At 43.6% G+C, this 144179-nt stretch overlaps 1 protein-coding gene across 1 annotated transcript; it reads right to left on the bottom strand.

Annotated features, from left to right (window-relative positions):
* Nucleotides 1–53853: 53853 nt before the first annotated feature.
* Nucleotides 53854–142673, bottom strand: GPAM (glycerol-3-phosphate acyltransferase, mitochondrial). The gene is made up of 21 exons (XM_077455049.1): nt 142607–142673; nt 132262–132432; nt 130091–130213; nt 128387–128460; nt 111368–111481; nt 110268–110408; nt 108336–108435; nt 108089–108225; nt 103394–103493; nt 102616–102828; nt 89578–89691; nt 89398–89483; nt 87277–87386; nt 84957–85027; nt 82997–83258; nt 82774–82913; nt 81612–81689; nt 74756–74893; nt 74143–74332; nt 66627–66685; nt 53854–59361 (listed from the first exon to the last, which is right to left on the bottom strand). The coding sequence occupies exons 2-21, from the start codon at nt 132355–132357 to the stop codon at nt 59245–59247; spliced, it is 2463 nt and encodes an 820-aa protein (XP_077311175.1). The 5' UTR covers nt 132358–132432; nt 142607–142673; the 3' UTR covers nt 53854–59244.
* Nucleotides 142674–144179: the final 1506 nt, after the last annotated feature.

The following is a 144179-nucleotide window of genomic DNA, read 5'->3' as shown; positions in this document are numbered from 1 at the left end:
ACATAGTTTCATGCAGGCATCCCATAGGGCCAGTGTACCATTACACCGCATTCAGCTTAGTTCGTAAGCCTCGCAGCAGTCGGCAGGTCAATTCCGCACTTTCCACAACAGTCCGATTTGAATCCCGGTCGCGTCTGTAACACAGCGATTCAAATACTCAATTCGACACATCCTGTCTTACACATACACCACAAGTTTCCGCAGCTCGGCCTCCCCCTCGAGGCACCTGCCACAAGCACCCGGTCGCTACTCCTACCACTCATTTGTACGTTCGCACACACTCGCAACTCATACGATGCTCCGGTTCGCAGTTCAAAAACTCTCCGATTTCTCTGCTTTCTTTGTTTTCTGAACAAAAAAGGGGTGCCTCTAAGTGCAATATGTTAAAAAAGATTGTTTAATGATAATCAATCAGCCAAATGGCTACTCACATATCAATTGTGAGAAACAGGCACGGGTTAATCATGTTGTGGAGTGTATAGTCACTCTGCTGTCCAGAGATGCAGCCTCAGTGCAGTCCTGTAATGCTGAGAAAGTACTGGATACTGGGGCTCCAGAAGAAGTTGTCAGCTGAATCTGGGTTTTCTGAACAGGGGCGAGCGTGTTCTGAAGTCTGTAGTAAGCCCTGCCAGTCAGTGGGTTACTCTGCGGCGGCATGCGGGTCAGCTTGGAGCGCACTCGGTGCAGTCTTATTATTTTATTTAATTATTATTATTATTATTTTCTGCCTCTCTCATGAGGTTCCTTTTTGCAGCACACTACTGCAACTCGTCTACCAGTGGCACACGTTCATGGCCATTCATCGTCTACCAGTGGCACATGTTCACGGCCACTCATTCGCATGTCTATGCTTTCTCTCTTAGGTTAGTTGAGTTCAGGTTGATCCATCCTGCACAAGGTTGGCCGTTCTCTTAAGAAAAAAAGAAAAAAAGGGATTCATATATAAACATGCATACGGGGGGAACCAGTAACATTGGGGGGGGGGGGGGGGCAGGGTTGGTCCAGGGAACACTTAGACGCCAGGCTTAAAACTGGGCCCTAATGTCTTTTTTTCACAGGTTTCCTGGTTGTCTAAGTAATCTCAGCTACAACCAGGACTTTTTGAAACCAGGGCATTGAGGCAGGTGTGTTGTGCATTTTTAATGACATTACCTTGCAGCACCTTTACACCTTGTTGTCTTCACATACACAATTTGGCTCTCATCTGGCATTTAACTACTGTCACATTCTTTTCCGATTTTCTAATTTCTGAAGATCACAGGCCTTTTCCACACAGACGCTGCTGCTAAACAGTTGCTTGTGGACAGTACAAGCTTTGGTATTCCTACCATATGTCATGTACTACAGAATGCAGCATTCCACAACCAGACATCAGGTACTCGCCCCAGTACTCCCAGGGGCTCTGGTTTCACAAGTCTGTGCATGACAGAGACTGGGCACCCCCAGCTATTGGTTATCTGGTCAGTCACCTCCTGCTAATCTTGGTTGTCCACACCCTTGAGTTTTCCAAATTTCCACTCCATCAAGCATTTGCCAGGATGCATCGATACTCATCATTATACCTGTTGCTCTGTCTTTTATGACTTTTTATCTGTTCTTGCATACTCCAACTTTTCTCCTCTCCTCTTGCCTTCTCTGACTCTTCTTAACACATACCCCCCTTTTTTTCTTATAGCCAGAGCCATGTCACGGGTGACAGCGAGGATCTCGCCTCTGTGCCTCTGACACCCCCTGGGGATTCAGAGCACAGCACGCTAAAACTCTGAGGGGTTGGACCATCCCCAAACTTACTGTGGAACTACAGTGTAGAGGCATTCTCTACCCCACTGCAGCCAAAAAGGCTGAGCTGTTCTGGCTGTTGTTCCCATCACCAGCAGCAGCTGGACCCTGGACTCAGCAGGAGTCCTTACAGTCCATTTCCCCGGCTCTCATCCAGTTGCTCGCCATGGTTGACACTTTGACCACATCCATCTCTGATGTTCAGGCAAGAGTGGGGGTCTTGGAGTTACACCCAGCAGCAGCCTCCTCGGGCATGGTCACAGCCCTTTTCACAGCACTCCTACCCACAGGTACGATGGGTTGCAGTCCCGCCATCAACCCAGCACATTTCATCCCAGCCAGCATTAGGAAGGACATTTTAGAGGGCAAGGATGTAAACTTGGCCCCTCTCTGCATTTCAGTCCATGATATGTCCGAGAACAAGTCCTACGCATAGGGGGATATCTCGTTGGTGGTGAGGTCCAAGGATCCCATACTTAACTGGTAGTTGTCCATCCCCTGGCTTTTGGCATCTTCAGAGATGTCCTATGCAGGAGGGAAGAGCTGGATATGTACTTCCACGCCGTAGTTGACTTGGAATGAAATTATGGGAATTCCACCTTCTACGACTACCACCGGTCGTTCGCAGCAAAGGTAGCAGCCAAACTCTTTCAATTCCAAGTGGGCACCAATTGGAGCATCATGGGCACTGAGCTCTTCTGTCACCACTTCACGGGCTTACGTTTCCTGCTCTGCTATATTTGCCAATCCTCTACACATACGGCAAATTGGTGTTACAAAACAGATTCCAGATGTTCCCTGACCCTCCCCTCCACCTCCAGTGCTGCCCAGGGCACGCTTGCCACCTCTCAACATTCTTAGGTGGACAAATTGGGGAGGCCTGTCCAGTCCCTGAGGAAAGCGCAGATTTGCAACAATTACAACTACGCTTCCTGCATGTACAGCCAATGCCGTCTGCTCCACATCTGCGTCATCTGCCACAGAGCACATCCCAAGACTGCATGCACCCTCAAACACCCCAATGCCTCATGACTAAGCTGAGTGTACGTACAGTGGCTGGCTTATTATCTCTCCTCTCACCCATCTCCCTCACTCCTCCTTTTACACGGATTCACTTTTGGGTTCCACACCAGGCTCATCACCTTACCTCAAACCTCTCACGAGCAGGAATTTTCTTTCGGCCTCCTCTGACGTACAAACCATAGACACTCTGCTGCAGACTAAATAGGACTGGGGCTTCATCATTTGACCCTTTTCCGTACCTTAAATATCTTGAGAGTCAGCCCTATTGGGTTTGTTAAGGGCAAGTTTGCCAATAAGCTCTGCTGGATTTATGATTTGTCTGCGCCTCATTCTTCCCATGTTCCCAGTCTAAATTCCTTAATTCCATCTGAAGGGTTCTCCTTCAAGTACATGTCTGTTGACCTAGCCATACAGTACAGCATTAGCATAGGCTGGGGCGCATAGCTGTCCAAGGCGGACATTTCGGATGCCTTCAAACTATTGCCTATCGAGCTGTCCTTGTGGCAATGACATGGCATCAAGTGGAAAGGCTCATACTATTTCGCCACCAAACTAACTTTCAGCTCAAACAGCAATCCGCTTTTCCACACATTTGACACATTCATACTATCCCTCTCTTGGATCTTGTCCCACCAAGCACAGTGCCAGAAAGTCATCCACTACCTTGACCACTTCCTGCTGATCGAACAGCCCGGCGAGATTTGGATAGGTAAGGGTAGTGTTTGGCAACCTGAACGTGCCCATCGCAGAGCATAAAGTGGAAGATCCAGAGCAGTCCATCACCTTCTTAGGCATTAGTCTAGACACCGGCTCCATGCAGGCCAGCTTACCTCCCAACAAGTTGTCCTGGATCAGGTCCGTCATTCATGCCTTCACCCGTTCACAAGTCTGTACCAAGAAACAACTACAGGCCTTGTCAGGCATGCTCAACTTCGCAATGAGGATTATTCCTCAGGGGTGTTCCTTCATCTCGCACCTCTTGGTTTTCCTATTGCAGGCACAAGACCCAGATCAAATCCTATAGATAAATAAATAAATAGATATATAAATAGATTGGACCAAGCAGGGAACACTGATCTGGCTATGTGGGACGAGTTATTGGAAAACTGGAATGGTGTGTCTATGTTTATCCTGGTAGCATCAGCTTTGTCGCCTCATGTAGTGACAGATGCAGTGCCCTCCACAGGCTTCGCAGCAATTTTTGGACCTCGCTGGTTTGCAGGACCATTGCCACTATAGATTATCCTGATCCCTGTTTTTTTCTATACTATTCTATTCAAATTAGAATTGATTCTTTCTATTCTATTGTTTTTTTTATTGTATTATTTTGTATTCTATTCTTTTCTATTCGAAATTTAGAAGATGGTCATATTCTCTCTATTTTATGCTATTCTTTTTTTATTCTATTCTATTTGTTCCTAATATATTTTATTCTTTTATTTTCTGTTATATCCTTTTTTATTCTATTATTTTTTTTCTATTCTATTTTATTCTCTTTGGAAATTGGAAAACAAATCGAAAACTATTTGAATTCGAAAACTTTTTGAATTTGAAAACTTTTCAAATTCAAAAACTATTTGAATTTGGAAAATTCTAATTGATTTGAATACAAATAAACAAAACGAATTCCAAAAACAAATTAAACGAATTTAACTAAACTAATTTATGTAAATAACGAATCTCTATAATACAGTGGCGGCTGGTGCTAAACTTTTTTTGGGGGGCAGCAAACAAACCCCCCCCAGCCCCTTCCCGACTTCCTCTGTTTTTCCTCCCGGCCAACCCAATCCGCCGCATGTCCTCATTGGCCAGAAGACAATAGCGACTATTGAGTCACTAGTGTCACAATTGGGTGGGTTCGGGTGCAGTGCTCTGCACCCGAGCCCAATTTTTTTCAAGTCAATTAGAGCATTCTTCTCTAATAATGTTTCTTGAAAAAAAAAAAAACTCAGAAATCTATGAGCGGGCGCCCCACCTGAAAACTTAGGGGGGAGGCGCCCCTGCACCCCTTATGGACAAGCCGCTCCTTTCCCCATATTGATGACGAGAACAATGGCTTCTTCCCCATAACCTTAACCTACTAGTTGCGGGGTCTGTAGATGGGGAGCTTATTGGAATCTAGATGGCCCCCTTTAAAAATAACATACAGCTGCACCATTTTATGAGAATAAGTACCCCAATCTACGAAAAAAGGAAATACTAACCATACTGATACTTTTTGAAACATTCTTTATTAAAAAAAACAACCTCACAAAATACCCCATCGTAATTACATCATCCAGCTATGTAGAGTAACATCAATCATGATGAATGGTGCCCGCTGACCTGCCGAAACAAAAAAAAAGCGCAACGGCCCACTCGCACTCATAATGTAAACAAAGGGGTGGGGACAGTTGATATATTTAGAAAATGGTAGCAGCGCTGGCCCTGCCCATTTGTTTCTCTAGCCTTCAGTTCCACATACACATAAGGGAAGGGGATTCCTGTAATTTCATTGATGGCCTTATTAGGTCAATAATGTCATGAGCATCCTTGTCTCTTTGCGTATGTGCAGCTACAGGGCGGATTGGGCTGGCACTGACAACTTCCTTCCAGGTTCAAACCGAAAACCTAAACTCATCCCTAATATTAAAAATTTTTAATCATTTTTGAAAAACATAATACTGATCTTTTTTTCATCCTTGGTTACATCTTGGTGCCACTGATCTCTTGCAGTCGCTTTTCAACCACTTGTAGTGTCCTTTCGGTAACAACACAGGAGCACAACTGAAAGATAGAGATGTTCCACAAGCCAAAATCCAGAGATATAAACGAGCCATTACAAGATCGCACCCAATTTGAGCACATTCTGGACCCAGCACGTGTTCATTTCAGGAATATTCTGTAAACATCCAAGTCTAAAAAGACAGTACACAATTTATCCCCGTCTTTAGGACTGGAGGTGAGAGCTCTCTGTCACAGCGTACGTGACATTATAGCAATCTCGCCAAATCTCTTAGCATTTCCACAGCACGTACTTCGCGGCAGGAAGGGAAATAAGTGAATGTGACCTTTCTAATAACTAATAAATGTCCTCAAGCCATAATCAAGAAATCCTGACATTAAAATTGAGTTATCATTAGGCGAATGCAGAGATGAAGGCTCATTATCGATAAATAGCGTTTTCTTCCTTGGAATTATCATCTTGTATAAATGTATCATTCTGTACAATTGTAGTGAAATGCTCAAGTCTTTCAGGGAGGGGAAGCACAGAAGAAAAAGGACCCATCGCAGACAGATTGCTCATTTTTTTCCTACAAATCCCCCCCAAAAAACCCACAAATCTAAACAGCCAGAGGGAGAAATAAATCCTTCATCGGTAAACTTTCACATGTTTGTAGATGTAAGATAGAATATTCAGATACATGAACCCATCAGTGACTGGTTTTATTTAAATAAGAGTCTTAAACGTGAAATACTTATCACTCAGAATCAGGCCCGGACTGGGACAAAAAATAGGCCCGGGAATTTTAGACTGAGCAGCCAACTTTTCCAGGGACCGGTGGGGGGGGGGGGGGGCAGGGTCGTTAGACATTCGCGGGGATGGCTGGTGTCGGTCCTCCACACTGTAATGTGCAGGGACACTGTGATGTAAAGGGAACTGCATTATAAAGGGGAACTGCAATGCTTACAGTGCCCCTTTACAGTGCAGTCCCCTTTATATTACAGTGTCCCAGTCCTATTGTGGCCATACAATGCCAGTACTGTCTGTCTCCTATTGTGCCAGTGACACTGACCTGCTCTCTTTCTGGTGGTGCAGTACAGCGTGACTCTCCCTCTAGTGGTGCGGCTACAGCGTGGCTCTCTCTCTCTGGTGGTGTAGATACAGTGTGGCTCTCTCTCTGGTGGTGCAGATACAGCGTGGCTCTCTCTGGGGGTGCGGGTACAGTGTGGCTCTCTCTGGTGGTGTTGGTGGTGTGGATACAGCATGGCTATCTCTGGTGGTGTGGGCACAGGGTGGCGCTCTCTCTGGTGGTGCGGGTACAATGTGGCTCTCTCTCTGGTGGTGCGGTACAGTGTGGCTCTCTCTCTGGTAGTGCGGTACAGCGTGGCTCTCTGGTGGTGCGGGTACAACGTGGCTCTCTCTCTGGTGGTGTGGGTACAGCATACAGTGCCTTGCGAAAGCATTCGGCCCCCTTGCCACATTTCAGGCTTCAAACATAAAGATATCACATTTTTATTTTTTGTGAAGAATCACCAACAAGTGGGACACAATTGTGAAGTGGAACGAAATCTATTGGATTTTTGAAACTTTTTTAGCTAATAAAAAAATTCAAAGTGGGGCGTGCAAAATTATTCGGCCCCCTTGCGTTAATACTTTGTAGAGCCACCTTTTGCTGCGATTACAGCTGCAAGTCGCTTGGGGTATGTCTCTATCAGTTTTGTACATCGAGGAACTGAAATTCTTGCCCATTCTTCCTTGCAAAACAGCTCGAGCTCAGTGAGGTTGGATGGAGAGCGTTTGTGAACAGCAGTTTTCAGCTCTTTCCACAGATTCTCGTTTGGATTCAGGTCTGGACTTTGACTTGGCCATTCTAACACCTGGATACGTTTATTTGTGAACCATTCCTTTGTAGATTTTGCTGTATGTTTGGGATCATTGTCTTGTTGGAAGATAAATCTCCGTCCCAGTTTCAGGTCTTTTGCAGACTCCAACAGGTTTTCATCCAGAATGGTCCTGTATTTGGCTGCATCCATCTTCCCCTAAATTTTAACCATCTTCCCTGTCCCTACTGAAGAAAAGCAAGCCCAAACCATGATGCTGCCACCACCATGTTTGACAGTGGGGATGGTGTGTTGAGGGTGATGAGCTGTGTTGCTTTTACGCCAAACATATCGTTTTGCATTGTGGGCAAAAAGTTTGATTTTAGTTTCATCTGCACCTTCTTCCACATGTTTGGTGTGTCTCCCAGGTGGCTTGTGGCAAACTTTAGATGAGACTTTTTATGGATATCTTCGAGAAATGGCTTTCTTCTTGCCACTCTTCCATAAAGGCCAGGTTTGTGCAGTGTACGACTGATTGTTGTCCTATGGACAGACTCTCCCACCTCAGCTGTAGTTCTCTGCAGTTCATCCAGAGTGATCATGGGCCTCTTGGCTGCATCTCTGATCAGTCTTCTCCTTGTCTGAGCTGAAAGTTTAGAGGGACGGCCAGGTCTTGGTAGATTTGCAGTGGTCTGATACTCCTTCCATTTCAAAATGATCGCTTGCACAGTGCTTCTTGGGATGTTTAAAGCTTGGGAAATCTTTTTGTATCCAAATCCGGCTCTAAACTTCTCCACAACAGTATTACGGACCTGCCTGGTGTGTTCCTTGGTCTTCATGATGCTCTCTGCGCTTTCAACAGAACCCTGAGACTATCAGAGAACAGGTGTATTTATACAGAGACTTGATTACACACAGGTGGATTCTATTTATCACCATCAGTCATTTAGGACAACATTGGATCATTCAGAGATCCTCGCTGAACTTCTGGAGTGAGTTTGCTGCACTGAAAGTAAAAGGGCCGAATAATTTTGCACGCACCACTTTTCAGTTTTTTATTTGCTAAAAAAGTTTAAATTATCCAATAGATTTCGTTCCACTTCACAATTGTGTCCCACTTGTTGATTCTTCACAAAAAATTAAAATTTTATATCTTTATGTTTGAAGCCTGAAATGTGGCAAAAGGTTGAAAATACCGAATACTTTCGCAAGGCACTGTACATACACGTATAATATACTTTCTTTCAACTATAGAAAGCATATTATAGTGCACTGCAGTGCTGCTGACCGATTCTGCAGCTGTCGTTTCTCAGTGTAGGGACAGTTTGGTGTTTGGAGCAGGGACAGTCTGCAATTCACTAGCTACTAGCTAGCTACTATTAGGTCCACAAAGGTCCTTTTTATTTGGTGTTCAGTATACAGGGGTGTAATACACGTATAAAATACTTTCAAATATAGAAAGCATAGTATAGTGCATTTCCACTGTGCAGCATTGTGACTGCTGAGCGGTTCTGCAGCGATACTACAAAGAGTGACAAACGCAATTAGAGAAAAGTATTATAACTGGTGTAATAGACCAGTGGCCCCCCAAAACAAAGATTTTGAAGATTGGAGCGGGGTGTTATATACCTTCTTCCACATATACTGCACTTCTCTAGAGACTTTTGTCACAGGGTCATTTAAAAAATGACAAGCAGAGGAAGAGGCAGGCCCTTCCACAGGGGTGGTAGGGGTAGGGCAGGAGCAACAGGCTTGAGCCAAAGTGGGAAATTGCAGAAGGTGCGTTCGATTACGTCAAAGGACGCACCAGACTTGGTTGAGTGGCTCACTCAGCCTTACTGTTCTGCACCCTCCTCATCCTCTCGATCTGCACCCTCTTCACTCTCTGCTGTGTACACCCCCATAGACACTACCACCAACACCACCACCATATACCCTCCGCTTGAGTCACAGGAATTATTTTCTGATCCATCACAAGACATTGCCGACGCACAGACATTCTTGGCATTGAATCAGGAAGAGGAGGTAGCAATAACCGCCACTCAGCAGTCTGACGACAGTACCCAGATCAGCCCAAGGAGGTTGGGCCCCGGTGTTGCTGCCTACTCCGAGATCTCTAATTATAGCGGTGGGGAAGGTGACGTCGATGATGACGTGTCTAGTGATGTCACGTGGGTGCCCACAAGAGAGGAAGAGGAGGGGAGTTCAGAGGGAGATATGGACCAGCAGATAGGGAGGAGAAGCAGGCGGAACTTACATTGCACAGGAGGGACAAACCAGACTGCTAATGTATCAGGAGCGAGGCATCTGGCGCTCCCAGGATGCCGGCACATGGCTCTGCAGTGTAGGCTTTTTTTAACGTGTCCGCTGCTGACAATAGTGTTGCCATCTGCAGCCTTTGCAGTCAACGCATAAGTCGCGGTAAGAAGGCACATGAGCTGCCATCCCAAGCCCAATGGGAGCAACGGAACCCACAAAGCCACACTCCAGGCTCTCACCGTCCAGCCTCTTCTACTTCTCCTCTCTCCTCAGAATTGCCCTCTACTCCACCTTCCATCATGCTGTCCTCACGTTTTTCTGGAAAAGGGCAGGCTTACGTGGGCCAAATGTTTGAGAGTAAAAAAATGATGGCGTCGCATAACCCTCTAGACCATCGGTTGACCGCTGGTTTGTCAGAACTGTTAGCCCGCCAACTACTGCCATATAAACTGGTGGACTCGGAGGCCTTTGGAAAATTTGTGGCCATTGGAACATCACAATGGAAGGTCCCAGGAAGAAAGTATTTCTCACAGAAGGGCATCCCAGAGCTATATGGCCATATCCAGCGGCAAGTGAATGTATCTCTGGCACACAGTGTCGGTGCCAAGATACATCTGACCACAGACACGTGGTCTAGCGAACATGGGCAGGGAAGGTATATAACTTTTACTGCCCACTGGGTGAACCTTCTGACGGCCGTCAAGCATGTAACCCATGGCACCCGTGTAGATTTGGTTTTTACCGCCACGGATTGCATGCAGGCCTGCCTCTTCTTCTTCTCCTCCTCCTACTCCATCCTCCCTCTCCTCCTTGGCTGACTGCTCCTTTTCCGCTGCTAGCGTCTCTTCCGCTGCGCTGCCCTAGATCCCCAAAACCTATTCGACATGCCAGGTGAGACGTTGCCATGCTGTGCTGCATCTGTTGTGCCTGGAATCCAAGAGCCACACTGGCCCTGCACTCCTTTCAACTTTGCGTTCACAGGCAGATCAGTGGCTAACACCGCTCAATTTGACAGTTGGTAAAGTGGTGTGTGACAATGGTGCCAATCTGCTTAGTGCATTGAAACAGGGCAAAATTACACACGTGCCATGCATGGCACACGTCTTGAACTTGGTCGTGCAGCGATTTGTTGTCAAATACCCTGGGGTCCAGGACATCTTGCGGCAGGCAAGGAAAATCTCGGCCCATTTCAGAAGATCTTACACGGCCATGGCTCGCCTTGCTGACATTCAGTGGCGACACAATCTGCCGGTCAGACGTCTTATTTGTGATTGCCCGATGAGATGGAACTCAACATTCTATATGCTTGATAGGCTGCTCCAGCAGAAACGTCCAGTTAACGACTACCTGTACGAACTTTGCGGCAGAACAGGTTCTGGGGAGCTTGGTTTTTTTTTTCACCGCGACAGTGGCTGCTCATGCGTAACGCATGCAGACTTCTGCAGCCATTTGATGAGATCACCAAACTGGTTAGTCGCAGCCATGGCGCCATCAGTGACATCGTACCTTATGCCTTCTTTATGGAGTGTGCATTGCGTCGTGTCATTGATCAAGCCATGAATGAGCAGGAGCAGGAAGATGAGGAAGTTCACAATGCTGGATGAATTCCCAGGGGGTCTACTCTATCTGAGACAAGTCAACAACAGGGGTCTGAAGAGGAGTCAGAGAAGGATGGTGCCTGGGTGGATGAGGAGGAGCAAGAAGAGCATGCTTTAAACATTTCTGGGATCCCTGTTGTTGTCCGTGGATCGGGAGAGGAGAATGAGGAGGACAACATTATCCTGAATGATGAGCAGGAGTCAGGCCACCACACCTCTTCCAGTTTAGTGCAAATGGGGGCCTTCATGCTCCAGTGTTTTAACAGGGACCTCCGTATTAAAAGCATAAAGGTCAAGGACCAGTACTGGGTGGCAATGTACTTAGACCCCTGGGAAACAAATAAAAAATGGCGGAAATGTTACCACCATCACAGAGGGCTGTCAGAATGGAGCACTTACAGGCGTTGCTTAGAGAAATGCTGCATTCTGCTTTTGCGTGCGCTGGCAGAGGAATTCCCACTCCCAGAGAAAGAATTGCGGGTACCAATCCAACAGCGCCTGCAAGAAGAGGGTGGTTTGAAGATGTGTTGGTCACTTCTGATATTAGATCATTCTTTCAGCCGACCCATCGACAAGTGTCATCTGGATCCAGCATCAGGGAACGCTTATGCCGCGTACACACGATCAAACAATCGGGTGGAAAAGTCCGGCAAACTCAAGTCCGCCGGACAATCCCCCCGTGTGTAGCCTCCGGCATACTTTTTTTACCCAAAAGTACGGCGGACTTAGAAAGTAGTTTTGCACTCCAATCTTCCCGCTGGACTTGCATTTCGGCGGACAATCTGGCCATGCGTATGCCAGTCTGCCATACTTTGGAAATGAGCGGACTTTTCCCACCCGGAGAAAAGTCCGCTCATTTTGAGCGCGTCTCCAGGTAGGCGAAGGAGACGTTGCTGGCCCCGCCACCTGGTATGGACTTAAAGGGGAACCCCAACGCCGAAAAAATCGGCGTGGGGGTCTCCCCCAGGTCCATATCAGACCCTTGTCCGAGCACACTACCCGGCCGGCCAGAAAAGGGGGGGACGAGCGAGCGCCCCTCCTGAGCCGTACCAGGCCGCGTGCCCTCAACATGGGGGGTGCCTTGGGGAAGGCATGGATCTCGGAGGAATTCAACACATGTGAGCAGTAGACCATGTATATGCATAACTCTATAAAAGATTTATATAATCTAGCACACGGACCTTTTCTCTACCTTTGGCTCACTTGTACAAAAAAAGCACACCGTACTATATGCACGTACCCTCCTGTTTGAAGAGGTTGAGCGGTGTCATATTTTTGGGTCCCACGGCGAGTTGTTGGTATCAGTGCTGGTGTCAGTGCTCTCTTTCACGGTGCTGGTGTGGTATCAGTGCTCTCTATCTTGGTGCTGGTGTCAGTGCTCTCTATCTCGGTGCTGGTGTCAGTGCTCTCTATCTCGGTGCTGGTGTCAGTGCTCTCTATCTCGGTGCTGGTGTCAGTGCTCTCTATTTCAGTGCTGGTGTCAGTGCTCTTTATCACTGTGCTGGTGTCAGTGCTCTCTATCACGGTGCTGGTGTCAGTGCTCAGTCTCTATCGCGGTGCTGGTGTCAGACAGTGAGGGAGATAGCAGCGGAGAAGCCAATCAGCAGGCAGTGCCAGTACCATGGCTGAGGATCAGCACTGGACTGGCACCTCCGGACCACCAAAGTGGAGCCCTGCATAGGTGGGGGTAAGGGCTGGGCAGAGGGAGGGGTCAGGGGCTCAAGCACAGGTTGGCACACTAGGACACTGGCACAGGACTGTGCTGCCCTGACTGTGGCACTGATCATCTCCTGCACCCCCTTCATAGCCTGACCTGAACTTGCCTCTCCTCCATGGCCTTCATGCGCTCCTGAATTGTCAAAATTACACAGATAATAAAAGAATGCTTGTTGTTGTTGTAGATCCCAGATTCACTTAATACTTCTGGTATGTCAGTGTCCATGTTGGGGGACTATGTGTGCACCGCTAGTAAGTATTTTGTGGCTGAAAATATGACCGTTCATGGATCGCGTTCGCGAAACGTCCCGTCGGAAGTTCATCCATCACTATTCTCTAGCACTCATATGGCCTTATCTAGAATAGACTTGGCATTAGTTACTTCTGCGATGTTACCAATAATATCTGAAGTGACTTACGCAGCTAGGGGGTTGTCCAATCATCCCCCATTGGTCCTCAAGTCAACTCTATGCCCTGCCCAGATTTGGACTTTTTGAAAAGTTAACCCCTATTGGTTCGACATTTTTCCTTCGAAAGAGAATATTCTGCTCGACATTTCGGCCTATGGTATTGTTAACAAGCCCTCTCTATCTTTGCAGAACTGAAGTTTTGGCAAAAGTGTTCGCTACTAGACTAGAAGCAAAATTTTGGGCAATAGATTTATATTGTCACTCAATGCAGCAAAAGGTTTTGATAGCATAGAATGGGATTTTCTATGACACTGTTTAGAGAGGTTTGGATTTGTACCCCAGTTTATAAATTGGATACAACTCCTTTATGCTGCTCTGGTAGCATGAGTTCAGGTGTCAGCCCCTTTCTCTTTACAATGAGGAACAAGACAGGGATTGTCCATTATTGCCTCTACTTTTCGCCCTGGCTCTTGAACCTTTGGCTGCTGCTATCCGTCAATCATTGAATATTATTGGCTTCCGTAGACCCTTAGGAGAGAACAAGATTGTCCTATATGCTGATTACAAGCTTCTATTTTTGGGAGACACGTTGTCTTCCTTAGTAGCAGTGATGTCTTTAATTAACACATATTGTTCTTTTTCAGGATTTACAATAAACTGGGTTAAATCAGTTATTTTACCTGTGGACCCCTTGGTGAACCATCTGCCAATATTGGCATCTCGAATAACTGTAGTCTCACCACTCAAGCGCTTTAAACAAGTGGGGAAATTTTTTTTAACCAAATAAATACTTTGTTTAGAGACCTTATTTGGAGATACAAACACTCTCAGATTAGATTTGGAACTCTACAGTTGCCTAAGGATGAAGGAGGTTTAGCTGTTCCCAATGCCAGACTATATTATCTGGCATCACAACTTCATCAACTATACTATATCGAGGTGACCCTATACATAAAATGATATTTTCCCAACTGCCGATGGATCCACCAGTGCAGCTAATAATAGCTTATAGGGATGGGTGAAGTTTAGTTGTTCAGACATTTGGCGAACAAACATTATGCAGTGTTCACGGAAAATTCGAAAGTCGCAGAACACCATTAAAGTCTATGGGACATTAACATGAAAAACCAAAAGTGCTCATTCTAAAGGCTTATATGCAAGTTATTGCCATAAAAAGTGTTAGGGGACTCGGGTCCTGCCTCAGGAGACATGTATCAATGCAAAAAAAGTTTTAAAAAAAAACGTTTTTTTTGGGAGCAGTGATTTTAACAATGCTTAAAGTGAAACAATAAAAATGAAATATTCCTTTAAATATCATGTCTGGGGGGTATCTATAGTATGCCTGTAAAGTGTCACATTTTTCCCGTGTTTAGAACAGCAAAATTAAATTTCTAAAGAAAAAAAAGTAATTTAAAACTGATTGAGGCTATAATGAATTGTTGGGTCTCAGCAATATAGATAAAACACATTGAAAAAAACGGCATGGGTTCCCCCCCAGTCCATTACCAGGCCCCTTGGGTCTGGCAGGAACCCTGCGCCAATTGTTTTTAAAAACAGCCCCCCCCCAAAAATCCATACCAGACCCTTATCTGAACATGCAACCTGGCAGGCCACAGGAAAAGAGGGGGGGATGAGAGAGCTCCCCCTCCTGAACCATACCAGGAAACATGCCCTCAACATGGGGAGGTTGCTTTGGAGTAGCCCCCCCCCCCAAAGCACATTGAATGAATGAATGAAATAATTGTATAGCGCACAATGCGAACTGAATCGCCTCTAGGCGCTGTGGCGAGCTTTGATCATCTGCTAAAAGAGGAAGGTCTTTAGTTTTTTCCTAAAAGCCAGGGGATTTTCTTCCCCATGTTAACAGGGACAAAGGCCTCATCCCCACAAATGGAAAAAAAAAAATGGAGCTGCGCTAAAAACATGATATGTATCATGTAAGAACAGTGATAGTGAAACCACTTGTGTATATATATATATATATATATATATATATATATATAAATTAAATAAAAATAAACAAAAACAAAAACGTGATATATATTGCTGATAAACCATGTGAATGATTAAGTGTAAAATAAATAAAATGTACACAAGAGTGACACAAAAGTACACAATATAACTCAGATGGTGGCAAACATTAAATCACAAATAAAGTGCATGAGTACACATTATAATCTAGTAAACGAAAAAGTCCATTCCGTGGGATACGAAACAACCACAGGAGGAAAACCCGGTGTTAGATCCTCGTATGCTTCACCATATTGTGCATCCACCACCTATAGGTATTTAGGCTTACCAGATTGCCAATCACAAACGGCTTAGCTCCTCACCACACTGGAGTGTGATGGGATATGTCTCCACTGACCTGGAATCCTAAAACATCCGTCCACTCCAAGGATATGATTCGCACTGGGCAGGTCTCCCTCTGCACTGCTGTTTGTGGCGCTCAACGGCAGGAATAGTTGAATGTATAAGGTAGTCAGCACTCCAAGGCCATAAAAAGAAAAAATTCAAGGGGGGCCAATATTGGCAAGATCCGAGAGATTTATTTAAACAAAATCTAAATTTTATATCAAAAAACGTATAAAGAGCTTAAAAATCTAAAATCGTAGCCGGAAAACGTATAAAGAGCTTAAAAATCTAAAATCAAAATAATTTGTTCGCCTGTGCAGTATGGAGCGAGAACACACGCGGTGACATCACCATGTCGAATGCCTTACGCGTTTTGTCATACAAAGATCGTAGTCTCGGGGCCTCATCCCCACAACCCTTGCCCAGTTGTGGGCGGGGGGCTTATCGGAATTTGGAATCCCCCTTTAACAAGGGGCCCCCAGATCCCAGCCCCCCCATGTAAATTGGTAATGGGTACATTGTACCCCTAACATTTCACAAATGCACGCAAGAGTCTTCTTCCCGGCAAGGTCTGGCAGCATCTGCCGGACCTTCAGCCGGGGCTTCACATCGCATCAGTCGCTGACATCAGCGGGTGCATGCAAAGTAAATATCTCCTTAATTTTACCTACAGGTAAGCCTTATTATAGGCTTACCTGTAGGTAAAAGTTAAAAAAAGGGTATACAACCGCTTTAATCCATAAAATTTGGACTACCGTTCAACAAGAAACTCTTCATGAGGAATATACCCAATATATGCCCATATGGAAAAATATGCAATTACCTAAGGTAGTGAAACTCAAAAATTTTGACTCATGGAAAAGAGCTGCGATTGTATTACTTCATCAACTTTTTGATAACAAGGTTTTACAACCATTTGATAAACTGGCAGAAAAAAATGAACTGTCTAATAAATTATTTTTCAATATGTACAATTAAGGCCACGACTGTTCTACTAAAATATACTCCATCTTCAATTTTAGCCATGGCAGTAACTATAAGACACTAAACAGGGGCTTATTGGGGATATATATTCTTCCCTACAATGGACAGGTGGAACTAAAATACAAGATGGTAGACTTGGACGATGGAGTAGGGCAGGGGTGCCCAACCTTTTGAAGAGAGAAGGCCATTTAAGCAACATGGTAACCAGCCGTGGGCCACAATGAGCTGAGCAGGCATTTGACAGGTCCATGTCCACTCCGCACATGCAGAATGGACAAAGTCCACTGCCACTGCCACTCCATAGAGGTGAATGGAGGGTCCGATTGGGTCAGACTGAGCATGTGAAAGGGGCCTTTCACATTGATCTGCTGCGGTTTATCAGCACCATGGGTGCAGCGTAGTGCAATTGTGGCTTTCCTGTGGGTTAGCTGCACTTTGCCATAGAATCCTATTATATCCTGCAGGTGTGGTACACTTTCTGAAAGTGCACCAAACCTGCAGGTAATAACAGAAGTCTATGGCTCGGTGCAGGTCACCTGCAGGTGCACTGTGCTGCACCTGTGGAACAGTTTGAAAGTAGCCCAGTAACCACTGCAGATATGCCCATAAATACACTTACCTTTCATTCAGGTATTGCTGGCTGTTGCTGTCATTTGGTCACTCCATCACTCCACCTGTGACAGGAGCCACTATTCAGGAAGAATTGCCTTATGCGGCTCTGCTCTGCAGCAGCTTGCTTCCTCTACCGCCATCTTCGTTCAAAACACTGATGCTCTGGGATGGTGGAACAGCAACGCGCGATCTGGACTTGCCAACTCGCCATCCCAGAACATGAGGTCGCGGACCACATCAGTCCGGTCCACGGGCAATATGTGGCCCCTGGGCCACTGGTTGTACACCCCTGGCATAGGGATTTAGAGACTCTTAGTGTTGAGGAGTGGGACCAAACTTTGAAGAATTGATTTAGAGTATCCTTATCCACCTCACAGTGTCTGACCCAACTGTTTATTATTCATAGATCCCACTATAACCCCTTAAAATTACATTATTGGGGTAAAGCAACTACATCAAATTGCCCAAGGTGTACTAATGATACGGGTATACTTATAAATATATGCTGTAGCAATGTCCCAAATTGCATCGCTACTGGGAGTGTGTACATAGGCGTGCGCACCAGGTGTGCCTGGGCACACCCTAATCAACCTGGCGTCAGCCAGGGCTTTTTTCCGGCGTAATGGTGAAACTGCCAATGGACACTCACTGGCAGTGACAGAGCTGCAAGTGGGACTATTTTGATTAGTATACTGCAAGACTGACCTATGAGGACTGTAGCTGTGGAGTAAGCTGGCAGTCGGCGGCATTTTTCTGATGCTGCATCTATAGATACGGCAGCAGATCCCTTCCTGTAGGCGGCGGAGTGATACAGCTGCACTCTGCCTGCCCTCCTGTGCCTCTTCTTCTTTCAAAAGAACCAAGGTCAGCAGAACCTAGTGGGGAGCATGGCCGAATCTAGGAGGACAAATTTCACTTGAGCCCATTGCCAGTTCTAGGGAGGTGCTGGGGTGGACTGTGCCAGGCAACCCCCCCCCCCCAGGAGGGTTTGCCAACCATCCATCTGGAGGTGCTAGAGCTGCTGTCTCCCAAGCCAGCAAAACCCCCCCCCCCCTTCCTCCCTCCCATGAACAGGAGAGAAGAGAGGGTTTAATCCGCTCCACCTCCTCCCACCCCCCATCCCCTGTGTCTGCCCCACCCACACTGGGGTCCTCCTGTGAAGCCTTTGCCTGAGAAAGGGAATGTGTGATACATAGTAGGAAGAGCTGGCAACACTGAAATCCTTGAAGTGCCATTTATTGGTACATCAGAGTGACAGTAAAACAATAACGTTGACGTGTTTCGGCAATAGTCTTAGTCCAGCTACGACTAAGGCTATTGCCGAAAACGAGTCCTGTGAGTGGATCTGGTGTATGGATTGGGTTGTCCCTGCAGAGAGCACTGTTATCTTGCTCTCTTCCACAAAGGGGATGTGTGGGCGGGAGATTTGAGGTACAGCAGCCAGTAGATCCGTGGTGGCTGCAAGATACCAGCCTTGGGTGAGTGAGACATCCCCGTCTGCCCCCCCTTCCCTCTCCCAGTTGATCTGTCCAGCTAGCACTTGTGAGGTGGGACTCTGCAAGGACATCTGATGTAATGTGGGACTCTGCCAGGACTTCTTATGTAAAGAGGACTCTGCCAGGACTGCTGATGTAAAGTGGGACTCTGCCAGGGCTTCTGATGTAAGGGGGGACTCTGCCAGGACTTCTGATGTAAGACAGGACTCTGCCAGGACTTTTAAAGGAAGCGGGGACACTGCCAGGACTTCTGTTGTAAGGGGGGACTCTGCCAGGACTTCTAAAGGAAGGGGGAATCTGCCAGGACTTCTGACTTAAGGTGGGACTCTCCCAGGACTTCTGATGTAGCAAATCCTGCTGATTTCTTCCAATCTTTTTTATTTTGCCCATACACAATTCCGGCGTCATGCAACACTGTACCCATATGAAATGTATAGAATTTTTTACACACAAATAGTTTTCTTTTGGTGGTATTTGATCACCTCTATTTTTTTTAGTTTTTATTAAATAAATGAAAAAAAGACAATTTTGAAAAAAAATAAACTCTGGACTTCTGATGTAAGGGGGACTCTGCCAGGACTTCTGATGTAAGGGGGACTCTGCCAGGAGTTCTGATGTAAGGTGGACTCTGCCAGGACTTGTGATGTAAGGTGGGATTCTGCCAGGACTTCTGATGTAAGGGGGACTCTGCCAGGAGTTCTGATGTAAGGGGGACTCTGCCAGGACTTCTGATGTAAAGGGGGACTCTGCCAGGACTTCTGATGTAAAGGGGGACTCTGCCAGGACTTCTGATGTGAGGTGGGACTCTGCCAGGACTTCTGATGTAAGGGGTGGGACTCTGCCAGGACTTCTGATGTAAAGGGGGACTCTGCCAGGACTTCTGATGTGAGGTGGGACTCTGCCAGGACTTCTGATGTAAGGGGTGGGACTCTGCCAGGACTTCTGATGTAAGGGGTGGGACTCTGCCAGGACTTCTGATGTAGCGAATCCTGCTGATTTCCTCCAATCATTTTTTTATTGTCCATACACAGTTGTACCATCATGCAACACTGTACCCATATTCTATGTATAGTTTTTTTTTTTTTTTTTGGTGGTATTTGATCACCTCTGGGTTTTTTATTAAATAAACAAAAAAAGGCAAAAAAATGTGACCATTCACTCACTGTGTTCATTCAGAAAAGGAAGGGGGCTGGTAAATGACCCCCCCCCCCCCCCCCAAGGTCCGATCATCCTTTCCCCGCCCTCATCGCCTTGCAGCTGTGCCAATTACCTGCGGAAGCCCCTGGTCTCTGCACACACCACACACTCCACAATGTCTGCCTGGGGGGGGGGGGGAACCCAGCCAGATGATCTCTGAGTATTCCAGATATGAGAGAAATGTGTCCGAAAGACACAATCTGAATTCTCTGATCAAGTCACCGATGCCCAACTACTGATCTGCCTTCCCAGACCGCCGGATGGGAGCACAGGGCAGGACGGAGCTGGAAATTTCTAGCCCCTCCCCATTGGAGAGTGTGGGGAAGTGGGCAGGGTATGTATGCTTGTCTGCTGTACACAGAGCTGGATGGGGATGTCCATGTGATCACTGTACATACAGATGAGTGACACTGATCTATATACTGGAGAGTATAGGTGTGCCATGTGTATCTAGGCACACCATAATGATTATGGTTTGCCCAGGCACATCCGACACACCTTGTGTGCATATCTATGCATACAGCAACAATCCCTTCATTATGGACTCTGGTTCCATAAATAGTCTAGCTGTGCCTTATTTTTAGTTTATTTGCCAGTAGAACTTTGGGGGGGGGGGGGGGGGGTTATTTCTAGTAGAGGACAGCTCTCACTAAGCAGCAGTAGCACTAAAATAGCAATAGCCATTCTATAGCTGCAGCATCAAGCAAGGTAGTCCAGCATCCAGTCTGGAAAGAGGGGTCCAGAGACAAGCAGTTCCCCTTCTCTGCTTGCAGTTCCATCCCCACAGGGAAAGAAAGGCAGAAACCCAGCCACCATCTGGGCACGCTTCATCAGGGTTTGCCTTGGCCCTACTAAGTAAATATTCAGGGTGAGTGTAGGAAGGTGCAGTCTACTTTTTCCACTGGAAGCGACACTCATTTGTAGCAGCAGTGCAGGAGGAAGAATTTGAGAGGAGCCTTGTTCCTCCATTATCTTCTCAGTCACAGAGGCAGCATCCGATTTGATGCTGACATCCAATGTCACTTTGGCTGCCATCTTGGGTCAGGTAGAATCTATGTAGCTATGGCCCGGTAGGGGCTGCTGGATATTGTGGTTCACCTGCCCCCCTACCCAGCCTGGTATTTCTCCCTATTGCACTCAGAGACATAGAACAGTCCATAAGCTTTGTTTTTTTTTGTTTTTGTTGAGGGGATTTAACTTGGATGGGAATGGGAAATAACGGGATGCTCAGAAAGATTCAGCATTACTGGCTTGGGACTTCTATATACACTCCAGTCTTCTCTCCAGCACAACTCTTGCTTAAAGAGGGATTCCACCTACAAAAAAAATATTAAAAGCCAGCAGCTATAAATACTACAGCTGCTGACTTTTAATAAATGGACACTCACCTGTCCCGGGTTACAGCGATGCCGGCAGCCGAGGCCGATCGATCGCTCGGCCCTCGGCTGCTGCCGCCACCATTCTAGGTGAGGGAATCAGGAAGTGAAGCGAATCGGCTTCACTTCCTGGTTCCCTACTGCACATGCGCGAGTCGCGCAGCGCAATAGGAATTGTCCGCGCTGTCTCTGAGACCCGTGTGTGTCCCAGCAGACAGCAAGGCAGGACAGGAAATGGCATAGACTCCCACGGGAGTCTATGCCCGGAAGTGGGTGTAAATACCTGTCTTTGACAGGTATCTCCACCCCCTCCCCCCTGAAAGGTGCCAATTGTGACACCGGAGGGGGGGAGGGTTCCGATCAGCGGAGGTTCCACTTTAGGGTGGAACCCCGCTTTAAGACCTCTTTCCCTTTCTCCTCCAGCACTTCACTTGCTGCATACCGTTACTCCTCCAGCACGTCACTTGCTGCAGATTCCCAGACCAGCTAGCACCACATGGTTGGGCCTGACACTAATTCAGCCATGCCACAGTGAATTGCCTTTTGCAGGCAGGGACTGTGGCCCCCTATAGTGTAGTAAATAGAACATTGTTGGTGCTAACTGTCCTCCACCCAGTTATTGATCCCAGATAGATCTCTTCAGGACCTACCAGCCAGCCTGGCTGCAACAACCTCTATCCACTGCCCTTCCCACAGTCCACTCTTCTGATTCTGCACCTATCACAAGCTGCTAATTACCAGTTTTCTCAGGTGTGTCTCCCCAGTCCTCCTGAATGTTTCACTCACCAGCCCCTCTGGTTGCAACCAGTTGTCCTCCCTGGAATCTCTTATGTCACTTACACATGATCGGAAATCCTGCCAGCAAATGTCTGATGTGAGGTTTTGGTCGGAAAATGCGACCATGTGGAATTCCGCCAGCAAAAGATTGAGAACAGGTCCTCTATTTTGCGGTCGGAATAAGTTCTGACCGGAAATTCTGATTGTAGCAATTCCGACACGTAAAATTCCTACGCATGCTCGGAAGCATTGAACATAATTTTCTCGGCTCATCGTAGTGTTGTACGTCACTTCCATTGACGGGTGAAAGTTCAGAGAATTTCTGTGTGACCGTGTGTATGCAAGCCAAGTTTGAACGGAATTCTGTCTGAAAAACCATCCAAGATTTTTCGGACGGAAATTCCAGTCGTGTGTACAGGGCATTAGAAGGGTTCACTCCCACTGTCCTCTCCTTGCTCTCTCATCTGCCTCTCTCCCAGGATCTCTTCTCCTGGATGCACCCAAGCCCAGGCCCAAGGCCCCCCCCCCCCCCAGACTGGGGAGCTCTCTGTGGGCTCAAACAACCTCCACACTCTCTCACTCTAGCTCTTCCACCCGACAACTCCTCCCCCAGCTAAACTGACCCTGGGTATTAAAGGAGGCCTGCCCCCCGCCAATCCAAGTTGATGATTGGTCAAGGCTTCTCACAAAACTCCAGGCAGCCCAACCTCTCCTCTCCTCCTCTCTTTCTAGCACCTTCTGGACAGAAGAGGGTGGTGACAGCGATGCTACCTGTGAGTTACCCAGCCCTGCCCTGAGCCATTCCCAGCCCAGAAAGAAAACAGGGCTAGCCAACAGCTAGGTCTGTCTAAATTTTCCTGCTCTATAGAAAAAAAAAACTACGCTCTAGCACTTACCTAACTAGAGAGTCCTACATCTATTTAAGACCCTAGCTCCCCAGTTTGGCGTGCATTTTGCATGTGGACAGAGTAGGGACAGGTCACCCATCTGTCATTTGCAGTGCTTAGCGTCAGAGAGAGGTTCCATACGAGTAGGGAAAGTGCAGGGACATGCCACCCTACCTGGGTTTAGACCGGCCAGGACACATTCTGCCCCTCGAGACAGATGCTGTCAGCACAGCACCTGAGACCTACTGCTGCTACTCATTGCTGTACATCCTGTGAGTGCGCCCGGTTGCGTTGCTGGGCTTGTTGGGCATTACTGAACTGAAAAAAATTCAATACAATCCTTTTTCTGCAAGTGGACTCTGAGTGTTTACTGTTGCTTCATCATGCTGTACCTATCCACACTGGTATTTGAATTCTCCCTCCCTAAGCTCTAGAAGATTCTTCTAGGGGCAGGGGGAAGAAATCAAACTCTCAGTCTGTGAAGCCCCAAGCAGACCAATCTAAACGATCTCTGCTCTTGTGATTTACAACAGAAGCCTAAAAATGAAATTTATCTAACAGGGCATTCCATATGTATATTTAGCGGTTTGCCTTGAGTTCACCTTTAAGAATGGATACTATATATTCATTATAGGCTGGAGATGATAGCCTATAGCCTTTGTAGGCTCACTTGTATCTTGTGAATCCTGTCTTTGTTGGATGTTACATAAAAAAAGCAATTATAAATAATCCAAAATAAAGGTACATTGATACATTTTTGTGTATCCCAGAAAAGCAATTACATGAGCGTTCAGCACAGCAGATTGAAATAGACACAAGTCGAGTGTTCCCACTTTAATGTGTAATGTATTTTGCTGTGCGGGACATGTGCTTGAAGCAAAGCACCCAGTTCTTCCTGCTCTAATCGTATCCTGCGCACTGATTAATGGATCAGAGACAGCCCGAGATGTGCGCTAATGCAATTACGTCACCTCATCGTTTCAGTTTCCCGTCATGTCCCCCCCTTTGGCGGCACTTGATCCATTTTTTTCAAAGCATATCACAGCTGCTGATTTCCTCGCTGTCAGCCCCACTAGAGCCGGTGTCAGCCTTTGTGTTCTATCAAACGCATCGAAATCTTCCTTGTATCCCTCTTGCTGTGGGGGCCCTCAGGCGCCCTGTAAGTTTCTTAACAAATAGCGCGATTTTTTTTTCCCCCGGCTGCCATGAACCCATGCCAGTTTGTTTAATAAAAAACAGAAATAAACACGGTAATAAAACTCTTCCATCATCTCGGTGGAATTGGCAGGCTTCTCATCAATGGCGTCAGTTTCCTGGCATCCCTTAGGAGTCTCTCTGGTGCAGTTTATTTATTTATTTATTTTGCCGGAACTGCCCGGCGCTTTTTAATAATGGCGTATTAAAATCAAAGTGATCGAGTATTCTATTTCATTCACATTGAAAAATTTTAATTTCAATATTTTGTTTAGGCAAAGATATGAATGTTATAAGCATGGAGGAGCATGGCGTTAGAAGCAAGCAAAGACTAAAGCCCCATACACAATATTAGATTTTCTTCAGATTTACCAAAACCATATAATGAGGTCAAACCTTAAGAGTTTAAATTTGTATGCAATCAGGCAGGACCTTATACTACATGGTTTCAGTCTGTCTGAAGACAAAAATCTGCAGAAAATCTAATAGTGTGTATGAGGTCTTAGGCTTATTCCACTGCATGTCTCCTGGTTGGATCAGGTGGAGCCCATGTATGTGGACAACGGGACACAGACCAAATAAACAAGAGCTCCAGGTCCTGCCTATGCTAGTAGTACTGCACCCAGTTCTCTACTGTGACCAGGCACCAGAAGTAGATAAGGGAGCAGCCACCCCCACCCAAAGCGCACGCACGCACCCCCCATGTTAAGGACATGTGCCCGTTTGCTCGTGCCCCCCCCCTTACCTGACCTGCCAGGTTGCATGCTCAGCTAAGGGTCTGGTATGGATTTTGGGGCCTTTTTTTGGCATGGGGTTCCCCTTAAAATCAATACCAGACCCAAAGGGCCTTATTATTGTTTCACTTTACGCATCATTAAAATCACTGCTTCTGTGAAAACTATATTTTTTCAAACTTCTTTTTGCATTGATATATGTCTCCCCCAGGGCGGTACCCGGGCCCCCATTATCCTTTTAATAGCCAATACCTTGCATATAAACCTAAAGCCCCATACACACTATCAGATGTTCTGCTGAATTTTGTCTTCAGATTTACCAAAACCATGTAGTGCAAGGGCCTGCCTGATTGCATACAAACTGACACTCCTAAGGTTTGACCTCATATTATATGGTTTTGGTAAATCTGAAGGGGGGGAGCTGAAAATCTGATAGTGAGTATGGGGCTTTAGACCCGTGGAGAATGAATAAAAGTGTTTAATTTTGTTTTGATTTGTTATTTACATAAATTTGTTTAGTTAAATTAGTTTGATTAGTTTGATTAGTTTTCGTAATTAGTTTCATGTATGAGATTCAAATTTTCGTAATTGGAATAGTTTTTAAATTAGTTTAGAAAAGTTTTCAAATTCAAATAGTTTTTCAATTTCCAAAGAGTATAAAATAGAATAGAAAATAAAGGAATGGAATAGAAAAAAAATAGACTAGAATAGAGAATATTATAACAGAAAATAAAAGAATAGAATGTGATAGAATAAAGCAGAGCAACATAGAATAGTAAATAAAAGAATAAAATAAAAAAAAAAAGAATAAAATAAAAAGAATATAACCATCTTCTGAAATTCAAATAGAAAAGAATAAAAAAAAAAATAGAATATAATTTAAATAGAAAATAACAGAATAGTATTGAAAAAAAAAAAACTAGAATAGAATTCTGTTGTTATCGATTTGTCTGTCGTTATTGACTTGAAAGAATATAAACATCTTCCTATTCTAATCTATTATTTTCTATTCAAAGCGAATTGAGTATATTTGAATTTTGGGAAATGGTTATATTCTATTGTTTGTCTAATTCTTTTAAAGTCTATTCTATTTTTTTTCTTATGCATATAAATTTATTCTATTTGAAATTCGAATTTCAGAAGATGGTTACATTCTTATGTGAATCGATTTGAAAACTATTCAAATCGATTTAAAAACTATTTGAATGCCATTAAAAAAAAGTTTTCCTTATTTCAGATTTGTTGAAATGCTGTACTTTTGTAATTCAGAAATTCGAATACATCCGAATTTCCAAAAAACTTAAATTCGTCTGCCCACGTCTAATAAGCCTTCAAAATGGGCACTTTTGATTTTTCAAGCTCAGGTCCCATAGACTTTAACAGGGTTCGCAGTTCAGCTCCAAACTTTTGCAATGTTCGAGAGTTCTGGCACAAACCAAAATGGGGGGGGTAGGGTGTTTGGCCCAACTCTACTGGAGAGGGAATCTTATTTTCTGTTCCATTAAAAAATATATATTTGATTTATGCATTTATAAAAATAAATCATATATATATTCCCCTCCAATATTAATCAGCTCTTTCTATTTTTACACTGTACTTTTTTCTTTTACCATTTCTTTCCAACTTGGGGATTTAAATGGAGTCAGCATAGACCAGACCCAGACACAACCCCCCCCCCCCCCAACCCCCAACCCCCAACCCCATACAACAATGCAGAAACAGATCATTTCTAATTGTGACCTATTCCTGATTGCAATGAACCAGCAATAGTTTACTATACAGTGATCTATTGCTGCAGAGAGCCACTGGAAAGAGCTATAACAAGAATCATACTAAGAAGTGCTGTGATGTCACTCTTCTTGTGACTACACACTCCCGATGTTAACATAACATGAAAACATTGGGGTTGATTTACTAAAACTGAAGCATGCAAAATCTGATGCAGCTCTGCATAGAAACCAATCAGCTTCCAGGATTTTTTTTTTTTTGGCTGAACAAGCTGGTTCAAAACTTTTTATCCTTCAATATATTAGGGATAGTGGCAACCGTCACCCACATTTGAACTAGAATTTGTGGCAAAGCTCTTATGGGATTTTGTCAGCAACCAAACATGTAAACATGGAAATTTATATAAAAATAATTTTTAGTAAAAACATTGGATAGAAAATGGCCAGTAATATTGGCCTTATATTAACCCTTTCGCTGCCAGAGACGTTTTTGCTTTTTTTTTTTTTCTGCACACGTTGATAAAATAATTTTAGGCTTGAAGAGATGTTTTTGCTTTTTTTTCTGCACACGTTTAACCACCTGAGATCCGTGCTATAGTCAAATGATGGCTACAGAGCGGATCTCGATTGCCGGGACTACATCTATTGACGTTGTCCCCTTTAATGGCTCCTGCGCGCTCCCGGGAGCACGCTTCGGGGAAAATCTGTGTTGGCCGCGTCCCCTGGACACAGCCAATCACAGATCGCTGTAAACGGCCAATCACAGCGGCCGTTTACAGCGCGATCGCCGCCTCCAATGGGTGATGATCTCAAATGTAAACAAATGAGATCATCTCCCATTGCCGAATCTGTCTCCTCACACAGAGACAGCGTGTGAGGAGAGAGATTCTGTGAGTTAAGTGCCAAATAGTGATATTAGTGCCATCTGTGCCCACCAGTGCCCATCTGTACCCCGCCAGTGCCCACCTGTGCCATCTGTGTACCATCTGTGCACCGCCAGTGCCAATCGGTGCCCATCTGTACCAATCGGTGCCCATCCGTACCATCTGTGCCACCTCAGCAATACCCATCTGGGCCGCCTCAGCAGTGCCCCACTGGGCCGCCTCAGCAGTGCCCATCTGTGCCCATCTGCTGCCTCATCAGTGCACATCTGTGCAATAAATCTGCACATCTGTGCAATAAATCAGTGCCCATCTGTGCTGCCTCAACAGTGCCCATCTGGGCTGCCTCAGCAGTGCCCATCTGCCACCTCATCAGTGCACATCTGTGCAATAAATCTGCACATCTGTGCAATAAATCAGTGCACATCTGTGACGACCCATCAGTGCCCATTTGTGCCGCCTCAACAGCGCCCATCTGTGCCACCTCAACAGTGCACATCTGTACAATCAGTGCACATATGTGCTGACTCATCAGTGCACATCTGTGCCGACTCATCAGTGCCCATCTGTGCCACCTCTGTGCTGCTTCAACAGTACACATCTGTGCCACCTCATCCGTGCACATCTGTGCGATCAGTGCCCATCTGTGCTGCCTCATCAATACACATCTGTGCCATCAATCAGTGCACATCAGTGCCACCTCATCAGTGCAGGCTTAGCACACACCTGTGCAATCTCAACACCAGCAACCATGTCTAAAAGAGTCTTTTCCGCCGAGGAGGCGTACAAAATTCTTTCCACGGCCGACGAGAGCAACGGGGAGCTCTCTTCTTCAGATTCTCTTTCAGATTCGGATTCTGAAGCTGACATAAATTATGAGCCAGTCCTCAGTAGTGTAACACTGACTGAATCCGAGGAGGAAGATATCTGGCCCATCAAACGAAGGCGTTCTAGTGAGGAAGTGCCGTTCACCAGCACCGCAGTGCCTCGGCAAGAAAGGCCAAGTACCAGTGGGGTGTCATCTCAGCCCCAAAGGGTTAGGAGCCATGCCGGCCTTCCCTATGCCCTTCAGAACCCCTTGTGGCTTCCTCCTAATTCAGGAGAGGCCAATGTTCCCCCTTTCACTGCCCAGCCAGGAGTCCAGGTGGACGCGGAGAATTTTACCCCAATAGATTTTTTTAATTACATTTTTACAGAGGATATGTTGGCGTCAATTGTGGCCCAGTGCAACCTGTTTGCACAACAATTTATTTTGCAAAATCCGACATCTTATTATGCCCGTCCCTACGAATGGAGAGACCTAACAGTGGAGGAGTTCAAGGTTTTTTTTAGGCCTCACATTTAACATGGGACTCGACTAAAAAAATCAATTGCGTACCTATTGGTCAACCCACCCCCTCCACCACACACCGCTCTTCTCCGCGGTAATGCCCAGAACCAGGTATCTGATGATCATGAGGTTCTTACATTTCAGCGACAATACCCAGTGCCTTCCACGAAATGACCCAAATTACGACAGGCTTTACAAAATTCATCCAATACTTCATTATTTTTCACAAACATTCCCCAAATTGTTTACCCTGGACCAATATATATGTGTGTTTGAGTCCCTTATTAAATTTAGCGGTAGGCTTAAAATGAAGCAATTTATGCCCAGCAAAAGGGCCCGCTATGGGGTGAAGGTCTACAAATTATGCGACCGAGCCACAGGGTACACATATTCCTTCATAGTGTACGAAGGGAAGGACACCAAGCTGCAGCCCCCTAATTGTCTGGACTACTTGGGATCCAGCGGGAAAGTTGTTTGGGACCTCATATACCCCCTACTGGATAAAGGCTACCACCTGTATGTAGACAACTTCTACACATCTCTGCCCCTGTTCCACAACCTTCACCGGAAGAAGACGCCAGCATGTGGCACCGTAAAAAGGAATCGGAAGGGCTTTCCCCAAAGTCTTGTGAATAAGAAGCTGCGAAAAGGAGAAACCGCAAGTCTGCCAAACAAGGAGATTCTGGCAGTGAAGTGGAGGGACAGAAGGGATGTATATATGTTGTCTTCTATCCACAATGATACGTTCATGGAAATCCCCAGAAGGAATGGCCCCGTAAAAAAACCAAAATGCATTTATGAATATAATTTGTTCATGGGGGGAGTCGACTTCAACGACCAAATGATGGAACCATACCTTGCCACAAGACGGACATACCATTGGTACAAAAAAGTAGCAATTTATTTTTTTCAATTGGCCATTTACAATTCATATGTCATTTACCGCAACTCCACCCAAAACCCCAAACGCTTCTTTGGCTACCAGGAGGAAGTTTCCACTGCCCTTATTTTCCCCGAACGGCCCACCAGAAAATATCCGATCAGATGTTGTTAGTCGACTCTCCGAGCGCCACTTTCCCGATAAAATGCCTCCCAAACCAACAGGCCAAAGACGTCAAAAAAGATGTAAGGTGTGTACCAGAGCAGGAGTCAGAAGACACATCTTATTATTGTGCACAATGTCCTTCCCAACCAGGCCTCTGCATAGGTGACTGTTTTCGCCGTTACCATACTTCAATAAATCTTTAGCGAAGTATGGTAAACATAATCCTCAGTTCCTGCCTTCATACACCTTCACACCCCTTATGCCACTGCCTGCTCTGTAACTGACCCAGGCTTGTTATTCGACCACTCTTATGCCTACCGATTCTGTACATACCGCTGCCTGATCTGGAACTGACCCTGGACTGTTATTTGACCATGCTTCTGCCTAACGATTCTGTACATACCTCTGCCTGATCTGGAACTGACCTTGGACTGTTTGACCACAATATTTGCCTGCCTCTTGGACTGATCTTGTATTCTGCAACTGGACTAGTGGGATTCAACACGGGGTCTCACATATGTGAGGGGCTCCAGTATAGTTTTTCCAGATGAAGAAAACAATTTTCTTTGTTTTCTTATTCCTAGATTAGGGTCTGGAGACTCGGAGGCTTCAAAAAGATTTGGGAGGGAGAAACCTCTGCCCCTATCCCCATTCTGTCCTAAACGAGGCTCTACTTCTGTCTGCTGCCTGTAGGACTTACTGCCATCATGCCGCACTGACCACACCACAAGGACCTGCCTACTACCAGGACCAATATTTTTGGCACTGCTGACAATATCTCTGCACTGACCCTGGACTGTATCCCTGCCTGCTGCCTGAAAAATTGTGTTCGCTGTTGCTGACCAAGTCCCTGCCTGCTGCCTGGACCAGTGATATCCTCCTGTGGACAACTGCGCTTCTAAAACCACAGGTAATCTTTTCTTTACCCTTTGCTCAGCATAATGTATTTGGGGGTGTAATTCTTGGTATGTGCAGGCTATGTGTCCCTGGAACGCCCGACCGTGTTCCTTGCATGTTGCGCCTCTGTATGTGGCCAGGCTGTGTAAACGTCTCACACATGTGATATTGCCATACTCAGGAGTAGTAGAATGTATTTTGGGGTGTTATTTTTGCTTTGTAAATGCTATGTGTTGGAAATATCTTATAAACGAACAACTTTGTGTAAAATAGAATGCGTTTTCATTTTTTTCCACATTTTCCAAAAACTTCTGGAAAAAAATGAACCATTGAAAAGACTGATTATGCCTCATAGTTTATACGTTGGGGTGTTAGCTTTCCAAAATGGGGTCATTTTCTGGACGTTTCCATTGTCCTGGTGTTCCAGGGCCTTCAAAACTGTAATAGGTGATTGAGAAATGAAATGTGTAATTTATGCTCCTAGAATGCCTGAAGGTGCTACTTCAATTTTAGGCCTCTGTATGTGGTCAGGCTGTGTAAAAGTCTCACACATGTGGTATCGTTATACTCAGGAGGAGTAGGAGTATGTATTTTGGGGTGTTATTTGTGGTATGCACATTCCGTGTGGGAGAAATAAGCTATTACAATGACAATTTTGTGAAAAAAAAAATCTTAATTTTGCAAAGAATTGTGGGAAAAAATTACAACTTCAAATAACTCACCATGCCTCTTACTAAATACATTGGAATGTCTACTTTCCAAAAAGGGGTCATTTGGGGGGCATTTGTACTTTCCTGGCTTGTTAGGGTCTCAAGAAGGGAGATAGGCCTTAGTACATCAGATGTGATCTTTTTTTGCAAATCTTTATGATTTGCCCCATAGCTCGTAGACTCTATAAATTTCACACAGATCATATAATATGCAATCATTTGGGTTATTTTTTACCAAAGATGTGTAGTAGTATAAATTGTGGCCAAAATTTATGAAGAAAAATTGCTAATTTGCAAATTTTTTCACAGAAACGAAGAAAAATTCTTTTTTTTCCAAAATGTTCGGTCTTTTTTCATTTATAGCGCAGAAAATAAAAAACCGAGAGGTGATCAAATACCACCAAAATAAAGCTCTATTGGGAATGAAGAAAAGGACAAAAAAATCATTTGGTTACAGTGTTGCATGACTGAGTAATTGTCATTCAAATTGTGAGCACTGAAAGCTGAAAATTGGTCTGCGCAGGAGGGGGGTTTAAGTGCCTAGTAAGCAAGTGGTTAAAAAATTATTTTAGGCCTGAAGATTACACAAAACCCACAAATAGTATATATTTTCTGAAAGCAGACACCCTAGAGAATAAAATAATGGTAGTTGCAATTTTTTATGTCACAAGATATTACAGCAAAGGTCTAGGAAATGTAAAATTTCAATCAGTCAAAAATACAATAACCTGGTAAATTTTTGGTAAAATATAAAAGATGAGATTGCACTGAGTAAAAAGATGCATGTCAAACTTTAAATTTATGTAAGCCTGTGAAATGGCAACAAACTTCAGTACCCTATATATTCTACAGGTGATGCTTAAAAAGCCCCTTATAGTTATGAATTTAGTGTTAAGCCCCATACACACTATCAGATTTTCTGCTGAGTTTTTCCTCCAGATTTACCAAAACCATATAATATGAGGTCAAACCTTAGGAGTTTCAATTTGTATGCAATCAGACAGGCTCTTGCACTACATGGTTTTGGTAAATCTGAAGGAAAAACTCAGCAGAAAATCTGATAGTGTGTATGGAGCTTTAGAATTATTGCTCTCAGTCCGGCATGCCCGGCGATATGCAATTTTCCTCAAATTTTTTTTTGGGGGGGGGGGGGGAATTTTATGTGCTTGGGTGTAACTTAATTTTTTTGCAAAAAAATACATTTTTTTTTTCAATCCCCTAGGTGATGATTTTTAGGTGACCGGTTCTCTTTATTGAGATATGCCAGGTCTAAAAGACTCTGCATGTCTCCCCTGAATCCACTCCAAAGACATGCTGGTAGGTTAATTAGACCTTGTCTAAAAAAATTGGCCTTAATATGTGTATGTCAATGTTGTATGTGTTTGTAAGCGTGTCAGGACCTTACAAGGTAAAGGACCACGCAAAAAGCCGCAGATGGATTCTGGTGGCAAGAAAGCGCCCTGAGGCGATTCAGTTCGCATAGGTAGCGCTATACAAGTCACTCACACTGAATGTTTAGCAATTCAGATCGTATTGCAACACATCCTTTCCCGGCAAAGCGGGCCAAGGACACTGAGAGCTTATCCTGGAAGTGACATCAGAGAGGTTGCTTTCCAGGTCACACGAAGAAGGGGAGGAGAGCAGACATGTGCCCGGTCTTCTCCTTCCCCTCTACCCGCCGTGGCGGGTGGGGGGACGTCAGTACCAGGGGTGTGTGTGAGTGATTGGGTGGCAGCGGAGCCACCTGAATGCTCTCATCTGACACACAATTCCGGTGGCTACAATGTATGGACCTGGTGACGAAAGGGTTAAAAGAAACATTGCATTACAATTTTACAAGGATGAAAGACCAACAGAAAAAAAAAAAAAAAAATGTCAAATTTGTATTGAACAGACAATGGTACAACCAGTTGTAGTTTACAGATTGACACAACCTCACCACAGCCCATTTCAACTGGAGAGCCAACACGTTTCAAACACATTATATATCGTTCTTCATCAGGGATGACACTACAAAATAATGACATTATCAAAAACAAAATGTTCAAATGCTATGATGTAAGTTAAAAATTTCATATATATTTAAAAATTCTGTTGAAAACAGCATTTGAACATTTGTTTTTGATAATAATGTCATTATTTTGTAGTGTGGTACCTTCCTGATGAAGAACGATATATAATGTGTTAGTAATTAAGAAATGGTGTTGCGCTCCAGCTAAATAAATCTAATTAAACTAAAATAAACTAACATGTACTCAAGTACCAACCAAACAAAAATAAAATAAAGTAAAATGTGGAACTGTATATTTAAATAAGCTCAGACAATGTGCATAAATTCCAAAGTGCAATACCACAGGTCAGATTGTGCACTTAACATAAAAAACTTGACATAAAAAACTTGGTAAAAAAAACTTGGTATAAAAGATCTTCTATTGATGATAGTGAGATAGTGTTGAGTGCACACATATATAAATGGTATGGTACGGAGAACAAAAAAAAAAAAAAAAAAAAAACAATGTGTCGTTATACAAGTGTAATACAAATCAAAAATTGCACAAAATGCTAATAGTCCATGTGCAGTGTACCATGTGTATGAACAAAATACTAATAGTCCATAAACAGTGAAATGTGTTTTTGAACAAAAGCTCCAAAAAAATATATATATATAAGGTGAACTACAATTATACAGAGAGCATGTCCATTTGGTGGTAAAATATGTCCATTTAGTGATAAACAAAGCAGTATCCTGCGTGCTCCAAAAACAAGAAGTGAATTCCACCAGTGCTCCTATGCGTATTGTATCCTCACACTAGGTGCAGTAATTACCTTACCTTACTGCTGTAAGGTAAACAGCATTTCCAAAGTAACGCTTGTTGTCCAGTAATGCAGGTACAATAGGTGATGTAATCCTAGACTCTCATTCACCGTGGACACGTTGTAGCATGCAGGAAAAACAAGGGGAACACTCCAATGGTGAAGTATGTATTCACAATTTATTGGGTATAAAACGAAGATATAGGTACTCACATTTAAAACAATAATAAAAAGCACAGCTAAACGAACGCGTGTCACGCTCGTGCTTCCGGACGTCACTTCCGGTGTCCTTACTGGCCAATTGTGTTCCTACGCGTATCGTCAAATGACTTCATCAGGGAATAACAACATCACATGTATCATGAGTTGTAGGTTTCTAAATTTTAGCAGGGGTTCCCCAAGACTGGAGAACTATTTCAAGGTTTCCTCTGTGTTGAAAAGGTTGAGAAACCTTGGAGCAGCCTTTCTCAACCTTTTCAACACAGAGGAAACCTTGAAATAGTTCTCCAGTCTTGGGGAACCCCTGCTAAAATTTAGAAACCTACAACTCATGATACATGTGATGTTGTTATTCCCTGATGAAGTCATTTGACGATACGCGTAGGAACACAATTGGCCAGTAAGGACACCGGAAGTGACGTCCGGAAGCACGAGCGTGACACGCGTTCGTTTAGCTGTGCTTTTTATTATTGTTTTAAATGTGAGTACCTATATCTTCGTTTTATACCCAATAAATTGTGAATACATACTTCACCATTGGAGTGTTCCCCTTGTTTTTCCTGCATGCTACAACGTGTCCACGGTGAATGAGAGTCTAGGATTACATCACCTATTGTACCTGCATTACTGGACAACAAGCGTTACTTTGGAAATGCTGTTTACCTTACAGCAGTAAGGTAAGGTAATTACTGCACCTAGTGTGAGGATACAATACGCATAGGAGCACTGGTGGAATTCACTTCTTGTTTTTGGAGCACGCAGGATACTGCTTTGTTTATCACTAAATGGACATATTTTACCACCAAATGGACATGCTCTCTGTATAATTGTAGTTCACCTTATATATATATATTTTTTTGGAGCTTTTGTTCAAAAACACATTTCACTGTTTATGGACTATTAGTATTTTGTTCATACACATGGTACACTGCACATGGACTATTAGCATTTTGTGCAATTTTTGATTTGTATTACACTTGTATAACGACACATTGTTTTTTTTTTTTTTTTTGTTCTCCGTACCATACCATTTATATATGTGTGCACTCAACACTATCTCACTATCATCAATAGAAGATCTTTTATACCAAGTTTTTTTTACCAAGTTTTTTATGTCAAGTTTTTTATGTTAAGTGCACAATCTGACCTGTGGTATTGCACTTTGGAATTTATGCACATTGTCTGAGCTTATTTAAATATACAGTTCCACATTTTACTTTATTTTATTTTTGTTTGGTTGGTACTTGAGTACATGTTAGTTTATTTTAGTTTAATTAGATTTATTTAGCTGGAGCGCAACACCATTTCTTAATTACTATCACTTAATTTGGGGAGGGTTTACACCCCTGCTGGTGTTTTGCTGCAACCACACTAGTTCTAGGACACATTGATAGGCGCGAGAATACTTTCACTTCCATTCCTGATATATAATGTGTGTTTGAAACACATTTGATCTCTTCAGTTGAAACAGGCTGTGGTGAGGTCATCTCAATCTGTGAACTACAACTGGTTGTATTGTCTGTTCAATACAAATTTTACCTTTTTTAATCCCTGTTGGTCTTTCTTCTTTGTAAAATTGTACTGCAATGTTGTTCTATTAATAAAAGGCCAATATTACTGGACATTTTTAATCCAAAGTCAATATTTATGTATTTTTTTACATTTATACGTTTATGTTTGGTTGCCGACAAAATCCCATAAGAAGTTTACAACAAATTCTATTTCAATTGAACAAGCTGAAGATAGAAGCTGATTGGCTACCAGGCTGAGCTGCACCAGATTTTGCACTCTCCAGTCTTAAGCCCCATACACACGGTCGGACTTGTACAAACTTTTCCGTGGACTTTTGTACAAAGTGTGTTGTCCACAAGTTTGTATTGCATACACACGGTCGGACTTTTTGACAACAAACACGAACGTGGTGACGTCACAACGTACTGACGCCGCTTCAAAAGAGGACGTTCAATGACTCCAGCGCCACCTTTGGTCAACTTCTGTATTGTAGTCTGATCGTTTGCAATGGTTCTGAGCATGCGTGTTTGTACCTTGTACAAAAGTCCGATGCTTTTGCGTACACACGGTAGGACTTTGCTCCATCGGACTTTTGTTGCCAGAAAGTTTGTCCGTTCGCAGAGCCAACAAAAGTCCGATGAAAACAGAAAAAGTTTGTCCGATGGAGCGTACACACAGTCGGATGTTGCTCCAAAACAGCTAATTTGCATGTTTGTTGTCAAAAAGTCCGACCGTGTGTACGGGCCTTTAGTAAATCAACCCCACTGTGTTTGCAAGGTTTAGCAAAGCGCTCCTAAAAAACACTGTGCATCAAGCTTTTTCAGTTCCTGGGCTCGGTGTCGGATGTTTGAAACTTGAGCAGCACCAATTAATCGCTTGCCGACCGTCTCATGCTGATACACTACGGCAGAAGGGCTCGTACAGGCAGAATCACATACCTGTACCTTGCCCTTTAAGAGGTGGCAAGCTCCATGAGTCAGGTCGCAAGTCCAGCAGACTTTATTTCCGCGGGGATACCCGCGATCGCCTCACAGGGAGGAAGAACGGGGAGATGCTAATGTAAACAAGCATCTCCCCGTTCTGCATAGTGACAGTGTCACTGATCTCTGCTCCCTGTGATCGGAGCAGAGATCAGTGATGTGTCACACACAGCCACGCCCCCCACAGTTAGAAAACACGCCCCTAGGACACACTTGACCCCTACACTGCCACCTTGTTGTTAACCCCTTCACTGCCAGTGTCATTTACACAGGAATTTGCATTTGTATCGCACGGATTGCTGTATAAATGACAGTGGTCCCAAAATTGTGTCAAAAATGTTCAACGTGTCCACCATAATGTCGCAGTCACAATAAAAATCGCTGATTGTCGCCATTTTAAAAAAATAAATTATTAATAAAAAATGCCATAAAACTTTTCACCAATTTTGTAAACGCTATAACTTTTGCGCAAACCAATCAATAATCGCTTATTGTGATTTTTTATACCAAAAATATGTAGAATATATATCGGCCTAAACTGAGGAAAAAAATCGTTTTTTATATATATTTTTGGGGGATATTTATTATAGCAAAATGTAAAAAATAATGCATTTTTTTCAAAACTGTCGCTCTTTTTTTGTTTATAGTGCAAAAAATAAAAACCGCAGGGGTGATAAAATACCACCAAAAGAAAGCTCTATTTGTGGGGGAAAAAAAGGGACGTCGTTTGGAAGCCATGTCGCACAACCACGCAATTGCCAGTTAAAGCAACGAAGTGCTGAAACACAAAAAGTGCTCTGGTCAAGAAGGGGGTAAATTCTTCCGGGGCTGACGTGGTTAAAGAAACAAGTTAGCAATTCAAAATGGTGCTGCCATTTTAAAACAGCACTGGGACTCAAGTAGTTAGTCAAAATCTGAAGGAATCATTTTCTTTAGATTTACCAAAGCAGTAAAGATGCATAGTCAGTTCTGGAGGTCAGGGAGTTGCTGGACACACTTTAGGTGTAGCTTTTTAAAAGTCCTGTGCCAAAAACTACCAGGACAGAAAGCGAAAGTATTGATCAAAATGGCTGCTCCCTCAACTAGACTGGCCATAGACTAACACAGCACAGTGAAATGGATGTTGTAATGAAAATCTACCGAACATTGACAGGTTATTTCATCCAGTCTATTTATAAATGCAGATTCCCCTTATCAGAAATAAGGCCAATTAGGCTCTGGATAAGTATGTGATTAACAAAGACTGCTCTTAATAGAAATTAAATCCATTCTCATTTGAAAAGAGCAAATGGAGTCAATGCTGCCATCTCACAAATGTCCAACCAGTCCAATAAAGCATGCACAGATCTCCCCTCAATCCCTTCCACCTTTTCGTTTCTTTTCCGACGCAACTTTTTCGAGGCTTGGAAGAAAAGTTTTGCTCCTTCAAAACTCTGCTGTGATTTTTATCTCTCAGGCCAGATGTGATATGTAGCGCTACCTCCGCAGGATCCACTGGTGAATGAAGTTATCTCCCACCCTGCACAGCCAGGCACACAGAAATTTCCACCACATGCCGGAGCCAAGATTTAGTCCTTGCAGCTTTTTTTTGTATTTTATTAGGGGTATTGAGCTTGGATTTGGTTGAGGGTGTTGTGAGATGCCCACTTGATCAAAGTAATAGCAGAATTCTTCAGGGACACAAATATATACAGTCTGATATATACAGTCTGTGTTATACACTTCTACCTCCAGCACGATCTTGCTTGCAGAACTCCTCCTAGGACCAGCTGGCACCGTTTGGTTGATCCAAAAAAGCTCAATTAGATCTGTAGCAAATGCCCTTTACAGGCAGGGACCGTGAGCCCCTTTGGCTGTGTAGCAAAAAGTCCCAGTGCTCAGCTGTCCTACTACTGTGGCTACTGATCCCAGCACCACCCCTTCAGGCACTGCTAACCCTCCTGGCTGCAGCTGCCCCTTTCACTAGCCATCCTGGCTACTTCTCCACTGTCCTCCCAGCTTGACTCTGCATCCATCCCAGACTGCTTGCACCCAAGTCCTCTCAGGTATGCCTCTTAGTCCTCTAACACTCACCAGCCCTCCTGGCTGTCTTCCTCCCTGAAGATTTGCCCAGCAGTTTTCTGCTGCTTTCCTCCACCTGCTCCCATGCCTCCTGGTCAGGACACTTCTGTGTGTCATGAAGAAGATGACCCCCCCCCCGACTAGGGGCACCCTCAAGGGCCACCGACAGCCTAACACCCTATCTCCACTGCCCTAGCTGGGCTGACTGAGTATATGTGGGGGGCCTGTCCCCTGCCAACCCATCTGTTGGGGATTGGTCAGAGCCCTCATGAATACTCCAGGCAGCTCCCCCTCAAATCCACTCCCATTCTTCTAGAATATTCTACCAGTTTATCAGTAAGGGGTAGAGGCCAACTGATCAATCGGCCGATATTTGGCGTTTTTTAATTAATCGGCATCGGCCGATTGTGCTGTTAAAAAAGGCCGATTACATCTTCAGCGTGACTCACAAGTGACTTCTGTAATAGAAGTCAATGCAAGTTGCCTGAAGACTTCTCCTATCTGGGCAGTCTGCCAAAAAAAGAGCAAAGAGATACAATGCTTATAATTATCAATGAACTGAACTCTGTGTAGGAGTTCTCAGTTTAACCATTAACCACTTCCCACCCAGCCAATGCATATATACGGCCGGGTGGGAGCCGTCTACTCCTGATAGGACGTTCAGGAACGTCCTTCAGGAGTAGCGGGATCGCGCGCCACCCAGACACGGCACATCTCAGATCGGCAGGAGGGCTCTGTGATTGGCCCTCCTGATCACATGACGGCCGTGTCCAATCACGGCCGTCATGTGATGTAAACAAACAGACGGTTGCTAGGCAATCGGCTCTCCTCTCCTCACACGGAAGTCACCGCTGAGGAGAGGAGAGCAGAACGCTGCAGCCGGCTGATGATCAGTGAGTATGGGCTGCTTTTTACAGCCTTTTACTCACTGATCATCAGTGTAGTGTAAACACACAACACACCACACAGTACAAACACAGTCCCCACATATGTCCCCAAAACACACATGTCCCCAAAACATACATGTCCCCAAATAATAAAAACACATGTCCCTAATAATAAAAACATGTCCCCCACATATGTCCCACTAAAATCACATGTCCCAATGATTATCTGCACACATATGTACGTGATCACCTGCACACATATGTACATGATCATTTGCGTACATATGTCCGTGATCACACAAACCAATTATTATACACTTAAAGGAATTTTTTTTACCAAAAACATGTAGCAGAATACATTTTGGCTTAAATTTATGACAAAATTTGATTTTATTGGATTTCTTTTCAAATAGAAAAAAGAAAAATATTGTTTTTTTTCCAAATTTCCGCTATTTTTGCGCTTATATCGCAAAAAAAAAACGGAGTCGTGAATAAATAACACCAAAATAAAGCTCTATTTGTGCGAACAAAATGATAACAATTTCATTTGGGTACAGTGTAGCATGACCGCGCAATTGTCACTGAAAGCGCTAGAGCGCTGAAAGCTGAAAATTGGGCTGGGAAGGAAGGGGGTGAAAGTGCCCTGTATTGTAGTGGTTAAGCATCAAGTGTCAGAAAAGACTAAATCTTTTCTGACACTTGATGCTTACAAGTAAAAATCCTGTATTTTCTGCTAGAAAATCACTTAGAAGCCCCAAAAATGATATATATATATTTTTTTTTAGCAGAGACCCTAGGGAATAAAATAGCAGTTGTTGCTAAATTTTATGTCACATGGTATTTGCGCAGAGGTCTTTCAAACGCAAGTTTTTGGGAAAAAATACACTAATGATTTAAAAAAATAAATAAAAAATAAAACAGTAAAGTTAGCCCATTTTTTTCATCCAAAAGTTTTGATTACCTGTTTTTGTGTATTTAATATATGGGTTTTTTTTTTAAACCTAAATTATACATACAAGTGAACTGATTGGATGTTTGTTTTGTTTAATAAATGTTTAAATGTAAGAAATTTTCTGGATCACTTATTACTCAAGGCTGCTTTCACAATGGAGTTTTAGTTTTAATGGTGATTTACAGTCATTTTAGCGGCGCTATTCGGCTGCTAGCGGGCGCACTTATAATCCAGCTAGCGGCCGAGGAAGGGGTTAAATGTGCCCCTGAAGAGCCGCTGCCAAATCGCATTGCAAGCGCTTTTGCAGCGGTGCCCATTCATTTCAATGGGCAGGAGTGGTGGAGGAGCGGTATACACCATTCCAAAGATGCTGCTTGCAGGACTTTTTTTTTTTTTTAACGTCCTGCCAGCGCATCTCCTCAGTGTGAAAGCACTCGGGCTTCCACACAGACTGCAGGGGAGCCGTTTTGCAGGCACTTTAAAGGTGCTATTTTTAGCCCAAGAGCACCTGCAAAAAACGCCCAGTGTGAAAGGTGTCTAACGGCTAGATTTTATGAGATGAAGGGGAGAAGAAAAAAAAAAAATCGGCCTAACATATCGGGCCAAAAAAAAAAAAAAATCGGCATCATATATCGGCCGCTGCGATTTCTAAATATCAGCATCGGTCAGAGAAAAACCCATATCAGTCGACCTCTAGTAGGTGGAGGTCTCAGATGCTGCCTGTGAGTCATCCAGCCCTTCCTGAATCACTCACCTCACTCAGATTAACAAAACCACACAGGCTTGGCTACCAGCCAAGCCTGACAATTTACCTACACTAACAAGACCTATTCTCCTTCTAGCACACTAGAGGGTGCTACAGATATAAAAGCCAACAACTGGTATTTCAGTTATCTGATACGGTCGGCAAGCTGAACCATGTACTGGTTCCTTAAATGTCTCAGTGAGACACGTGAACGGATGGCGGACAACAGAATTCCAACTAGCCTGGTCATTTTGAAGTCCAATAATGGCCTATTGTTCCTCAAATAGATACTTCATAATATAGGATAGATAAAAAAAAATGGCGCTTTACCGGTTTCTTAATGACCAATGAAGACATTAATTAATTTAATGACATTAATGTTATGTATTGGTACTTCTCTATACTGTATTGTACAGTTTTATACCTGTATGGTTTATAACCTTAATAAAACAAAAATTTTGCAGAAAACCTTTCCATGAATACATTCCTTACGTCACAACAGGCAACAATAGTATCATTAACCACTTCAATACAGGGCATTTATACAGCTTCCTTACCAGACCAATTTTTAGCTTTCAGTGCTCTCACACTTTGAACGCTAGTTACTCAGTCATGCAACACTGTACCCAAACATCATTTTTATAATTTTTTTCATACAAATAAAGCTTTCTTTTGGTGGTATTTAATCACCACTGGGTTTTTTATTTTTTGCGGCATAAGTGAAAAAAGAGCGAAAATTTTGAAAAGAACTTTTTTTTTGTTTCGATGATAACATTTTGCAAATAAGATTTTTTTTCATAAATTTGGCCAAAATTTATATGGCTACATCTCTTTGGTAAAAATAAACCAAATTAGTGGATATTATTTAGTCTCTTTGAAAGTTATAGAGTCTACAAGCTATGGTGCAAATCACTGAAAATTGATCACATCTGATCAGACCTGATGCACTGACGGCCTAATTTCTTGAGGCTCTGAAATGTCAGGAAAGTACAAATACCCCCCAAATGGCCCCTTTTTGAAAAGTAGACAGTCCAAGGTATTTAATAAGAGGCATAGTGAGTTTTTTGAAGTCGTAACTATTTTTTTCCCACAATTCTTGGGAAAAAAATTTTTTGTTTGTTAGTTTTTTTTTACAAAATTGTCATAACAACAAGTTATTTCTCATACACAGCATATGCATACTTCCAATTACACCCCAAAATACATTCTGCAACTCTTCGAGTATGGCGATACCACATGTGTGGGACTTTTACACAGGCTGGCCACACAGAGAAGTCCAAAATGCAGGGAGCACCGTAAGGGGTTCTAGGAGCATAAATTACACCTCTAATTTCCTAACGACCTATTACATCTGTGAAGGCCCTGGAGCACCAGAACAGTAGAATTACCCACAAAATGACCCCATTTTGGAAAGCAAACACCCCAACGTCTATTCTATGAGGCATAATGAGTCTTTTGAACAGTTAACTTTTTTCCACAAGTCTTCTGAAAACGTGGAAAGAAAATGAAAACATACTTTTTTTTTTTTTTTTTTTAAACACAAAGTGGTCAGTTTATAAGATATTTCTAACTCAAAGCATGTACATAGCAAAAATTACACCCCAAAATACATTCTGATACTCATCCTGAGTATGGCGATACCACGTGTGTGACTTTTACACAGCGTGTCCACATACAAAGGCCCAACATGCAGGGAGCGCCGTCAGGTGTTCTAGGAGCATAAATGACACCTCTAATTTCCTAACAACCTATTACATTTGTGAAGGCCCTGGAGCACAAGGACAATGGAATTACCTACAAAATGACCCCATTTTGGAAAAAAAACACCCCAAAGTATATTCTATGAAGCAACATTAGTCTTTTGAGCTGTTAATTTTTTTACACAAGTCTTCAGAAAACGTGGAAAGAAAATTAAATTTTTTTTTTTTTTTTTACACAAAGTTGTCCATTTGTCCTCCTGAGTATTGCGATACCACATGTGTGAGACTTTTATACAGCCTGGCCATATACAGAGGTCCAACATGGAAGTGGTACCTTTAGGCGTTCTAGGAGCATAAATTACATATCTCATTTCGTTCCTACCTATCACACTTTTGAAGGTCCTGGAGCACCAGGACAATAGAATTACCCACAAAATGACCCCATTTTGGAAAGCAAACACCCCAAATGTGTATTCTATGAGGCATGGGCTGCAAATAGGTACTCGGGTACTCAGACGGGCTGGTGACAGGTACTCGGATGGACTGTGACAGGTACTCGGGTACTCAGATGGGATGGGACAGGTACTCAGGTGGATTAAATTTGGTGTGTATCTACCAGAGGGTGGTCCTGGGGATACACTACAGAAAAATCCACATGCCACGTCCTTATAATAACTTTTTTGGAAAGAAACAAAAAGAGAAAAACAAAAATTGTTGACCATACTGGACTTTTTAGGCATAGATATATATAAAAAAGGAAAAAAAAAAAGAAGAGGGGAGGAAAAAAGAATGTTAATTTAAAACAATTTTTTTTTTTTCTAAAAAAGGGGGAAAAAAACCACACACCCGATCTCAATATTTCATATCCTGTCTAATATATTAGTAAATTCTAGCAAATTCTGTATATATTCCTATACACATCCAATAATAGGAGCATTAAAGAAAAATTAACACTCAATACAGAAACCAGTTTGTATAAACAGGATAACAATTGAAGAACAGGTCAAAGGTATTCTGATGCTCTACATGTTTCGCGTTCATCATAACGCTTCCTCAGGAGCTTAACATTTTTATTTCTTTGGATAGCCCAAAAAAGGAACAAAAGAAAAGAAAAGGGTATCTCTATAGAGGTAGACTGGTATATGACATTAGTGTCAGGCTATTGCATGTAGGGGAGCCCACAGATGAACAAGGAACTCCAAGCGTGTGTATATATGTATATATATATATATATATATATATATATATATATATATATAAAACGACAGAGGAAGATGGTATAAGCCGTAATCTTCTATTAATCTGGTTAAAATATCCCAAAAGTGCCTCTCCCACTGGGTATAGTCCAAATTTTCCGGTATCATTGAAGGAGAGGGGGAGCAGTAAACCCCTCAGTCACCTTCTTCCTTCAACCGTCGGGCTGCTGTGCCAAAAAATTGTTTTTAAATTAACATCCTTTTTTCCTCCCCTCTTTTTTCCATATATATATATATATATATATATATATATATATATATATATATATAAATCTATGCCTAAAAAGTCCAGTATGGTCAACAATTTTTGTTGAGGTTTTTTGTGTTTTTCTCTTTTTTGTTTCTTTCCAAAAAAGGTACTCAGGTACTCGGGTACACAGATGGGCTGGGACAGGTACTCGGGTACACAGGTGGGCTGGGACAGGTACTCTGGTACACAGGTGGGCTGGGACAGGTACTCGGGTACACAGATGGGCTGGGACAGGTACTCGGGTACACAGATGGGCTTTGATGGGTGATGACAGGTACTTTGATGGGTGGTGAAAGGTCCTCTTTATTTGGGGGGGTAATCAGTGTGATTGGTGTACACTGCTGCGGTAACGAGATGTTACCGCAATCTCCTCCTCACAGACGATCAGTGTGTGGGGAGGAGAACCTGGTAACATCTCGTTACCGCGGTTTGTTTACATTCTGTGACCGGCTGTGATTGGCTCTTTACTGCGATTGGGGTTGGGCTTTGTCAGGGTGACAAGCCGCATCCCCGATCAGCGCTCTGCACGCGCCCTATAACGGCACAGTACATGTGACCGGCTGTGATTGGACACGGCCGGTCACATGTATCGGGGGGGGGGGGGTCAATGGGGATGGAAACCACACAGATTGGGGGTGGGCTGTGTCCGAGGGACACAGCTCATCCACGATCGCCGCGCTGCGGCCCGCAGGAACGGCGAAATACCGAGGCTGTCATATGACGTCCACCCAAGATGGGAGATCCCATCTGTGGCCGTCATATGACTATGGCCGGGTATTGAAGTGGTTAAAGAGGATGTAAAGGCAAAAAAATAAAAATAAAAACATACACCCTGTAAGGCAAAGGCATAATGAGCTAGTATGCATAGCATACTAGCTCATTATGAATAACTTACCTGAGAACGAAGCCCCCGAAGCGGTCCTCCGTCTTCCTTCGCCACTGCCATGTATCCCGGAGCGACTTCCATGTCTCGCTGCTCTGGCACTGTGGTTCGCCGGAGCCACGATGATGTCACTACCACACGGGAGCCGACACTCGCAGCATATTGCTGCGATCTGCAGCCTGCCCAGTGCACCGCTGTCTACGGCGCATGCACTGTAGACAGCGGTGGCTGTCTTCCGGTAAATATCTCCTAAACCGTATAGGTTTAGGAGATATTTCTTGGACCTACAGGTAAGCCTTAATCTAGGCTTACCTGTAGGTCAAAGTGGATTGTAAGGGTTTACAACCACTTTAATTTAGAAAATTTCCACCTTTTATCATTAAAAAGCCATCCTCAAATTCCAGTCCAACAACTTTTCCTAGGCTGAGATGATGTCATCAGTCTGCTGCAGGCAAGGAGGAAGCATTTGACTGTGAACCCATTCTTGTTTAAAGACAGATGTCAGGGTAGAGCTTGGCGTAAGGAGACACTTTCTGTGGCTGGCACACCAATCTCTTAAAAATGATAAGTATGTCTTAGTTAATGTCTTACTTGCATAACTTGCCCTGTTGAATTGCGTTTAAAGCGGAGGTCCACCCTAAAGTGGACCTTCCGCTCATTGGAATCCCCCCCCCCTCCGGCGCCACAATTGGCACCTTTCAGGGGGGAGGGGGGTGCAGGTACCTGTACAGTACAGGTATCTGCACCCACTTCTGGCGTAGATTCTGCAGAAGGTACGCCCCTTTCCGCAGAATCTACGCCTCTTTCCGAAAGTCCCCCGCTGCCTGCTGGGAAACACACGGATCCCAGAGACAGCGGGGACCATCCTTATTGCACAGCGCGACTCGCGCATGCGCAGTAGGGAACCGGGAAATTAAGCCGAAAGGCTCCACTTCCTGATTCCCATACCCAAGATGGCGGCGGCAGCACCCGAGAGACGATCGAGAGATCGGCTTTGGGTGCCGACATCGCGGGCGCGCTGAGCGGGTAAGTGTCACTATTTTAAAAGTCAGCAGCTGCAGTATTTGTAGCTGCTGGCTTTAAAAAAAAAAAAAACGGCGGAACTCCTGGCGGACTCCCACTTTAAATAATTTTTAGAATTTATTAAGATTTGTTGGAACCTCATATGGTGTAATAAGCCTGCCAGAATTAGTTATGAATTCGTTCAATAACCAAATGACCAGTGGATCGGGCTATTGGCACCAAATCACTGGGCATATTTTCTGGTGACAACTTCAGCATCTTGCAGGTTGAGAAGTGGGCAGTTTGCATGCATCATCTTACAATATGCTTACTTATTTCACAACTAAAACCCTTTTCCGGCATTAGATTCCACTAGTCCACCTTTTAATCAATTTCAATCCAATTTAATCAATCAATCCAACAATATCATTTATATACAAGCTTTGGCAGTCCACTAAAACAATACAGGTTATTTCGAAATACACAAGATTTATGCCATTATCGTCAAGAGCATTTCTGGAAATTCTACAACTGGAAATGGTAAAGTTGATCTAGGGAAAATCTGATTGCCAAGGAGGAAGGAATTTTTTCCCCTTGCTGTAGCAAATTGGATCATACTTTGCTGGGGTTTTTGACCTTTCTCTGGATCAACTGTGGGTATAGGATTGAGTATATGGGATTGTAGGATATTAATTTTCTATTTATTTATTTTTATGGTTAAACTAGATGGACTTGTGTCTTTTTTCAACCCAAGTAGCTGATATATGGGGGAGCAATAGACATGGTGAAGGGACCCCCAGCCAAAGACCGTCCCCGCCCTAGGGGAAATATGGAGGCGTTTTCAAATATGGCATGAAACCAAGCAAGGAAGGGAGACCCCACCCCCAAGGGTCCAAAATGAGTTGCACATAGGCAGGTGGGGGGGGGGGGGGTAATTACTATGTTGGATGTCCCATAGCAATGGCAACTGAAGGGGGGAGACACAACAAAAAACTGGAGCTCAGCACAGCACATCTTTACTCGTGACCAACACCTTAGACACTGGTGAAAAAACTGAGGACTCCCAGTAATGGGAGAGATTGTATAGGGGAGTACACGCCTTGGGGGAGTGCCAGTGTCCGGCACCTGACAGTCCAATGTAACCCACATAGTAATTACTATGGCTCTGTGTCCCCTGATGTAAGAAAATACAAATCTGCAGGTAGCATCTAAGCCAGGGGTGCCCAACCAGTGGCCCGTGGAGCCCTCTGATGTGGCCCGCGACCTCCTGCACTGAGATAGAATAGAAAGAATACTGTTATTAAAGGTTTATTTTATTTATTACTAAAATCATAGTGTATATATGGGCATATGTTTTCTGCAGTAGTTACTGGGCTGCTTTCAAACTGATCCGCAGGTGCAGAGCAATTTACCGGCGGGTTACCTGCACTGAGCCATAGACTTCTATTATTACCTGCGAGTTTGGTGAGCTTTCTGAAAGTGCACCAAACATGCAGAATTTAATAGAAGTCTATTGCAAACGGCAGGAAAGCCAAAGGTACACTGCGTTGCACACATGGTGCGGTTAAACCACAGCGCAGCAGTGTGAAAGCAGCCTTGGACCACTTTCACACGGTCAGTCTGACAGTCCCACTAATTGGACCCTCTATTCACCTCTAAGTAGTGGCAGACATAAACTTGTGTTCTACCTCTAATACGATCCGTTAAAAAGTATCGTGGGCTGTGTCCATGTCCACTCTCCAAATGCATAGTGGACACGGATGTCACCCACCCGTTCCGCTCATTGTGGCCCGTGACCGGTTACCAAGTCGCTTAAGTGGCCCTCACTCTTCAAAAGGTTGGGCACCCCTGATCTAAGCCTTCTGAAACAACTATATTGCAAAGAATGCATCAAGGAAAATAATAGGGAACAAAGCCCCTCAATGTCCACCAGGATAGTCTATGGATTATCCTGTGTCGATCGCAGAGGTTGCTGAGTAATCCAAACAAGGGGATCACTAGGAGACCTCGGTAGAGCTGACACTTCAAAGATCCTTAAAGGAAAGGGCACATCAAAAAGGCCTCAATCAGCTATATGAGGTAAATATACAATTGGCTAGCTATTCAAGGGCACATAATGCAGGGGGAGATTGGGTTAATCCTGTAAGGACCCTCACAACCATTACTCACGTGACACTTCAGCAGATGAGGCTCGAGATCTCTTCCTGGTTCTCTGCAGGTGGGCTTGTAGGTTACCCCAGTTTGTGATCACGCCCGTGCGGCCTGCCTGGTGGGCAAGGATCAAGAGCCAGTTGAGAACCTGGATGGGACCTGTTTCCAGGTAAAACAAAGAAGGTAGATCTGCCAGTGTGCGCAGGCTAAATGATGCTGTGGCCTTCTGAAATGTGACCTGACCGCTAACGGGTAGCCCCAGGGGTAGGTATATCCCTGTTGGCGTGCAAGATCCAGAACCGGACACAGCATGGCTCTTTATTGTAAGGTTTCTCTGGACAGGTCTGGCAGAATCCCGATAGAGGCACCATTAGAGTCCACCTCTCCATGTTCCCGTGCCTTACGGAAAATGGTCTCCTGAGTATATTGATGTATGGGACAAATAACATTGTGTGGTCTGCTAGTATCAGATGGTCTGGAGCCTAAGGCCCTGTGGACAATATCCAGTTCCAGAGAGGATGGAGGGGAGTCCAGAATCTTGTGAAAAATTGCAATGACTGTCACTGCCAGATTCTCCATGCCTGTAGCCTGGTTCTCTAGGTGCAGCTGTAAGGCCACAGTTGAATCCACTTGTATCCCCTGGGAGCTTTCAAGGGATGAAATTGGATGTTCCAGTGCCGATAGTGATGATTCTCCAGAGTCCACACTGTTGGAAAGTGACTGCACGTTCGTCCTAACTGCCTGTATGTCTTGGCCATATGCATCCTCCACCCGGAGAATGAGTGCCTCAATCTCCGTTTTGCCAAGGAGGGCCTGTAGGAGTGCTCAGATTTCGGTGTCCATTCGGTTCACCCCCGAGTAGTATGGAGAGTTGGATACTTCTGAGAGAAAGGCCACCGGCGTCTCCGCAAGGCTATCGGAGGCTGTAGAGGTGGTAGGAGAAGCAGGTCTTGCTTGGGAGCCCTGGGCCATCTGAGATGCGCCATGTGGTTCCATCATCTTGTTGCCTGAGGACGTTTTCTGCGAAGTCGGGAAAAAACGTTGCATTTACCCTGTAGGTTTAGTTGTACGAGTCACTCGGGTTGCTGAACGTGTCTTGTGTCTTTTGGCTGAGAGCATGCCAGTGTAAAAGAGCTATACAAGCCGGGCTAGGCAGGGGGAAGCAAGGAGCTCATGCAGCACGTGTCTTCAACTGGCTATGTCCAGACCACGCCCCGTACACATCACTTTTAGTTTACTGGGGACCGAACTAATTTGCTCACGTGTTACTTGTGAGTATATTAGTTGTTTTAATAAATGGCTTTATAAGAATTTATTATACTATGTGAGTTTTCTCTGTAGGCAAATAGTCTGGAACAGCCATTCACATAGACAGAGGATTCCTAAAGAGACTTGAGCCTGCTTTTACTCTATTGGGGAGGGGAGACACTGCAGTCGTAGAATGCATGAAGGTAAAAAACTCTGAGCCTTTAGAACCACTTTGAGCTTGGTGGGTTAAAAGCCATTAGAGTGGGCAGTCCCTAGGTGGCGGCTATCCTTGTAGTTAACTGTGAAATAAAATTGTTGATATGGCAATGTCATGGTTATCCTACATTTCAATTGTGCATTTGGTGCACGGATGGCTCCCATTTGGCCCAGCACCCGACTTTTAGGAGAAGCGGGAAGATGCATGGAATTGGTGGATGGTTCTGAATTAGAAATGGTGCCCAGATTTCTCTAGTCCTTTCTATTGGCGCCTTCAGCTAAGCCCACCAAAATTGCTTTTCATGGTTTGCGTGCCTCGCATTCTTTTTTTATTTTTTAAACTAAATAAAGCTGTGTTCTCTTTTATAGTCATAAAAGGTGTATGTTAGAAAAGATTTGATGGAATAACTTTTTTAGGAGTAGGTAATTTGTTGAATCCCCGAAGTGCTGTGTTACATTTTCCAATTTAGTAAATGCAGCCCCCTGCTGGATTATAGTACCCCGTTTGGCATTTGGAATTGTTTGAGTTTGATGTATCTTCTTAAGAGTATGTCAGTCTGTGTGCTTATTACAGAACGAAACTACAAATAACTAACACAAGCAACAGAGATATGTTCATGAATGCGTTTACTGCAGGATTATGTTATTACAAACGTAGAGAAAACAGGCAATGTACATTGAGAAGTGGAGCTGTAGAACATTACTGTTTTTTTTGTTTTTGTTTTTCAAACACTGGCTGTTTTAAAGCTGAACTCCATGTTAATGCAAAATAATGCAGCTCTATAGTCCTCAATATGTTCTACTTTGACCTAGAATCAGTTTTCTTGCATTCTCGGTTAGGCAAAGCTCACATTGGGAGAGGGAGAAGCACAAGGAGCCATTCAAATGTGCTGCAGTGCTCATATGCAAACAAGGAATATGCTGATAGGAGGAGAGATCAGACTGACAAAGATGAGCTCATTCTGCTGCTGTATTTAGTGGTTTGCCTGGAGTTCAGCTTTTTACGTAATAAACTAGACATGTTTGTGATTTGGTAAATTTAGAACAGAATTCTACAAGTTTTTTCCAAACATAGTTTAGGCAAGTGCATATTTTATTTTCCCCAGCTTTAAAAAAATGCGGTGAGTTTACAGATAAGCCATGCACATAATGATGGTACAGAACACAGGATCTATCTCTTGTTCCCCATTCTTGTTGCATCAGTCTTTTATAAACGTGCAGATCCATTCTTTTGTTGGTCTTTAGTCTATGACCAATGACGTTCCTATTTTTTGAGGCGATAGGCTACTACTGTAAGCAACAGGATTGCTAAAGCAATAGATTTTTGAAGAAACAGCCCTATGACAATTCTTAGTAGATTGGACGACTTGAATGTCGCTCAAAAGTAGTTAAAATTTTTGCTTGCTTTTGGACATTTGATTTTGGAATGAATGGCACTCCCTGAACGAACAGCACATACAATGGTAGAAATACGTTTGAGAAAAATTTCCCATCCTCCTCCTTTGAATTTTTTAATCATTGTGGTTGAAAATTATCATCTTAACCCCTACTAATCATTAGAAAATCAAACTTTTTAAGAACCAAAGTACTGCTGTCAACTTAAGTGTCTCTTTCCCTTTCTAGGAGTTGGTTAAAATGTCAATGGCTTCCTTTCATCCTAAACAGGAAGTTCCAACCAAAATGGGTATCAGCTGATGCTGTGACATCAATACGACAGGACTTTGTAGATATGTGAATGAGAGGACAAGATGGTGGCCTTCAGGACCTAAAAAAAAAATATATTTTGCCAAATGGCCCAGGAGGCACCTACCACTCTGAGCAATGAGCAGAGATAGTGGACAGAAGCTCCCTTGGTATGTGCAGGCAGTAAAGCAAAAGTGCCCAAACGGTGGCCCGCAACCTCCTGCTCTGGCATGGTTGCCATTTTGGGGGTTGCTGACCTGCCATCCCAGAGTATCACTGCTGTGAATGGAGTTGGTGCTAAAGGAAGCAAGCGGCTGCAGAGCAGAGCCATATAAGCCAATGCTTACTGTATAACGCCAACTCCCATACCAAATGTACTCTGCCTGGGACAGCAACAGATGGTGATACCTGAATGGAAGTCTGTTATTCAAGGTAAGTTTATTAATAAAAACTCTGTGCGTGTATATATATTATATATCTATCTATCTATCTATCTATCTATATATATATATATATATATATATATATGGACATATCTGCTCTGAAGTGGTTACTGGGCTGCTTTCAAACTGATCTGCAGCACCGTTGCACCTGCGGGATACCTGCACTGAGCCATAGACTTCTATTAATACCTGCAGGTTTGGTGTGCTTTCTGAAAAGCACATCAAAACATCTGAATGCGCCACACCTGCAGGATATCTATTGCAAAGTGCAGCTAACCCGCAGGAAAGCCCCAGGTGCACTGCCCCCTCGGTGCAGGTAAACCGCAGCGCATCAGTGTGAAAGCCCCTTTCACACGATCGGCCAGATAGGGTCCGCCTGTCAGTTTTTCAGACGGACCCTCCCTTCCCTTCACCTCTATGAAGCAGCAGATGTAAACGGACTTGTGTCCATTTACACCCACCTACCTCCAATCTGATTCACTAAAAAAAAAAAAAAAAAAAAAATAATAAGAAAAGAAAAGGGTATGCGGCCCCTTCCATCTGGGCAGCTTGGATCGGAGGGCCCATAAAGTAGAGTGGGCTGTATGCGTTTTTCATATGCAGAGTGGACACAGACCTGTCATCTGGACGCTCTGCTCGTTGTGGCCCACAACCGGTTACCAAGTTGCTTAAGTGGCCCTTCGCTCTTCAAAAGGTTGAGCACCCCTGCTGTATTTCCACTAGAAGGAACTGTACCTTTGGATCTGCTATGTCCTCCAGTGATCACTTGGAGAAACTACTTTATACAGCATGCTTATAATTAAGAAAATTTCTCAGAATAAATCCGTTACATTTATTGCTGGCAATGCAATCATTAACAGTCTTTCAATTTGCTAGACACAATGCAGGCTATAGACCAGCCTTTTTCAACCTTTTTAATGTGGACGAACCCTTGAAATGATGTTCTGGTATCAGGGAACCCCTACAAAAAAAATAATTTCATGTACAGCTCACTGTCCACTAGTGCGATGGCCAAGAAGAACAACGCTTCTTGCATGTGTGGTCAGAGAGAGAATAACCTCCCTCTTACAGATAGCTAAAAAGAAAATGGTTTCAGTAGCAACTTATCTGGATGGCAGAAATTTCTCCTTACTCCACGAACCCCTAACAACCTCTGGAGGAACTCTAGCTGAGAAAGGTTGCTATAGGAAACACACAAAGCAACCATCTTGTAATGTGGATGATGAGTGGTCCGATCACCTACCAAAGCTGTCAGGAAGGGCCAGCCCAGACTAAGCTAGGAAGGATACTGCAAACCTAATTTCATATCCTTAAATAATTCTGATGCTTTCCAACTGAAATAAAGCACATTAGAAGGTGTTTTTATTGCATTAACATTTCCACATGGAAATCCAGTTATTTTTTACTCATTATGTACAGAGGCCCATTCTTTAGTGGTTTTACGGTTACAGTACATAGTTCATTCTTACCGTCAAAGCCAGTAAATGCTACATTTAATCCGCAAGGGAGCATTTAACACTGCAGTGCTGTTAGATTATTGACAGTGAAGTGTTAAAGAGTAGTAAAAGCATTTAGGAGAAGACCCCTTTTAAATAATCACATTAATTTCTATCATCACTACATTTTGTAGCTCTTTGACTCCTAACTCAGTCCAATAGAGAATAAATGCAAGAAAACCTTTTTTATTTTATATAATAAAAAGAAAACTCTAGCTTCCATACATTAAATTACAAATGCGTCTATTTGAAAAATACTCACCGTACATTCCTGTTCTTGACGTTCATTGAATGACATATGAAGCCTGAAACCTTCGGGCTATACTGCCACCTTCAGGGGTCTTGGACAAACAGAAAAATAAAAAACAAAACTAGGCAAGCTTAGGATAACCCCCCACCACCAGCAATCCTCAGTTTTGTAGCAAAGAGGTACAAAGAGCACGATCATAAAACACAGACAGGTGGGACATGTGTCCCTTATTGTACTCCACAATAAATATTTTACGGTAGGTACAAAAAAAAGCAGTTTCTTTCATATCCATTGAGAGACAGAAGACGACATTAACCTTTAGGACATTCAAATTCAGACCAATTGAGGAGTGGGCGACACAGAAAACAAATGCTACCAGGCCCAAGAAAAGAAAACAGAACGGGGGGACTGCCTTCAGCTCTAAAAGGTGCCCAAAGGACCTTATACCCAAACTAGCATCAGATGAGGCCAAAATGTCCACATTGTAGAACTTAGAACAGAAGGCCAGATTGAACATCTAAAAAACTGTTGCCTGATGCCAAAAAGCCCAATAAGCACTCACAGATATACTAGAGCCTGTCTTGGCAGGAAAAAGGGTGGAACCTGATTTTTGAGACCAAGTCTTGGCTGGTCTGCTGAGCCACCTAAAGATAGACAAAAGAGAAGCTGGTGATCCTTTTTGGGGTTCAGTTAGGGTGGTAAAAAAAGGGAATTATTATTTGTGAAAGAAGCAGAGAGAAAGACACTCACAGCCCAAACCACATCCAAACAATACAGGGAAACTTCTGTTGGTTAACTAAAGCCAGATAGAGGGATGGAAGAACAATATTCTAGTTGAGGTGAAAGGCAGAAACTACATTAGGCAAGAAGAAAATCCTGGGCCTCAATACTACTTGTCCCTATGCAAAACCAGAAAGGGTTCCTGGCAGGATAAAGCTGCTGGTTCAGATACTCACCTTGCAGGAATGGCTACAAGAAATACCCCCCTTGGGAATGAGAGGATATTAAGGTACTTGGCATTAAACTTGATCCCAAAAATTACAACCTTAAAAATCTGAAAGGCAAGCTGGAAGTTGCCAATGTCAGGGTTGAGGTTGAAAGGGAAGGAAGCTACTACTGAGAAAATGGTTGATTTAAGACATGCCTGATTTCAGTCTTTTTATATGTCAGCATCTTGCCAGGCTTCTCTATCCTAGAGTCTAATCTATAGTGTGTTCTTCGAGATGATGTAGAGGAGAAGACTGAACATCAAGAGGAACTACACAAAATATTCCCCTCACATACGTTCCTGGGATGGCCTCGAGTAAATAGGTGCTGCAGAAATTATCAGCTGGAAACTGGTTTCAACATGAATCAAAACATGTCGCCAACATGGCGTGTTTTGCCCAGTCAAGAGGAATGTCACCTATCTGTCCAGACCATGGACAGGCCAACTCAACCCAAGCCACAAACCAAACCCAGCTACAGGAATGAAAGGATACACCTCAGAGAAACTCCTCGGTTGGAAGCTTTGAAATTCATACCAGGTGAAGTACGTCTTTCATGTCTAATGAGAAACCTTATAGGAAGTTTACTTCACATCCTATAGCATTGTAGGAATCACAGACTCATATGCCCCTATCCCTCCAAACCTGGACATGAACAGCCATGCCACTAAAGCCAGTGACTGAAGCAAAATGGCAAATCAATCTGTCGGACAGAACATCGTAAGGATCTGGCAGTGCCGTTAGAGTGTCTGTCAGGAATCCAATCAGGTTTGCAAACTACATTTATGTGGGCCGCTCTGAAGCAATGATGATCATCACAATGCCCTCCATCTTGATCTTGCGAAACAGATGAGCTTCAGGAGAGGACAGAAATAGATCAGGTGTACTGATCCAACAAAGCATCTACTGCTTCCAAAGGATCCATGTATGTGGAGGCAAACCTTTCCAGTTTGTTGTTGAACCTGGAAACCCACCACCTGATGTACCCCATCTGTGACACGGGTCATATAACAACTCCAGGTGTAGGGACCAGGCTCCTGGATCCAGGTATTTCCAGATGAGGAAATCTGCTTCTGCATACATAGGAGGGGTTATATTCTGGGCTGTCTTACAGATTTTTTTTTTTGTCAGTGCACAAGACTTATGACCCAAATGGTAACAGATATCCTGTGTCCCTCAATGGATGGGAAAAAAATTATTTCTTCTAAAACTTCAAATTCTAGTCTTCACTAGTCACTTTAAGAACATTCTACTGTGCCCAGTCCAGGCACCCCATAAAATTAGTATGTAGAAGATTGGCTGGACACTTCTAGATGAAAATCTGTAACATACCAAATAACAGTTTTAAAAGATACTCAAAAGGAGATACCGTATATACTCGAGTATAGGCCGACCCGAATATAAGCCGAGGCCCCCAATTTACCCCCAAAAAACTGGAAAACGTATTGACTCGTGTATAAGCCGAGGGTGAGACATGGCTGTCCATCCCTGTGTGTCCGTCCATCCCTGTGTGTGTGTCCGTCCATCCATCCCTGTGTGTGTGTCCATCCATCCATCCATCCCTGTGTGTGTGTCCGTCCATCCATCCCTGTGTGTGTATCCATCCATCCATCCATCCATCCCTGTGTGTGTGTGTGTGTATTCATCCATCCATCCATCCCTGTGTGTGTGTCCATCCATCCATCCATCCATCCCTGTGTGTGTGTCCGTCCATCCATCCCTGTGTGTGTATCCATCCATCCATCCATCCCTGTGTGTGTGTGTGTGTATTCATCCATCCATCCATCCCTGTGTGTGTGTGTGTGTGTGTGTATCCATCCATCCATCCATCCATCCCTGTGTGTGTGTGTGTATCCATCCATCCATCCCTGTGTGTGTGTGTGTGTGTGTGTGTGTGTGTGTGTGTGTGTGTGTGTGTGTGTGTGTGTGTGTGTGTGTGTGTGTGTCCGTGCAGCCTTGTGTGTGTGTCCAGCCTACCTGTGTCCCAAGCCTCCGTCCCGAGCCGCCGTCGTCCCGAGCCTCCTCCGTCCCGTGCCTCCTCCGTCCCGTGTCGTGCCGATGGATCGCCGCTCCAGGATCACCGCTCTTCTCGGCGGCCATTCTACAATTCAAAAGCCGCGCCTCCGCCTCCGATAGGCGGAACACTCAATTTCCCAGCAGCCTGTGTTCCGCCTATCACGGACATCCTCTCATACTCGTCCGTAGTATGAGAATGAACGGATGTCCGTGATAGGCGGAACACTGACTGCTGGGAAATTCAGTGTTCCGCCTATCACAGGCGGAGGCGGAGAAGGAGGCGCGGCTTTTGAATTTTAATGTCCGCCGTCTGTCTGCTCGATACGCTGATCGAGCAGTCAGACAGCGGTGACTCGAGTATAAGCCGAGGGGGCACTTTCAGCCTCAAAAAAGAGGCTGAAAATCTCGGCTTATACTCGAGTATATACGGTACATATAATCTGAAAGATAACATGGCATCTCAGACCAATGACCAGGCCTAGGTACAAAGTTCCAATATCTCTGATGACATTCAATACTGGAGGTCCCCACTGGTCAAAAATCATACACACACACACACATATATATGTATATAATTACATTGTGGGTCCAACCAGCCTATAAATTACATACATTAGACTGAAATAAATGGCCTCCATAAAAGACCAATGAATGAATTCTAGAGCACAGCTGCTGGTACCAACCAACTGCCATCACACAGCATCAAAGCTTAAAGTAGATCTGAACCCAATTACTTACATCTCACATCAGATGTATAATTTTAATGCCATTTCATAAGGTGTTTATTATATTCTTTATAAATCTGCAGCTTTTCTTATGATAATGCTTGGTAATCCTGCCATAAAAGCTTCATGTTGAGGCACTTTCTGTTATAGGGTGACAATCGTCTCCCAGTTGTGCTCCTGTTTTGTCTAAATTAATGATGTGCAGTGAACACTGAGGCAAGTGCATGTAGACAGAAAGTGGCTGACAGAGGCTGGAGGTGATATGAAGAAAGAATATGAAAAAAATAAAAGTGAAAACCCTATTGTATGGGGGAAAAAGGGCAATTGTTTATGATTCACAGAGCAAATGCCCCCTACTTTGGATTTAGATCTACTTTAAATCTCATTGGCTGTTAGAGACACGACTGTACTTTTTTACTTCCAGGATGTATATATAAAAGGGTGGCATCCAACCCCCAGGATGTATATATGAAGAGTGGCATCCAACCCCCAGGGTGTATATGTTAGGGGTGGCATCTTACCCCCAGGATGTATATATAAATGGTAGCATCTTACCCCCAGCATGTATATATAAAGGGTGGAATCCTACCCCCAGCTTGTATATATGAAGGGTGGCATCCTACCCCCAGCATGTATATATGAAGGGTGGCATCCTACCCCCAGAATTAATATATGAAGGGTGGCATCCTACCCCCAGAATGTATATATGAAGGGTGGCAATAAGAATAAAAGGAAAATGGACAAAACAAAAACAGACCACAAAATGCAACACAAGAAGAATGCCGACTTGTCTTGTGTCGTAGCCAAATGACATTACATGAAAAAAGTTTTTTTTTTCTGAGCCCGAAAAAACAAACAAAAAAAATGCAGGCCAAGGAAATAACATACTGAGAAAGTGACGCTAAGGGGGGAAAAAAAAGTAAAGTACCAGAGACGCATAGACCACAATTAACATATGGCAAGAAAATTCTCAGATTTTGCCATTTCATGTGCGACTGGCAGCAATGTCTATAAATAATCTTTTTCCAAAAAAAGGGGGGAGGGGGGGGATTTGTCTTTGACGGAGTCCACAGGTTGTGACTTTGTTATATAAAAAACGTCTCATGCGTTGGATTGTCACAGTAGAGTTGCTGGAAGTTGTTTTTCATGTGTAGTAGGCACTTTTCTTTTGTCAGTGCATAAAATGCAGCGATGGTGCCGGGTTGGAGGGTAGCACAGCCAAGGCGTGGGTGAGCGATGACGGACAATCTCCGAGCATCTACAGAGCCATAAAGCTTACAATGTACTCCAGAAGCTTTTGGCGGTTACACTGAGGTAGGAACGTGCTGCTTAGTTCTAGAATGTTGTCACGGTTTTGCTTGCAGGCCTGAAACACCTGCGAAGAAGGGGAAAGGCAGAACCTGAGTTACAAAAATACATTTTTTTTTTATTATAGCCGTTCTATGACAATAATAGGTCCCCCCCCCCGACAAAGTCTTTATCTTCCTTCCTTTACAAAAGGACGGTGCCATCTTTGTTCAGGCATCATCCTTGGTAGCCAACTACAATGCATCCGCAAAGTATTCACAGTGCTTAAAGAGGAAGTAAAGGCTACAAAAAACAAACAAAAAAAAACCACACCCTGTAAGACAAAGTCATAAATAGCTAGTATGCTATGCATACTAGCTCATTATGAATAACTTACCTGAGAACGAAGCCCCCGAAGCAGTCCTCCATCATGTCTGCCGCTGCCATGGATCCCGGAGTGACTTCCGGGTTTCGTTGCTCCCGTGATGTGATTCGCCGGAGCCGCAATGACGTCACTCCCGCGCATGCACACAGGAGCCGTCACTCGCGGCATATAGCCGCGATCTGCGCCCTGCCCAGTGCGCCTGCGTGCCGCTGTCTACGGCGCATCGGTGGCCGTCTTCGGGTAAATATCTCATATCCCCCACCTGTCTCCAAGTCATTGCCCATAGCTCTTAGAGGGACATTTTATTTTATTTTTTTCAAATGATGATTTTTTTTTTTTTTAATTGCATTTTAGTGTAAATATGAGATCTGAGGTCTCTCTGACCCCAGATCTCATATATAAGAGGACATGTCATGCTTTTTTCTATTACAAGGGATTTTTACATTCCATGTAATAGGAATAAAAGTGACACACACTTTTTTTTTTTTAAAGAACAGTGAAAAAAAATTTAATAAAAGTTAAAATAAGGAAAAATAAATAAAAAATTTAAATGCGCCCTGTCCCTCCAGGCTTGCGTGCAGAAACGAACGCATATATGAAAGCGATGTTCAAACCACACATGTGGGTAACGCTGCGATCAGTAGAGCGAGAGCAATAATTCTAGCCCTAGACCTTCTCTGTAACTCAAAACGTGCAACCTGTAGAATTTTTTAAACGTCGCCTATGGAGATTTTAAAGGGTAAAAGTTTGTCGCCATTCCATGAGCGGGCGCAATTTTGAAGCATGACATGTTGGGTATCGATTTACTCGGCGTAACATTATCGTTCACAATATAAAAAAAATTGGGCTAACTTTACTGTTGTCTTATTTTTTTTTTATTAAATAAATTATTTTTCCCCCAAAAAAAGTGCGCTTGTAAGTCCGCTGTGCAAATATGGTGCGACAGACAGTATTGCAACGACCACCATTTTACTCTCTAGGGTGTTAGAATAAAAAAAAAATTATATATATATATATATATATAGATATATATATATATATATATATATATATATATATATATATATATATATATATATATATAGTGTATGTATGTTTAGGGATTCTGAGTAAAGGGAAGGAGATGGCTCCATTAGCATTGCTGGTTGTAATTCCAACGACCACCACAAGAGGGCGCCAGATTCCAGAAGGAACCATAGGATCACAGAAGGCCTCAAAGCCGGGGGCTCAATTACCGGCCGCGGAGACGAGATACCCCCAGCTGTGCTGCCCCAGGCGCCAGGTCGCTAATTCTAGTCGCAAATGCGACCTGGCGCCCGGGTTTTGTCGAGCCCTGCTGTATAGGTTTAGGAGATATTTCTTGGACCTACAGGTAAGCCTAGATTAAGGTCAAAGTTGGTTGTAAGGGTTTACAACCACTTTGACTTTTTCCACATTTTGTTGTGTTACAGTCTTATTCCAAAATGGATTAAATTCATTATTTTCTTCAAAATTCTACAAACAATACCCCATAAGGACAATGTGAAAGAAGTTTGAAATCTTTGCAAATATATTCAAAATAAATCCCATGTACATAAGTATTTATAGCCTTTGCTCAATACTTTGTTGAAGCACCTCTGTCACCAATTACAGCCTCAAGTCTTTTTGAGTATGATGCTACAAGCTTGGCACACCTATTTTTGGGAAATTTCTACAATTCTTTTTAGGACCTCTCAAGCTCCATCGGGTTGGAAGCATCAGTGCAAAGCCATTTTTAGATCTCTCCAGAGATGTTCAATGTTCGAGTCTGGGCCACTCAAGGACATTTACAGAGCTGCCCCATAGCCACTTCTTTGTTATCTTGGCTGTGTGCTTAGGATCATTGTCCTGTTTGAAGATGAATCTTCACTTCAGTCTGAGATCCAGAGTGCTCTGGAGCAGGTTTTCATGTTATGTATTGCTGCATTCATCTTTCCCTCAATCCTGATTAGTTTCACTGTTCCTGCTGCTGAAAAACATCCCCACAGCATGATGCTTCACTGTAGGGATGGTATTGGGCAGGTGATAAGCAGTGCCTGGTTTCCTCTAGACATGATGCTTGCCATTCAGGCCAAAGAGTTCAATCTTTGTTTTATCAGACCAGAGAATTTTGTTTCTCATGGTCTGAAGGTCCTTCAGGTGCCATTTGGCAAACTCCAGGCAGGCTGTCATGTGCCTTTTACTGAGCAGTGGCTTCCGTCTGGCCACTCTACCATACAGGCCTGATTAGTGGAGTGCTGCAGAGATGGTTGTTCTTCTGGAGGGTTGTCCTCTCTCCACAGAGAAATGCTGGAGCTCTGTCAGAGTGACCATCACCTCTTGGTCACCTCCCTAAGGCTCCATTGACACCTGAGCGTTCTGCAGCTTGAAGCCTCAAGCTACAAAATGCTGGAGGGGGAAAAAAACAATTATTCTCCATGGAGATGGTTCACATCTCCACTCCAAAATGGCTGAAGCCAGAAGCTCCAAAACGCCTGAAGCTTAAACAAGTTCTGGAACTTTTTTTTAGGACGATTTGGGCGTTTTTCTGCGCTTTACATTGGTGACCTTTTGACCTGTACAAAATCGTAGTAAAACCGTGGCAAAATCGTGCGACTTTCTGCCTGAAAACGGCATGCTCAGATGTGAATGGGGCCTAAAGCCCTTCTCCCCTGATCGCTCAGTTTGGCTGGGCTCTAGGAAGAGTCCTGATGGTTCCAAACATCTTCCATTTATGGATGATGGAGGCCACTGTGCTCATTGGGACCTTCAATGCTGCAGACATTTTTCTGTACTCTACCCCAGATCTGTGTCTTGGTACAATCCTGTCTCGGAGGTCTACAGACAATTCCTTGGTCTTCATGGCTTGATTTGTGCTCTGGCATACACTGTTAACTGTGGGACCTTATAAAGACAGGTGTGTGCCTTTCCAAATCATGTCCAATCAAATGAATTTATCACAGATGGACTCCAATCAAGTTGTAGAAACATCTCAAGGATGATCAGTAGAAACAGGATGCACCTGAGCTTAAATGTGAGTGTCATGGCACAGGCTGTGACTACTTATGTACATGCGATTTTTTTTGTTTTTTTATTTTTAACAAAGTTGCAAAGATTTCCTGTGGCAATCACATCCAGCCAGATTCAGTAGAATATTTTTACGCAGACCTTGGACACACACAGGGGACTTGCCTGCCCAGACTTTTATACATACTATCTGGCGGCTATGCTTGTTCAATGCCCACAATTGTCTAATGTCTCAGTAGTTCTAGATGCAGCTCACTTAGGTTTTTCGAGACTCTTCATATCAACGCCTGGTATATTACCATAATTAAAACCAATCTCACGAAAGCCCGTTGGTCCCCAGATATTCCACTATGGTTTAATCCAGATCTGACAGAACTTCAATCCCTCCCGGACCCCAGTCTATGGGCTACTAAAGGAATTAAACTTTTAGCTGATATTTGTGATGGAAGCACAACGTTCACATTTGACAGGCTAAAAATGTAAACTCCCTAATGCTTTCTTCTTCAGGTTCCTGCAACTATGGCATGCCTATGAATCGCAGTTCAAGTCTCTTATGATTAGTTTAGAGCCGGATGATTTGGAGGCTCTGCTGCAGGATGCCAATCTTAGTAAACAAGACATTACAAGATACAAGACATTGCCTTCTATTCAGGTGGTGGACCTAATTGGACAGTGGCTGCGAACTGGTGTCCCTATGATGACAAGTCCCACTGTATAGGAGGGAGAGGGATTTTCCTGAGATATATTACTACTTCTGATTGATGTTGAATTGGGCAATGTGTATTTATGGTTAGATGTTACGTATGCAAGTCATGTTTACTTTTATTTTAGGTACATGGTTATGTACTCTTTCTAGCCGGGGTATGCCCCAAGGCTGTGTTTTGTACTAAATACATTATTTTCCAATAAAGAGAATAAAAAATTTTTTATAAATAAATTAGCAAAAATTTTAAACAAACTTCTTTCATGTTGTCATTATGGGGTATTGGTTGTAGAATTTTGAGAAAAATAATGAATTCAATCCATTTTGGTATAAGGCTGTAACATAACAAAATGTGGAAGAGAAGCGCTGAGAATATCTGGATGCTGTACGTCCTGGACTGAGATGCCTGCTCAGAGATAACATAATCATGTAAATCCTAGTGCCTCTGCTCACAAAGATCTGACACCTTCCTGCAGTCTCTTCTTTTGTGACTTGCTACAAAGTTACAATGTACAGTCTTGATCACTGCAAGAGAGGAGACTGAGGAAATGCTTCATCATGTCCACAAAAGACTGATGGCATCATCTCAGTCTAGGAGATGCTGGACACCCACCCCCCCAACCAAGGAATGAGGCAGGCTTTGACTTGCTGTGAGAAGCTCACAGTGTGCAGTGAAATCAGAGCAAGAAATTTCAGTGCAGGAGAGGAGCCGGTACAGCTGTGCAAGACTGAAAGAGAGGCTGGAGTTTAGCTACAAAGTGTACTAAAGACAAAACTTTCTTTTCATTTTGTAGGGTTAGAAACCCTGCCAGGTTTTTATTTCTGTCTCATTTGTGCCCCCATTGGGAAGACCCATCCTCTCCATTTGTCCTGGTGACCACTGTTAAGAAAAGAAAAGAGATGGGAATTTCAAAGGTTTACTGCTGTCACCTGAGCAGGAAGTAAGAAGAAAGCTTCCAATGGGGACACCTGTTCCACTGTGTGATATAACCACTCGGCGACCGCAATACGTATGCGGCTGGCTGAGTACAGAGGCGATCAAAGACTAGATTGTTTAATCGCCTCTATGGCCTTAGAGGACTGGAGCGACGCCATGCGCCACTTCCAGTTCAGGGCAGAAATAAACAATGTTTTTTTTTATTTTTAAAGCAAAAGATCTAAAAAAATATATATATATTTGATCTTTAGCTTTAAAAGATAAAGGAGAGATTTGGGGTCTTTTTTTAACCAGGATCTCTCCATAAAGAGGACCTATCATCATTTCTTTTACAAGGGATGTTTACATTAGTGATCAAAAAAAAAAAAAAGTAAAGCGCCCCCATCCCTTCAAGCTCACGCACAGAAGTGAGCGCATACCCAAGTCGCGCACGCATATGTAAACAGTGTTCGCACCACACATGAGGCATTGCTGCAAACTTTAGAGCGAGAGCAAAAAATCGAGAGCAAACCTGAGTCATCTATGGAGATTTTTAAACGGAGTTCCACCCAAAAGTGGAACTTCCGCTTTAAGCACTCCTTGCCACATTACATGCCCCATTTGGCATGTAAATTTTTTTGAGGGGAGGTACCTAGTTTTGACAGGTACCCAGCTCCCACTTCCTGCTCTCATCGCCTCACCGCCTAGGCGACTCCACCTCCATCTCTGCAATCTTCTGGGAGATGTCACAGTGCCTGGGCACTAAGAAAGCGCAGCATGACGTGCGCACCAAGCTGTCACAGCTAGGTGCTCATGCTTGCAATGCTGGTGCCGGGGAGAGGCAGAGGAGAGGAGCGGAGTGGAAGGAGCAGTTTGTTTTTTTAGAATTCATTAGTGTATTGTTTCCCTAAAAAATTGTGTTAAAAAAAAAAAAAAACGCTGTGCAAATACCATCTGACATAAAAATAATTATAACAATCACTTTTTTTTCCCCTAGGGGGTTTTCTAAAAAAATATATATGTAATGTTTGGGGGTTATAAGTAATTTTCTAGCAAAATTTGTAAACAAAAAGTGCCAGAAAAGGCCTGGTCTTCAAATAGATAAGGAGAGCTCTTTCACTTTGGAGAAATTTTCTTCTCACGTCCTGTTGTATATTCAGGACAGGATTTGAAGGAGAATCATCCCAATGGGACACAGACTTCCCCCACAAAAAGGGAGTTTATCTCTTCCTTGCTTTGGCTTGAATGCACTAATGGATTCTATGATTCACAGACAATGCCGCCCTCCAGGTAGGTTTGTTACAGATGCCTGCTTTGTCTGAGGTCTTAATCCAACGACTGAAGCCGAGTAAAGATCCGAAATAAAACAAGAGAAGATACAAATGAAGAAATCTGCCGCTCCAGCCCATCACAGTGTGATTGCAGCTTTCAAAGCTCTCCAGCTCTGCTCATACAGGGAGGCGCTGCTTTCATTCTGCACTACCATGCCTTGTTTTCCTGCGGTGTACATACAGCACTTAGCCCTGGCCCGATACACACCAAATCACTGGGGTATGAGAACGTACAAGGGCTCCCGCTTTTAGATGGCAAGACATACATCTCTAAAGGTTTGAAAAAAAATAGAACACACAAAACAGCAGCAGAATGCTGTTCAAAGGAATTGGATTTACAAAGAACAGACCGCCAGCGTACAATGGACCAGTCCGCCTGATGGCTGCACATGGACGACAGCTGGAAATTCTTTAATTGAAGTGAGATGGAAAGCGACTATAAAGGAGAATTCCTCTAAAAGATGTTTGTATGTAAAACGGACACAAAGACAACAGAAGTACAAGAGCCCGACAAGACTACAACCTTTTCCCAAAGGGGATAGAGATAGATAAAGGGAAAGACATGAAAAAGGGAGAGAAAGAGGAAAAAAAAAGAAAGAAAAAAAAAGGGCTAGAGAAAGAGAAAAATTAAAATGAAAGAGGGGGAGAGAAAAAAAAACAGGAAAGTGAACGTGGGAAAGGGAAGGAAGGAAAGAAAGAAAGAAAGAAAGAAAGAAAGAAAGAAAGAAAGAAAGAAAGAAAGAAAGAAAGAAAGAAAGAAAGAAAGAAAGAAAGAAAGAAAGAAAGAAAGAAAAAAAAGAGAAAGGAAGGAAGGAAGGAAGGAAGAAAGAATGAAAGAAAGAAAGAAATAAAGAATGAAAGAATGAAAGAATGAAAGAATGAAAGAATGAAAGAAAGAAAGAAAGAAAGAAAGAAAGAAAGAAAGAAAGAAAGAAAGCTACTCCAGATAAATAGAAAACAAGGGATAAAAGAGCTTTTATAAAATAAAACTCACCCCCAGGTCCACAAAGGTTTTCACAGCATTTCTTGCCAGACAAAAGGTGGCGCTCTCCGCTGCAAGGGAGAAAACCAAGACAAGGTATAAGGACAGATCTGTGTATGATGGAATCAGCTTCACCTAGCATAGGAATTATCATTGAACACCCATCAGACTACTCCCATGCAGGAAAAATTATAAACGGATAAAAAGATCACATTCCCTTTACAGGAAGCATTGTGTATGGTCAGGGTGAACACATTTTTTCTGTTACTGTAAAAAACCTCTCTCTGAGTTCATTGAAGGACACAGCTCTTCTGACTCTTGAGCATAGGGTTATATCGCCACCTACAGGAGGACACTAGGCAGAAAAATACAGCACCTCCTACGTACAGTCCTAGCTGGTATACAACCCCCTCTCTGCTACAGGCAAGCCAGTTAGTTACAAAACAGTGACAGAAGAATAAACTGCAATAGAAAGGTGGGTGCTGTGTCCGTCAATGTACTCAGCTCACTGTTGTCACCATCAGGAAACCCACCCATAGAAATGCCATGCAGCCATCGCTGGAGTTTATGTACAATGAGGAGAAGAAAGCATTTGAACCCTGCTGATTTTGTATGTTTGCCCACTGACAAAGAAATGATCAGTCCCTAATTTTAACGGTAGGTTTATTTTAACAGTGAGAGACAGAACAACAACAGAAAAACGCATTTCAAAAAAGTAATAAAATTGATTTGCATTTTAATGAGTGAAAACAAAACCCTTGTTGGCAATCACAGAGGTCAGATGTTTCTTGTAGTTGGCCACTGGGTTTGTATACATCTCAGGAGGGATTTTGTCCCACTCCTCTTTGAAGATCCTCTCCAAGTCATTAAGGTTTCGAGGCTGACATTTGGCAACTCAACCCTTCAGCTCCCTCCATATATTTTCTATGGGATTAAGGTCTGGAGACTGGCTAAGCCAGTCCAGGACCTAAATGTGCTTCTATTTGAGCCACTCAATTTGTTGCCTTGGTCGTGTGCTTTGGGACATTGTCATGCTGGAATACCCATCTACGACCAGTTTTCAATGCCCTGACTGAGGGAAGGAGGTTCTCACCCAAGATTTGATGGTACATGGCCCTATCCATCTTCCCTTTGATGCAATGAAGTTGTCCTGTCCCCTTAGCAGAAAACACCACTCAAAGCATGTTTCCACCTCCATGTTTGACGATGGGGATGGTTTTCTTGGGGTCATAGGCAGCATTCCTCCTCCTCCAAACACGGCAAGTTGAGTTGATGCCAAAGAGCTTGATTTTGGTATCATCTGACCACAACACTTTTACCGAGTTCTCCTCTGAATCATTCAGACGTTCATTAGCAAACTAAAGACAGGCCTGAACATGTGCGTTCTTAAGCAGGGGGACTTTACGGACACTGCAGGATTTCAGTTCTTCACGACGTAGTGTTACTAATTGTTTTCTTGGTGACTATGGTACCAGCTGCCTTGAGATCATTGACAAGATTTTCCTGTGTAGATCTGGGCTGATTTCTCACCGTTCTCAAGATCATTGAAACACCACGAGGTAAGATCGTGCATGGAGTCCCAGACTGATGGAGAATGACAGTTATTCTCGGTTTACTATATTTGCGAATAATCGCACCAACTGTTGTCACCCTCTCACCAAGCTTCTTGCAGATGGTCTTGTAGACCACTACAGCCTTATGTAGGTCTACAATTTTGTCCACTAAATCCTTGGACAGCTCTTTGGTCTTGGCCATGGTGGAGAGATTGGAATTCGATTGATTCTGTGGACAGGTGTCTTTTATACAGGTAACGAGCCGAGATTAGAGCACTCACTTTAAGAGAGTGCTCCTAATCTCAGTTTGTAACCTGTATAGAAGATAACTGGGAGCTAGAAATCTTACTGATTGATAGGGGGTCAAATACTTGTTTCACTCATTAAAATGCAAATCAAGTTATAACTTTTTATTTCTTTTTGTTGTTATTCCGTCTCTCACTGTTAAAATAAACCTACCACTAAAATCATAGACTGATCATTTCTCCCTCGCCCCGTCATGTAAAAAAATCAGCAGGGGATCAAATACTTTTTTCCCTCACTCTAGAGAGGAAATGGCTAAAAGGAGGCTGCAGGGGATCAACAGCCTATGTGTCTGTGTGCAAGTGGTGGGACATTAGAATGCAAGCTTCTCTGGTGCAAAGGCTGATGTGACCGGCTTAGTGTTCTTTGTACAGTGCCATGGAATGTGTCAGTGCTATGTAAAGGTTTTAATGCTTCAATGTCCTGTGCAAAGGTCTGCCAATAAACGGTCAATGCTACACATGAAGAACATTGTCTCCAGGACACCGCAGTCCACTCCAGAGACAAGTAGAACAATTTTACAATGTCACTCAGTAAAGCGGACTAGCTGCAGGACTCTATCAGTGTACAGACAGCTGTATAACAAGACGTCTCTGAGCGGGCTCAGGGGAACAGAACTAAGAGCCTTATGTAAAACTCCACAGTCCGTGATCAGAGCTACAATACTGCCATCCACTGGGCACTCCTACTACTGCAATTTACCTCCCCTGTCCCAAAAAAGTGCACGTCTCTCTAATCTATGTAATGCAAGGCAGCCTTGTTTAAAATATAGAACAGCAAGCATGAAAAAATGTTACAGGGAAAAATACTTTCAAGGTTATATTTCAAAAATATAATAATTTCTGTAAAGACTTAACAAATTAGCACAATGTAAGGAATGACCCGTAAACAAATTATCACCAAAGCATATATGCAAGAGCAGAGCAAAGGGACTATTGATTTGTACCCAGATTAGCCTTCTTTAGCTATAACCCACTACAATGAAGGGGCAGCCACATACAACAGTGGATCATTTCTATTTCTGCAGAGGTGCTTAGCATTATGTGGCATCAGAAGCCTGAACAATATGACAAGAGTTGTAGATATATTCATTAACAATAAGGAAAATTATCTTATATAAAAATGCTTATTTGTAATTGTTTGAAACTCTGGGATTTGACATTTTCTAATAGTAGAACCCCATTTGAACTATAAAGTTATTCGGTGACAATATCTTTGCAATTGAGAAAACGTAGGGCAAGGTGAGAAGACAGGGCAGGGCAAGGAGAGGGAGAAAAAGCAAACCAAGACGTGAGCAAGAGAACTCAAAGAAGAGAAGACGAGGAGATAAGGGAGGGGAGAGGAGGCCAGGGGAGAGAAGAGAAGAAGAGGGAGAAGAGGAGACGAGGGAGAAGAGGCCAGGGGGGAAAAGAGAGGAGACGAGGGAGAAGAGGCCAGGGGAGAAAAGAGAGGAGACGAGGGAGAAGAGGCCAGGGGGAGGGGAGGGGAGACGATGGCAGGGGAGGGCAGGGGAGACAAGGGGAGGGGAGGGGAGACAATGGGAGGGGAGACAATGGCAGGGGAGGGGAGGGGAGACAATGGCAGGGGAGGGGAGACGATGGCAGGGGAGGCATATAACAACAGAGGAGCGCCACTTCAGTAAAATTGCTTTTATTTCATATAAAGAAAGTATAATCTCACTTACATAGAAAGTCAGGGGTTAAAGAGGAGCTGCACCTAAAAAAAAAATATTAAAAGCCAGCAGCTACTAATATTGCAGCTGCTGACTTTTAATAATATCACACTTGCCTGTCCCAGGTTCCAGCGATGTCGGCGGCAGATGACGAGCGATCGCTCGTCTCGCTGCAGCCACCGCCGCCATCCTCTGTCAGGGAATCGGGAAGTGAAGCATGAGGGCTTCACTGCCCGGTTCCCTACTGCGCATGCGCGAGTCGCGCTGCGCTTCTCTTATGGTCCCCCCCTGTGTCTCTGGGAACTGTGTGTTTCCCAGAACACAACGGGGGGGGCGGAGCGATGCGGGAGTCTGCGGCGGTCTGGCCGGAAGTGGGTGCAGTTACCTGGATTATTCAGGTAACTGCACCCCCCTCCCCCCTGAAAGGTGCCGATTGTGGCACCGGAGGGGGGGAGGGATAATACTAGCGGAACTTCCCCTTTAGGGTGAAGAACCGCTTTAACAGATGTACGAACAGCCGTTCCCACAAGCAGGTGGATATCTCAAGCAAGTAGATGTCTCAAGATAAAGCTCACTGCGATATAATCCACAGAACGCTGGGGGGGGGGGGAGCTCAGCTGAGATACAGACCGGCTCGTGAGAGCAGCATGGGATGTCAGCAGGAGACAATGCATTTCTGAGCATGCGCAAAGTCCAGAGCGGCCATGCACGCTCCTTTCTCAAGTGTAGGTATGGAAGGGAAACAGCGAACACTACATTTAAATAGAGATCTTAGGAAACAACAAAATTAACCCAATAATGTCCGCTACAAGGCTGAAATGACAACCCCGTTAGAGAATACTAGTTACAAAAATAGAAAATATATATATATATATATATATATATATATATATATATATATATAAATAAAATTAACAATGAGACATTTCATTGTTAATTTTATTTATATATACATGTTATATATATATATATATATATATATATATATATATATATATATTTTCAATTTTTGTAACTAGTATTCTTTAATGAGGTTGTCATTTCAGCCTTCTAGTGGACATTATCGGGTTAATTTTGCTCAGAAACGTGTTGCGTCTCCCGCTGACGTCACACGCTACTCTCACAAGCCGGTCTGCATCTCTGCTGAGCGCAGAACATAGCTGAGCTCCCCCCCAGCATTCTGTGGATTATATCGCAGTGAGCTTTATCTTGAGACATCTACCTGTTGGTGGGAACGGCTGTCCGTTCATCTGTAAACCCCTGACTTTCTATGTGAGATTATACTTTCTTTATTTGAAATAAAAGCAATTTTACTGAAGTGGCTCTCCTCTATGTTTTATATTTCTCCTGCTTATGAGCTGACTTCACTCTGGAGAGGAGCTGCCACCCCTGATCTTGCAGATGCACCACCGGTCCATCCATCCATTCATCCAGCAAGGGACTCTAATTGGACCAGTCATATTATTCAAGTACTCTTTAAATTCTGAATATGAACTTTTCACATTAGACTCCTTTCAATTATGCTGTTGGACATCGGATTATCAAGCACCAGCACTCTATGTTGTTTTTATTGAGGGAGGGGAGACGAGGGAGACGAGACGGGGCGAGGGAGAGGAGACGAGGGAGACGAGACGGGGCGAGGGAGAGGAGACGAGGGAGACGAGACGGGGCGAGGGAGAGGAGACGAGGGAGACGAGACGGGGCGAGGGAGACGAGACGGGGCGAGGGAGAGGAGACGAGGGAGACGAGACGGGGCGAGGGAGAGGAGACGAGGGAGACGAGACGGGGCGAGGGGAGACGGGGCGAGGGAGACGAGACGGGGCGAGGGGAGACGGGGCGAGGGGAGACGGGGCGAGGGGAGACGGGGCGAGGGGAGACGGGGCGAGGGGAGACGGGGCGAGGGGAGACGGGGCGAGGGGAGACGGGGCGAGGGGAGACGGGGCGAGGGGAGACGGGGCGAGGGGAGACGGGGCGAGGGGAGACGGGGCGAGGGGAGACGGGGCGAGGGGAGACGGGGCGAGGGGAGACGGGGCGAGGGGAGACGGGGCGAGGGGAGACGGGGCGAGGGGAGACGGGGCGAGGGGAGACGGGGCGAGGGGAGACGGGGCGAGGGGAGACGGGGCGAGGGGAGACGAGGCGAGGGAGACGAGGCAGGGGAGACGGGGCGAGGGGAGACGAGGCGAGGGAGACGAGGCGAGGGAGACGAGGCGAGGGAGACGAGGCGAGGGAGACGAGGCGAGGGAGACGAGGCGAGGGAGACGAGGCGAGGGAGACGAGGCGAGGGAGACGAGGCGAGGGAGACGAGGCGAGACGAGGCGAGGGAGACGAGGCGAGGGAGACGAGGCGAGGGAGACGAGGCGAGACGGGGCGAGGGAGAGGAGAGGGGAGACGAGACGGGGCGAGGGAGACGAGACGGGGCGAGGGAGACGAGACGGGGCGAGGGAGACGAGACGGGGCGAGGGAGACGAGACGGGGCGAGGGAGACGAGACGGGGCGAGGGAGACGAGACGGGGCGAGGGAGACGAGACGGGGCGAGGGAGACGAGACGGGGCGAGGGAGACGAGACGGGGCGAGGGAGACGGGGCGAGGGAGACAGGGCGAGGGAGACGGGGCGAGGGAGACGGGGCGAGGGAGACGGGGCGAGGGAGACGGGGCGAGGGAGACGGGGCGAGGGAGACGGGGCGAGGGAGACGGGGCGAGGGAGACGGGGCGAGGGAGAGGAGACGGGAGGAGACGCTCCTCTAATATTAGTCACTTGGAATTGTTCTGTTCCTGTGCCCAAACTTAACACTGCAGGCATGCCAAGGCGAGGATGCTACCAACTTTTTCATACGTGACTGTTAGATTCACGGAGATCCCATAAACAAATGTTCAACTGAAACAGTGATTGTCCTGAAGCTTCACAGGGGTTAAATTATGTGGTCAACTTAGAAACAAATATTGCTTTAAGAAGCAGTCAGTACAACCTTAGGATGTAAACAAGCAAATCGAAAGATGCAATTAAAAAAAAATAAGACTCGGGTAAAATAAAGCAACCAAAAGCATTTATAGCCTATTTTCCTGCAGCACTGACACAGCAAATCAATTGGAAAAGAGAAAGACAGAACATGCCAAAGAATTCAGGAAAAAGGAAAAAAGGTCTGGAAAGCATTATTTTGATGTTGAAGTGCATTTTCGAAAATCTGCACATTTTTACAGTGCTCTATGCTTCTAATACTAAAATTCATCTTTTCTCCATATCAGTACTGCAGATATGGTAACAGCATATTTTGTTCCCATCTACATGCACCCTCTCAGCATCAGCTGCACATCATAGCTCTAGACTGCCTTTCACCATGATAATGGTGAAAGATGCCTGAGCAATGAGTGCCAGCAGGGGCTGCTTGTGGTCTCTTCAACGGGAGCATGTATAATGGTGACAACGCAGGAGCACAAATGGAAGTTAGTGATAGTGTGGTCACCCTATAACAGGAAATGAAAGATGCAAATTAGAAAAGACATTAAAATGCATACATAGTTATCTACTTAGTTAAGGTTGAATAAAGACACCTATCCATTCAGTTTAACCTGTATAGGTGTGTGTGTGTATGCATTTGTGTCTCTACCCCTTCCCATATCTCTGTATAATGCGTTCGCTAAGATGCCCATCTAAAAGTTTGAAATTAGCAGCACTTCCTGCTAACATCACCGATTGTGGAAGGGAGTTCCACATCCTTCCTGCTCTAACAGTAAAGAACCCCCTACAAAGTGTAACTTTTTTTTCTTTTTCACAAATATAGGAAGTTTAGGGTTAAACTGCTTCTCCACCAACTTCAATGAGTGGCCAAATGTCCTATTGAGCGACCTGAGACTGAACAGTTCCCTCCTTAAGCTAGAATCACCATTTAGATATTTACATATTGCGATCATTGAGTTGGAGATTGAGTTTATAAATACTTTTCTGCTGGAGCTCTCAATGGTAAAAATGTAAAGTGAGGATTAATCCGTAAATGTGACTCACAATATACAGCGACTCTTCGCTCCGTCCGGGCTAGAAGGTACTTCTGCAGATTCTGGATGAATTCCCTCTCTGAAACACGACCGCTGAAACCATAGATGTAGGAGGCAGCGGAGCTGTAAGCCTCGAGGATGGGACCAAGGAGTCTCTGCAGGAAGGACAGGAACTGCTGATGCTTCTGTGATGGACTGACCTAGATCAGGAAAGGACAGTTTGTGAGCCTTATCGCCATGGTAGAGGTACTGAGTGGTGAAGACACCTTATTAATGAGTCATGTGACTGTAGCACCCCTGATGCACACGATCCCAACACCTACATACATGAGCATATTCATGAGTCATGTGACTAGAGTCGGCCCTGATGCAGAAGATCCCAATACATACATAAGCGGATAAGTTATCTCTCTCTCATATATATATATATATATATATATATATATATATATATATATATATATATATATATATATATATTCACGTTTCTGCAGATATAAAAAGCCATTGCACCTGCGATCAGCAGGGAACGGGGAAGAGGGAGCAGGAACTAAAACACGTAACATGTTATGGGAAGACTACAGTTCAGATTTGATGATGAATACTGTTCTCAGTGTTTGTACCTTCAGATATCGGTCTCTTTGCTCCTCTCCAAAGTCGCTATCTTCATCTTCCTCGTCGCTCCTCCACTGTACACGATCCGGGATCTTGCTATCCCATGTAGATTCAGAAAGACTAGGACTGGCATCTTCCTGGTCATCCTGGGGAAACCATAAAAAAAGAAAAAGAAAAAACATCTAATTTAGAATCCGTTAGCCTTCTCCATAAAGAGTCTGAAGTTTATATTAGGGTTTCATCAATACCGATAGAGGTGCCGATAATGAGCATTTCCACGAGTACTCATGTACATGCTCCATTACCTGAAACGGATACCTTTGTGATATGCTTTGAGCCCATATATAGTTAGGTTGAAAAAAATAAAAAGACAAGTCCATCTAGTTCAACCAATTAAAATAAAATAAAAAAATAAAAAAAAAACACCACCACCATACAATCCCAGACACACATAATCCTATACCCACAGTTCATCCAGAGGAAGCGAAAAACCCCAGCAAAGCATGATCCAATTTGTTATAGCAGGGGAAAAAATTCCTTCCTGATCCCCCGAGAGGCAATTGTATATTCCCTGGATCAACTTTACCTATAAATATTAGTATCCAGTTATATTATGTACAATTAGGAAAGAATTCAGGCCTTTTTTAAAAGCACTCTACTGAGCTACCCACCTCTGGAGGGTGTCTAGTCCATATTTTCACAGCTCTTACTGTGAAGAAACCTTTTCGTATTTGGAGATGAAATCTCTTTTCCTCTAGATGTAAAGAGTGCCCCCTTGTCTTCTGTGACGACAAAGTGAATAACTCAACACCAAGTTCACTATATGGGCCCCTTAACAGTGGGGAAAATTATTATTTGACACCCTGCAGATTTTGTAAGTTTGCCCACTTACAAAGAAATGAAGGGTCTATAATTTTTTTATCCTAGGTGTATTTTAAATGATAGAGACTGAATATTAACCAAAAATCCAGAAAAAACACAATACAAATGTTATAAATTAAGTTGCCGTTCAGTGAGTAAAATAAGTATTTGATCCCCACACAAAACATGACTTAGCATTTGGTGGAGAAACTCCTGTTGGCAAGCACAGAGGTAAGATATTTCTTGTAGTTGGTGACCAGGTTTGAACACATCTCAGGAGGGATTTTGGTTCACTCTTCTTTACAGATCTTCTCTAAATCTTTAAGGTTTCTTGGCGGTCTCTCGGAAACTCCAAGTTTCAGCTTCCTTAATAAATTTTCTAAAGGATTAAGGACTGGAGACTGACTAGGCCACTCCATGACTGTAATGTGCTTCTTCTTGACCCACTCCTTTGTTGCCTTGGTGGTATTTTTTGGGTCATTGTCATGCTGGAAGACCCATCCACAACCCATCTTTAGTGTTCTGGCTGAGGGAAGAAGGTTCGCCTTTCAAGATTTTACAATACATGGCCCTTCAATGTGGCAAAGTCAGTCTGTACTTTTAGCAGAGAAACAGTCCCAAAGCCTCACGTTTCCACCTCCATGCTTGACTGTAGGGTTGGTGTTCATAGGGTCACAGTCAGTTGAGTCAATGCCAAAGAGCTACATTTTGGTCTCATCTGACCACAGCACTTTCTCCCAATTCTTCTCAGAATCATTTAGATGTTAGTTGACATGACTGTAAATGTGTCTTCTTGAGGAGCGGGACTCGATGTGTTTGGAGGAAGAAAAATGCTGACTATGACCCTAAGAACACCATCCCTACAGTCAAGCGTAGAGGTGGAAACATTATGCTTTGGGGATGTTTCTCTGCTAAAAGGTACAGGCCGACTTTGCTGCATTGAGGGGCCAATGGATGGGGTCATGTATTGTAAAATCTTGGATGAGAACCTTCTTCCCTCAGCCAGAATACCGAAGATGGGTCTTCCAGCATGACAATGACCAAAAACTCGCCAAGCAGCAAAGGAGTGGCTCAAGCAGAAGCACTTTAAAATCATGGAGTGGGCTAGCCAGCCTCCAGGCCTTAATCCTATAGAAAATTTATGGAGGTAGCTGAAACTTCGAGTTGCCAAAAAATCATAATAATTTAGAGAAGATCTGTAAAGAAGAGTGTACCGAAATCCCTCCTGAGATATGTGCAAACCTGGTCACCAACTACAACATTGGTTCTCAACTCCTGTCCTGATGACCCACTAACAGGCTTTAACCACTTCCCGACCAGCGCACGACGATGTACGTCGACAGAATGGCACGGGCAGGCATAATGGCGTACATGTACGTCCAATATTCGATGCCGCTCCCGCGCTGGTCGGGACCCCCGTGAGTCCGGTCGCGGGACCCGCGGACTCGATCGCCGTGGGCATCCCCGCGATCGTCTCACGGAGCGGCCGAATGGAGGAAATGCTGTATAAACAACATTTTTCCATTCTGCCTAGCAACTAGTGACGCTGATCTCTGCTCCATGTGATTGGAGCAGAGATCAGTGTACACTAAATGAAAGCCCAACCCCCCCACAGTTAGTATCACACCCCTAGGAACACTTAACCCCTACACTGCCACCCACTGGTTAACCCTTTCACTGCCAGTGTCATTTACACAGGAATCACTGCATTTATATAGCAGTGATTACTGTATAAATGACAATGGTCCCAAAAATGTGTCAAAAATGTCCGATGGGTCCCCGACAATGTCGCAGTCACAATAAAAATCGCAGATCGCCGCCATTACTAGTAAAAAAAATAATAATAAAAAATTATTAATAAAAATGCTATAAAACTATCCCTATTTTGTAAACGCTATAACTTTTGCGCAAACCAATCAATAATCGCTTATTGCGATTTTTTTTACCAAAAATATGTAGAAGAATACGTATCGGCCTAAATTGATATATTTTTGGGGGATATTTATTATAACAAAAAGTAAAAAATAATGCGTTTTTTTCAAAATTGTCGCTCTATTTTTGTTTATAGCGCAAAAAATAAAAACCGCAGGGGTGATCAAATACCACCAAAAGAAAGCTCTATTTGTGGGAAAAAAAGGACGTCAATTTTGTTTGGGAGCCACGTCGCACGACCACGCAATTGTCAGTTAAAGCGACGCAGTGCCGAATCGCAAAAAGTGGTCTGGTCTTTGACCAGCAAATTGGTCCGGTCTGAAAGTGGTTAAGGATAACAGGTTTGCAAGATAACTGGAATACATCACAGGTGATATAATTTGCTGCTCAGTGATTGTAGTATTCTAGTCTGTATCTGCCCAAGGTAATACTTAAAAGCTGGCCTGTTAGGCCTCTTTCACGCGAACAACCTCTATGGAGCGTTGGATGTCAGCAGTGAGATGTACGCTGACCAGCTCCGATTCAAAAAAGTGTTACGGAGGAAAAACCTATTTTTCCATCCAAGGACTCTGCGGTCCGTTGTCATCCCATCTCCCATAGGGGAGAGCGCGGCCCTCTGACAGGTCCGTCCCTGCGCAGTGTGCAGAGACAGACCTGTCATCTTCCTGCTCAGAGGAGATCGACGGAGCGTTCCCCGCTGAGCAAGCAGATGTTTGCGGATCCGTCCCATGTGAAAGGACTCTTAGTGGGTTCTGAGGACAGGAGTTCAGAACCAAAAGAAACATCTTACCTCTGTGCTTGCTAACAAGTGTTTCTCTACCAAGTACTAAGTCATGTTTTGCTTGTGGATCAAATACTTATTTTACTCACTGAACTGCAACTCAATTTATAACATTTGTATCGTGTTTTTAGTTCATATTCTGTCTATAATTTAAAATACACTTGTATGTATTTGTACATGGTGATCATATGCCCCTTAACCTTTCATGACTAAGCCTATTTTTGACATTTGATGTTTAGAAGTAAAAATCCGTATTTTTGGCTAGAAAATTACTTAGAACCCCCAAACATTATATATATATTTTTTAGCAGAGAATCTAGAGAATAAAATGGTTATTGTTGCAATATTTTATGTCACACGATATTTGTAAACGCAACTTTTGGGGAAAAGGGACACTTTGATGAATTTAAAAAAAGGAAACAGTAAAGTTAGCCCAATTTTTCTGTATAATGTGAAAGATTAGGTTACACCAAGTAAATAGATACCAAACATGTCACACTTTATAATTGCACGCACTCGTGGAATAATGACAAACTACGGTACCTAAAAAATCTCCATAGGTGGCGCTTGAATTTTTTTTTACGGTTACCAGGTTAGAGTTACAGAGGAGGTCTAGTGCTAGAATTATTGCTCTCGCTCGGACAATCGCGCCAATACCTCACATGTGTGATATGAACACAGTTTACAAATTCGGGCGCAACTTCTGTATGCGTTTTCTTTGCTGCACAAGCTTTCTTATTTTATTCTTATTTTAAAATTAATACTTTTTTTTATCACTTATTGCTGTCACAAGGAATGTAAGCATTCCTTGTGACAGTAATAGGTGGTGACAGGTACTCTTTATGGAGGGATCGGGGGTCTAAAAGATTATTTTTAAAACCGGCGCCATTGGCAGCTGAGTAAACGGGAAGCAACGTCATGACGTTGCTTCCGTGTTTACAATTAGGAGACTGGAATGAAGCTGCTTAAGGCTTCATTCCGGTCTGTTCCTAGCCACCAGAAGCGGTGGTTTGTTGATCGGGGCTTCCGGTGGAATGGGAGACCCGGTAAGAGGGGTGGGAGGCAGCTGGAAAGCCGATCGGCGGCTCTAAAAAAAAAAAAACAGTACTGGGATGATGCCTGCAGCTGCGGGCATCATCCCGGTATAACCCCCAAAAGCCGAGTACGCACATCTGCGTACAGTCGGCGGCAGGGGGTTAAGCTCCTCTTCTCAAGAGAATAAATTTAGTTCCTCTAATTTTTCCTCATAGCTGAACTCATCCATGCCTCTTATCAGTTTGGTTGCCCTTCTCTGCACTTTCTTCAGTTTCTCGATATCCTTTTTAAGAACTGGTTGCCCAAAACTGAACCACGTATTCCAGATGAGGTCTTCCTAATGATAGCTCTCTCTCCAGTCCATACCTCTCTTAATACAAGAAAGGACTTGTCATTGCATGTTATTATTAAGATAATGATCTACCAAAACCCCCAGATCCTTCCCCACTACAGATTCCCCCAATTGTACTCCCCCCCCCCTAGTATGTATGATGCATATATATTCTTAGCCCCCAAGTGCATAACTTTACATTTAGCAACATTAAATCTCATTTGCCACTTAGTTGCCCAATTAAACAAGTACATTGAGGTCGGCTTGTGAGTTGAAGGCCTCCTGTAAGGACGTTATTCCACTGCAAAATGAATGGGCTTGAATCGCACTGCAAAAAAATATCACATGCGATTTGAACAGGAATTCAGTGCAATTCCTGTTTCCCACACCAGGCTTGTGTGAACCCAGGCTTGTCATAGTGACTTCAGCCTGGTTTCCCACAGGGGCAGTGGGGGGAAAAAGCATGCGATTCATTACAGTGCAATTCGAGCCCATTAATTTGTATAGGCTCACATCACACCGCAAAAGGTATCGTTACTCTGTATCGGTGAGTACTTGACCGAAAGTATCAGTACTTGCCAGTAAAAAAAATAATAAAAAATAAAAATAAAAAATTGTATCAGTGCAATCCTAGTTTAAATAATGAGTTACAATTTGACAGGACAACCTCCTTTAAATCAACCGACCTATTGCAGTGGTCACCAAACTGCGGCCTATGAGTCAAGATGTGGTCCTTTTCCTGCCTTTATCCATTCCTCCCACTGACACCAACAGGGCACTATTCCTCCCACTGACACTAGGGTATTTTCTACTCACACGTTGGAAGGGCAGTACACTTGCCCAGTGTTTAGAAAGTTTGTCCTTTTTGTGCTCTACAAACAGAGCTTTCTTTTGGTGGTATTTGATCACCACTACAGTTTTTATTTTTTGGGGCTATCAACTAAAGTTTTGAAAACAAAAAAAATTATATATATATATATATATATATATATATATATATATATATATATATAACTTTTTGCTATAAACTATATCCAATAAAAAAAGAAAAATGGAATTTCTTCATAAATTTAGGCCACTTCATGTTTTTGGTAAAAAAAAAAAAAAATCCCAATAAGCATATATTGACTGGTTTACACAAACGTTATAGCGCCTACAAACTATGAGATATATTTATGACATTTTTATTTACTAGTAATGGAGGCGATCTATAGCAGGACTGAGATACTGCGGCAGACAATCAGATACTGATATTTTTTTGGAACCAATGACACTAATACAGTGATCAGTGCTAAAAAAAAATATATACACTGTCATGGTACTGACACTGGCTGGGAAGGGGGTTACACATTTAGGTTGATCAAAGGGATAGATGTGTGCCTACCCAGTGTTTTGTTGTACACTGTGTGCTGCTTTTACTAGGGGAAGAAATGGGTTCTAGGTCCCTGCTCAGCAGGAACACAGAATCCATTCCTTCTCCCCCTGTCAAAGTGGCGATCTGCTTAATTTGCATAGGCAGTTTGCCGTTCTGTGATCTTTACTGACGATTGGCTGGTGCCGGAGAACAAAAGGGGGGCACTACTGCAAGTGGCACTGTGAAGGGGGGCTGTGATTGCTAGGGACACTGCACAGGGGCACTGTAACCATTAGAGTGGCCCTTTACAATGCAGTCCCCTTTACTTTACAGTGCAGAGGACCGACTCTGTGAATATCCCGCCACCAACCACCCCTGTGAATGCCTGCCCTCACCCCTCCAGCGGAAGGTCCATAAGCTCATTGCGCTCCATCTAGAAGTGATGATCATTTAACATAAATCCTACAGTGTGCAAATTATTTCTTTTTGAGGGTGAGGTGTTCTGTAATGTTTGTACAACACATTGTCTCTCCAGGAAAAATTTGCACCCAAGAGTTACTTGCCACTTACCTCGGCTACCAAGAATATCCCATAGGTGACCAGACGCTGGACAGCCTCGTGACAAACCTGGTAGAACATTTGACAGGACTGGAAGAGAAAACACAACAAGGATTTACAAGGATTTATAGTACACATTTGCCCTTTAAAAAAAACCTTGCTTGCAATTTAAAGCGGCGCTCCACCCACAGGGGGAGCGGGTTGCTGGAGGTGCGCATGAGCGCCCCAGACCCAGAAGTGTCGGATCACGTAATAGGTACGTGATCCAGCACAGTAGTGCCACCTTTCTGCCGTATAAGTAAGCTGCACAGGCGGCAAGTGGTTAAAGTAGAAGTTCACCCAAAACCTAAACTTTAAGAATCATTTTACACTGAGGCACTTTTCAGGCAGTTTAGCACTAAAAAACTGCCTCTAATGCCCCCCCAGTGTGAAAGCCAAAATGCTTTCACACTGGGGCAGTGCGCGTGCAGGACGGGGAAAAAAAACAAGTCCTGCAAGCAGCATCTTTGGGGAGGGTTGGAAGCGCTGTATAGAGCACTCCCACACTGCCCCTGCCCTACACCGCCCCTGTCCAGACGCTTCGGAAGTGCCGCAAAATGGCCAGTTTTAACCCTTTCTTCGGCCGCTAGCGGGGCTTTACTGCGAATAGTGTGAAAGGGGGCTTAACCTACTCGCAGCCATATTCTAAAACAAATCTATCTAGCCCTGTAAAGAAGAAAATCGCTAAACATAACTTTTCTGGAGCCGTTTCGGTCACACACTGAGTTGTGAGCGGCAGCTTCTTTGTTGATGATTTTTCTGGGGTTTTTCTGTCACTTTAAATGTTTAAAACTTTTTATTTAAAATACATAAGTTTATTGCTATCACATAGGAGACCAATAGCATATAGGTTGTGAACATTTTTAGTAAACAGAAAAAGGGAGGGATGAGCTCCGGCGTGTTCGCGCACATCACGTGCACAGCCCGCCAGGAAGTCGGCGCAGCGCTAATCACAGGCAGTGAGACATTTCCTGATCTCTGCAGCCACATATCGGGGCAATGTCTCACTGCCTGTGATTAGTGTAACGCTGCGTCGACTTCCTGGCGGACTCTGCACACGGTGTGCCCGAACACGCCGGAGCTCATCCTTAATCTGCCACCCGACATTCATGGGTGCTGACCCCTCTCACCTTACCAAAGCTATCATTCCCTCGTTGGAGAGGAGGTAACACAAGGCCGCAGCGGTGCGGAGGAGTCTCTCCTGGCTGATCGTTCCGTTGGAAGCTCCCGTCATCCCATCTGACCTCCTCCTCTGTTCGACATGTAACGCGCAGGCTGTAAAACAAGAGAAGCCTCCCTTTAATTAACCGATCACAACTGGCCTGGCTTTACCTCCATATTGCCCTTCGGCCTCTTACCCACAATGGCCTCTGTGAGGTAGACGTGAAGGACGCCGTTGCTGTAGAAGTTCAGCTCGAAGACGGCCGGGATGTTGGTGTTGGGTGCGATGAAGAACTCACCGGGGTCGGTGTGGGTGATATTCACAGAGTTGCCTAATAGGTGGATAGCGTGCATAACCACATCCTCACAGCTTCCCGAAAACCCCAGATCAAAGTCCCGAGCCAAGACCTCCTCCTTCATAGAGAAGAAGTCCTCCACCAACAGGGACAGGCTGACACCCTGAGGGAGAGGATGGTTTACATGGGTCCTAACATGGCAGTCACAGCTTTATTAAAACAGCCCTGAGATCAAGATGCAGATCTGCCTTAAAGTGGTTGTAAACCTAAGAAACAAAGCATATCCCCTCTACAATATGGTGTGTACTTGTCTCAATCCAGAGCACTTAGTGTCATTTCTCTCTGCTGCTTCGTTCCTCTGATATCAGAATGAATCACTTCCCTGACACCAAGAGAAAAAAGGTCACAGGGCAGGGATATCCAGCACACAGCCTGTGATTGACAGCCTCAGCTACGTTCCTGTGTGCAGGGGGAGTGTCCCTTCATTCCAATCAGCTGTCAGAGCTCTCTTCGCAGAGCACTGCAGAGCATAACTTCAGCTCTCTGCCCCCTGCTTTCTGACAGCTCAGACAAGCTGTATAAATTCTGGAATATGAACTGATGTAGAGAAGAGAAGGCAGCAGATAAACAGGTACAACTTATGCAGGAGCATTTGTTTCATCTCTGCGTATCACCTGAGGCCAGGCACGTCACTGTGTGTAAGGGTTTACAACCCTTTTAAAACAAGGTGCATGTATTCCCCTTCTTGCCCCTTACCCTGGCCTAACCTACATCCACCCATAAGTTCATATTGACCACCATTCGATGCCCACAATTCCACTGTTTGTTTACATTCAGCGGTTCAGGTCTGTGCAATTACTATTTTTGCCCCCTTTTTCCTGAACCAACTTAAATCCACTGTCCCCCTCCATAGCTGCATAATTAACTCCAACCGATGGCCACCACACTGCTGATTTTTTACATCCAGAGGTTCACGTCTTCATTGTTCTCGCTGCCCTTACGTGTTACAGCCCCATAGACGTCTATCTCTAAGTCTCCGGCTCGGGACACAGCTCAGTAGAAATCTATGGGGCTGGAAAATACAGGGGGGGGGGGGGGGGCAAAAAAGTGAAGACTTAAATTGCTGGATGTAAACAGACACCAAAACCACACCCATTGGCTGGAGGTAAGTTTGCATTGATGGAGGAGAATGAATTAAGTCAGACCAAGTGAAAACTGCAAAAAGGATGAATGCACTTTGTTTTCAAAGGGAAACTACAAAAATTTTGGGTTCATTTTATTTTTGGGTTTATAAGTTTAAGACTGGGGAAGGGAGAATCAGTACAAGGAGCATGTCGATAGGAGAACAGAACAGAGTGACAAGACAGATGAGCTTGTGAGTTTGCTGCCTCTTCTCTCACATACAATCAGAGGCAGGTGGAGGAACAACGGTTTTTAAAACAGCAGAAAGAAAAAAAAAAAAAGGTCTCCTCCTGTTAAGACAGGACAATTCTGTGTGGTGAAGCGGTGTACATTATTTTTTTTGTTAACTCCCTGCACAGGCCCCCCACAAAACTTTTCCTATCCAATAGGTCATAAAATATATCCTGCACACAATAACATACCTCAGATGCAGCATGAACCTGTTCAGCACTGGGTAATGTTTACATTCTTTGTCCAGTTGCATGTACAGCTGGTTCTTAGATATGCAAATACCACCCAGCGGAGGGTCGAGAAGTGGGACTCGCACCACATCTGAGGTCTGTATGTGGGGACAAGGACTAAATAAGAGGGGGCAGAGCAGGATTTTAAATGAATTAAAAAATGACACATGCACTTTAAGGTTCAGGCAATATTGTGACATGCACGTCTCCCAACTTACCTCCCGATAGCGGTATAAGAGAAGGCAGGACACTATGTGTGTTGACATCACAGCACAGCACTGATCTGCAGCTGGAAAAGGAAAATGACAAAATATTACAAAATCAATGTCAGAGAGCAAAAAGGGGGGTGGAGGACTGGATATTCATGGAATCTGTCCTTAGTGACCCCCCCCCCCCCCCCTTCACACCACTACCCTCCCTTTACAGGGACCACAGTTAGCCCTGAAAAAGCAGTCCCACTGGGTCCTCAGTTCTACTTCCCCATTTTTTACATTACAGTGCCCCTTTACAGTGCAGCCCCCGTTACATCACAGTGCCCCTTTACAGTGCAGCCCCGGTTACATCACAGTGCCCCTTTACAGTGCAGCCCCCATTACATTCATGTAAAGGAGACTGAACTGTAAACAGGGGCTGTACTGTAAAGGGCACTGTGATGTAACAGGGGCAGCAATGGAAAGGGGCACTGTGATTTAACAGGGGCTGCACTGTAAAGGGGCACTGCAATGATTGCAATGTTCCTTTACTGTGCAGTCCCCTTTATATCGCAGCGTCCCTTTGCTATCACAGCCCCATCAAGAGTGCCCCATTTCAGTCTTTGCCTCCCCCGACAGTCGTACCTGTGGCAAGGCAGAGACAGTTTTCAGCCATGTGTTTTCTCCTGGGTCTTCCATCCTTCCCCCCACCGATGTCATCCTGCCAGCAGATCTGGACATAGGGTGGGAGCTTCCCAACTTATGTCAACAAGTAGGTGATTACCCGCTCATTAATCTGAAAGACTCCCACTCTCCAGATATCGTGTTACTGTTGGTTGTATTAGATGGAGTGTTGAACCCCTTTTTTCCAGCCTGAGCTCATTTGGCTGGGGTTCTGGGTCACAGGAGTGCAATTTATTTTGCACACCTGTGACCCGTTTTCAACAGAGATCGGTCTAAAGTCCGCTCTCTGCTGATGTCACAGAGATCAGGCACTGCGTCATCCCGACTTTGGAAGTCTTGATCCACCAGGTGCCTGGACTGATGGCAGTCTCTCAGTGAGCCGCCCCTCCACACCTCAGCGATCCTATGCGCGTGGAGGAGCAGAGCAGGAGAGATGATGACAGGCAGCATCTCTGCTCAGGGAGGTGAGAGAACTGAGCCATCATCGGTGTTCAATGGCTCGGTTCTCAGTGAAGAGGCGGGGGGACAGATGAAGCATCAGACCGATCTGCATCCACCTAGGCAAGTATGATTGGTTAATAAAAAATAAAAAAAACCTTACTTCTCTTTTAAATACAAGAAAGTCTTACAGCCCAGAAATTGTTTATTTAAAGCAGAACTCCAGCCAAAAACAAAAAGTAAAGAGAAAATCTTGAAAGATTAAATAACAAAAACAGCTTCAATCCAGAGATTTCTCTGCAGTACTTATTTTCTGTCACTAGATGTCCTCAGTCTAAGGACAGTTCCCCGCAACCCAGGTCATTCTGGACCTACCCCCTCTGCCTGTGACTTGTTAATGAAAGGAAAAGGAGCACAGTTATAAGTTCATCTCTCTATCACTCTAATGCGGGGGTCAACAACCCATGGATTATGGTCAGTTGACAGGCATATGGCATACCTTCCTTGTCAACCCAAAGAACCTGGGCAGAAGAGGGGGCGGCATTTCCAGGAACCGATCTCCTGCAATTTTCCTACTGCAGCAACTGAAAGCCGGCTTCTTCTTTCCCTCCCACTGGCATTCAGTTGCTGCAGGAAGAAAATATAGGGGATCAGTTCCAGTAAATGCCACGCCTTTGTCCAGGTTCCCCTTCCTTCTACTGCTCGGCTCCAGCAGATCAAGTCTTGGCAGATCAAATATGATAAAGATTAGTATTGCCATCTATGGGGAGAGCCAATTTGTTCTGGTGGTCCTCATAATAGAACTGAATACGACAAGAAATCCAAAACGTGTCACTAAACCAGGAATAGAGGTAAAATCTTCCAATGGGGACACCTGTTAAGGTCACAACGATCTAGGAGGGTAATTTTCTCAATTTGGAGAAATTTCCTCTCACTTCCTGTTGTGTTTCCAGGACAAAAAGTGAAGCATATTACCCCTAATAGGAGACAAGTAGATCATTGGATCTATGACATTGGTGGAAGCCACTAAGCTTATTAAAATCTCCCTCCACCAACCTCATAGCTGGGGAGAGAAGAGGGGACAGAGCAATCACATGACCCCCAATGAAAGTACATACAAAGGGTATATCCCCAGGTTTTTGCTTTTTTTTGTATTAGAAACTACACAGTCTGAATCATGTAAGTCCAAGGGCTGGAATTATTATTTTAGTTTAACTATACTTACTAAACAAGACATGATTGGCCAGACTGGAGATTATCTGTCTCCTGATTGGGCTGTCCACCTTCAGGTCAGGATTAGAGATTAGAACGCTCTCATTCACGGCATCTGTGGCTCTAACAAAGAAGAAAAAAAAAAAGTTTTCCAAATTGCACTAAAGATGAAAACAGAATATACAGTGCCTTGAAAAAGTATTCTTGAAATTTTCCACATCTTGTCATGTTACAACCAAAAACGTAAATGTATTTTACGGGGATTTTATGTGATAGATTAACACAAAGTGGCACATAATTGTGAAGTGGAAGGAAAAGGATAAATGGTTTTCAATTTTATTTACAAAAAAATGTGTGAAAAGTGTGGTGTGCATTTGTATTCAGCCTCCCTGAGTCAATACTTTGTAGAACCGCCTTTCACTGCAATTACAGCTACAAGTCTTTTTGTAGATGTCTCTACCAGCTTTGTACATCTAGAGTGACATTTCTTCTTTGCAAAATAGCTCAAGCTCTGTCAGATTGGATGGAGAACATCTGTGAACAGCAATTTTTAAGTCTCGCCACAGATTCTCAATTGGATTTAGGTCTGGACTTTGACTGGGCCATTCCAACACAGGAATATGCTTTGATCTAAACCATTCCATTGTAGCTCTGTCTGTATGTTTAGCTCTGCTCCAGTCTCAAGTCTTTTGCAGACTCTAACGGGTTTTCTTCTAAGATTGCCCTGTATTTGGCTCAATCCATCTTCCCATCAACTCTGACCAGCTTCCCTGTCCCTGCTGAAAAAAAAGCATCCTCACAACACAAAGCTGCCACCACCATGTTTCATGGTGTGTTCAGGGTGATGTGAAGTATTGGTATCATCTGACCAGAGCACCTTCTTCCACATGTTTACTGTGTCCCCCTGCAAACGGGACTTCTTATGGCTTAGATGGACAGCCATGTCTTGATAGGTTTGCAGTTGTGCCATACTCTTTCCATTTTCGGATGATAGATTGAACAGTGCTCCGTGAGATGTTCAAAGTTTGTGATATGTTTTTATAACCTAACCCTGCTTTAAACATCTCCACAACTTTATCCCTGACCTGCCTGGTGTGTTCTTTGGCCTTCATGATGCTGTTTGTTCACTAAGGTTATCTAATAAACCACTGAGGGCTTCACAGAACAGCTGTATTTATACTGAGATGAAATTACACAAAGGTGGACTCTATTTAATAATTAGGTGACTTCTGAAGGCAATCGGTTCCACTAGATTTTAGTTAGGGGCATCAGAGTAAAGGGGGCTGACTACAAATGCCCCCCACACTTTTCAGATATTTGTAAAACATTTGGAAAACCATTTATCATTTCCTTCCACGTCACAATTATGTGCCACATTGTGTTGGGCTATCACATAAAATCCCAATAAAATACATTTACGTTTTTGACTAACATAACTAAATGTGGAAAATACTTTTTCAAGGCACTGTATATATTTAATATCTATACACGCGCGCACACACACACACACACACACCTATATATTTATTACAAAAACTTATTAAGTGGTTGTAAACCCATGTAAAGAAAAAAAAACACACACCTGCAAGACAAAGGCATAATGAGCTAGTATGAATTGCATACTAGCGCAATATGAAATACTTACCTTAGGTCAAAGCTGTTGCAGCGTTCTCCCTACATTGCTGTGATCTGTGACATGTCTCCCAGAGTTATTTCTGGGTTTGCAGACTCCAGTGCTGTGATTGGCCGGAGCCACGATTACATCACTCCCGCACATGCACACGGGAGCCGCTGGTCACGTCACAGGCCCTTTAAAAAGGCACGATCGAGCTGTTTCTTCAGTGCGCATGCGCAGATGACGTCAACACAAGCGTATATGGTAAATATCTCCTAAACCGTGCAGGTTTAGATATTTACAGTACCTACAGGTAAGCCTTATTATAGACAGTCAGGTTGGGGAGGAATAGTTAGATGATGCTGGATGTCCTCCAGCCAACAAATGAGGCGGGCTCAATCTGATGTGCAGCAGCTTGTAATGTACATTGTGAAATCAGAGTAAATGGCGTCTCCTTTAACACACAGCTGGGAGAATAATGAACAGAGATATGGCTGGGATTCTCAGTCTGAGCTGTACCTGGATGAGAGGATGGCGGGAAGCAGTGCTTGGTCTAAACGGAGAGGCACGGGCGATGGCTTCTGTCTCTGGTTTTCTAGATATTCCTGAAGTCATAGAGAAAATATCACATCAAATAACACAAACAGTATGGGAAAAAAATCACGGCATGAGGATACGGCACGACATGAGGTCACTTACCTTCAGAGAGAAGGGTTGGGCGAAGTCTACTCGTACACAGCCATAGTTTTTGCGCAGCATTCTGAACACGCCCCTGGCCACGCTCCACAGACCCTCATCTTTCTTGGGCTTTCCCTGAAATGTTAACATGTAAATGATTTAAGGGCTCATGCACTTGGCCATGTAAAGTTAGAGTGTATAGAAACTTAAAGTGAGATAAATAAATCTCCAGAAGCACGCATGCTTTATACACAGCTACCCAAAGAAAGCAACTATAGGATACAGCTATACATGGGCATAAACTGGTACATGCTGGGCTGCTGATGGGGGGTGGAGCTGGCCCTCCTGTGCTAGGTCTTGGCCCAATTAGTCCAGTAGAGGGGCCTAGGTGCACAGAGGGAAATTTTTATTTCCCACAACAGCCAATCAAGATGAAGCAAGATGCTAAAGGTATCTTTGTTTCAGTCTGCAGATGGCGCTGTGCTTCTCTCTCTATGCACAATTACGGTAACTCACAGGGAAGGCAGTACAATGACAGTTAAAGGTGGCAAGTTCCTACATTGTACATATTATCCTCCATATATTCTATTCAAAATGATCTTCGTTTCTTGCCCTAAATGCCTGTCTGACAAGGGCACATTTTCCCCCCTATGATCTGGGAGTGCCCGGTTATATGTACCTTTTGGTCTGCCATAACTGACTTTATGAGCCTCCCTTTAAATACCTAACGTGTAACCCCTGTAGAGGTTTGATGGGGTTCCACGATTACCCCACCCTAGCATACGAGGCTTGAGAATGGGCCAAAAATCTGAACACTTCATGTTTACCTGGCTGGAATCGCAATACACGCTTGACTAACTTATTAAATCACTTAGGACTGTATAGGACGGATAGTCTAGATCAGTAGTTTTTAAACTGTGGCCTCTTGCTTGCCCTTTATGCAGCCCTTGTGGCACTGTTATTCCCACTGATACAGGGCAATATTCTAACCACTGATACCAACGATGGGGAGTAGAGCTGCACGATTAATCGTTAAAGATCGCGATTCAACTCTCCTCACGATCTTAAAACAGCATTTCCCGATTCTATCTAACAAGTGCAGAGAGTTCTCTGATCACTTCTGACAGCTGACAAAAAATAAATAAAAATCCAGGTAGCCTGCCAAGTTTATAACAATATCAGAAATAAAGAGAAATACTGTAACATTTAGATCTTTAGATCAAAGGAATGAACTTCAGTCTGTAAATGAGGTCAGTTTAACCACTTAAAGAGTAAGTCCACCTTTACAGAAAAATCTATAAGGTGAACCTTACACAGGACCACCTCCTCAACCCTGCAGCCCCGCTGACCTGGATCACGGCGATCTCCCGTTCTGAGCCCCGGTATAACCATGTCAGGAGTCCGGGGCTTAAAAATCCCCGCAACCGAATGTCGACAACATATCCCGTTCGGAGGGATGTTTCGGAGCATACTAATTGGTCGGCGCCAACCAATCAGAACCCACGTAGCCTACCCTGTCAGCAGGGAAGAAGACGTGTGAATGCCGATGGGATTTCTAAGCCCCAGACCCCTTAAGTGGCTATTATGGGGCGCAGAGCTGGAGAATGCTGTGCAACAGGTCAGATGGACTGGGGGGGATGAGGGAGTGAGGAGGGCAGTCTGTGTAAGTTCACCGATTTACAGATTTTTACAGACTAAACCTTTTCTTTGACATTTGTTGCTTACAAATTAAAATCAGTATATTTTGCTAGAAAATTACTTAGCACCCCCAAACATTATATATATATTTTTATCAGAGACCCTACAGAATAAAATGGTGGTCGTTACATTATAATCACACTGTATTTGCGCAGCGGTCTTTCAAATGAATTTTTTTGGGGGAAAAAAAACACACTTTTTTTTCCAAATCTCTGTTTTTATTTTCCTTTCAACAAAACGAACACAAACACAATACAAAACACGTTACACGTTGATCAAAAAATATATATTTATCACTGAGATCCTCATCGGATCACAATGCCATTTTCCTATCTGATAAGTAAATTATTGAAATACAAAAAAAAAAAAAAAATACCATCTAGAACAGTGATTCCCCACCTAGGGTTCCTCCAGAGGTTGCTAGGGGTTCCTCCAGCATTGGGCCATTTCTGCCTCTCAGATATGTTCCCACTGACACCATTGATCTTTTTTTTAAGCTATCTGTAAGGAGGTAATTCTTCCCAATGACCACAAGTGTAAGGACCATTCTTCCCACTGACCATCACACTAATGTTGTAGATTTCTACCTTTTATTCCTCGGGACCCAGAGAACTATTTTAAGGGTTCCTCTGTGTTGAAAAGGTTGAGAAAGGCTGATCTAGAACATCACATAAACCCTTTCCGTCACTGCAATATCAGCCTTATTATGTAGATCTTTAGTAAATCATATGATAAATAATCCACTCAATCTATATAGCAATATATGTATGAATATCATATCTAAAAATTTATATTAAAGATTAGAAGTCAATATTGTTGGGCGATGCAGTGTAGGGCTCCTCCAACCACTTAGCCCAATTTTTTTCGTATTTATGAGGACAACACCTGGTGTCTCTAGGTAATGGTTATTTCCAGTATACTAATGTGGGCGGGAAAGGTTTCTTCCAATACAAGGCAATAGCTTTCCTGGCATAAAACAGTAATATTAACAAATGTCCGCTCTGCCTCTGTTGGAAAAATATCCGTAACCAAACCCAAACACACTGACATATTAACTGGCATTTGAACGTGTAAAAAATAATTTAACAAAGCCACCACCTCCATCCAAAACCCTACAATGTATGGACAAGTCCAGAAGATGTGTGTGAAATCTCCCAGAGCCACGCCACACTGTCAACAGTTGGGGGAACATGCAGGGTTCATCTTGTGAAGTCGGTATGGTGTACAATATGCTCTATGCACCAATTTAAATTGAATCAAACGGTCTTTAAAACAAGACCAAAGATGGAAAGGGAGAACCCCCCAGTCATCATTGTCTAGATCAGGAATGTCCCGCAGCCATCTCGCCATACAGTCCTCTAACACCGGGAGAGAAACTGAGAATACAATCTGGAAGTAGGCTTCTTCAAACAATCAGACGGAAGTACCATTTCCAAAATAGACGGTTCGATTATTAGGTTAGTTTGTGGAAACTGGGCATTGAAGGCATGGGAAAGCTGATAATATCTAAACAAATGGGAAATGGGTAAATTAAAATTTAAAGTAAGTGAAGCGAAAGAGGATAACTTCTGATCAATTACAACCTGAGAAACCAACTTAACATTATACTTAGTCTATACAATAGGTTCAGGTAATTTACAGAACTGGAGAAAAGTAGGATTCAACCATAGAGGGCATTTGGAGAAATGTTTGCTCTAGGATAATGCTCACATCTAAGGCCAGCCCCCTAAGCTCAAATAGTATTAAGCATTGAGATGGTCAAATAATAGGGGACCCGAGGGCCTCTGAATAATAGAAACTTTAGAGCTTTCATAGATTCCACCTCCGCTGCTTCCAACTGAATGGAAGAATTGGATAGATCTGGGCATAACCACCGTGTGGCCATCACCAGCTGAGTAGCTAGAAAATATTTTTAAAGCTCTGGAAAAGCTAGATTACAGGGGTGCATCAAAGTTGTCAATTTATATCTCATTTTTTTTGGGCCCCATAAAAAATAAAAAAATAAAAGGGGAAGAGGAAAATAGTTGATTGAGTCTTACAAAAAAGAATCTAGGGATCCACTGAGGAGAATGTCTATAATAGTATGTACATTTTTGAATAATTTTCGTTTTCAGAAGATTAATGTGTCCCAATAGGGATAACAGTAAAGATTCCAATGCCTTCAGCTTCGGCCACATGTCCCTCAAAACTGGGGTCAAATTCAAAGAAATGAACTCCGAAGTCTGCTGAGATATCACTACTCTGGGGTACTTAAAATTCTCTACCCACTGTAATAGGATATCAGAAGGAGCTGTATTTCGAGCTTCGATATCTATTGGAAATAAATGATTTTTTTCCAGTTAACCTTCAACCCTGTAATAGACAAAAGGAATTGAATATCTGTAGAGCATCCTGTAAGGAAGGACCAGCCTTGTTTAGGAACAATAGGAGGTCATCTGCATATAGGGCTACCTTCTCCTCCAGCCAACCAACTCGCAACCCCTTGATATTTGGAGAGATGCGAACAGCCTCCGCCTCCATCGCAATAGCAAAATTGCCCCAACATAAAGAAAAAGGGGATGACAACCCTCCCCCCAGTCTTACTGCAGCTGTAGGATATCTATATAAAACCTGTATCCATTTAATGAATATCAATTGAAAACTAATCCTACTCAGTACCTCCCACAGAAAAGGCCACTCAACAATGTCAAAGACCTTCTCTATGTCCAGGAAGGCCACAAACCTGGTACCCATATTAAGATGTGAGGCATGGATGTTAGTATATAACCTACGTAAATTCACATTTGTGGCCCTCCCTGCCATAAACCCAGTCTGGTTTGAGTCAATAATTGTGGGCAGAATGGGCTGTAATCGTGGGCAATGAGTTTTTGGAAAACAACACACATTAATGAGTTTAAAAAACACACTACACAGTAAGGTCAGCCCATTTTTGTTGTGTATAATATGAAAGACGATGCTACATCGCAAGAATCGTGGTCTTTATTCTAAGCAAAAAAATAAAAAAAATCATGATTCTCATTTTAACCAGAATCATGGAGCTCTAATGGGGAGCTATTCCTCCCACTGACACCAAGGATGGGGTACTATTCCTTCCACTGATACCAGCAATACAGCACTATTCCTACTGACCACAGGAGTGATATGTAATTTATATCTTAGTCCCACTGGCCAACAAGCTTTAGAACGCAGACAACTGGAAGCTGGCGTGACACACTTCCAGTCTGGCACTGTCTTGAGTTCCAGTGGCCATTGAGCATACCACCTGTGGACATGAAGCAATTTTCTCCCTTGGATCATCACTTATTCAATCTAGAGGAATTGTTTATTACTACACATTAGAGCTGCACGATTAATCGTTATCTCGATTTTTTTCCCCCTTGCGATCTTGGCAAAGTATTTTCCCAATTTTTTCTATGCAGAGGAATTCTCTTCTCTGCTGAAGCCACAACCATCAAAAGAAAAAAAAAGAAAAATGGGCAGTCTGCCAAAGTATGACAACATTCTTCAGCCCTGGAACCAAGTATAAACACTGTAAGGATTTGTCCTATAGATGAAAGGGGTGTGTAAATGAGGGAAGTTTAACCACTTAAACACTAAACCTTTTTCTTACATTTGCTGGTTTCAAGTTAAAATTTGTATTTTTTGCTAGAAAATTACTTAGAACCCCAACATTATATACATTTTCTTTTTTTTTTTTTTTTTTTTTTTTTTTTAGCAGAGACCCTAGGGAATATAATGGTGGTTGTTGAAATATTTAATGTCACACTGTATTTGCGCTGCAGTCTTTCAAATGCAATTTTTTGTAAAAAAAAAAATACACTTTAATATAAAAAAAAACACAAACTAAAACAGTAAAGTTAGCCCAATTTTTTTTTTTTTGTATAATGTGAAAGATGTTACGCTGCGAGAATCGTGATCTTTATTCTAAGCAAAAGAATTGTGATTCTCATTTTGGCCAGAATCGTGCAGCTCTACTACACATTGGCCTTTTTTCATTGTTATCATTTAATGGAGCTCTTGTGGTTTGCCTTTAATATATTTTGTGTGGTTAATACCCTTAATGTGGATATCCACATTGACCTCTGTGGCCTTGCTTCCGCCCCTTCAGGGGGTGGTACAGGGATTAGTAAAGAGTATATACAGTATATAAAAGAGTATGTATATACACTATATTTTCTGTTAAATGTGGTCAGCTAAACTCTAAAAAAGGTGGTGCTCCCCTGAAACGCAACAGCACACCAGCATAGTGGCATCACTGGATAGGCTACACGATTCTTGGATTGCATCGCATCATGTTTCCTGCTCTTAATCTTCTACCTTTGTGAGTATGCCCCCCCACAAAAACAAATTAATTAAGAAGTTACTTTTTTGGTAGTTGCTCTTAGACAAGGATACTAGTAATTTTGGGTGTCTCGTTGAGATATGGTTCATTATCAAGGCTCGGTACAAGCTGCACCGTGCAAGTCCCACAATTACATTTGAGTTATGGTCATTCTGAAGACCATTTTGTATTGGAAGCATAAGAGCACCATAGAAACTGTTATACTGTATTAAAAAAATGAGAAAGGGTCAGAGAATAGTGACAAAATAGCCACTCAAAAGGAAGGGATAAGGAAAGAAAATTATTACCTTAGAAAACAAAACTACGCATAACAACAAGTTCAAATACCATAATAGAAAACTTAGGATGGGCACTAAAAAAAACAAAAAAAAATAAAAAATGTAAAATGAAACTTGGTAGGGGGGGCGTGGCCTGAGGTGCAATGGAGTAGGACGTCTGCAGTAGGAGCTCCGCTCGTCCACACTCCTGCAACCTCCATCCTGCAACATCCTGCCTTGGTGCTGTGCCTGGACGTCCCTGCCTTCTCCCCCGCGGTCCTCCTGGAGCCATCCGCCCGTTCGGGCGCTGCGCGGGGCCGTTCTGGTAGGATTTTCCCGTTCGGGGTCGGCCTGTAGGAAAGTCCGCGGCTTCGGCCTAGGCGCCGGAGCGGCGCCATCTTGCTACACCCGGCGGCGGCTCACGGACCTCCCCAGCCCTCTAGACTACTCCGGAGTTGCTCCGCAGCACCCCCGGCTGCCGGATTGCCCTCGACCGCGGGTGTGGGACCTATTTTTCGGACGGAGACTGGTGGGACAGTCCGCGGCTTCGGCCTGGTCCCTCTGCCGGCGGCCATCTTGCTACACCCGAGGCGGCCTCCACAGACCTTTCTGACTGCCTGCAAACTTACATCCCTCTGCTGTGGCCACCGATTGCTTTTTACCACCTGTGCAGTGCCCCTTTATCCCCCTGTGACTGGTGGGACAGCCTGTGGGACCGACCTGGGCCTAGGAGCAGTGGCCATCTTGCTATACCCGCTGAGGTACTGTGCCCGGTGATCTGTAACCCCCTGACCATCCTGTCACTGGTTTATTCCCACTGCAGCCGCTGATCCTCTTGAGCACGGTCCACAACCTTCATTGCGGCACTGTACAGCTGTTGTGAGCGGGGAATTTAAGAGGTTGGCCTAATACACAGCGGCCATCTTGGCACACCTCGGACCACTTCCGGACCATGTCCCCACCTAAAAAGTCAGCCGAGGCCGCTGACAAGCTTGCCAGGTACCGCCGCCATGAGGAGGAGCACCGGGCCAGGGATGGCGCCGGTGCTCCCTCTGACGCAGACCACTCTGCGTCAGCCACTAACCAGGTCCTCAATGCCATCGCCCTGTGCCAGAGCACGCTCACCTCCAAAATTGAGGAGGTTAAAATTGATGTGTCCCTCATCCGGCAAGACCTCTCCACCCTCCGGGACCGCGTGGCGGAGACAGAGACCAGCATCAGTAGAGCTGAGGACATCATACACCCCCTGCAACACACCACTGATGAGGTACGCCGCCAGCTGCAACAGCTCAGCGCAAAACAGGACGACATGGAGAACCGCCTCCGGAGGTGCAATCTCCGCTTTATTGGCCTCCCTGAGTCGGCTGAGGGCAGCGACCCGGCGGGTTTCCTTGAAAATCTCCTGACCTCCACCTTTGGCAGAGAGGCATTTTCGGTGATGTTCGCGGTGGAGAGGGCCCATCGCATTCCTGCTCGTCCTCCTCCCCAGGGAGCCCCACCGCGCACCTTGATAGCGAAATTTCTTAATTTCCGGGACCGCGACAAAATCCTCCGCCTGACCAGAGAAAGGGGTAATATCCCCCATACCAATACGCATGTGGCAGTATTTCCAGACTTCTCCGGCGAGGTACAGCGGCAGCGCTCCAGGTTCCAGGATGTTAAACGACGCCTTCGGGTTCTACACCTTAAATACGCAATGTTGTATCCTGCGAAACTTCGCGTGGAATACGAGGGCCGAACCATCTTCTTTGAAGATCCTGCACTGGCGTCCACCTGGATTGACCAGAGGGAACACCGAGACTGAACATGCTACCCTACCTGGGCGCCCACGACTTTTTGATTAAGCCGTTGATGGGCCCATTACAACTGACGGCCCTTTGCGGAAGCTGGGGGCTAGCCCGGAAATTCCTTTGACACTAGTTCCGGCTCTTACAGTATGCATATCGACTCCGGGCGACCTTGCCGACATGTGCTCCCTGCCTCCTTTATACCTGCGGAGCGCCTGGGGAGGACCGTGGGCTACACGACGTCCACACCTTTTCTACTATACTTTAAGCAATCATCTCTATGGCGGGCGGAGCTTCCCCCTGCTCAGCCATGATGGTGTTACACCTTTTTGGCTCCTACTCCCCAAGCACCCTTCAGAGAAGAAGTCGCCCCCCTAGGATTTTTTGGATTTTTGTGTACTTCTTCCTCCCCCGTTTGTTTGACTCTTTTTTCCCCCCTTTGTTTTTTTCTTTGTTGCCATGGGTATCTATGCCCCCCTGCAATCAAGTTCCATGCCTCCAATGGGTCCTACGCATTGGATGTCCCTTGTTGGTACCCGGTTATGGGGTTTGATGTCCAAGCCGTGTTGGGGTGGCGCTGGACTGGGTGGGGGAGGGAATGTTGTGGTTTCTATTTTTCTTACACCACTATGTTTACATACGTTTGTTTATGCTGTAGGTACTATGTTAAAGTTTTACATGCACTATGGGTATTGGCTGCTATTGTGTTTTATGTTAACTGATATAGCTGTGACTGCTCTGCTGACTCTAGTACACCTCTGGTTTATTGTATGCGCCCTGCATCCGCCATGAGCTCTCTAAAGTTCTTTACGTGGAATGTCAGAGGTCTGCGGAATAAGATAAAACGAACCGCCGCCCTGGCATTCCTTAAGTCCCAGCGTGCTGACATAATTGCGCTCGTTGAGACCCATGTTACTGGCCATCTTCAATCCTCTCTCAAAAAGCCATGGATAGGTTGGGCATACCATGCCACCCACACTTCATACTCCAGGGGGGTTTCGGTCCTAATTGCTAAAAGGGTGCCGTTTGACTTAGTGCTGCTCCAGACGGATCGGCAGGGCAGATACGTGTTTCTACACGCCACCATTAACGGATCCCCTATTTTGATACTAGCCTGCTATGTCCCCCCTCCCTATAATACGGTTGTAATTAAGGAAGGCCTCGCATTTATGGCACAATACCCCTCGGTGCCGGCAGTGTGGATGGGGGACTTTAATATGACCCTCACTCCCGCTCTGGACCGAATGAGCGCACCGGACTCCCCTGCTGACCCGCCAGCCCATACTAGACTACATCGTATATGGACCGACTTTGCCCTTGTGGATACTTGGCGACACAGGTATCCGCATGCTAGAGCATATTCGTGCTTCTCCGCTAGCCATAACACGATGTCCCGGATCGACTTCATCCTTATTTCACAGACCTTGACACCCAGACTGGGAGATGTGGGTTTCGCTCCAAGAATCCTCTCGGACCATGCCCCCTACTGGATCACGATGCGGCTCCTGAAGGCCTCTCCCCCTCCTGCTTGGCGGCTTAACCCATTTTGGTTGACCGCCCTGCGGGAGCAGGAAGACATCCCGACGGAGTTGCTCCACTATTTTACCGTTAACAGGGACTCCGCTACGCACGGCATAGTGTGGGAGACATTTAAGCTTTACGCCCGCTCCCTGCTCACCACGCGCATTAACAGACTGAAGCGGTCCTCCAACCTTCTTGTCCAACAGGCTACGGATCACCTACAAAGACTAGAGGAGGCGTTTCATCGAGACCCCTCACATGACACAGCCAATGCTCTTAAGATTCAGTTACGGCAGGTCTCCCAACTGCATACGGAGAAGGCCAAGCAGCGCATTTTTTTCTGTAGGCAAAGGATATTTGAGTACGGAGAAAGATCGGGCAAACTACTCGCTTACCTCGCCCACTTAGATTCCCGTCCCCCAGTTGTGGTATCACTGAAAGACATCCAGGGGAATGATGTTACTGATCCACAACAAGTGGCGGAGGAGTTTGCGAGCTTTTATCGCACGCTCTACACCACCCGGGTCACTCATACCCCCCAGGACACCAGAGACTACTTAGCGAGAATTACGTTTCCCAAACTGACAGATGCCCAACGCGAGCTCTTGGAGGCCCCCATTACTGAGGAGGATATTTCCGGGGCTATCTCCTCTCTGGCCACCTCTAAAGCACCTGGACTGGACGGTTTACCGCTTGAATTTTATGCCACCTACTCTGAAATTTTGACCCCTAAACTTCACAATCTATATGAATCGATATTTGACACGGGAATCCTACCCCCCTCTATGAGAGAAGCTCAAATAGTAGTAATTCCCAAGCCCGGGAAGGACCCACACTATCCGGAATCATATAGACCCATCTCCCTACTACAGGTCGACATTAAAATATTGGCTAAGATTCTTGCCTCCCGCCTTAACCAGGTCATCCTTTCACTGATCCACCCAGACCAGACTGGCTTTATGCCAGGAAAAAACACTGCCATGAATATCCGCCGTTTACTCATGAATATTCAGGGATCCCATGATGAAGTCGGCTCGCGGGTCGTGGTGGCTCTAGATGCTGCCAAGGCCTTCGACTCCGTGGAGTGGAACTACCTGTGGGAGTGCCTTTCGGGATTTGGACTTGGCCCCAATTTTATTCGATGGGTCCAGCTCCTGTATCAATCCCCTAAGGCCAAGGTGTTAGTAAATGGCTGGCTCTCTGACCAGTTCCCGCTGGAGAGAGGGACCAGACAAGGCTGCCCCCTCTCTCCCATGCTATATGCTTTGGCTGTGGAACCACTTGCTATTATGGTTCGTGCAGACACCAGAATCCGTGGCCTTAAGATAGGGAGTCTGGAGGAAAAGATCGGGATGTACGCTGACGATACACTCCTCTACTTAGCCGATTCGGGTCCCTCCCTTCTTGCAGCCCTTCACTCCATTGACAGTATTGGTAGTCACTCGGGTCTGAGTATTAACTGGTCCAAATCGCAGATCCTCCCACTTGATCATTTCCCCCCTGTACCCACTTCCCCTCCTCTGAATCTCCCTAGAGTCTCTGTGATCAAGTATCTAGGAGTGCAGGTCACTAGATCACTGACGGACTACGTGCCTCTAAACATTGAACCCCTGTATACCCTGATCAAGAACAAGACACAAACCTGGGCCAGACTACCTCTAGGTGTTATGGGACGCATCAGTCTGGTCAAAATGATACTTCTACCTAAGATACTTTATTTGGTGTGGCATGCACCCCTATACATACCACAAAAGTTTTTCAAAACAATCGAGTCAATTCTTAATTCATTCGTATGGGGTCACAGCAGACACAAATTGTCTTGGAACATTCTGAAGAATCCAACGACATTGGGAGGGGCTGCTCTTCCAGATTTCCAGGATTACTATCTTGCCTCCCAATTGTCCCACTTTTATCATTTTGACAAGAGCGAGCTACCAAGATACCAGACACTACTTTGCCAACGTCCGGGCGACCCGGCCCATACCCCACTTCAGTCGGTCCTTCGGGCCCCATTGTCAGGACATTCCCCCCATCACAAAGTAGACATGCTCACACATCACCGGAGGATCTGGCGGACGGCCCTGAAAAAAATCGGGACCCCGCAGGTCCATTCCTATACACCTCTCTGGTTTAACACTCATTTGCCCGAACTGTTGTCCGTTCCAGACCCCGCGGTCTGGATACGTTATGGGATCCTATACGTGCACCAAACTATGACTAACGCTGGGCTCAAATCATTTCAAACGTTGAAGGAAGAATTCTCACTCCCTAATCATGTCCTTTTCAGGTACTTACAGCTCCGACATGCTTTACAGACCCAATTCGCCGGCTCCAACCCAACCCTGACAGTCCCTCCTATAGTTGATATCATTAAAGGTGATGAGCCAACCAGGTTGATTTCCGCCCTCTACTCCACCATCCGTCTCCCAGGCACCGTGAAATTGGCATATGCTGCTAAGACCCGATGGGAGGTGGATGTTGGAATAATTGAGGATGAGGAGTGGGATGAAGTCTTGGGGGATGTGAAGAGAGTTTCCCCCAAGCTGTCGGACCGCCTTACGCAGTTGTACATCATTCATAGGACATACTTGACTCCCCAGAGGATAGCATGGTTTAAACCAATGTATAATCCGGGATGCCGCTTATGCGACCACACCCCAGGCACCTTCTATCACCTCATATGGTCCTGTCCGGTTGTCCAAACATACTGGATACAGGTGATTCGCTTTCTCCATGATCAGATGGGCTCTCCTGCTAGCCTTGACCCGAAGATGTGCCTGTTTGGTCTGTTGCCGGAGTTAGACGCTGACAAACCTCTTCGCACCTTTTTACATGAAACGCTGTTCCTGGCGAGAAAAGGGATTGCTCGTGGCTGGATGCAGGCCCTCCCCCCCACTGTCCAGTGCTGGAAGAAGGAGATTAACGATACCCTTCCATATAAGAAATTGATTTATGCACATAGAGGATGTCCACTTAAATATGAGCAGATCTGGGGTAGATGGTTGGAAGATGGGGAGACATGTACCTGATTTGCTGCTATATTGATCCCTTACCCCCCTCCCCCCTCTGCCTCTCCCTTTCTGTGTATCTTCTACCCATTGGGCCTCCTCTTATTATTTCCCCCTCCTCCTCCTTCCCCCCCCCTTTTTTTCAGTTACTTTTGTATCAAACTTCTCCCCTTTTTCTTTATTTTTTTCCTTTCTCTCTGCTTACCCCCCCTACCCCGGCTGATACACAATGGCTCTATCATGACTTTGCCAATGTTTAGTGTTTATTTTTCTACAGCACAGCTAATCTAATGTACTCATATAGGCGATACTGTCTTGGCCATGTTGGCCTATGTTACCCTCTGTACCGATGGCATGTTTGCTATGTCTGCTTTTTACCCTGTTTTCTGCTCCTTTCAATAAAGTTTGTTTTTCAATTAAAAAAAAAAATGAAACTTGGTACTCACCAGTTGTTCTCCGTTATAATGCCCCTCAATTATACGGTCGTAAGATATCCCCACGGGTATGACAAGGACATCGGGGATGGAGCTGTTGCACAAAGTGTCCACGATGACGGACAGGATGCCGGCTCTGCCGCACGAGGTCTTGCCACTGCGAGAGCGAGTTCCTTCCAGAAAGATTTCCAAGAACTGATGCTTGCAAAGGAGCTGTTCAATGTACTGGAAGACACGGCCAACGAGAAGATGCACAACATTATTACCAAATATAAAACATTCAATTACAAGGCACAGCCATTAATGAGGAGGATAATGTTTTCCCCCAAACATTTAACTACAAGGCATGGACAATAATATTCCCAAACATTTAAAAAACATTTAACTACGAGACTCAGCCAATGAGAAGACAATAATATTCCCAAGCATTCTAAAAACCTTTAATTATGAGACCCAGCCAATGAGAAGACAATGATATTTCCAAACATTCCAAAAACAATGAAATAAGAGAAACAGCCAAAAGACACCAATATTGCCAAAAATTCCAAAAACATTTAACTATGAGGCATGAGCAATGAGAAGAAAATAATCTTCCCAAACATTTAACTACAACACGCGGTCAATAAGAAGACAATGTTGTTTTGAAACATTTCAAAAATATTCAACTATACAGCATGACCAGAAAGAAGTTGAACAATGCTATTCGTAAACATTTAAAAAACATTCAGCTACACGGCCAATGAGAAGGTGGACAACGTTATTCTGAAATGAAGGCTACTTTTGTACCTACCCCGTTTAACAAGGATCTGTACAGAATATCTTTTTTGCCATCTGGGGTTTCATCAAGTTTTCGCCGAATAAAGAACCCGCCCAACAAGCGAATCAAAGTACTGTCCAATAAGAAAGCAGCAGTTTATTCCTAGTTTGCAAGAGCATATATTATATATACACACACACAAACTAACACAAATATGATATTTTTTATTATCAAATGCTTAATCACTTGCCTACCGAGCCGTAGAGATATATATATATATATATATATATATATACACACACACACACACACACACACAGTATTTATCAGCGTATAACATGCACTTTTTCCCCCTGAAAACAGAGTGAAAATAACGTGTGCATGTTATAGGCCAATATTCTCCACTGGAGATTGGATTACACAGAACAGAAATCTCCAGCTTACTCAGCGGCCGCTGTTATATGAAGTCCCGCCTCCTATGATAGACAGCACACTGGTCCAATGCCGGGACATGTGACGTCTATCAGAGGAGCCAGTCCAGGGGGCAGGGTTTTGTATAACAGCGGCAACTGAGTAAGCAGGAGATCCCCGCTTTGTGTCATTTGGCGGCTCTAATCTCCATGAACGGTAAGGCTGCACTGATGGGCGCTGATCAGGCTGCACTGATGGGCACTGGTGAGGCCGCATTGATGGGCACTTGTGAGGCTGCATTGACACTTATTTTGCTTCAACGTTCTTTATTAAAATTTTAAAGTTTTTTACCTGAAAAACTTTCTTCTTAAATTAAAAAGGTGCATGTTATATTATATATATATATATATATATATATATATATATATATATATATATATATATATATATATATATATATATATATATATATATATATATATATATATATATATATATAATTATTTTTTACAAAAGCAGAGACTCTGGAGTACAAAATTACAGCCGCTGCAATTATTTATTTAATGCATTCTTTATTTATAGAAAGTGTTTACATTTACATTAAGCAGAAAAACATAGAAATACACAAGGTTCACAGATCTAAGTATCCATGTACAAATTCTGAAAGGGTACCATTTGGATACCACCATAACAGACTTCAAGAGACTAGATAGTTTGTTAAACAATAACCCATCATAAAACCCAATGCAATGTGGAGGGGCATACAGTTGAAATTTTTTATGCTGTACTTTATTTGCCTATTAGGATTCTATTTTCAACTGATGGGTTGTTTTACAAGGTGAGGGTTTACATATTATTTTTACCATTAGAACCTAAAATTATTGCTCTCAAGTCATACTTCACATGTGTGGTACAGTTGCCGATTACAAATCTGTGCTCACCCTATGCTGTGATTTGTATATGGGGTGTTAACAGGGGTGAAGTAAACATTTTTTAAATATTTTACACACACAAGGTGTGTCTAAATAGTCTGTGATCTACCTAGTAAACAAAGCAGTCAGAACCTATTATAACTGCATGCATGGTGACTTTAAACATATTTGAACCTGAATGACAAGCAGCAACACTCAACTGAACATAATGTTCAGTTGATTGTGAGTCGCCATTTAGTTTGGTTGTGTTTTCAGTAGTCTGCCGTAAAAATGCTAAGTTTAAAAGTGAACAATTTGTCAATTTGAATTTTTTTAGAAAATTGAACACCAACAGAAGGCTTTCAAATGCTTACTACAGCATATGGCAGTGATAGCAAACCTTGGCACCCCAGATGTTTTGGAACTACATTTCCCATGATTCTCATGCACTCTGCTGTGTAGTTGAGCTTCATGGGAAATGCAGTTCCAAAACATCTGGGCTGCCAATGTTCGCCATCACTGGCTTATGGAAATGATGGCCTGTCTCGTGCGTGTGTGTTTGAGTGGCAAAAAAGATTCAGCTAGGGACACCAGAATGAATTCCTAAACATTAAATCATTGCTTAAAGGGACACCTTTTGAGTCAGTTGATATTGTAAAGAAGAAAACAGCGGATGCGCTGACAGAAATAGATTTTCTCCATGTTTTCAACCAGTGGAAAACAAGACTGCAGCAATGTATTAGTGTAAACGGGGAATGTATTGAAGGGGACAAGCATTCAATTTGTAATACATATAAAGGAGAGTTATTTAATAGACACACCTTGTATATATACATACAAAAACATACAGTGGATATGAAAAGTCTACACACGCCTGTTAAAATGTCAGTTTTCTGTTGCTAGGCAGAATAGGGAAATGCCTTGTTTACATAGGCATCTCCTCGTTCTGCCTCTCCATGTCACGATCGCGGGCTGCCGGCAGGAGTCCATGGAACCCGCTCACACCGATGACGCAGTGGGATACAGGTATCTCATTTTGCGCACGTGTGCCACTTTGCCGACGTATATCGGCATGAGCCGGTCGGCAAGTGGTTAAAGTAGAAATACAGGCAAAACATTTTTTCATTTTGCATATAGTAAGGGAGGGTTATATCCGTCAGATTTTTTTTCACCATCTGTGTCCCATTGCAGAGATTTCCCTTCACTTTCTGTCCCATAACCAAACAGGAAGTGAGGGGAAATCCCTTCCAAATAAGGGAACTCATTGTCCCCATTGAAAGATTTCCCCTCTATTACTTTTCTGGGGACAACCCAATATTTGGGATTTTCTTTTACTTTCAGTTATAATGGTAAACAGGACAAATAGAGAGGGTGAATCTCCCCAACAGGGGCAGAGACAGCAATACAAATTGACAGGGGTTCTAATCCCTCTCCACTCTATCCAAAACAAACAAAAAAAATAAAAAGTTTTGCCTTTAGTTATACTTTAAGCCTCGTACACACGATCAGATTTTCCGATGACTGTTTTTTGTTGCATGCTAGTCTCATGTGGAAAGTGAAGAGATTACTCACCATACGAAAATTCTCGTATGACAGAATACAACTTTAGAAGTGATGTAATGTGTTGAATCGTTTTTTATGCTTTGGTTTCTGAGCATGCATAGTCTTGCGCTTATATATTTTTTCGTACGAAAAACCACACCAATTTTACAAAAATCGGACGTATCGTATCGTTCACGTATGACAAAAATTTCATAGTCTGCACATCCAGCTTTTGTTAGATGAAAAACCGGAATCGGCTGTTGAAAGCACCGTACCAACAATCTGAAAATCATCAGATTGTCGGACAAAATATTACTTCCGATTTTCATATGGTGTGAAAGACTTTCATTGGGGCATATTCATTTTTGCAACAGGGCTTTGAATGAATTTGTTAGGAAAAATTATTTTTTGTGTGTGCAAAATGTTGGTTGCAGTCAATGGCCCGCAATTGTGGGAGTATTTTGTAGTATAGTGTCCCATAGAAAATGTTGTAAGTAAAGGTTTTCTGACAAATATATATATTATATACACACACAGACATCGTATATATTGGCTTATAACATGCACTTGTTTAGACTGAAAATAAAGGGTAAACTGTGCCTGCGTGTTATATATATTTTTTTTTTACTGGGTGGGGATTGGGCATCTTGCCCCAGGTGCCACACATTAGGAGGGTGTCAGGCCATCGCCCAGCCTCTCCTGGCCTGGGAACAGCGCTGTCATACTTTAAAAACTTTAGAAAACATTACTGCCAGTCCTTTCTCATAGAATGTGCCTCCTGTGTCACTGTCAATATAAATGGAAGCCTGTAATACCTCAAGTAATCCCGTTCATTCTGGCCACTCTCCTCCTCCCACTCCGCCTCCTCCTCAAGAGTAGCTTTTGATTGGAGGAGAGCGGTCATGTGACCATCACTGAAACAGCAGAGGAGAGTCACGTGACTGGGCCCACTAGAGCGCAGCGTTAACTGAGGTATATAGAAGCTTTGTTTTACAAAGACAGTGACACAGGATGAGCAGTATATAAAGAAGGAGCTGGCAGTGATGTTTTCTCCACCTAAAAGTAGGCTGGCAACGACGTTCTAGGAGACTGGGGGTCTCCTGGGAGTGCAGTGGGTGGGGGGACTTTATAATAAAAGGGGTCTGTGAACTGTGCTGTGTAGGGGGTCCGTGTGCTGTGCGGTGCAGGGGGGTCCATGGAAAGTTTGTTTCCTGAAATTTCCCTCATAAAATTTGGGTGTATGTTATATGCCGATGTATAATCGATATATGTATTTTATATGTATATAAAAAATAAGAGTGTAAAAATTTTTTTTATATAAAAAATATATTTATATATATTTTTTATATTACATTTTTTTTTAACTTTATCGCTATAACAAAAGAAACAACAAGCGCCTGTGATAGCAAGGGCAGGTGACAGGTCCTCTTTATGGAGACATTGAGGGCACTTTGAGAACATGATAAATGTGATCAGCCAGCTATTTGAAGCCAGTACCAAGCTCACAGCTGGCTTCAGTCTCCACCCATCACCGCTGTGATTGGTAGGGCCCCTGCATTTATATTTGTTTACTCTCTAGCACAACTGTTATTCACTCAAAAAGAAAAAAAGGGGTGGGGTTCAAGAAAATGCTCCATTATGGCCATTAGAGCTGACAATCATAGTAGATAATATTTTACATCCTGTTATCACCAACTCCATCTAGTGGTCATAAAGAAGTATTTTCCTGATTCATTATGAATAAAAGCATTTGACTTGGAAAGAAATTTTTTTTTCCGTTTACACAGAAAGACACAGCTGTGAAATAGGGCAAACAGTGACCAAAATAAAAGGCTGATTGTTTATGTAAGGGGCCGGTACAGACCTGAAAATGGGGATGTTGAGGTTGTTCCCTGCTGCAATATGGGGGGCTTTGATGTTGTGGCAGAACAAGACGAATGTGAGGAGAAGGTAATCGATGTGCGATTTGTGAACGGGGAGGAAGACAAGTGGAACCTTCATCTACAGGTTGAAGACAAAAGGGGAGAGACGTTAGGTTGTGAGAGGTGCGGAGAACAACGTGGATGAAACACAAAAACAAAACAAACATTCGCTGGCAAAGGCCAACCTACCTCTGTGGCCGCTTTCTTTACCATCTCTAATTGTCCCTTGTGAACCTGAATGTTCAAGAAGAAGCCATTGAAGAGCTTCAGGAGCACCCAGCCTGTTAGCCTGTAAGAGAATAAAAATTGGATTATTGTCCCATCCCCTGATCCCAAGAGTTCCTCAGGACCTGTTCATCACAGGAGCGTTAACTTTTACTGCCATGAACACCTATGTTGGATAAAAGTGAATAGTACTGACACCAGTTTTGGGGGCTACTATTGCATCCACTGACACCACTGTTGGGGGTTATTTTTGCACTCACTGACACCAATACAGGGGGTTAATATTACACTCACTGATACCAATGTCGGGGGTTATCATTGCACTGACACCAATACTGGGGGTTATTATTGCACTCACTGACACCAAAGCTGGGGGACATTTTACTCCAAGTTCCTCAGTGTGCACTGCGATACGCTGAAAAAAAAAATGCAGCATAACCAAAATGTATGGGCATTGAGGTGTGAAAATGCGCTGCCATTGTGTAGCTCTCTAGAAGTGTCAGGGACTGTGCTTGAGGCCCTCTATAATTTTCAAGTTGACCACAAATGACTTAGACTTATGAACACATCTTGCTATGTCCATAGTTAGCAGTGATCTTGGGCATGTTCATAAGAGGATCCAAACCCACGTGTGTGAGCCCACCAGGAAGCTGTTACCTGTACAGGCTAATCACCTGTGGCCCTGGCATTCCTCTGGCCAAAAGGGAAATGTCCTGGCTGCAGATGATTGACCCTGTACAGGTGACAGCTTCCTGGTGGCCTTGCACACGTGGGTTTGGATCCTCTTATAACAAGCTCATCACTAATAGTTAAGATTGGTTAAGATGGCCAGGATTAGTGATAAGCTCATATAAGCAAGTGTCAGACTTTATACCATGCAACAGAAATGAAGAGATGTCTTGGCTAAAATCCAAATAACATATACTGTACATAACAGGAGGAGCTTAAAGGTTGTGATCTGACGATTCTGAATTAGCCATAGGATCATACAATCCGATTCCAGTGCGGACCAAAAGAAGGGTCCTGTATTAATTTGGTTCCGAAAGCGATGCAAATTTAGCCATACAAACTGAATCGCTGAATCTGCACATGTGATCAGCACAGCAATGCGGTGTGAATCACATGCAATGTCTGTTCTCACCAGTGTGAACCCAGCCTTAATATATAATCATACCAGTGTCAGGACAAGATCATCTGGTGCCCAGGATGTACATGGCAAATTGCTGAAATTCCCCACTCCCAGCACAAATCTTTGCCCCCAATCTTTCGCAGCTCAAATCCTCTCTATCCCCACATGCTCCCAGTACAAATCCAACCCCCCCCCAGAAAATTATTCCCCCCTCCTAACACTAATCGTCTACCCCTCAAAGTTCTCCTCCAAGCACAAATTGCTTTAAATTACTTTAATTCCCCTCCCCAAATTCTCCATCCTAGCACACATACCCCCACAAATTTTTCATAACACAAATACCCCCCCAGTCATCCTTATTAACACAATCCCTCCACCCCCCCCCCCCCCCCCCACACAAAATATTTCCCCTCCACCATACTTTTATAGCACAAACCCCCCAAATCCTCCCTTCTACCACAAATCCTCTTCCTCCAACACAACTCCCCCCAAATCACCACCCCTTGATCTGGTCCTGGGTCATTTCCATAGTGTGTTACATATGAATGCCATTTGGATTTCAGCACAGACCCCTCTCCATGATGAAGGTCAATGACCAGACTGGAGTCTATAGCTTTCCCCAAACTGTATCATGGCTTGAATGTGTATCGCCATATATGTGAACCAAGAATCCCTGTTTCTATGCTAGAAATATGTAGAAGTGTACAGCAGTGTGCAGAGGGTTAAATCAGAATTTGCAATACTTTACGTGAGACACAAGCACAGACCTGATCAATGCCGGGGATACAGATGCCACCATCTCCTGCAGGATGTACTTGGCTTTCCTCTTGACTTTGTTAGTAGACTTTGGGTCTGCAGTTCCAGTGGGACTGGCCTCAGCCGCCACGGCTTCTATGGCTTCTTTCACCCTGGTGGGGAAAGAGACCGTGAATCATTTATTGCGAGTAGGCACCACCCAACCAGGGTCTGGACCCAGACTGAGTGATACTCCCATCCAGACCATCAGCTCGCCAGTCCACAGCACCGGATCCCCACTGGCCAGAGTCCTAGCATTAAAGGACGTCACAAGTGTGCCCTGCACCCTGTAGCAAGTTTCTCCTCCCAGTTCCTAGGCCCTGCCTGCCTGCCTGCCTGACTACAGGGACATATCTATCAAGTACAGGTACACAATTCACATTTATGGGCTCTACCAATCTCTAGATGCATTATGATTGATCACAACAGATCTATAAAAAAAAAATAATAATCTCACAGTGGACAAGGGGGAAGGCAAATGAGGGGGGGGGGGGGGATGCACCTGATCTAAAGGGGCCATGCTGATGGGATGGGCCACCTGATCTAAAGGGGCCATGCTGATGGGATGGGCCACCTGATCTAAAGGAGCATGCTGATGAGGGGGCACCTGATCTAAGGGGGCACCTAATGGGGGAAACACAATATAATTTTTAATAGACACACAATGACTACAATCTGATTTATTTCATAGAAATTTGGACTATGGCTGGAAGAAGATTTTTAGCAACCAGACTTTCTTGCATTTTAATTCATTACCCCTGCCTTAGATCTTTAGTTTGGCATTCTCAGACTTTACAAACATAGGTCCTAAACATATAAAAAAAAAAAAAAAAAAAAAAAAAAAAGGAAAAGCTTGCGATTCCAACCCTTCGAGTAACCGCAAATCAAAGACAAAAAAAATAAAAAAATAAAAACTACCAAAATATATATATATTGTTTAAAACGAGCACTAATTCTTCAACACAAAAGAAAAAAAAAACTACTGATATTAAATATTTATGTTGGCTCTGGGTAGAGCTGTCAGTTAATATCTTACTTGACATCCCCATCACAACGGTCCCTGTGACCTCACCTGCTCTGGTTCAGCACCGCCTCCGCCATATTGCTGCAGAACATGGCCTTATTGACGTCCCGTTCCTGGACAAACAGCACATAACAGAGGCGACGAGCCAGCCAGCCACGGTGTCTGCAAGAGAGAACGCAGCCAATCAGAGAGGGGGGCGGGTGGGCCAATCACCTATCACCTGTGGAGGCACAGCACTATTACAAAACAAGAAAAATGTCCTTGGTCAAATGGTCATCAGATGCTAAAACAGAACCTTCTAAATTTAGGTCAATAAAAACAAAAAAAATAAAAAATTATGTGCCAAACTCACAACGTTATATAAAGAATAAAACAACAATATATACCCCAAGGCTATGAAGACACATTTATAGTGTGGCACAAATTACAACTAGCTATAAAAATGAAGAACATCTGTCATCACTTCTAATTAAAATTGTAGCAAATTGCAAAACTTTTTTGTAGTTTTTGGATGGAAAGGTGGGACGTTACACCCTCTGCCAGGTTTTTACTACTGTGCCCACCGCTGGGAAGAATCACCCTCTCTTTTTAAACAGGTGACCATTGTAACCAGGATTACAAATGATGGGAAAACCAAAATGTTTTGGTCACCAGAACAAGGAGGAGAAATCTTTCTTGTTGTGTCCACAGGACAGGAAGTAAACACTACATGCAGTCCAGTGCATTTTTTTCTGCATCAAAAACGCATGGAAAGTAGGAACTCAATGGCTGAGTTCACACCAGTGCTTGCAGTTCCAGAAAAAAAAAAAAAAAATAGAACATGCTGCATTTTTCCTGCACTGGACTATACTGGAATGCTGTAAAATGCATCAAAAACCACACTGGCCAGCCGGCCAATCCTGCCCCCTCTACAACCCAGCGCTCCAGTGAGCAAGGGCAGAGCAGAGAGCGGTGACTGACAGTCCGCTGCTCAGGGAGCTGCGAGAACTGAGCGATCGGCAGTGTTGCATCAGGGACAGATGCAACATCCACCTAGGTAAGTATAAATCAAATGGGACTGAACGTTGTAGGATATGTGCGTTCATAGCGGGATGCATAGGGCCCTAAACTGAGTTTAGATCGATTGGTGTAATTCGGAGGTTACCAGCCCATGTTCTATGCTGTGGAGGTCATACAAATCAGCGGCAGGATGTGACGGCTGGACAAGCTGCTATAATATTTTCATGCTTACTGTGACCCTCTGGATTGGGGGTCAGAGATTTCTGGTAAGGAGTGAATCTTCACATAGGTGGTGGATCAGACACGGCTCACACTTTTGAAGACATTTTTGGATGGACTTTTGTGTTTTTTACACTTATTCACGCATAGGTTTACATTTTTAATTATTGGACTTGATTTTTAGGACTTTTTCATTAATTTGAGATTCATTTTTATAGAATTTTTTTATATATTTGTCACTTTCACGTTTGTTCACTATATATTTGGTGCACATTTTAGTCATTGGATATTTAATATTTGTTTGTTTATTATGGATCTGATGCATACTTTAGTCACTTAATATTTGATTTTACTCATGTTTTTGTATATTAGACACTAGTATATCCACTTTTGTTCACTATTAAGGGTGTTCCATATTGACGTGGCTTTTGAATCATTCTTGTGGCCAGCGTGGTCCGACATTAGTAGTAAGGTCACTCTTTAAATTTAATCAATTTATTTAATAGTGTTATAGGTTAGCGCAGTTCAAATAATTTTCCCGTTTGTCTTCCTGTATTTTTGGCGTACAGGAAAATTGCAGCTTCCATTAAATCGTCATAAGATCTCTCACAGATACATCCCCGTAGCGCAGTTTCTTTCCAATTTTCCTAAGTATGAATCAAAACAAATTCCCAAAATGTTCTTTTAACGGCTTGCCGACCAGCCGCCATCATTATAAGGTGGCAGGTCTGCAAGATCCCGCAAGCCGTCGTAGCTATACGCCGGCTCCTCTAAGCTGGATAGCAGGCGCGGGGGTTCCGATGCCTGTGGCCAACCATCACGATGACCATCGGCCACGAACAATCGCGGGCACGGGAGGCAGAACATGGACGTGTGTGTGTGTAGTGTGTGTGTGTGTGTAGTGTGTGTGTGTGTGTACAAACACACAAATCCCTGTTCTGTGAGGAGACAGATTGTGAGCTCCTAATAGCTATGAACCATGATCTGTCACTTCCTCTAGGTCAGTCCCCTCCACCCATAGTTAGAACACACACAGGGAACACAGTTAACCCCTTAATCACCCCCTACTCTTAACCCCTTCCCTGCCAATGAAATTTTTACAGTAATCAGTGCTATTTTATAGCACTGATCCCTGTATAAATGACAGTGGTCCCAGAAATATTTCAAAAGTGTCTGATGTGTCTGCCATAATGTCACAGTCCCGATAAAAATCCCATATTGCCGCCATTACTAGTAAAAAAATAAAAAATAAATAATAAAAATGCCAAAAATCTATCCCCTATTTTGTAGATGCTATAACTTTTGCGCAAGCCAGTCAAACGCTTATTGCAATTTTTTTTACCAAAAATATGTAGTGAATACATAAACAGCCTAAAGTGAGAAAAAAAAAAAAAAAAAATAAAATCAGATTCAGGTCTGGGCTCTGGTTGGGTCATTCCAAAACTTTCATCTTCTGGTGAAGCCATTCCCTTGCTGATTTGTATGTATGCTTTGGGTCATTGTCATGCTGAAAGATTCAGTGCCCCTTCATGTTCAGCTTTCTAGCAGAAGCCTGAGGGTTTTGTGCCAATATTGGTACTGGTACAGTGCCTTGCGAAAGTATTCGGCCCCCTTGAACTTTTCAACCTTTTGCCACATTTCAGGCTTCAAACAAAGATATAAAATTTTTATTTTTTGTGAAGAATCACCAACAAGTGGGACACAATTGTGAAGTGGAACGAAATCTATTGGATATTTTAAACTTTTTAGCAAATAAAAAAACTGAAATGTGGTGCATGCAAAATTATTCGGCCCCTTTACTTTCAGTGCAGCAAACTCACTCCAGCGAGGATCTCTGAATGATCCAATGTTGTCCTAAATGACTGACGGTGATAAATAGAATCCACCTGTGTGTAATCAAGTCTCTGTATAAATGCACCTGCTCTGTGATAGTCTCAGGGTTCTGTTGAAAGTGCAGAGAGCATCATGAAGACCAAGGAACACACCAGGCAGGTCCGTAATACTGTTGTGGAGAAGTTTAAAGCCGGATTTGGATACAAAAAGATTTCCCAAGCTTTAAACATCCCAAGGAGCACTGTGCAAGCGATCATTTTGAAATGGAAGGAGTATCAGACCACTGCAAATCTTCCAAGACTTGATCGTCCCTCTAAACTTTCAGCTCAGACAAGGAGAAGACTGATCAGAGATGCAGCCAAGAGGCCCATGATCACTCTGGATGAACTGCAGAGAAGTACAGCTGAGGTGGGAGAGTCTGTCCATAGGACAACAATCAGTCGTACACTGCACAAATCTGCCCTTTATGGAAGAGTGGCAGAAAGAAAGCCATTTCTCAAAGATATCCATAAAAAGTCTTGTCTAAAGTTTGCCACAAGCCACCTGGGAGACACAAACATGTGGAAGAAGGTGCTCTGGTCAGATGAAACCAAAATCGAACTTTTTACCCACAATGCAAAACGATATGTTTGGCGTAAAAGCAACACAGCTCATCACCCTCAACACACCATCCCCACTGTCAAGCATGGTGGTGGCAGCATCATGGTTTGGGCCTGCTTTTCTTCAGCAGGGACAGGGAAGATGGTTAAAATTTAGGGGAAGATGGATGCAGCCAAATACAGGACCATTCTGGATGAAAACATGTTGGAGTCTGCAAAAGACCTGAAACTGGGACGGAGGATTTATCTTCCAACAAGACAATGATCCCAAACATACAGCAAAATCTACAAAGGAATGGTTCACAAATAAACGTATCCAGGTGTTAGAATGGCCAAGTCAAAGTCCAGACCTGAATCCAATCGAGAATCTGTGGAAAGAGCTGAAAACTGCTGTTCACAAACGCTCTCCATCCAACCTCACTGAGCTTGAGCTGTTTTGCAAGGAAGAATGGGCAAGAATTTCAGTCTCCCGATGTGCAAAACTGATAGAGACATACCCCAAGCGACTTGCAGCTGTAATCGCAGCAAAAGGTGGCTCTACAAAGTATTAACGCAAGGGGGCCGATTAATTTTGCACGCCCCACTTTTCAGTTTTTATTTGCTAAAAAAGTTTAAATTATCCAATAGATTTCGTTCCACTTCACAATTGTGTGCCACTTGTTGGTGATTCTTCACAAAAAATTAAAATTTTATATCTTTATGTTTGAAGCCTGAAATGTGGCAAAAGGTTGAAAAGTTCAAGGGGGCCAAATACTTTCGCAAGGCACTGTATTTGGAACGGTTCATAATTCCCTCTACCCTGTCTAATGTTCCTGTTCCAGCTGAAGAAAAACAGCTCCAAAAGCATGAGGCTGCCACCACCATGCTTCACAGTGGGTATGGTGTTCTTTTGGTGATGTGCAGTGTTGTTTTTGTGCCAAACATATCTTTTGGAATTATGGCCAAAAAGTTCAACCTTGGTTTCATCAGACCAGAACACATTTTCCCACATGCTTTTGGGAGACTTCAGATGTGTTTTTGAAAAATGTAGCTGGGTTTGGATGTTTCTTCGTAAGAAAAGGCTTCCGTCTTGCCCCCGCAATAGAGCGGTATGGCCGTTCCTTTAAGAGATATAGTGAGCGCGTCGTCGGAGCATGTGGTCGGCGGCCACGATGTCTGCCTGCCACCCGCGATCGCTCCTCAGAAAGACAGAACAGGGATCTGTCAATGCAAACAAACAGATCCCCGCTCTGACAGAAGAGTAAAGAGATCGTCTGTTTCTAGTGATAAGGAACAGTGGTCCCCTCCCCAGGAAACACGTAAGCCCTTCCCTTCCAGTATCATTTATACAGTAATCATAGTTTCATAGTTAGTAAGGTTGAATAAAGACAACAGTCCATCCAGTTCAGCCTGTGTGAGTGTCTACAATTGTCCCTATCCCTGTATGTTGCACACTCACATTGGTCCCTACCCTCAAGGAGCCCACAATCCAAGGTCCCCATTCATATGCTAGGGCCAACTTTTGGACAGAAGCCGATTAACCTACCTGCATGTCTTTGGATTGTGGGAGGAAACCGGAGTACCCGGAGGAAACCCACACAGGCACAGGGAGAACATGCAAACTCCAGGCAGGTAGTGTCGTGGTTGGGATTTGAACCAGTGACCCTTCTTACTGCTAGGTGAGAGTACTAACCACTACACCACTGTACATTATAGCACTGATCGCTGTATAAATGTCAATGGTCCCAAAAAAACGCCGATCTGTCCGATCTGTCTGCCGCAATGTGGCAGTCCTGCTAAAAATTGACAATCACCGCCATTACTAGTAAAATAAAGAAATGTCATAAATCTATCCCCTATTTTGTAGACACTTTAATTTTTGCACAAACCAAATCAATATACGCTTATTACGATTTTTTTTTTTTACCAAAAATATGTGGAAGAATACATATCGAAATAGAATTTTTTTTTTAAAAATGTATTGGATATTATAGCAAATTATAGTAAAAATATATTGTTTTGTCAGTCTTTTTTGTTTATAGAGCAAAAAATAAAAACCGAAGAGGCGATCGAATACCACCAAAAAAAATAAAAAAAACGATTTGTGGGGAAAAATAGACGTCAATTTTGTTTGGGTATAGCTTAGCATGACCGAGCAATTGTCCGTTCAATTGACGCAGTGCCATATCGCATAAAATGGCCTGGTCATTAAGGGGGTAAATCCTCCTGGGGCTGAAGTGGTTAAAGAGATCAGATGTGTTTCAGTTTTTTTATATTTAGAATGGACTCCCGCTGACATTATAAAGGTTTATGTAAATATTTGAAAAGAACGTCACCGTCTGAACAAACATCAGTCTGTGGACGTGTACCAGGCAGTGACTTGTGTGTAGGGCTATATGAGGAGGTATAGACGGCTATACCTATATAGAAACAAACACACACCTCCGCATATGGGCGGATAAAGTACACAACTGACAATTACAACAGCCTTAACCCAACTTTTCTGTTTCACTAAAGTATTCTTTAAAGCTTTTCTTCAACTTTGAGGAAAAAAAAAAAAAAAATCATATATATAGTGCCTTGAAAAAGTATTCACACCCTTCGAAATTTTCCAGATTTTATCATGTTACAACCAAAAACATGAATATATTTTATTGGGATTTTATGTAATAGACCAACACCAAGTGGCACAGAATTGTGAAGTGGAAGGAAAATGATAAATGGTTTTCAACATATTTACAAATAAATATGTGAAAAGTGTGGCGTGCATTTGTATTCAGCCCCCTTTACTCTGATACCCCTAAATAAACTCTAGTGGAACCAGTTGCCTTCAGAAGTCACCTAATTAGTAAATAGAGTTCACCTGTGTGTAATTAAATCTCAGTATAAATACAGCTGTTGTGTGAATCCCCCAGAGGTTTGTTAGAGAACCTTAGTGAACAAACAGGATCACGAAGGCCCAGGAACACACCAGACGGGTCAGGGATAAAGTTGTTGAGAAGTTTAAAGCAGGGTTAGGTTATAAAAAAAAAATATTCCAAGCTTTGAACATCTCATGGAGCACTGTTCAATCCATCATCTGAAAATGGAAAGAGTATGGCACAACTACCAAGACATGAGCGTCACCTAAACTGACAGGCCGGGCAAGGAGAGCATTCATCAGAGAAGCAGCCAAGAGGCCCATGATAACTCTGGAGGAGCTGCAGAGATCCACAGCTCAGGTGGGAGAATCTGTCCACAGGACAACTATTAGTCGTGTGCTCCACAAATCTGGCCTTCATGGAAGAGTGACAAGAAGAAAGCCATTGTTGAAAGAAAGCCATAAGAAGGCCCGTTTTCAGTTTGCAAGAAGCCATGTGGGGGACACAGCAAACATGCAGAAGAAGGTGCTCTGGTCAGACGAGACCAAAATGTTGCTTTTTGGCCTAAAAGCAAAAAGCTATGTGTGGCGAAAAACTAACACTGCACATCACCCTGAACACACCATCCTCACTGTGAAACACGGTGGTGGCATCATCATGTTGTGGGGATGCTTTTCTATAGCAAGGACAGGGAAGCTGGTCAGAGTTGATGGGAAGATGGATGGAGCCAAATACATAGTCAGAGCTACAATGGAATGGTATAGATCAAAGCATATTCACATGTTAGCATGGCCCAGTCAAAGTCCAGACCTAAATCCAATTGAAAATCTGTGGCAAGAAAATTGCTGTTCACAGACACTCTCCATCCAATCTGACAGAGCTTGAGCCATTTTGCAGAGACATACCCAAAAAGACTTGGAGCTGTAATTGCAGTGAAAGGCAGTTCTACAAAGTATTGACTCCGGGGGGCTGAATACAAATGTACACCACACTTTTCACATATTTATTTGTAAAAAATGTTGAAAACCATTTATCATTTTCCTTCCACTTCACAATTATGTGCCACTTGGTGTTGGTCTATCACATAAATTCCCAATAAAATACATTTACGTTTTGGTTGTAACGTGACAAAATATGGAAAATTTCAAGGGGTATGAATACTATATTTCAGTGTGGTGGACTTGAAGACAGCCGGGCCGGACATCCTCTCACCCTGAAAATTGTCCCGAAGACAGAGAGTGAGGAAAATCCAAATGGTTACAGATGTAATTAGAGCAACAGGCATGGGAAATATTCCAGCGTTCCCAAATACTATTCCCATTACTATTCCTGAAGAAATTCCATTCATTTTGAAGAGATTTCCTGCTGTATCTCCAAGACAGCAGTAAGTCAAGAGAAATATCCCCAGCGGGACAGAAAGGGGAAATATTCTATACAAACCAACCAGAACAAGATTCCATTTAGAAAATGTAATGCAGTGAAAACGTATTTATATATATGTATTACAGTGGAACCTTGGATTGCGAGTAACGTGGTCAACAAGCGTTCCACAGAACGAGCTATTATTTTTTTTTAAATCCTGACTCGGTTTGCGAGTGTTGTCTCGCAAAACAAGCAGGATTTAAGCCTCTGCAGTGTGCAGTACCGCATTTGGGCAGACGTGTGGGGGTGCCAGTGACACCCGGAGCCACTCGGAAACACTCAGAAATACTCTGTTCCCAAGCCTGAGTGCATCCGAGCGGTCTCTGAGTATTTCCGAGTCTCTCAGGCGCCCCCAGCTCTGGCCACACGCAGGATTGCATGCAATATAAGTCAATGTGGAAGGAATTACTGTATCTTCGTTTCCATTGGCCTCTATGGGGAAACTCGCTTTGATATGTGAGTGCTTTGGATTAAAAGCATTCTCCTGGAATGGATTATGCTCGTAAATATAAATATATATATATATATATATATATATATATATATATATACACACACACACACACACACACACACACACACACACACACACACACACACACACACACACACACACACACACACTATATTACCAAAAGTATTGGGACATTGGGACACCTGCCTTTACACGCACATGAACTTTAATGGCATCCCAGTCTTAGTCCATAGGGTTCAAGGCTGTCCACAAGGTTTAGGAGTGTGTCTATTTGAATGTTTGACCATTCTTCCAGAAACGCATTTGTGAGGTCAGGCTCTGATATTGTACAAGAAGGCCTGGCTCACAGTCTCCACTCTTAATTCATTCCAAAGGTGTTCTATCGGGTTGAGGTCAGGACTCTGTGCAGGCCAGTCAACTTCCTCCACCACAAACTCACTCATCCACGTCTTTACGGACCTTACTTTGTGCACTGGTCCAAATCATTTGGTGGAGGGGGGATTATGGTGTAGGGTTGTTTTTCAGGGGTGAAGGGAGATTTTAAGTCATACCAAGACATTTTGGACAATTTCAGGCTCCCAACTTTGTGGGAACAGTTTGGGGATGGCCCCTTCCTGTTCCAACATGATGGCGCACCAGTGCACAAAGCAAGGTCCATAAAGACATATAATCATAACAGAAATCACCCAAATGGCCCTGATAAAAAGTTTACACACCCTGAAATGTTTGGTCTTGGTACAGACACAGAAGGTGGCACATACAGGTTAAAAATGGCAATTAAAGTTTAATTTCCCACATTTGTGGCTTTTTAAATCATAATTAGTGTCTGTGCATAGTAGTGAGTAATAGTCAATGAGTTTGTTAGCTCTCACATGGATGCACTAAGACTGGACACCGTATTTTTCCTGAGGTTACCTGTGGATTTTTCTTTGTAACCGAACAATTCCTGTGGCTGAAATCTTTCTTGATCTACCTGACCTTGGCTTGGTATCTAGCGATCCCCAAATTTTCCACTTCTTAAGTGATTGAACAGTACTGACTGGCATATTCAAGGCTTTGGATATCTTTTTCTATCCTTTTCCATCTTTGTAAAGTACCTTGTTGCGCAGGTCTTTTGACTGTTCTTTTCTACCGCCTCATGGCTCAGTGTCTAGCCTGCTTAGGGCATCCAAGGGAGAGGCGGCGGTCATTGCAATAACTTATGTCAAACTGTATTTGCGCAGCAGTCTTTCAAGTGCAATTATTTGGGGGAAAAAAATACACTTCAATGGATAAAAAAAAAAAAAAAACAGTAAAGTTTGCCCAATTTTTTCTGTATAATGTGAAAGATGTTACACCGCAAGAATTGTGAGAGAATTGTGATATTTATTCTAAGCAAAGAAAAAATCCTGATTCTCATTTTATCCAGAATCCATATCTAGACACACATACATTTAAAGCCGAACTCCTAACAGCGAATACAAAAACAAGACACATATACCAGAGCAGTTTTACTTCCAAATGATTTGTATTTCAGACCATCCAGTCCTGAGATTTACACTGCTCCGCCACACAGCACACCCCTGCCTGGCAAGGAAAGAGACCTGATATTTCTATGCAGTTAAGTAACACACAAAGGGCCAAATTGCTTTCTTGGCATTTTTCCCAAATATCAATTTTGGCAACTTTATTATTTATGAAGTTGTTACGGGAAATTCTATCTCTCGTCTTTACTGAAATTTTAAATCTGCTGTCTATCCACAGATTTTCAATGGTGTTTAAGTCTGAGCGCTGACTAGGCCATGCAAGGACATTCACCTTTTTCTAATTTAACCACTGTGTGCTCATTTTTGCTGTGTACTTTGGGTCAGTGTCATGTTAGAAAACCTTCTTCCCATTGACAACTTTCTGGCAGAGGGCAGCAGATTTTCCTCTAGAATTTGATGGTATTTTACCCCATCCATTTTTCCTTCTATCCTGACAAGTGCTCCAGTCCCTGCTTCAGAGAAACAGGATATTACCACCATCCAACTCAGTGATTCAGTTTTTAATTTATTTGTATTTTTTCTGACATGTTAGTGTTACATCTTTTACTTGGAGGTTATAAGTTGCACTGGTAAATACAGCTGGATAAAACAAAAACTGTGTCTGTGTTTATTTCAGACTGCCAAGAAACAAAATGTGATCATTTTTGATGGAGTGATTCTTTTCTATATCCAATGTATATAAAAAATATATATTTCTTCTTAAAACTGTCCATTTTGGATTTTGGTTAAATGTCCAAATTGGGCCCAATTAGCCATTTTTCCTCTCCAATGCCATGTGACTCAGTGTTACAAGGTCTCAAGTGTGAAAGGGGAGCAGGTTGTTAAATTTGGTGTTATTGCTCTCACTCTCTCATACTGGTCACTGGAAGTTCAACATAACACCTCATGGCAAAGAACTCTCTGAGGATCTGAAAAAAAAAAAAAAAAAAAAAAAGAATAAATTGCTCTACATAAAGATGGCCTAGATTATAAGAAGATTGTCAAGACCCTGAAACTGAGCTGCAGCACGGTGGCCAAGACCATACATCGGTTTAACAAGACAGGTTCCACTCAGAACAGGCCTTGCCATGGTCGACCAAAGAAGTTGAGTGCACGTGCTCAGCATCATATCCAGAGATTGTCTTTGGGAAATAGATGTATGAGTGTTGCCAGCATTGCTGCAGAGGTTGAAGGGGTGAGGGGTCAGCCTGTCGGTGCTCAGCCTATACGCAGCACACTGCATCAAATTGGTCTGCATGGCTTTCGTCCCAGAAGAAAGCCCACAAACAGTTTTCTGAAGACAAGCAGACTAAGGATATGGATTACTAGAACCATGTCCTGTGGTCTGATGAGACCAAGATAAACTTATTTGGTTCAGATGGTGTCAAGCATGTGTGGCAGCAACCAGGTGAGGAGTACAAAGACAAGTGTCTTGCCTGCAGTCAAGCATGGTGGTGGGAGTGTCATGGTCTGGGGTGGCATGAGTGCTGCCAGCACTGGACAGCTACAGTTCATTGGGGGAACCCTGAATGCCAACATATACTGTGACATAATGAAGCAGAGCATGATACCCTCCCTTCGAAGACTAAGCTGCAGGGCAGTATTCCAACATGATAACTCCAAACACACCTCCAAGACAACCACTGCCATGCTAAAGAAGCTGAGGGTAAAGGTGATGGACTGGCCAAGCATTTCTCCAGACCTAAATCCTATTGAGCATCTGTGGGGTATCCTCAAAACGGAAGGTGGAGGAGAGCAAGTTCTCCAACATCCACCAGCTCTGTGATGTCTTCATGGAGGAGTGGAAAAGGACTCCAGCGGCAACCTGTGAAGCTCTGGTGAACTCCATGCCCAAGAGGGTTAAGGCAGTGCTGGAAAATAATGGTGGCCACACAAAATATTGACACTTTGGGCTCAATTTGGACATTTTCACTTAGGGGTGTACTCACTTTTGTTGCTAGTGGTTTAGATATTAATGGCTGTGTGTTGAGTTATTTTGAGAGTACAGCAAATTTACACTGTTATACAAGCTGTACACTCACTACTTTACATTGTAGCAAAGTGTCATTACTTCAGTGTTATAACATGAAAAGATATAATAAAATGTTTACAAAATTGTGAGGGGTGTACTCACTTTTGTGAGATATTGTATATACACACACTTTTTTTTTTTTGGTTACTATATTATAATACATATTCAATGTTATATTTATTCTGCAATAAGTTTGTCTAACAGGCCCATAGCAAAAATGTAAAATTTACTCTGGCCCATAGGGGGCGTAAGGGTATAAGAGCTGAAGTTGATAACAGGGGCCCCAGCAAGCAAGAGCCCAGAACTCTAACTGCACCTTCTCACTATTTGGAGCATTCATGAAAGATTAAAAAAATGACAGACGAGACGCTCACATGATCCTTTGTCCCCTTCTTAGTGTGACATGTTCAATGATAATCTCAGAATCAAGTAACGGTTAAACGTTGGCGTGACGATACAAGAGGAGGCCATGTAAGACAAGTAGTCCCCCGTGTATCCAGAAATACATCCAGACAGCTGAGGGAACTCCGTTATATAGAAGGCAGCACAGGATCGCTTAAAAGCCAAGTATAATATATTTTTAGTTAGCACAGCTTACAATTATTTATTTCAGTCATTTTAAATTCAACTTTCACATTTTTACCAGTCTTCATCCTTTTTTGTTATTTTATTAAATATGTAAGGAAATCTCAGTGCAGTGTCTTAACTGTTGAAGCTAAAGTTCAAAAAAAAAAAAAAAAACAAACACACACAACCCCTTTTCCTCTACAGCTTTAATTACATTACTTAACTGTAATGAAAGGTATCCTACAAATTGCAAGCTGCTGGATTCTGTAGAAATCTTTACTGCAGGGCTCTCCTCTTTCTGCTGCTGCACTTAACTGCAGGGGTGCCCTGTCCTCTTCCCGCTGCTGAGCTTCACTGCAGGGGTGCCCTGTCCTCTTCCCGCTGCTGAGCTTCACTGCAGGGGTGCCCTGTCCTCTTCCCGCTGCTGAGCTTCACTGCAGGGGTGCCCTGTCCTCTTCCCGCTGCTGAGCTTCACTGCAGGGGTGCCCTGTCCTCTTCCCGCTGCTGAGCTTCACTGCAGGGGTGCCCTGTCCTCTTCCCGCTGCTGAGCTTCACTGCAGGGGTGCCCTGTCCTCTTCCCGCTGCTGAGCTTCACTGCAGGGGTGCCCTGTCCTCTTCCCGCTGCTGAGCTTCACTGCAGGAGTGCTCAGCAGCAGGAAGGGGACAGGGAAGCCCTGCAGTGAAGTGCAGCAACAGGAAGCGGAAAGGGTAAAAAATCCAGTAGCCTAAACATCATAGGACAACCTTCATTACAGGTAAAAAATGTAATTTAAATTAAAGTTGTAGAGAAAAAAAAAAAGTTTTCTCAAATAAATTTTAAAGTGTTTGAAAGGGTTTTTTTTTATTTTAAAATAACAAACGTCATACTTACCTCCACTATGCAGCTCGTTTTGCACAGAGTGGCCCGATCCTCATCTTCTGGGGTCCCCCAGTAGTTCTCGCGGCTCCTCCCCACATCAGATAACCCCCCTAGGAGAAGCTCTTCCAAGGGAGTTACCTTGCGAGAATGCACTCTCGAGTCCAGCATTTGGTGTCCATAGCCGCCGACGTGTCATTGGATTTGATTGACAGCAGCGGGAGCCAATGGCTGCTATCTATCAATCTATCCAATCAAGAGCCGAGAACCCCAGTCACAGAGACAATGTATCCCCGGCAGGTCAAGTTCCAGGGCTCAGGTAAGTAAAACGTGGGGGGGGGGGGGGGGGGGCGGTCACTGGCAGGTGTTTTTTCACCTTAATGCGTAGCGTGCATTAAGGTGAAAAAGCACGTAGGTTTACAACCCCTTAAAAACTTTAAAGTATTATCCACGTAGGGAGTGCATTGTTTTTAATGAGTCAGTCAACTCGCAGATCTGCAGTGCAAAAAGTAGCAATAAAAGCATAGCCATAGCTAAGAGTAATGTAATGAGCAGACAGTCTGCCTCTATGCAGGTTTTGAATCATTAAAGTGAAGTAAATCTACACTCCAGGCAAACAGCTAAATACACAAAGGGGGCTGTTTTACCTGCCAGATTATTTGTATTTCTGCTCATCCAGACCAGAGATTTACACAGCTCTGCCAAATAGTGTGGCCCTGCGTGGCAGGGCAGGAGACCCGATTTCCTATCTGCTGCAGTGTAACAACACTTACAGGTTTGGTCTCTACCCCAAACTGTGCCTGAAAAGGAGACAAAGCAGCACAATGAACTCATCTGTCACTCTGCGCTCTCCTCCAACCAACATGATTAGGGATGAGCTTCGAGTTCGAGTCGAACTCATGTTCGACTCAAACATTGCCTGTTCAGCGAACAGTGAACAATTTGGGCTGTTCGCAGCAAATTCGAAAAGCCGGAACACCCTATACAAGTCTATGAGAGAAATCTAAAGTGCTAATTTTAAAAGGGTAATATGCAGGTTACTGTCCTAAAAAGTGTTTGGGGACCTGGGTCCTGCCCCAGGGGACATGGATCAATGCAAACAAAAGTTTTAAAAACGGCCGTTTTTTCAGGAGCAGTGATTTTAATAATGATTAAAGTGAAACAATAAAAGTGTAATATTCCTTTAAATGTGGTACCTGGGGGGTGTCTATAGTATGCCTGTGAAGGGGCGCATGTTTCCCGTGCTTAGAACTGTCCCTGCACAAAGTGTAATTTCTGCAGGAAAAAAAGTCTTTTAAAATCACTTGCGGCTATTGTCGGCTCCCGTAATACAGAGAACACTCAATGAGTGTTCTCTGTATTAGCCGACAATTCATTCATTGATAAAAAAAAAAAAAAAAGCGTGGGGGTTCCCCTAAATTCAATTACCAGGCCCTTCAGGTCTGAAATGGATATTAAGGGGAACCCCGCATCAAATAAAAAAAAAATAATAATAATAATTGACGTGGGGGTCCCCCTAAAAATCCATACCAGACCCTTTATCCAAGTACGCAACCTAGCAGGCCACAGGAAAAGAGGGGGGAACGAGAGAGCGCCCCCCTTCCCTCCTGAACCGTACCAGGCCACATGCCCTCAACATTGGGAGGATGATTTGGGGGGTCTGTGATCCCTCAAAGCCCCATGTCCCCATGTTGATGGGGACAAGGGCCTCATCCCCACAACCCTGAGCGGTGGTTGTGGGGGTCTGCGGGCGGGGGGGCTTATCAGAATCTGGAAGCCCCCTTTAACAAGGGGACCCCCAGATCCCACCCCCCCCTGTTTGAAATGGTAAGGGGGTACAAAAGTACCCCTACCATTTCACAAAGAAAGTGTAAAAATGGTTAAATAAGACAAACATACTTTTGAAAAATTCCTTTATAAAAAAAAAAAAATACATAAAAAAAAAAAAAAAAAAAAGATTCCAGCGGTGCTAATCCACTCTTGCTATCCAGCGACGGATCTCCGGGGTCCAGCGATGGATGATCATATCCAGCGACAGGGTATCTCTCAGTCCAGCGCTGTCCATGTATCTGTCTTCTGTCTCCACTGCGGATACACTGCGGGGATCCCAGCGCTGATGTTTCTTATATTAGGAGGGCGGGGCCATCCGTCACCTGACCCCGCCCCCTCTGACGCTGGTGAGGGAAGCCAGGGGTTCCCCAGTGACGTATGGGTGACCCTGCCCCCTCTGATGTAACGCAGGTTTCCGTTACATCAGAGGGGGCAGGGTCACCCATACGTCACTGGGGAACCCCTGGCTTCCCGCACCAGCGTCAGAGGGGAGCGGCGACAGGTGGCCCCGCCCTCCTAATATAAGAAACGTCAGCGCTGGGATCCCCGCAGTGTCTCCGCAGTTAGACAGAAGACGGATGTATAGACAGCGCTGGACTGAGAGATCCCCCGTCGCTGGATATGATCATCCATCGCTGGATAGCAAGAGTGGATTAGCACCGCTGGAATCTTTTTTTTATTTTTAATAAAGGAATTTTTCAAAAAAGTGTGTTTGTCTTTTTTAACAATTTTTACACTTTCTTTGTGAAATGGTAGGGGTACTTTTGGGGGGTCCCCTTGTTAAAGGGGGCTTCCAGATTCTGATAAGCCTCCCGCCCGCAGACCCCCACAACCACCGCTCAGGGTTGTGGGGATGAGGCCCTTGTCCCCATCAACATGAGGGGTCACAGACCCCCAAAGCATCCTCCCAATGTTGAGGGCATGTGGCCTGGTACGGTTCAGGGTGGAGGGGGGGGGGGTGCTCTCTCGTCCCCCCTCTTTTCCTGCAGCCTGCCAGGTTGCGTGCTCGGATAAAGGGTCTGGTATGGATTTTTAGGGGGACCCCACGTCAATTGTTTTTTTAAATTTGATGCGGGGTTCCCCTTAATATCCATACCAGACCTGAAGGGTCTGGTATGGATATTTAGGGGGACCCCCACGTAAAAAAATTTTTATTATTTGACACGGGGTTCCCCTTAATATCCATAGCAGACCTGAAGGGCCTGTTAATCAAATTTAGGGGAACCTCCACGCTTTTTTTTTTTTATCAATGAATGAATGAATTGTCGGCTAATACAGAGAACACTCATTGAGTGTTCTCTGTATTACAGGAGCCGACAATATAGCCGCAAGTGATTTTAAAAGACTTTTTTTCCTGCACAAAATGACACTTTGTGCAGGGACAGTTCTAAGCACGGGAAACATGCGCCCCTTCACAGGCATACTATAGACACCCCCCAGGTACCACATTTAAAGGAATATTACACTTTTATTGTTTTACTTTAATCATTATTAAAATCACTACTCCTGAAAAAACTGCCATTTTTAAAACTTTTGTTTGCATTGATCCATGTCCCCTGGGGCAGGACCCAGGTCCCCAAATACTTTTTAGGACAGTAACTTGCATATTAGCCTTTAAAATTAGCACTTTAGATTGTGAACGTTCCAGTCCCATAGACTTTAAATAGGGTTCTAAAGTTCACACGAAGTTTAGGTCTGTTCGCAGGTTCTGGTGTGAACCGAACAGGGGGGTGTTCGGCTCATCCCTAAACATAATGAATTCAGATCCTAATAAAAATTTATTCAGGATTTGAAAAAAAGGAATAGAAAGTGTTTTTTGGGTCTTTGGAATAAGGTTCTCTTGTATTTTTTTGATTTTTAGGCTTCCGCTAAATGCGGAACAGCACTCACCTGGTGTGCGTCTCATTGATGTAGATGACATTCCGCAGACCTAAGGAGGGGATGCTGGGGTTGTAGAATTTATCCTGCAACAAAACAAAACCAGTAAGCATTTTATTAATATTTTAAATGATTAGTGTTTTAAGTGGAACTCCAGCTAAACGTACAGTTGACATACATAGATTAGAGTTTATTTAGCAGCTCAGATATGTGGAAAGGGGAAGGTTTTTGTCATGGGTGCCCCCTAGTGTTGCACAGAGGCTATGTCCCTGTCTTCAGATGGCAGTAGCATTTGGCACGTAACATAAATGTATAAATAGCTTGGAGACCTTTAAAACATTTTTAAAAAAATGGTATTATATTGGAGGGATTGCCTTTGAGATGGAGATTACAAAAAGCGACAACTTTTACTGCAAAGAGGAACAGAACAAGGATTCAGGCAAACCTAAAAAAAAAAAAAAAATGTATTACTATTTAGACATTAAATCTGACCTCCAGCCTTCCCTTCAGTCCTAGATGTACAGGCTCCACTCCTGGACTGAAATTGCTTATTGCACACTGTGGGCTTGTTACAATGTGCAGAAGGTGGTGCAGAAGGTGCCTCATTTCCTGGCTGGAGGACCATCCAGCATCATGCAGCTCTTTCTTCCACACCCTGACTGTCCCTGGCCCGACCCCTTTAAATTTTTGGATTTCGGTTCACTCAAGGCATTTTAACTACTTCCCACCCGGCCGGGGGGGGGAACCTCCTCCTTCTGACTGGACGTTCAGGAACGTCCTTCAGAAGGAGGGGGATTGCGCATGCCCGCGCAGCTGCGCAATCCCGATGCACTCGTGTCACCCGGACATGGCGCATCTCCGATCGGCAGGAGGGCTCTGTGATTGGCCCTCCTGATCACATGACGGTCGTGTCCAATCACAGCCGTCATGTGATGTAAACAGCCAGCCGGTTGCTAGGCCATCGGCTCTCCTCAAACGGAAGTCGTCGCTGAGGAGAGGAGAGCAGATCGCTGCAGCTGGCTGGTGATCAGTGAGTATGAGCTGTTTTTTACAGCTTTTTACTCACTGATCACCAGTCTAGTATAAAACACACGTCCCCAAATAATAAAAAGACATGTCCCCCACATATGTCCCAATGATTATCTGCACACATCTGTACATGATCAGTTGCATACATATGTCCGTGATCACACAAACCAATTATTATACACTTAATGGAATTTTTTTTACCAAAAACATGTAGCAGAATACATTTTGGCTTAAATTTACGACAAAATTTGATTTTATTGGATTTCTTTGAAAACAGAAGAAAATATTGTCTTTTTTTTTTTCAAATTTCCGCTCTTTTTTCGCTTATATCGCAAAAAATAAAAAACGGAGTCGTGAATAAATACCACCAAAATAAAGCTCTATTTGTGCAAACAAAATTATAAAAGTTTTATTTGGGTACAGTGTAGCACGACCGCGCAATTGTCACTGAAAGTGCGAGAGCGATGAAAGCTGAAAATTGGTCTGGGAAGGAAGGGGGCGAAAGTGCCCTGTATTGTAGTGGTTAATATTTGCATAACTATGGGATAATCATATGATTGTATATGGGGGGGATGATATGGGCTAATGATATGATTCTATGGGGGGGGGGGGGGGGAGGATGATATGGGATAATGATATTAATGTATGGGATAATGATATGATAATGATCTGCCTCGGTCCTCTTACCCGGCTCTGAGGGGTGCAGACATAGCAGCATCGACCAACAAAGGGCCTCTTCCGGCTCAGCAGGGTCTCCTTCCATTTCAGTGTGGTGGACTTGAAGACAGCCGGGCCGGACATCCTCTCACCCTGAAAATTGTCCCGAAGACAGAAAGTGAGGAAAATCCAAATGGTTACAGATGTAATTAGAGCAACAGGCATGGGAAATATTCCAGCGTTCCCAATTACTATTCCCATTACTACTCCTAAAGAAATTCCATTCATTTTGAAGGGATTTCCTAATTTCCTGCTGTATCTCCAGGACAGCAGTAAGTCAAGAGAAATATCCCCAGCTGGACAGAAAGGGGAAAATAAAAGCCCCTATTCTATACAAACCAACCAGAACAAGTTTCCCCTTTAGAAAATGTAATGCAGTGAAAACTTATATATCTCATACTAAGTTCTTTTTAATTAATATTTCTTGGTTTCTAATGTTTTAGACCCCTTCCCTTCTCTATCCAAAACCACCAGAACAAGTTTCTCTGTAGAAAACATGATGTAATAACATATTATATAATACTGTAAAACATTTGTTTTTTATTTTATTGCATTTACATGTTTTTTTAAAGAACTGAAATCATAATTTTTAAATATTACCCAATAAACATTTCTAGGGTTGCATAGATACCAGCATTTGCACTTGTACTCGTACTCCTGCAAATGGGCCGATGCTTGACCCGATACCTGGGCAGTGAGGGGCGATTGGTGTGGCGGTAGGGGGGAGTTACAAACATCAACCTCCCTGTATAGATTTCAATAAAGCATCTGACAGCCGCTTTTGTACACCCCCCTCCCCCCGTCCCAGATATGTCAGGATGGAGAGCAGAGGAAGGAGATGGTAAATCTGTAATTTACCGGCTCCTTCCTTTTCTGAATGCACAGAGTCAGTTATCACTGTCCATGCATAACTGTGTTTCAGTTTATGAACGGGGAGAGGAGCCTCTGTCTCCTGCCCTTTCATTTTCAGTGCAGCCGAGGCTGCAGAGAAATGGACTGGGGAAGCTGTGTCCTCAGTCCCTTTGTCTGCCTCAAATGGGAGATGTCAGGGATCTGTTTAGACCCCTGATATCTTACCAAAGCCCCACAACAGGGCTGATAAGAAAAAATAACAAACAACATTTAAAAGGGTAAAATTGTTAAAAAGAATTATAAATATATATTTGTAAAAAAATAATAATAATATCACGACACTATTTTTTTTTTTTTTTTATAACGGTAAACGGTATCGGCGAGTACTTGGTCTTAAAGTGGTATCTTTGCAACCCTAAACATTTCTCTACAATACATTCCAAATGGGGACAAGCAAAATTAACTTGTATCTAGAAAATATAAGAACCAATAAAAAAAATTAAAATTATTAGTAGTAATAATAATAATAATAATAATACACACACACACATATAATAGGCAGGACTGATTTCTCTTATACCAAAAATTGTATTGTAACTGTACTGTCTGCCTTAATTTTGTAAAGTGCTGAGCAAACTGTTGGCTATATATAAATCCTGTATTAAATATACATAATTTTAATAACAAAAATGTAATAATATTTAGTAAGCAATGTTTATTTGGTGAATTGAAATAATGATTGTTCATGTAAAAACAATATAAAAATGTATCTGTATTAAATACCAATGGGGAAAACCAGAAACTATTTTCTATTTAGAAATCTAGTCACAATTAAAAATCTAACAATTTTTATTTACAAAAACAATTGATTACATTTTTAGAGAATTGAAATAATAATGTTTAAATAAGAACATGCAAAAACAAACATACGGTTTGAGGGATCATAATAATAATGTTAACGTAATAATATATAAACATTTATCTATATTAAATCCCAATGGGGAAAAATCAGAGCATACGGTTAAGAAAATTGCTTTACTATTAAAAATATAACTATTACAACAAAAATAATAATAATAGTTTATTTAGATTATTGTAAAACTTTTGTGTGAAGAATATTAATGTTTACTGAACAGACATGTGATTGGACGGTGAGAGTAGGGATGTAGCAGGACGCACAGCACATTCTCTATATAAAGTTGGAACTGGAACAGCAATGAGCACACAGGAAAACTTTGCCAACCATCCAGCCATTACAGGCAGTGGGACAGATGATGGATTTCACTCACCCATTCTTCACCGCAGTTCTTCAGCCTCCCCGCCGGACAATCCACCAGGCTGGGAGAGTAGCGACCTTCACCTCCCCCCAGGGAATAATCCTCCATCTTTGTCAGCTTAGCAGATCCAGGATTGCAGGCTGCTCAGTGCAGAGACACGACCTCCTCCTCCTCCTCCCCTCCCTGCAGGGACACAATAATAGAGAACACTTCAGTCACACCACACCGGCGGCTGAAATGGGCTGACCACTCCGACCTTCCCTTCTACAATAGTCCCAGGTCATGTGAGCTCAGGAGGTGCAATGTAGAGAAAAATAATAATACAGGGGGGCCAAAAAAAATCTCCCAGGAGAAGAGGAGCAGCGTAATTAATGAGTAATAGTAGGGATCAATCATTACACGGGGAAAAACTGCTCCCTGTACAATGAAGCACATAGTTGCACTCAATTGCATACAGTTTGCCCAATCTGCAATCAGAGATTAATTTCTACTACATGATACTTGTATACCTCAACCTACAGGGAGCTGACCACAGGTGTACAGGCTCCTCTCCTGGACTCAAATTGCTTACACTGATTTCACTGCACACTGTGAGCTTCTCACCACGTGATGAAGTCGTCGCAGCATGTCAGATAGAGCCTGCCTTATTTCCTGGCTGGAGGACACCCAGCATCATTTAGCTCGTTCCTCCCCAGCCTGCCCGTCTCTGGCCCCGCCCCTTTCACTGACTGTAGTTTGGTTATTTCAGTGATGGAGGCTCAACATCACATGTTGGCATTACCTAGGGTGGTCTGTATGCATATGCAGCATGCCTAGTAACGCCCACTTCTTCAGACCGACAACCACCTGTCAAGGCATTCTGATATTTACATAATTCCTCCCAAGAGCCCACCCACTGCTTACATCCAGCTTGGGGGACTTTGGGGTAGTACTGAGACAGGGCGCTGTGATGTTTTGAGGAAGCGCTGTACAGCCCCCTGCTGGCTCCTCCTACCAGCCATGATCTGCCTACATTGCATACAGTGTGGAAAATTATTTGATCCCCTGCAGATTTTGTAAGTTTGCCCACTTACAAAGAAAGAAAGCTGGGTTCAAACTGGAGCGATGAGAGAACCCCTGCGATCCCTGTGCGGGTTCTTGCATAGCATCTGAATCGCAAGGGCGGTTCACACTTACTTCTGACACCCGCAGCAGTTCGCAATCTAAAATTGGCTTAGCAGAACGCAGTGCGAATGGTGGAATCGAATCTCAAGGGTCTGAATACCCATACGATCTGATTCCAGTGTAGACCAAAAAAAATAAAGAAAAAGGGTCCGCCGCCATTACGGTCCGAATGCGATGTGATTTCCAAAAATACAAACTATATGGCTGAATTCACATCGCACAGACGACGCATGTGATGTGCCAGCTATGCGATGTCTGGGACTGCATAAGTGTGAACCCAGCATGAAGGGTCTAGAATTTTTATCATAGGTGTATTTTAAATGATACAAAGAAAAAACATGATACAAATGTTATAAACGGAGTTGCAGTTCAGCGAGTAAAAAAAGTAGTTGATCCCCCAACCAACCAACAATAATCTGGCTCCCACAGACTGGCTACAGTATGCGCTCATGTGGTACACAGATTAGTTATGTCAATTTAAGAAGGTCCTCCTAACGACAACTCGATGTGTATAAAAGACACCTGTCCACAAAATCTTTCTTCCATTCAAACCTCTCGATCATGGGCAAGACCAAAGAAATGTCAAAGGACGTCAGGGAGAAGCTTGGGGAGAAGGAGACAACCATTGGAGTGATTATTCGTAAATGGAAGAAATACAAAATAACCATCAATCGCCTTCGAGCTGGAGCTCCGTGCAAGATTTCACCTTATGGGGTAAGGATGATCATGAGAAAAGTGAGGGATCAGCCCAGAACTACACGGGAGGGGCTTGTGAATGATCTCAAGACATTTGGGACCACAGTCACCAAACAAACCATTGATAACACAATACACCACCAAGGATTAATATTCTGCAGCCCCAGCAAGGTCCCCCTCCTCAAGAAGGAACATGTACAGGCCTGTCTGAAGTTTGCCAATGAACATCTAAAATGATTTAGAGAAGGGTTGGGAGAAAGTGCTGTGATCAGAGAAGACAAAAATTGAGCTCTTTGGCATTAACATGACTCACTGGGTTTGGAGGAAGAAAAATGCTGACTGTGACCCTAAGAACGCCATCCCTATAATCAAGCACGGAGGTGGAAACATTATGCTTTAGGGCTGTTTCTCTGCTAATGGTACAGGCCGACTTTGCCACATTGAGGAGCCAATGGACGGGCCATGTCTTGTAAAATCTTGGAGGAGAACCTTCTTCCCTCAGCCAGAACACTGAAGATGGGTTGTGGATGAGTCTTTCAGCTTGACAATGATCCAAAACTTCCCACCAAGGCAACAAAAGAGTGCCTCAGAAAAAAGCACATTAAGGTCACAGAGTGACCTAGCCAGTCTCCAGATCTTAATCCTATAGAAGGAGCTGAAATTTCAAGTTTCCAAGCGACAGCCAAGAAACCTTAAGGATTTTAAGAAGATCTGTAAAGAAGAGTGGACCAAAATCCCTCCTGAGATGTGTGCAATCTCGTAACCAACTATAAGAAATGTCTTACCTCTGTGATTGCCAACAAGGGTTTCTCGTCCCAAGTACCAAGTCATGTTTTGCTTGGGGGATCAAATATTTATTTTACTCACTGAACTGCAACTTAATATATAACATTTGTTTTATGTGTTGTTTCTGGATTTTTGGTTGATATTCTGTCTTTCTCATTTAAAATATGCCTATGATAAAAATTATAGACCCTGAAATGTCTCATTAGCATGGGGCAAGGAAGGCAGCCCCCCCCCCCCCCCCCCGAGGATGCCCACCAAGAATGCCCATCCATGATCACAGATAAGCCCACTAGAGCCCACCAGGGATGGCAATCATTACCCATCAGCTGTAGAGCCACCGCAAGGGAAGGGCCGGCGTTCTCTAGCTAGAGAAGCATATCATAGAGGCTGAGGACCTCAGTCACCCATCCCATGCGGAAACCTTTAATGTGGGGGTGTGCCCTGATGGCAATGGTGAGGGGTTCCACGGCTAGGGCATACAATAAAGGGAATATGGGCAACCCTGGCGAGTACATCTAGATAGCGCAACAAAAAAAAGGGGAAAATTTCGCCCTGGGATAGCACAAATGAGTCGGATATCCAACCACTGACTTGGATCTGGGCAGTGGCGGCCTGGTAAAGAAGTTGGAGCCACTTGACAAATTGTGGGCTGAAGCCAGGGTATGTAAACTTTTGATCAGGGTCTTTTGGGTAGTTTCTGTTGTCATTATGATTTAAAAACAGTAAACACAGTTGATTGATAATAAATAGCTTCAGCCAAATAGTAACCATGAGTGAAAGAAATGCGTCTGTGCGATCATTCATAGTCTCTGAAAAATGGCCAAGAAATCATCAATTCTGCCAGGGTGTGTAAACTTATGAGAACAACTGTATACTGTGATTCTGTACTTGCCAAGTATGCTGAAGAAATCCCCCTCTGGCTGCAACCACTTTAACTGTAGGCAGCTGAAGCTGCTGCCTGTTCACTTCCTGGATTTACCCACAGATACACACCTCCAGCTCTGCAGCTCTCATTTGCTCCTACTATGGCTCATCCCCCCTCCCTTCCTGGCAAACTCTTCTGTGTGTGAGAGAGAGAGCTGTGCATGGTGTCATAAGCCTAGGCTGATTACCAGACAAGAAACAGGAAGTGGGCTGTATAAGGTAGAAAAAAAATGTTTTACCATCCTAAAATTAAAACAACAAGGGCAAAAGATTTAATAGATGGAAAAAAATGACTGAAGGTCCACATATAATCAAATCCATACAAATCACTATATACATCCGACACTTCCCAAAAACATAACATGGCAGATTTCAATCACCAAGAACCATTCTGATTGGGTATGCTATTTTCAGTGAACATAATGTTGAAAGCCCAGCGCTACAATTTTATGTTTTTAAATAAATTCTCCGCCCAATTTGTACAAATATAAACGCAGCTCTGGTCACAATACTCCTCTCCGGACTCAGATCTGCCGTGGTATTGAGGAGCCACACCAGATATGGTGAAAGTAGACCCATTAGTACATATGTAGATTAGTTGTGGCAGATGAGGTATAGACCAGTTATGACTTACACTATATTCCCAAAAAGTATTGGGACACCTGCCTTTACACATACATGAACTTTAATGGCATCCCAGTCTTAGTCTGTAGGGTTCAATATTGAGTTCGCCCACCCTTTGCCGCTATAAAAACGTCAACTCTTCAGGAGTGTGCCTATGGGAATGTTTGACCATTCTTCCAGAAGTGCATTTGTGAGGTCAGGCACTGATGTGGACGAGAAGGCCTGGATCGCAGTCTCCACTCTGATTCATCCCAAAGGTGTTGTCGGGTTGAGGTGCAGGCCAGTCAAGTTCCTCCACCCCAAACTCGCTCATCCATGTCTTTATGGACCTTGCTTTGTGCGCTGGTCCAAAATTATTTGGTGGTGGAGGGTAGAGGGTGTGGGGAATTATGGTGTGGGGATGTTTTTCAAGGGTTGGGCTTGGTCCCTTGGTACTAATGAAGGGAATTCTTAGGGCTTCAGCATACCAGGACATTTTGGACAATTTCATGTTTCCAACTTTGTGGGAACAGTTTGGGGATGGCCTCTTCCTTTTCCAACATGACTGGGCACCAGTGCACAAAGCAAGGTCCATATAGACATGGATGAGCGAGTTTGGGGTGGAGGAACTTGACTGTCCTGACCTCAACACGATAGAACACATTTGCCCACAAAGTTGGAAGTATGAAATTGTCCAAAATGTCTTGGTATGCTGACGCCTTAAGAGTTCGCTTCACTGGAACTAAGGGGCCAACCCCTGAAAAACAAACCTGCACTATAATCCCCCCTCCACCAAATAATTTGGACCAGTGCACAAAGCAAGGTCAATAAAGACATGGATGAGCGAGTTTGGGGTGGAGAAACTTGACTAACCTGCACAGAGTCCTGACCTCAACCCGATAGAACACCTTTGGGATGAATCAGAGCGGAGACTGCAAGCCATACCTTCTTGTCCACATCAGTGCCTGACCTCACAAATGCACTTCTGGAAGAATGGTCAAACATTCCCATAGACACACTCCTAAACCTTGTGGACAGCCTTCCCAGAAGAGTTGAAGCTGTTATACCTGCAAAGGGCAGGCCAACTCAAAATTGAACCCTACGGACTAAGACTGGGATGCCATTAAAGTTCATGTGTGTTAGAGCTGCACAATTAATCATTAAAAAATTGTGATCTTGATTCAACCCCCCTGAGGATCTCTATTGCAGAGTTTGCCATTCTTTCATATAACAAGTGGAGAGACTTATCTGTTCCCTCAGCAGTCAAAAGAAAACATCTGGGCAGTCTGCCAAGTTTTTAACATGAAACATTGTAACGAACTCTTCCATCTTAGATCAAAGGGATAAACTTCTGTGTGTAAAGAAAAAAATCCAGGCAGTCTGCCAAGTTTTTAACAATGTGTAAATGCGGGAAGTTTAACCACTTAAAGTCTAAACCTTTTTCTGACACTTGCTTCTTAAGTTAAGATCAATATTTTTTGCTAGAAAATTACTTGAAACCCCCCAAACATTATATAAATATATACACATACATATACACACATATTTTAGCAGAGGCCCTAGAGCAGTGATGGTGAACCTTGGCACCCCAGATGTCTTGGAACTACATTTCCCATGATGCTCAACTACACTGTAAAGTGCATGAGCATCATGGAAAATGTAGTTCCAAAACATCTGGGGTGCCAAGGTTTGCCATCACTGCCCTAGGGAATAAAATAGCAATTGATGCAATATATTATGTCACCCTGTATTTGCTCAGCGGTCTTTTAACCAGTTGCCGACCACCGCATGCCGATGTACGTCGGCAGAATGGCACGGGCAGGCATAAGGGCTTACATGTACGTCCCTTGCCTCCCGCGGGTCGGGGGCCCGATCGGGCCCCCGCCCGGTGCCTGCGGTGGTCGGTTTTCGTCCGGGAGCGATCCGGGACGAGGGGGCGGCCATTCATTCATGGCCACCCCCTCGCGATCGCTCCCGACGAATAGAAATCCCCCGTGACATCACTTCCTCTCCTGTAATGTAAACACAGGAGAGGAAGTGATGTATTCTCTCCTCCGTGTCGGTATTTTTCGTTCCGACACGGAGGAGAGCGGATCGGTGAGTTGCACCAACACTCTACACACACACTAGAACATGCCAGGCACACTCACACCCCCCCTTTACCCCCCGATCACCCCCCCAATTACCCCTGCCCCCCAGTCACAGTGACACCAATGTCATTTTTTTTTTTTTTTTGCATTGGTGTCATTTGTGACTGTAATAACTGTTAGGGCAGTTAGAGTTAGCCCCCTTTAGTTCTAATGTACCCCCCTAACCCCCCAATAAAGGTTTAACCCCGTGATCACCCCCCGTCGCCAGTGTCACTAAGGCTGGGTTCACATTGCAGCGGTTTATGAGAACGAATGTGATTCGCACCGCACTGCAGTGCAAATCACATCCGATCTCTGTGCGATTCGAGTTCAGCCATTCGCCGCATCCGCCGCACCCGCCGCAAATTCGCACGGGACCCTTTTTTTGGCCCGCAGCAGAATCGGATCGCATGGGTGTTCACACCATGCGATCCGAGTTTGCAGATCGCACTGCGATATGCGAACTGATCTGGGGGTGTCAGTAACATTTCACTGACACTCCCAGCAGTTCGCATAGGGCAGTGTGAACTGCCGCCAGGAGGCATGCGATGCGGGAACCCGCCGCGGATTCGCGGCGTTTCCGCATCGCTCCAGTGTGAACCCAGCCTAATAAGCGATCATTTTTCTGATCGCCGTATTAGTGTCACAGGTGACGCTAGTTAGGCAGGTAGGTATTTAGGTTCGCCGCAGCTTTTTATAGCGCCAGGGACCCCCATATACTACCGCATAAAGCCCCCTGATTGCCCCCTAGTTAACCCTTTCACCAGTGATCACCATATAACTGTTACAGGTGACGCTGGTTGGTTAGTTATTTTTTTATAGTTTCAGGGCACCCGCCATTTTTTACCTAGTCTCACTAGTGTACCCCTAAATTTAGGGGTGTCTACTTTCCAAAATGGGGTCATTTGGGGGGGGTTTGTGCCATCTTGGCATTTTATGGCCTTCAAAACTGTAACGCCCTTACAAAGCCTGAAGGCGGTGCTTGGTTTTCGGGGCCCCGTACGCGGCTAGGCTCCCAAAAAGTCCCACATATGTGGTATCCCCGTACTCAGGAGAAGCAGCAGAATTTATTTTGGGGTGTCATTTCACATATGCCCATGGCATGCGTGAGCAATATATCATTTAGTGACAACTTTGTGAAAAAAAAAAAAAAAAAAAAAAAAAAAAGTTTGTAATTTTCCCGCAACTTGTGGCAAAATATAAAATATTCCATGGACTCAACATGCCTCTCAGCAAATAGCTTGGGGTGTCTACTTTCTAAAATGGGGTCATTTGTGGGGGTTTTGTGCCATCTTGGCATTTTATGGCCTTCAAAACTGTAATAGGTAGTGAGAAGTGAACTCAAAAATTTACGCCCTTAGAAAACCTGAAGGCGGTTCTTGGTTTTCGGGGCCCCGTACGCGGCTAGGCTCCCAAAAAGTCCCACATATGTGGTATCCCCGTACTCAGGAGAAGCAGCAGAATTTATTTTGGGGTGTCATTTCACATATGCCCATGGCATGCATGAGCAATATATCATTTAGTGACAACTTTGTGGAAAAAAAAAAAAAAAAAAAAAAAAAGTTTGTAATTTTCCCGCAACTTGTGGCAAAATATAAAATATTCCATGAACTCAACATGCCTCTCAGCAAATAGCTTGGGGTGTCTACTTTCTAAAATGGGGTCATTTGTGGGGGTTTTGTGCCATCTTGGCATTTTATGGCCTTCAAAACTGTAATAGGTAGTGAGAAGTGAACTCAAAAATTTACGCCCTTAGAAAGCCTGAAGGCGGTGCTTGGTTTTCGGGGCCCCGTACGCGGCTAGGCTCCCAAAAAGTCCCACATATGTGGTATCCCCGTACTCAGGAGAAGCAGCAGAATTTATTTTGGGGTGTCATTTCACATACGCCCATAGCATGTGTGAGCAATATATCATTTAGTGACAACTTTGTGTAAAAAAAAAAAATAATTTTTTTTTTTGTCATTATTCAATCGCTTGAGGCAAAAAAATAAAATATTCAATGGGCTCAACATGCCTCTTATCAATTTCCTTAGGGGGTCTACTTTCCAAAATGGGGTCATTTGGGGGGGTTTTGTACTGCCCTGCCATTTTAGCACCTCAAGAAATGAGATAGGCAGTCGTAAACTAAAAGCTGCGTAAATTCCAGAAAACGTACCTTAGTTTGTAGATGTGACAACTTTTGCGCAAACCAATAAATATACAATTATTGACTTTTTTTTTACCAAAGACATGTGGCTGAATACATTTTGGCCTAAATGTATGACTAAAATTGAGTTTATTGGATTTTTCTAATAACAAAAAGTAGAAAATATCATTTTTTTTCAAAATTTACGGTCTTTTTACGTTTATATCGCAAAAAATAAAAATCGCAGAGGCAATCAAATACCATCAAAAGAAAGCTCTATTTGTGGGAAGAAAAGGACGCAAATTTTGTTTGGGTACAACATTGCATGATCGCGCAATTACCAGTTAAAGCAGCGCAGTGCCAAAGTGTAAAAAGACCTCTGGTCATTTACCAGCAAAATGGTCCGGTCTGAAAGTGGTTAAATGCAATTTTGGGGAAAAATACACTTCAATTAATAAAAAAAAAAAAAAACAAACAAACAGGAATGTTAGCCCAATTTTTTGGGGTTTTAATGTGAAAGATCATGTTATGCCGTGAGAATTGTGAAAGAATCGTGACCTATCTTCTAAGCAAAAAAATCGTGATTCTCATTTTAGCCAGAATCGAGAATCGTGCAGCTCTAATGTGTCTGTGTGTGTGTGTGTGTGTAAAGGCTTTTTAGTAATAAAAAGTATTCAGACCAATCAGGCCACATATAGATAAATCGCAACAGATAATGTATTGTGCAGTCATGACATATGTAGACCTGTTGTGAGAGAAGGTACAGACCAGTTATGTCACATGTAAATTTGTCGGGACAGATATAAGTATAGACCAGTCATGAGTTATGATATGCACCAGTCATGACACAAGTAGACCAATCACGACAGATAAAGTATAGACCAGTCATGACACATGTAGATTAGTCGTGACAGAGAAGGTATAAAACAGTCATGACACATGTAGGCCAATCGGGATACATGTAGACTAGTCGTGACAGATAAGGTATAGACCAGTCATGACATATATAGACCAGTTGCAACTGATTAAGTATAGACCAGTCACAATAGATAAAGTATAGACCAGTCATGACATAAGTAGACCAATCAAGATTCAAGACATGTAGATTAGTGATGACAGATAAAGTATAGACCAGTCATGACAGATGTGGTATGCAGCAGTCTTAACACATGTAGACTAGCTGTGACAGATATGGTATACGCTAGACATGACATATACAGACCAGTTGTGACACGTGTAGACCAATCTGGACATGTGTAGATTAGGGACAACAGATGGAAGTATAGACCAGTCATGACACGTGTAGACCACTCAGGACATATGTGGAATAGTCATGACACGTGTAGACCAATCAGGACAGTGTGGAATAGTCATGACACGTGTAGACCAATCAGGACAGTGTGGAATAGTCATGACACGTGTAGACCAATCAGGACAGTGTGGAATAGTCATGACACATGTAGATTGGTTGTGGACAGGCCACAAGTATGGTCAGATACAGGGGTGGTGCAGGACACAGAGTGGGAAATGTTCCAGGAGATTTGTAGAGGACCAATCATGACAGATGAGTGGAGGTGTCAGAGTGATAGAAGAGATGTATAGGAAGCGGCTGGTCGGGGGTAGATTGGTGCAAAGGGGGAGGGAAGGGGTCCATCATCTCCTCTTTGATGGGACGTATGGATCGGGGAGATGATTGCTCCTCTATGTGGGGGGGGGGCTCGGCCGCTCCAAGGTCACCCGGGTCCGCACAGCAGATGATCGGCTTATCTTCGGGTTATTAATACCACACACAGCTCTGTGGAGGGGGGGAGGAGGTGACGGTATAGGGATGCCGCACACACAGCTCTCTATAGACAATGACACCCGACGCTGGGAGAGCGGAGCACCCCCCAATCTCCCCACACACAATGTATTCACATAGACAACTCACCACTCTATCCTCCTCCACTCAGCGCCCGGCTCATGTGTGCAACATGCCGCTCCCCCTCAGCCCGGCCCACCGGCCGCGCACCGCCCATGACGTCACTGCCCCGTTCCGAGCCCCCGCCCGGCCATCTTTAGTGTGGGCATGTGGGCACAGCCAGGTTCTGATGTATATTGTGTTATATGGGGTGGCCTTATAAGTACAGGAGGGGAAGACTATAACATGACATACTATCATCATTATTATTATTATGATATGATTGCCATGAATTACATTATTTTCTTTGCTGGCTTTGCAAATGAATAAATTTTTATTCTAATATAATTTTGCATTATTATTATTATTATTATTATTAATAATAGTATTTTGGCATAAACAACATTATTCTTTATTATTTGCACTATTAGTAATTTGTAAATACATATATTTTTATTATAATATTATTTTGCATTAATGTCATTTTTATTATTATCATCATCATTATCCTCAATATTATTATTATTATTTGATTGCCATAAAAACTTTTTAAATTAATTAAAAAATACGTTTTTTTTATTTTTTTAACTGGTACTATTAGTATTTTGCAAAATAAATAAATTTTTTGTTTTTTTTTTGTTTTTTGCAGTAATGTGATTTTAAGGGTATTATTATGATTATTAATAAAAATAAATCTAATATCTCTACTTTTTTTTATAACTAATTTGTAAATAATATTTTTAATAAAATTGGTGGCATGAACTGCATAGTTATTGTTATGGATCAAGTAGTCATTTACATATAATTTTTATTTTAATATATTTTTGCAGATTATTATTTATTATTATTAATATTTATTTTGCACAGTTTTACAGCTGGACATTTCTATCAGACCACTCATGGTTATTGTTCTAAATATTTGTCATTATTTTGGTTATAATATTATTAGTATATCAAGATCATTTTCTATATATATATATATATATATATATATATATAAAATCATTTTATAAATAAATATATATATATATATATATATATATATATATATATATATATATATATATATATATATAGTATTTAACAAAAGTGAGTACACCCCTCACATTTTTATAAATATTTTATTATATCTTTTTATGTGACAACACTGAAGAAATTACACTTTGCTACAATGTAGACTAGCTAATGTACAGCTTGTATAACAGTGTGAATTTGTTATTCCCTCCAAATAACTCAACAGACAGTCATTAATATCCAAACCGTTGGCAAAAAAAGTGAAGACACCCCTAATGAAAATGTCCAAATTGGGCCCAAAGTGTCAATATTTTGTGTGACCACCATTATTTTCCAGCACTGCCTTAACCCTCTTGGGCATGGAGTTCACCAGAGCTTCACAGATTGCCACTGGAGTCCTCTTCCACTCCTCCATGATGACATCACGGAGCTGGTGGATGTTAGAGACCTTGCGCTCCTCCACCTTCCATTTGAGGATGTCCCACAGAGGCTCAATAGGGTTTAGATCTGGAGACATGCTTGGCCAGTCCATCACCTTTACCCTCAGCTTCTTTAGCAAGGCAGTCGTCATCTTGGAGGTGTGTTTAGG

The sequence above is a fragment of the Lithobates pipiens genome, unplaced genomic scaffold (assembly GCF_037356315.1).
Source record: "Lithobates pipiens isolate NorthernLeopardFrog02 unplaced genomic scaffold, aLitPip1_a1.2 Scaffold_25, whole genome shotgun sequence".
In the NCBI taxonomy this organism is placed as follows: Eukaryota; Metazoa; Chordata; class Amphibia; order Anura; family Ranidae; genus Lithobates; species Lithobates pipiens.
This window is presented reverse-complemented; position numbering and strand designations above follow the sequence as displayed.

Bases quoted from the DNA above. Each gene is read 5' to 3' on its own strand.
- GPAM (XM_077455049.1), bottom strand. From the start codon at position 132,357: ATGGAGGATTATTCCCTGGGGGGAGGTGAAGGTCGCTACTCTCCCAGC. The intron at 102,829-103,393 runs GTAGGTACAAAA...CGTGTCTTCCAG, and splicing joins ACAGATCCTTGTTAAACGGG to TACATTGAACAGCTCCTTTG. The intron at 89,692-102,615 runs GTGAGTACCAAG...TTAACATTTCAG, and splicing joins ATTATAACGGAGAACAACTG to GGAAAGCCCAAGAAAGATGA.